Raw genomic sequence first — 144179 nt, 5'->3', positions numbered from 1 at the left:
GAAGTTGTGTATTGTTTAGCTTCTATTTCGAATTTCAGAAAATCTGGTTTGGAGTGAGTAAATTTGCATTTATGTATATGAAATTTTGCCAAAAGAACGATGAAATTAATAATTTAATATTCTTTGACTTTATTATTTTTATAATGACTGAAGCCAAACAACACATTATCCAAAGAGAGATTAAAATCAGGGTCGATACAATCCATGATAAATCTACATACATCCTTCCAAAGCTTTTTTGTGTGGGAGCAGTGCCAGAACAGGTGTAAAAGAGTTTCTGGATTTACATCACAGAAAGAACAATTGAGATTGATATCCTTTTTAAATTTAGCAAGAAATTGGTTAACTGGATAGCATCTATGTATAATTTTGTAAGAAACTTCCTTTATTTTATTGGTTAACAGATATTTAGAAGGTAAGGTCCAAATATATTTCCAATCAGGATTTTTTACAAGAAAATTCCAAATGTAACTGCGTAAGGAATAGAAGTGACATCTCTTTGAAACAGCCTGCGAATATCCCAGTTGTTTTTTTGGAAGTAGAGGAGAAACATATCTGACCAATAAAAGTATCTTTTGGATTCAGAACTGGCTGGTGTGTGGGCCCCTCTAATTGCTTCTTTGAAGAGCATAATAATACCAGAAGAAATTGCATCCATAACTACTGTGTATTCTTTAGGAGTTATAGGTATCTTATACTTGGATAAAAATTCTGTATAACTAAGCAATAATCCTCTATCATTAAATAAATCTCTAACCAACAAAATACCATGTTCAAACCAATTTGTGAAGAATAATGATTTTTATATAAAATGTATTTATTATTCCAAATAAAGTATGTATGTGGTGAAAAATTATGTTTATATATGAGGGACGAAGCCAATAAAACCTGCTGATGAAAGTTAGATAATTTTAAGGGGATTTTTTCAATCTTATAATCACAAAGTAAAATGAAACTGAGGCCACCAAGTTTGGAAAAAATATAATGAGGTATGAAATTCCAAATAGAAGAAGGGTTATTTAAGAACTGTTATTACTGTTAACTGTATTGTTATGGGATAGTAAAATCAAGAAAGTTTAAGTTTGAAAGAAGTTTAGAGCACCTCTAGAATGTCTTTTACAGGTATGTTATATATAAATGAGTTGTCGCACAGTCTTTAATTGCAAGATGTTCACATTTGTTGAGGTTTAAAAAAGTCCAGAGGCTTTGGAAAATTCCTGTATGATCTTTATTGCTACAGATACTTGATGAGTATCCTTTAGGAAAAGTGTGGTGTCATCTGCTAATTGACTGATGATAATTTCTCTATTACCATTTGAAATCCCTTTTAAGGTACTTGTTTTAACATGGGCATTAAGAAGCTGCGTGCATAGAAGAAAAAGATAAGGAGCAATGGGGCACCCTTGTCTAATGCCACGATTTAAAAAAACCTAGATGAAGTCCCGTAGTTCAATTTAATAGAACAGTTTCCATTTTTATACATGGTTTTAATAGCTCTACAGAAAAATTCACCAAAACCAAATTTCTTCAGGGAACGAAAAATAAAACTGTGCTCAGTCGTGTCAAATGCTTTGTGGAAATCCAGGAAAAGAATGAGGCTATCATTGGGCACAGATATGAGTAATCAATTAAATCCAAAATCGGTCTTGTATTGTTTGAAATGTGTCTGTTTCTTAAAAAACCTGACTGTGCCTCATGAATGACATGATCTAATGCAGCTTTAATTCTTTCTGAAAATATCAAAGCAAAAACTTTGTAGTCATTATTTAAAAGACAAATTGGTCGCCAATTTTCAATTAATAAGTTGTCTTTATAAGGTTTAGGAATTAAGGTTATAAGACCTCAAAGTTGGAGGAAGGGTCTCATTTTCAATACTTTCTGAGAAGACTTTTAAGAGGAAGGGAGCTAATTGTTCAGTAAATGCCTTGTAAAACTCTGAGGTGAGACCATCTGTACCTGGAGATTTATTAAGCTTCAATCTTGCAATGGCATCTACAATCTCCTCCAGAGAAATAGGAGACTTACAGTTCCCTTTCTGATCTAATTCAATTTGGGTAACGTCAATTAGGGAATCTAAAAAACTAGAGGTTGACATTTAACAATAGTCTGACTTGTGCTTCCCACGAGCTTCGCAAGCTGAGAGATGGCTTGATGACGACAGAGCTTAATCCTCATTGGCCAGGAGCTCCGCTGTGACGTTTGTTTTGTTTCATTCTAAAATGAAACTTTTTCTAAAATGTAAATCTCGCTGTAGCTCTTAAAGACCCTATATTTACACTATTGCTATCAGGCTCTCTAGTAGCATGCAGTGGTGGACGAAGTACACAAATCATGTACTTGAGTTGAAGTAGAGATACCCAAGGTAAAATATTACTCCAGTAAAAGTAGAAGTCCTCCCTTTAGACCTCCACTTGAGTAAAAGTACAAAAGTATTTGCCTTCAAATGTACTTAAGTATCGAAAGTAAAAGTACTAAAAGATGAATTATGGCTAATGTCCTATTACTACTTTTGTAACAAGACTCTTGCTTCATTAACTCATTTTAGGTGAAAATCCTCTAGTGTCCCTCTTGGCAAACCAAATCTTTTAATAGAATGTCATTAGTTAGTCTGACACTGATGTCTATTAAACTCATCATAAGCACAAACCACTGAAGGCAAACAATTTCCATTAGGTAGAACCAAGTGGCTATGAAAACACTTTTTGTGAACTAGCAAAAATTCAGTTTAAGATTTATTTGCAAATTAGTTACAAGATTAAATTTAATAAAAACTTGCTTTAAACACAGGTTCACAAATGAGAAATTTTCCTTTACTATATTGCATCTGTAGGTCTCTGTTCATAAACATAAACTAGCCAAAATGAATTTACTATAAAATGAAACAGTGTTTGTATAAATTCAGAAAAAAGACACATGCCAGTCACAACTGCATATGTGTACATATTTCTATATTGTGGTCTATTTACACAAAGTTAGGTTAGTTCCATCATTTATGTTGGAATAGACACTCCCAAAATTTTACACTCCTGCACTAACATTGAACCGTATGCTTGCACTGGGTCGGTATGTCCAACAGGTCAAAACAAGTTCAAAACAAAGTGCGTGCTGTACCCTGATTGGTGTGCTGCTTCACGCTTCTTTTGTTTTGACATGTTACGTTTTTATACACACATAAGCCAAAAGGAACGACAGATTTCGCATAATGTAGTGGAGTAAAAAGTAAGATATTTGACTTTGAAATGTAGTGGAGTGAAAGTAAAAAGTCACCAAAAATGGAAATACTTCAGTAAAGTACAGATACACGCAAAAACTACTTAAGTACAGTAACAAATTACATTTACTTAGTTACTGTCCACCACTGGTAGCATGACAGTTTATTTTTGTGCATTATTCAACGTATTTCATGTCATAATTATCATTTCATGTTGTGAAAAGACTCCAGTGCCTGACATTTCTTCTAACATATTTATTTTTTTATCTTGATATTTTTCTAGAAATTTTAATGGTCTTTGTCTTTTTATTTTATTTTTATGAAGCACTCTGAAATGCTTTTATGATTTTTAACTTAACTGCTTTTTAAAAGCACTACATTACTATTGCACTTTGATTTTTTTTTCTACTCTGTAAACTTTGTAAATGTTTTAAAATATGATAAATAGATAAAGCTGTGTGTATGAGCATGGTGTTATGTTTCTTTACAAGATCCAACGCCAGAAGGTAAGCTGTTCTGGAATAGTTCTGTTCTATAAGAACAAAACAATGTGGTGTTCAGAAGACGATTGTGTTAAGAAATTCATCTCCTCAGCTACTATTCATCTTTAATGCCTGAATAATTGCTTTGTCTGTTCCTCAAGAAGCATAGATCCTGCACAATCATACAGTGTACAAATTAACCCCATTATTCATTAGTGACTCATATTGGGCACATCCTTCATTGGTGTGCCTACTGAAGTACTGTTACACAATACTTCCATAAAATAACATCCAGTATTGCATGTTATGTAATTAGTTATAATAGGTTAGTTTTATCTCCCAAAAATGTAATCACCCTAATGTCATCACTGATGCTGATAATTTATGAGTATACGCACTTATAAACCGCAGTTTTATACACACCACTTAGGAGTAGGACCTAAATGGCACACACAATGGCATTCACTGCTAATTGAAATGTGTTCAATTAGTGTAGGCTAAAGACCACTCACTAAATCTACAAGGCAATCACTGCTCAATGGAAAGATGTGTTTTGAGTGGCAGTTTGGCACATTGTAACAAATTAAGAATAACTACAAGAATCTACAAATTTGGAACGGGTGTGCACTATTTCTCTATTATACCTTTTGGTATATAAGACCTTATGTTACATGTGCCATAACATCACATGGACAACATCCTTGTTGATTTGAAGGACAGCCAAGGAAATATCACCTTATATGTACCAAAAACTGTTACAGAAAGAGTGAAAAATGGCAAGTGAACAATAAAAGCATGATGTGACTGCAATGGTTTTGGGAATATTTATTTTGATGTACTTTTCCAGATAAAAAGTATTTGTATTTATACTACACAATTGACATCCAAGTTTTGAATGTTTTTTTAGTATTTTTATAAAGCTCTACAGCCTCTACTACAGGAATCAGTCTTCAACCAGAGCTACTCTCCTGCAACCAGGCCTCTCCATCCCTTTTACCTTCAGTTGTGGTCAAATCCCCAGCAATCTTCACCCAGTCCTCCACCCCTGCAACCAGGCCTCTTCCATTCCTTACACCCATAGTGGTGGTCAAATCCCCAGCAACCTTCACCCAGTCCTCCGCGGGGGGACACCTTCCAGCTATCACCTCCAGGCTCAGAGCAGCTGTTATCCCCATCTAACCAGTTGGCAAGCCAAGGGTCACAACAAGGTACAGTATCTGATTAAAATCATTATATAAAAAAAACAGAACAAAGTTTCCATGAGGAGTTCCAGGGGGCTGTCGCAATGTGGCTTCTGAATACGAATGTGGCATCCATCTACTGCACAGAGAGTGTTTGAAAATCCAACTGCTTGAAAACCTAAGACAGAATTATGCAGGGTTTGTCCTACTGGCCAGGAAATGTGGTATGCCATGTGTTTATTTACCAGAGTACAAAACTCATGAAGATATTTGACAAGAGTGGATTTTGTGACACTGAAAGCGGTCTGCTATACCCCTATATGACTCCGGGTTCAGCAGTGTCCTTAGACAGACTAGAGCACTCTTTGTCAGTGGCAATTTTGTCTGCTGTGGATTCATATAAACAGGGCCAAGGGTGTTTATCAGATCCTAAATAGTAAGCGAGACAAAAGATTGATTCTAAGAGACTATAGAGAGGGATGGAATCCTCTGTAAAATGTTGTATTTTGGAACAAGCCTAAAGAAGGGGAAATGTGATTAAGGCCTTAGACAAAATACTTAGACAGTTTGGACTTTAACACAATAAAATTGGAATCTATTTACCATATACACAACCTTAATGGTTAAGGTCTGACTGAATGCATTTGATCATTTCCATTTATTTATTTCTAGAATTTTTTACACTGTTTATCATATTCACTCATTCTACTTTTAACAAATTAAATATATTTGGAATTATTTATTCACACATTTTTATGTGAAATGATTCAAGAGACAGTCTTGAAAAACAGACTACATAGTTTAGGTCTGTTAATTTAAATTGTTATTGACATATCAAGGCTATTCATTAGGATGGATAACAGTTTGTTAGAACTTTTTCGCCAATCTACAAGATAAATGATGTATGATGAATAAAACCATTTGTGTTTACAGATGTTACAGAAACTAGTTTGACACTTTGTGGTCACCTATAGTCACAACTGTGGACTTGGAAAACAAACGCTGGGCTTAACCTGCAATTATGATCAAGAATATTTTGTTTAGCCTACAGACGCAAAAAAAAATATGTTTCACGTTCGTTGTACATCATACTCGATTTCATGCAATGGCAGAGGATTTCTACTGCATCCAACAGCTACGAAGAACGCAAACTCCGCGTAAAATATGCCTCGACTGAATTTTAATGATTTTTTTATAGAAATAAATCACTATTGTGACACACCCATATGACTTACAGATCTAAAACACTTGTAGTGTACAGAGACACACCTGACAAACATACTACAACCTTTAGTTTAGTAAAATATGCCTCGGCTGAATTTTAATGATTTTTTTATAGAAATAAATTACTACTGTGTCACATCCATATGACTTACAGATCTAAAATCACTTGTACTGTACAGAGACACACCTGACAAACATACTACAACCTTTAGTTTGGTAAAATACGCCTCGACTGAATTTTAATGAATTTTCTATAGAAATAAATTGTTATTGTGACACATTCATACACTGTAAAAAATTGTTGTGCATTTTGGGTCTCTGTTCTGTAGGTTGACTTATTCCTTGCTTTAGTCCCTTCCCTTAAGGCGAAGTCAGTAGAGCGAATATGCCATTTAAGGTGTTTGTTAGTGCAGGACATTCCACGGGTGTAAATATTTGTGTCTGTAAGAAGTGTTGGGTCTGGTATTTTTTGAAAAGCGCGCCATTTTGTGAGTGCGTTTATTACTGTTCGCCAGCTTGCTGCTTTGCCAGATTTGGGACTGTAGTTCGCTTCTTAGTCTGCTGCAGGTGTGGTTTGACGACGTTTCACTGGTTATTTACTACTAAATATTAGGTCTGTATTTTTAGAGAATTGTACAGTTAAAGGTGGGTGCACAAAGCATGCATTGAGATTTCCGTTAAAGACAACGAGCAAAGTCAAGAATTGTATTACGTATAGAGCCAGTGCAAAACCAAGCTCTGCTGTTGTGTGCAGTTTGGCTCGATATTAGTTAGGTTAAGTAAGGTGACGTTAATGCTCTGTAGAGTGTCTAACTAGTTTTTGGATCTAACCTTTCAGTTAAGCTTGTTGGATATAACGTTTTTAAGATTTGCCTTTCCATTTATTGTTTAACATTAGCTCATTTCTTTATCACAACAGTTCAAATGAACATTTAGTCTCCGTCTACATGCATTTAATGACAGAACCAGTAACGTAAGAGCACGGTATTCCGTACACTTCAGTATTCCGTACACTTGCAAATATTTCTGTCTGTGTGATAAAAAACACTTTCTTGACATTTGTCAAAGATGCATCTGAGACATTATCATATATCCCTTTTTCCATCAAATCGGTTGGCAAGACCATGTAAGCTGGGTTTGGACTCAAACCAAATCTATGCAAATAGTGACCGACCCCCCAGCGCCACACGAACATGGCGGGTGGGGAAACTCAGGGATGCGAATGTGAGTGGGGTGGGGAAAACTTTCACGGCCAGTTAAAATGCATTTTAGCACGTTTAATCATCATATTTAACACTTAAACGAACATTAAACAATGGATCATCACCATGAAACACAGTGTGTTTAGTACTGAGCTGTTAATCTGAGTTTACACCGTCAGCTAAGTTACCTTAGCAGACTCCTTTCAGCTGCGCAGTATAATCAGTTAATGTCTATTTTTATGCAATTAGATCTCATAGAACTTCTAATAAAATGCAGGGAAAACACTGTACGGAAAACCGCTCCCTCTGTGGAAGCTGGTGTACGGAGTACTGACGGCAGAAACCGATGACGCAGATGACGTTTTTTTTTCTTATTTCTTTAAAAGTATTGGTCCAAATGTGACCAATCAAAGTGCATATTGGTTGCTAGGCAGATTTTGCAGAGTCCAACCAATCATTAAATCGTGTATGACTTCGGGTATTTCAGCAATAACTACTAAAACGCGAAAAATGCCGAAATACTGTACGGAATACAGTGCTCTTACGTTAGTTTAAAATCAGGAGTTTAAAGACTTTTTCTCTACAGTGTTTTTTTCTATTAATTTAGTTTTTGTAGACTTCTATCACTAATTGTATTTTGAGGATAGATAAAGAATACCAGCAGTTTTTTTTTATTGAGCGCATTGTGTGGACTAAGGTTAGTTCTGTTGGAAAAAAAAAAAAAGTTCTGTTTTACCAGCTAAATTCTATGACAATGCTTCAGTGTCAGTTTTGTCCTCAGGCATTTGATGCCATAGTGGCTTTCACTCAGCATATGAAAATTCATAGCCATGTTCCAAATGCAAATTTTCAATGTTGTGTTCCAGACTGCAGCCGTGGCTTTAGAAAATTCCATGCCCTAAAATCACACCTGTATAGAGACCACAAAAGACGGTTTGGAGAGAAGTCTAACAGAAACATTGAGTTCATTAATAGGGACACATTGCTTTGCCATGTTGACTGTTGCCCTTTCAGGTGTGATGATTTATGCAAACTGTTTTCACACTTGAAATGTCACATTAAAGAAGGCAAAGTAGTATCCTGTCCTTTTAGTCAGTGTAACAAAACATTCTCTGTGATATCAACATTTACCTCACATTTGTCGAGAAACCACAAAAAAAGCTCAGTGAACAGTCTGATTGAAGCTGTAGTAGAGAGGCATGTTTCAAACCCTTGTAAACCTACTTCATCTCAAGCTGACAATGAACAGTTAGAGGCTATTATTACTGATGATGACATTTTTGCTGAAGAACTGCCAAATGTTGTGCCAGATGAGGCAGATGAAGCTTTGTTTTTAAACAGTCTAGCTTTATTCTATCTCAAATTGCAAGCTAAGCTGTTACTTCCAGCTTCAGTCATTCAGACAATTATTGAAGATTATCAGAATATTCATGATGTAAGCCAGTCAAATCTTTTTCATAAATTGTCTGAAAAGTTGAGTGAAGTTGGAATTTTGGACTGTGAGATTAACAAAATCACTGATGTTCTTAAATCAGAGGATCTGCTCAGTCATTGCAACACAGTGCTGAGGACAGACCAGAGAGGGAAGACCATATTCAAGGAGAATTTCAGGTATGTTGAGCCAAAGCCAGTATACCTCAGAAAAAATGGCTTGGGTAAGGAATGTTATGTTCAGTATATTCCAGTCAAAGATACATTGGAGTCACTCTTTAACTGTGTGTCAGTTAAAGAGCAGCATGAGAAAACTCATTCCCAAAGGCAGATAAAAGATGTTTTCCGGGATATTTGGGATGGGAGCAATATGACAGAGAATTCCCACTTGAAAGCTAATCCAGACTCTTTGAGCTTGATACTTTATCAAGATTCTTTCGAAGTGGCCAATCCACTTGGATCAGGGAAAAAAAGCACAAGATTCTAGCTGTTTATATGACTCTTGGAGACATTTTGCCCCATAATAGATCTAGCATAGATCAAATGCAGCTTGTACAGGATTTTAAATTCTTTGGTCAGAACCTAGTGTTCGGCAAATTGGTGGATGATCTGAAGAGTATAGAACAACATGGATTAACATTACCTGATGGACAGGTCCGTAAAGGCGTCTTATATGAAATTGCTGGGGACAGTTTAGGGTCTCACAGCATTGGTGGCTTTGTTGAGAATTTCAGTTTCAGCAGTCACTTTTGCAGGTATTGTGACATAGATTGTGATAGATTTCAAGCTACACCCTATTCAAAGTGCTCACCTAGAACAGTTGAATCTTATAAGCAGAATGTGGAAAATGTAAGGTTGTCTAGTATGAATTCTGAATGTGGTGTGAAGTTTGATTCAGTTTTCAATAATCTCTCACATTTTCATGTTTGTCATGGATTGCCGCCTTGCTTAGGCCATGATCTCTTTGAAGGTGTAGTGTCCTCTGATGTTGCCTTATACATCAGCCGTTTAGTGGCAGAGAAGCACTTCACATACACCATGTTAAACCAGCGTATTAGTCATTTTAAATATTTTGGGAATGATGCAAATGACAAACCGAATGAAGTGCACGCAGGATCTGAGAAACTCAGTGGACATGCTGTCCAAAACTGGTGTTTGCTTAGGCTTATTCCACTGTTAGTTGGTGACACGATTAAAGATCCATCAGAAAATGAGGTATGGCAACTGGTACTTCAGCTTAGGCAAATTGTAGAAATGATTTGTGCTCCTGCCATCTCAATGGGGCAGATTGCTTATTTGTCAGTTTTGATAAGTGAATACATAGATTCTCGTTCAAAAGCATTCCCTAAACATCCACTGAAGCCAAAACATCACTACCTTTGCCATAATCCGGACCTAATTACTTGCTTTGGGCCTCTCACTCGCCTATGGACGTTAAGGTTCGAGAATAAGCACACATACTTCAAACAGTGTGCCAGAAGACTACACAACTTCAAAAACTTGTGTGCTACTTTAGCTGAACGGCATCAGCTTCTGCAAGCTTATTTAAGCGCTGGTCATTTCTTTCCACCTGAAGTTGTTGCAGCAAGGGGGACAAACTTTTACCCGAATGATTACAGTGACAAAACAGGATTGTGTAGGTTATCATTTCCAGCCGGGGAACAATTTAGCTACATATGAGGTGTTTGTGAAAGGTACACAGTATAAGAAGAACATGTTTGTTGCTCTTAATCAAAATGACCAGGGTCTAGTGGTTGGAAAAATAGAGTTGATATTAATTCACAACAATTCCGATGTAAATTTTCTTGTGGATCTGCATCAGACAAATTGTCTTACCGATCAAGGTGTTCATTATGTTATTGCTCAACAGGAACCATACGTTTGTGTAAATCAGCGCAGTCTGTTGGATTACTATCCTCTGTCCAGCTATACCTTGTGTGGCTTACCTGTAATTGTCTTGCATCACTCCCATCTCTCCTTATAGACATGTCAGAACTGACCAGACTGATTAAGGAGGCTATCATCTCAGTCCTCCCTAATCTTCCAGAAGAAACCCTCTGCCAAATGGTTGAAAATTTGATAGGCCAGGGACTAGAAAGTACAGACGATTTGGCTTTTGTGAGAGAGGAGGTCATTTTGGAGTTTGTACGGCCAATACAGTGCCGCAAGCTGCTCGCAGTTTGGAAACAAGGTAGAGCTGATAGTATGTTATAGTACATTAAGTGAGTGTAAATGTCATTAAATGGACAGTGTTTTTTTTGTATAGAATTATTCCTCTTATTTATCAATATCTCATTATAAGAAGGAACTCTTAATTGATTTTTTTTTTGTTTGTATACCACAGTATACAGTACCACAGTGCAGCACCCCAGTTCGTCCAGTCATAACCAGCTCATCTCCTCCAAGCTCAAGTTCTTCAACCACATCTTCATCCATAACCTGGCCTGAAAGCTTTGTTATCCCTTGGGAGAAAATGCCCTCTTCCTTACAAGCTGCAATTGGTAAAGAAAGACGGCCCAGTCTTACTGATTGTCGCCAGATGATTCGGATTATTGTGGATGAACTGAGGAGGTCAGAGGCTAACCCCACAAGGTCTCAGTGCAAGATAATTGCTCACAATATTATTCATCAGAACCCGAAAAGCTTTGCTGACTACTTGGATGATGGCAAGACAATGATGGGAAGTGGTTATGAATCATTGTTGACACAACTCAAGGTTTGTGTAGAACATGTTAACAGGGGCAACACCCTTGCAAAGCGCAGAGCTCCAAAGTGCGATAATGAATCTCTTACACCCAAGAGAAGACCAGTGGACAGTTATGGATGTTTACGGTGGCAACCAGAAATTCCACCAGAGGAAACAGAAGGCTACGGATGGCTGAACTTCATTCAGAGTGTGGTTCAGCTGCTGCTGATAAAGCTGAAGTCGACAGTCTCCTGAAGAGCACCTACTGCTTGCAGCGTAGGGCAATTAATGCTGATCCAGCTCCTGCCATAAGAGATCTCTGAGCACAGTGGCCGTTGTTATTTGTGCAGAAGTCTTTATATTCACATTCTGAGCTGCTTACCGGTGTCCCCATCAGAAAAATGGAGCAAGCAGTTGAGGAAAGAGGCAGACTAATTATTGACTACTTCAAGACCAAACCAACCAATGATGTTGTTAAGAAAGTCCTTGGCACACATAGAGAAGAAGAGGTTGCAGCTCTCATCATTGAACTGCTCATGGCACATTTTAAGGAAAAAACAGAGGACCTCATACTTAAGACAGAGGTACCTAATGCATTTTAAGTTGGGATAAAGTTAAATAATCTTTATACAGCCATTTGATATCCAGTGATGTTTTTTCATTAATTTAGCCTGACAGCTGAACCTGTTACTTAGAGGGGTAGTTTACGTTTTTTGTTTCAAGCACAACTTGCCCAGCTCTGTACACAAAATTGATTTGATGACTGATGATTTCCAAAAGCATCTACAATATAAGACTGTACATGAGACTGAGTGTTTGTTGTTGTGGGTTGGTGTATTGTTATATTATCAACACCTGGAGGATTTTAATTTTAGAAAATTTATGTTTTCCGGATATTAACAAATTAGTTAGCATGCAGAGATGGGTAAATTGTGCTCAAATGTGAAATAAGGTGAACTTCCTGTTTGAATATTTTTAGTTTATTGTACCCCTTAGTGCTGCTTGGCATAAAGAATTTCTTTAGAAATTAAAAACTAGGCTGTATGTCTGGTCACCACTCAGTTTGTTTACAGTTTGTTTTGCATTGTGTTTTTATCTTACAGGAGACAGCTAGTGCTGCTAACATTGAAAGGACCCTTGACCTGGCAGAGAGCCCACGGTTGATCATTCTTGGTATGGCAGACTCACTATCTTGCAAGGACATGTTAAGAAGTTATGTTTGAGTTAATGAATGAATTAATCAGTTTTGTTGCTTTTAGGTGAAAGGCTTAGTGGACAGAAATGGATGGTTGGAATTGAAGGCCAGGTGGTGTGTGAAGGGGTGCAGCCCACATTTTCATCTGGACTGGCAGCACTCTTTGTGTGCTATTACAACTTTAACCTCCAGTATCAAGAGGGTGCTGCCTGTACTCTTGAATTCATACAAAGGTAAAAATATGGTAATTACCATTCAAATTACTAGGTGTACAAATAAGTTTTAAAGCGTTTTTGTGTAACGTATAATTATAATTCAAAATTCAAACATTCTCCTGCTCTCTTGCCATTTTATTTTAAAAAAAACCCCTAAAAATTAAGTATTAATACACTATATGTTCACGATTGCTAACATTGAAATCACCATCTTTAAATCATCTAAACCAAAACTCACACAGACTTTTGGATACAGCATTATCCCCAAGAACAGAACAAATCAATGCACATGCTTTTGCAGCGCTTTTTCCTTGATAGAACTCATAACGAATGCAGTGAGCAATAAATTCTTTCTCACTAAATTTTTAGGTTATTTTTTGTTGAATAAAATGACAATTGTCATTTAATACTGTGCAACACTTACCATAAAATGACAAAGGAATAATAAGGAGAATATTTGAATTTTGAATTACAATAATGCATTACACAAAAAAACACTTCAAAACTTATTTGTACACCTAGTATGTCTATATACACCCATCAGCCATAACATTATGACCCCTCTTGTTTCTACCCTCACTGTCCACTTTATCAGCTCCACTGACCATACAGGAGCACTTCGTAGTTCTATAATTACAGACTGTAGTCCATCAGTTGCTCTGTATACAATGGTCAGGACCCCCACAGGACCACCACAGAGCAGGCATTATTTGGATGGTGGGTTACTGCAGTGACACTGACGTGATGGTGGTGTGTTAGTGTGTGTTGCACATAAAGCAACTTGCAGAAATTTATTAAGTTATTTAAAAATGGGAAGGCAGGCAGAGGCAAAGTAATAAGCAAGAGAACCGGGCAGCCAGTTCAGAAAAAGGCTTTGGCCATCAATCCACATGTTTGTTCCCTGATGAAGAAACTTAATTTGAGTGGGACTTCATCTGAGATACCTGTTGCTGCTTATTTATTCACTTTACTCTCCTTTTTGTTTGTGCTTCTTTCTTTGTGCTTCCTTCCTTTTTGATCCATTTCTAATCCAGGGGCTGGGACACAGGAGTGAAACGTTTTATCCTGTGTGTGAGATGGAATGAACAACTTGTGTGCTGCAGATGAGCTGGTGTCCACTAACTTTGGCCATATACTGTATTTGAGATGAATTAACTGATACAGTCTGTTGCTATAAGCATTCAACCCTGTTGTGCTGTCAGGCTTTGAAGTTGGCTCCAGCTGATGATATGAAATGTACACAACACATCTTCTTCTCAGGGCACACTCTTGTTTCCCCACCCCAAACATCATAAAGGAGTAAAAACTGAAGTTCACAGAAAAAAGAGGAGCATAAACACAGAAAAGCAGAGCATAAATAAAAACAGCAAAAACAGAGGAGCGTAAACAGCAATGCAGAGCGTAAATTAAAAAAAAGTGAGGAGCATAAATCAAAAAGAGGAGTGTAAACACAGAAAAGCAAAGCGTAACTAAAAAAAGAGCATAACCAATAAGGAAGAATAGTAGACTTCATAAAGGACAGTATAAAGGAGTATAGCTCACTGTGAACTAAAGTATAGGCAGTGATATTGGCAGGATTGTTTTTTACAGAAGAGTCAGTAAATTAGAGGACCAAATTTGGATCAAGTTCCTTCATTTATGATGCTCATTGTCATTAAAACTGGTTCTAGATCAGTGCTCCTCCTCCTGAGGTGGTTTGTAAATGCTTCAAATGCATGGTGTAAAAAGGTTGCCCACAGCTTTCAGCTACACAGTAAGTTTTTATTCACTTCTATAGGTTAGTGATTTATACTTTGTCCTAAATAGACCTCAATTAAGGTATGGATGTGGTTTAAGACAAGTGCTGGCGATGTAGTTGTACTGAAACGATTTGGACTATTTGATATTCAAGAAAAGATTTTTTATTATTGTGTATTCTTGTCTATTATTTTCAGGCTCCAGGGAGGACAGGACAGACCTGTATGACAATCAAAGAAGGTATTTTCAGTTGCCATTGCCCATATTGTTAGTGTGAGTGGGTTAATGTTGAGCTCAGTTTTTTTAGTTTTTTTTTTGTCTCAAATGTTTTCTATTTTTTGATTTTTTTTTATTATTATTCCAGATCCAAAGCCTTGAAATATGTATCACTGTAGATACATGATTTAAATAAATAAAGCAGAACTGTGAAGTTGGAGTTTTTGAGTAATGTCATATCTTGGTGCCAGTAATTTGCTTTGAAATATGTATACAGTAACAGCCTCTTAAAATTACTAGATTATGTAAAATTACAATAATGCCCATACAGTAAAGTGCTGTAAAAGGCAAGCCAGTCCAGTAATTATACTGTAATAAGGTAATACAGTAGCACAATGTAAATTTAAATTAGTGATGACAGTAAATTACTGTAAAATTCGCAGTAGGAAAACAAATACTGTAATAAAATAATACAGTAAAAATCAGTGAATAAAAGAAGTTACAGTTCAGCTACTGTAAATTTCCAGTACTGTACTGGTGTATGCCGTCAGTAAATTACTGTAAAATTTACAGTAGTCAAGGAAATACAATAATTTTACTGTAAAAAAATAACACAGTATCAAGCTGTAAATTAAATTTACAGTATATCCACTGTTAATTTACAGTACCGTACTGGTGTCTGTGCTGCCAGTAATTTACTGTAAAATTTGCAGAAAATTTTTTACAGTGTATGACTTACTGATCTAAAATCACTTGTAGTGTAGAGAGACACACCTGACAAACATACTACAACCTTTAGTTTGGTAAAATGTGCCGCAAATGAATTTTAATGAATTTTTTATAGAAATAAATTGATACTGTGTCACATACATATGACTTACACATCTAAAATTACTTGTAGTGTACACAGACACACCTGACAAACATACTACAACCTTTAGTTTAGTAAAAACATGCCTCGACTGAATTTTAATGAATTTCATCTAGAAATAAATCGCTACTGTTTTACATCCATATGACTTACAGATCTAAAATCACTTCTAGTGTACAGAGACACGCCTGACAAACATACTACAACCTTTAGTCTGGTAAAATATCCCTCAACTGAACTTTAATGATTTTTTTTCTAGAAATAAATTGTTATTGTGACACATCCATATGACTTAGAGATCTAGAATCACTTGTAGTGTAGAGAGACACACCTGACAAGCATACTACAACCTTTAGTTTGGTAAAATATGCCTCAACTGAATTTTAATGAATTTTTTCTAGAAATAAATTGTTATTGTGACATATTCATATGACTTACTGATAAAAAATCACTTGTAGTGTAGAGAGACACACCTGACAAACATACTACAACCTTTAGTTTGGTAAAATACGCCTTGACTGAATTTCTAATGAATTTTTTCTAGAAATAAATTACTACTGTGTCACATCCATATGACTTACAGATCTAAAATCACTTGTAGTGTAGAGAGACACACCTGACAAACATACTACAACCTTTAGTTTGGTAAAATATGCCTCAAATGAATTCTAGTGATTTTTTACTAGAAATAAATTACTACTGTGTCATATCCATTTGACTTACAGATCTAAAATCACTTGTAGTGTACAGAGACATGCCTGACAAACATACTACAACCTTTAGTCTGGTAAAATATGCCTTGACTGAATTTTAATAAATTTTTTCTAGAAATAAATTACTACTGTGAAACATCCATATGACTTAGAGATCGAAAGTCACTTGTAGTGTAGAGAGACACGCCTGACAAACATACTACAACCTTTAGTTTGGTAAAATATGCCTTGACTGAATTTAATGATTTTTTTTCTAGAATAAATTGTTATTGTGACACATCCATATGACTTAGAGATCTAAAATCACTTGTAGTGTACAGAGATATGCCTGATAAACATACTACAACCTTTACTTTGGTAAAATATCCCTCAACTGAATTTTAATGATTTTTTTCTTGAAATAAATTGATACTGTGTCACATCCATATGACTTACATATCTAAAACCACTTGTAGTTTAGAGAGACATGTCTGACAAACATACTACAACCTTTAGTTCGGTACAATACGCCTCGACTGTAATTTTAATGAATTTTTTCTAGAAATAAATTACTACTGTGTCACATCCATATGACTTAGAGATCTAAAATCACTTGTAGTGTACACAGACACACCTGACAAACATACTACAACCTTTAGTTTGGTAAAATGTGCCGCAAATGAATTTTAATGAATTTTTCTAGATATAAATTGTTATTGTGACATATTCATATGACTTACAGATTTAAAATCACTTGTAGTGTAGAGAGACACACCTGACAAACATACCACAACCTTTAGTTTGGTAAAATATGCCTCAAATGAATTCTAGTGATTTTTTTCTAGAAATAAATTACTACTGTGTCACATCCATTTGACTTACAGATCTAGAATCACTTGTAGTGTACAGAGACATGCCTGACAAACATACTACAACCTTTAGTCTGGTAAAATATGCCTTGACTGAATTTTAATGATTTTTTTCTCAAAATAAATTACTACTGTGAAACATCCATATGACTTACAGATCGAAAGTCACTTGTAGTGTAGAGAGACACGTCTGACAAACATACTACAACCTTTAGTTTGGTAAAATATGCCTCGACTGAATTTTAATGATTTTTTTTCTAGAATAAATTGTCATTGTGACACATCCATATGACTTACAGATCTAAAATCACTTGTAGTGTACAGAGATACGCCTGACAAACATACTACAACCTTTACTTTGGTAAAATATGCCTCAACTGAATTTTAATTAATTTTTTCTTGAAATAAATTACCGCTGTGTCACATCCATATGACACAGAGATCTTGATAGTTGTTTTCTGGTGTGGCTGCTACATTGTTTCACTGACTTTTGTTTTTAAGAGATTTTCAGAAAATTATTATTATGCTTAAATTTTAAAATGTTTGAATTCAAAATTTGCTGGTACTGTTATCACACACTTTCTTCTATTTGGCTATTTATATAAAATGTGGAACTTGTAAAAGTTGGCTCCATGCAGACTGCTTTGGATGATAACTGGTGCTGTTCCTGATGAGGACACAACATGGCAATGTGAAATGTGTGAAACGGATGTGTAGTTCAGGAAGTATGTACTGCGAAGTAAGTATTTTTAAAAAAGAAACATTGCAACAAATAATTTTTAATTTTTACTGTATTGTTAGTTTAGTGTAAGTTATAGTCAGCTGTTCAGCAATTCATACCCCAGAATATATTCATTTTAATTCTGCACATCTTTGGATACACTGATGGCAGTTTGTACTTAATGTAGACTGGATACACTTTTGTCAGTTTTATTTCTTAGTTTTTTAAAGATGAATATAATTTCTTGTCACATGGATGTGCCTCAGCAACACTTCATTCATGAAATGATAATGACAGTCAGACTACTGTATGTTGTTCATGTGAGACAAATTATTTGTTCCAGAAAAAACTAATTCTGCCACAATATACTAATAAGGTTGTAGTTTGCTTGAGAAAGGTTTTTCAGGAAAATTCTAGTGCATGCATATTGAATACTCTAGTAGGACTGCAAAACATGTCAAAGTTAAAATGTATTGCCCAAAATTAAAATGCCCACGGTGCAGCTTTGCATAACATGCTCCTAAAACTCCTTATATATATTGCATGTTTTCCAAACCAAAGGTTTATGAGATGTGCATAAGTACACTAAAGGTGATGGTACATCTGTAGATCTGTATGTCAACAGTTTGTCAGAATAGTCATAATTATTAGAAATTAAACAATTAAAAATATTAAAATCTTCAAATTTATATATTTTTTTAATAGATTTGCGTTATTTGTTAAAACAAATGGGTGCTGCGGTAGTATACATGCACCGACCATCTTTATTAGGGACAATCTGACTCTCATAGTCATCAGAGGAAGGTGTCAGTACATCGGCAAGCAGGCACAAACTAGGCAAATTTACAATGAAAATCCAACAAAACAGAAGAATGGTTAAAACAAGAGATATTGCAGAACAAGAACATGGTTAAGAAATGCACTCAGAAAGCTGCAACACTTTGCAAGGCAAGAGACCGAAGTCTTTACATTTAAAACCATTTGTCTTGGCTGTAAGCATATTTTGGCTTGTAAAAACACAATATAACACTCAAATTAATACAAACAAGCATTACAGTCAGTGAAGTAAAATGTAATAAGCATTTCTTATGTTTTTAAAAGTACTTGAGATATGTGAGCTGGTTAGAGCAGCAAAGTTTAGTACCCAAATTCTCCTTATGTCCTGAGCCATGACATGGATTGGTTCAAATCCAACAACCAGCTCCTGATTTAATGAAAGACTAATTAACAAAACCGGCTAGTGGATGAAAACTATGATTATTACTTGATGTCCACAAGGGTTTAGAAACCCCAAGAGGGTTTGGAATGTTTGGAAATTTGTATTCATCCTAATAGTTATGTTTTTCTTAACATTCTTAATTGCTTACTGACTAATTAAATAGCTTTTTAAATACATTTTTCTCAAGTGCCTAAAACATTAAGTCAATACTGTTTGTTTGTTATTCAGTCTTAGAAATGGGCCACAAGTGTGTGTGGTAATAAGTGAGTGGAGTCAGAGCCGGAGCGGGCCAGTCCCAAACAAGAGTACACTACATAAAGTGAGGCTCCCAAAGCCCAAAACATTGGGTGAATCTGGACCACAGGATTGGCAGTTTGGACAGACTTGAGGAACTGGTCAGTGGTGGAGGCTGAGCAGGACACTAGAACCCCTGGTGGAACAGGAGAGTGGAGTGACACCAAAAAGTTCACAAGCCTGAAGCTTGATCATTTCCAACCCCATTTCCCAAAAAGTTGGGACGCTGTACAAAATGTAAATACAAACAAAATGCAATGATGTGCAAATCATTTAAACTCAATATTTAATTGACAGTAGTACAAAGATAACATATCAAATGTTGAAACTGAGAAATGTTATTGTTTTTTGAAAAGTATTTGCCCATTTTGAACATGTTTCAAAAAAGTTGGGACAGAGACAACAAAAGGCTGGTAAAGTTGTGAAATGTTAAAAAACAAACCTGGTGTTTGATTGGAATCAGGTCAGTAACATGATTGGGTATAAAGAGCATCTCAGAGAGGCTGAGTCTCTCAGAAGTAAAGATGAGGAGGGGTTCATCACTGTGTGAAAGACCGCACAATTAAATAGTGCAACAATTCAGGAATAATGTTTTTTGACATAAAATAGCAAAGAACTGTTGCTTTTCATCATCTACGGTACGTAATGTCATTAAAATATAAAAGAAATCTCTGTATGCAAGGGACAAGGCCAAAAACCTGTATTTGCTGGCTGTGATCTTTGGGCCCTCAGGCAGCACTGCATTAAAAACAGACATGACTCTGTAGTGGAAATCATTCCATGGGCTCAGAAACACCTCTGAAAACCACTGTCGGTGAAAACATTTCATCACTGCAACCACAAATGCAAGTTAAAACTCTAAAACACAAAGAAGAAATCGTATATAAACAGGACCATAAATGATGTCACCTTCTCTGGGCCCAGTCCCATTTAAAATGGACTGAGGGGAAGTGGAAAAGTGTCCTGAGGTCCAATGAATCAAATTTTGAAATTCTTTTCACAACTTTTTTGGAAATGCGGTGCTCAAAAATACTCAACTCTACACCTAAAAAACTACCACCCAGTAGGGTTGTAGTTCCACCACACCTGACTCTAGTATTCAGATGCTCTTAAAGACATTGATCAAGTGTATGTTCTAAAGTATGTGAGTTCAGGACTGGAACTATGCACAGATTGTCACAAGCAGGGTTGGACAGCCATATAAGATGGAAGTGATTCTCTGGTGGCCATAAAAATGTAGAGGTAATTTTTAAACCTAAAGTTATAGTAGGGTCAATTGATGTGTCTTAATAAATTAAAAGTGATTTTAGCTCAGTATGTCAAATAGGTAAATAGGAATTTTTAAGAAACATATACACACACACACACATTTTCTAAGCTGTTTATCCTTCTGGGTCACAGGGAGGGAGGGGGAGCCTATCCCAGCAGTCATTTGGCGAAAGGCAGAAAACACCCTGGACAGGTCGCAAGTCCATTGCAGGAAATTAAAATCCAATCAAAGAATAAATTTAGTAAACTAAAGATTGAAACAGGTTTGTGACATGTTCACTGTAAATCAGTGTACACTACAATTGTATCACAGTATCAATTTATTTTGAGAAAAAAATCATTAAAATTCAGTCGAGGCATATTTTACCAGACTAAAGGTTGTAGTATGTTTGTCAGGCGTGTCTCTGTACACTAGAAGTGATTTGAGATCTCTAAGTCATATGGATGTGACACAGTATCAGTTTATTTCTAGAAAAAAAATCATTAAAATTCAGTCGAGGAATATTTTACGAAACTGAAGGTTGTAGTATGTTTGTCAGGCATATCTCTCTACACTACAAGTGATTTTAGATCTCTAAGTCATATGGATATGACACAGTATCAGTTTATTTCTATAAAAAAAATCATTAAAATTCAGTCGAGGCATATTTTACCAGACTAAAGGTTGTAGTATGCTTGTCAGGTGTGTCTCTCTACACTACAAGTGATTTTAGATCAGTAAGTCATATGGATGTGACACAATAGCGATTTATTCCTAGAAAAAATTCATTAAAATTCATTTGAGGCATATTTTACCAAACTAAAGGTTGTAGTATGTTCATCAGGCATGTCTCTCTACAGTACAAGTGGTTTTAGATATGTAAGTCATATGGATGTGTCACAATAGCGATTTATTTCTATAAAAAATTCATTACAATTCAGTTGAGGGATATTTTACCAAACTAAAGGTTGTAGTATGTTTGTCAGGTGTGTCTCTCTACACTACAAGTGATTTTAGATATGTAAGTCATATGGATATGACACAGTAGTAATTTATTTCTATAAGAAATTCATTAAAATTCAGTCGAGGCATATTTTACCAAACTAAAGGTTGTAGTATGCTTGTCAGGTGTGTCTCTCTACACTACAAGTGATTTTAGATCTGTAAGTCATATGGATGTGACAGTAGTAATTTATTTCTATAAAAAATTCATTAAAATTCAGCCGAGGCATATTTTACCAAACTAAAGGTTGTAGTATGTTTGTCAGGTGTGTCTCAAACCAATGCTCATATGTTACTTGTATTATGTTGTTTAATTAAGTGCAAGTTATTTTATTTTGCAGAAGGTTTGTTCAGTGTGTCTCAGTTCAATTTGTAGGTCCACTGCATACGCCTTTAGACTGGCTAATTTGCTAAAAGTGTGTACTTGTTAATGTCAGATATTGATTTTCACATCATCTTTGTATTTCAGTTGATTTCAGGTCTTTATAAATAACACCAACATGCTGCTCATATATGTGGATGTTTTACGTTTTTAAGCTGTACCCGCACTTTACAGACGGTCCCTTACCGTGTTAGGCGACCGCTGCAGATTTTCATCATATCTACTCGGCGAAGTGGAAAGATCGGGTGCTTTGGCGAAATATAATGATTGTAGTTTGTTGTCTGTTTTACCACCATTTAGAAAATGTTATTTCAGAAATTTTAAGAGGTTGTATGTGAGCAATGGGAGGGGCGAAACGCGAATATCCGCTGAATATCCAATATCAACCTAACTTTACCGAGCTGCCTTAAAGTCGTGTATATTGTATCGTATTTACCAGACGGAGGCACATGAACGGCACCACAATGTCGTATTTACTCGTGGGAAAAATTTTTCAATGAGCCCCGAGTTTCCGATTTGGGGGGCGTGTCAACAAAAAAACAATGATAGCCGCTGATAAACCGGCCGTATTTCAGCCACAACATTAACACTGCAGGCTGAAACCATCAACACATGAAAATACACGTATAATGTGTATATACACAGACTCTTTTTAATAACAGAAAAATAAAAGTAAACCAAAAACATTATTTCCACTTATTTACAACCAAAACCACTTGAACATATTCAAGTCGTTCTTATGACCTCCGAAGTCGTAGGAACTTCCGTGGAGGACTTGAAGGTAGCTTATGCGCAGGGACACACAGCAGAACAGCGGCTTATGCGCAGGTACACACAGCAGAACAGTGGCCCGAGTGCCGGTACACACATCTTTTTACCTTAGTTAAATCTTTCATTCATTCAATCTCTATTTAAACTCAGAAATATATTGAGCTAAAGACTTCATTCATAATATAGCTGAGTAAAAAAATGAATATAAGAAAAGATACATTTGAAAAGAATATAAGAAAACTACGCATTAAATAGCACAAAGAAAGAAACTTAGATAAATGGTAATGACTAAGGGAAATAATAATATAACCAAATTGGTAAATAATAAAACCTTAAAAATAAATAAACAAAATATGAAACAATTGCATCAACTAAAACATGAACAAATAGGAGTGAAATAATACGAAATTCAAAATTTTAAATGCCTTAAGGATAAAAATGAGGTAAGCTTTAGATTGTTCTGCATGTTATTCCAAGTTACAGGTGCACAATAAGTAAAAGTGGGTTTTCCAAACTCAGTAAACAGCCAGCACGTGCAACATAATTAAAGTATTTAAGAGAGGGCCTGCGTTCAAAGACAATAACAAAGTAATGTAAAAGGAGGTAAAAACAGTAAGGGCCTTATTAAAAAAAATACTGTCTACCACACCTTACAGAGAGAGAGGGCCACCTAAACTTACCATACAGCTCACAATGATGAGTATTATGATTGTTGCAGGTAATAAATAGTACAAGGGCCTAAGAGTCGAAGCTGAAGCATGCATATATTAAATGTTACTATAGTCCAAGACAGAAAGGTCAGTTGCCTCAATGAGCATCCGTCTACAATGCATGTTTTATTCCTATAAAAGAAGCCTATTTTTTCCCTTAATCTGCTCATAAGATATTGTTATATGATATTTAAAGGATATCTTCTCATCAGTCCATATTCCAAGATTCTTGTATGCTGTGACTCAATATTTGTACCACTTTTGGTAGAGATGTTGAGCTTATCATAGTCAATGTTTCTGGCTCTGGAAAATGTCATGAATTTAGTTTTTTCTGCATTAAGAACTGATTTATGGTTATTAAGTGAGTGATCCACTGTATTGAATGCTTTTGAAAGATCAATAAAAAGAGCTGCACAAGGCTTCTTTTTATCTAAAACTGAAACAATCTAATTTAAAACCACATTAATGTATGATCAGAAAAGAATGCGCTTAAATTAATGATTTAAGCTGATTATTTACTATTCTAGTATTTTTGGCCAAGCATGGTAATTTGGAGATAGGCCTATAATTGTTGAGTTCAGATGCTCCACCCCCTTTATGTAGAGGGGTTACATAAGCAGCCTTCCAGACCTTAGGAACTATCCCAGTTAAAACTGAAAGATTGAAAATACTTTATGTAGCTGGCTACAATTGGAGCAGCAAACTTTAAAAGATAGAGATTGAGTTTATCCTCGCCAACCAATTTCACTGAATTCATTGGTAGTAATGCATTAACCACGTCACTAGAGAAGAACTACTGTAAAGTGAAGCAAGGCCTTGGCATTACCTGGACATCTGGATAAGTAATGGACAATGCGGGGCCTCCATAAACTTCATAAAATAAGTTGTAAGCTGATGCAAAATGATTATTAAAAACTACACAAATCTCATTCTTATCTCATATTGAACACCTATCGGCTGTAGCAAGAGTGGGACCGTGAAGGAAAACTTCACTGCATTGCAGAATTTTGCTGGATATGAATGTGATTTTGGAAATAAAAACAGGTAACATTTAGATTTAGCTTTTCTTATCGCAGTGCATTTGTTTCTAAGTTGCCTAAAAGCAAGCCAATGACCAGGATCACCAGACTGTCTGGCCAAGCTTTATTTCTTGCTTTCAACATTGTTGATATTTCAGCTGTGAACCAGGGACCCAACCTATTTTGGGTGATATTTTTAAGTTGTGCTTGCTTATCCACCCCTAGATTAAAGTATTTACGAAAATGGTCAAGAGCTAATTCAACATGCAGGGATTTTAGCAGTATATTGAATATCACTTGCTAGGAAACATTGAAAAAATCCTTACTTGAAGATGTGTGGTTATGTGTGTTAAAATGTTCAAATTTTGTCCTTTTTTATTTTTAATGGCCTTTAGTCTAATAATTTGATCCATTTTCATTAAAATCTTAAAATATTCATGATTGTAATTATGTTAATTCCTTTCATGCTCCTGTAACCATGAAAAGTGCATTTTCTATTAAATTCTACAATTTTTTTTTTATTTGAGATCCAATTTGTGGTCTTTTTACTTTATGGAGTACATCGCATCAGATAAATTATGAATGCATGCGAAATTATACAACATTGGTCAGAGTATTGAGTATTGCAATATTAGTATTTTGTTTACAAAATAGAGTTAGAGGACATTAGAAAAACATTAAACTTCTTAAAGACTATGCCATATCTTACTGAAACAAATATTTTTCCAGATTGGAATGGGGGTATTTCACAAAACAGTACTTCTCATTTAGCCAAATAACTTAAGATCAAAGTTTAGGACTGTCCAATAGGAATGTTCCTCTGCTCTTCTCCAGTTGGACAGACTTAAGTTTGGGATTAAGTAATCTGGCTAAACTGAGATATCGTGCTTTGTAAAATACCCGTGTGCTCCCCTTCCTATGGAGCCCTGATGATGATATCCTGTATAAATAATGCATGGCCACGCCTTATTAACGCTTGGGAATGAGATCCTAATACGTGGCCACGACTTAGTAAGGCGTGGGAATGAGATGATTAAGTCGTGGCCATTCTCATCTCATTGCCACGCCTTACTAAGTCATGGCCATGCATCATTTTTATTTATACAGTATGTCACCAGCGGGGCTCCGTACCTTCCTGCACTGCATAGTTTGGTTTTTCCTACTCTTACACACCTGAGCTATACTGTTAGCTAATAATATCTCCCTTCTTGAGCTAAAAGGTGTGCAAAGCAGGTGAAAGCACAAGAGCATGCAAAGGAGAAGGTCAGCTACAGGGCAAATTGTCAAACCCTGTCCAGTGTACATGTCGCTTTAAAAGGTCATTATCAGGATAGAACATTCATAACCGTGTTCTGTACATCCTATAAAAATAAAAATATTTTTATATAAAACTTATAATATTGCCAGGAGCATAAGATATCCCTATATACTGATGACATACTCCTTTACTTATCAAGTCCATCTTCCTCTATACCTGCCCTAAAGGAGTGCACTGAAAAAATTGGCTATTATTCTGGCTATAAAGTTAACATGACTAAAACTGAGGCTATTGACATTAATGCTAAAATCTCACAACAAATCAAGACTGACAGTGGCTTTAGATGGCAAGGAGAGGGCATTAAATACCTTGGGGTTTTTTATACCCCCCTCAGTAGATAGGCTGTACTACGCTAACTATGATAAGATAATCAGGAACATTAAAAATGATCTAACCTGTTGGCTCTAATTACCTCTGTCTATGTCAGGGTGAATAGAATCTATACGCATGAATATTCCCCCAAAACTATTATATTTATTTCAAATGCTTCCTATCCCAGTTCCAGAATCGACTTTCCATATGTTAGACCGTATAATCTAACGTTTTATATGGCAGGGTAAAAAGCCTAGGATCCAGTTTAAAACACTTCAGCTGTCTAAGTTGAATGGAAGGTTGGCTCTTCCACATTTGAAGCTGTACTTCTGGGCTGCTCAGTTAAAGCCTATTGTGGCCTTTATTACCAATGATACCACAACTCGGTGGTTAGATATTGAACGGTTAAACTGTGAAAAAGCCATAGAGGACTTACTATTTACTAATATACCCTTGTCATCCTGTAGGGTAAGCATCTGGGCAAAGAACACAATTCAAGTTTGGAGAAAAATACAAAAAATATACTGCCAACCACTCTGTCAGCTCTAACCTTGATCAAATCCATGCATAACTTCCCCCACTATATTTAGATTCAGCATTTAAATATTGGTCCAGGCATGGCCTCACCTATATACATCACTTATTTGAATAAAAATACTTAAGTCTGTTGTCCAAATTAGGCAAGAGTTTGACCTCCCTGAAACTTTTTCAGATATCTACAAATTAGGTATTTTAGAGTCACATATGTCCCTGTACATTAAGTATAAGTGGGAAACCAAACTGCATATGGAGATTTCAGCAGAAATTTGGAAAGATATCTGTTCATAATGTCATTTAATTACCTGCTTTAGTAGCAGGAGGGAATTGAAATGGAAGCTTATTACTAGATACTTCAGAACACCATATATAATCAAGAGGATTGGTTCATCTTCAGTGAGCAGTTGCTGGAGGAATTGCGGGGAAACTGATGCAAACTTTGTCCATATTTTTTGGTCAAGTGGAAAACTAAGGAAGTATTGGGAGGATATCTACAATGCTCTAAACTCTGTCTTTGATATTCCAATCCCTAAAGAACCTTTAGTATCACTGTTAGGAGTTGTCTCCCAGGGATTTGATAATAGGTGCCAAATCTACCTTCTCCAAATTTTATTTGTAGCAGCCATTAAAGGTATAACTGTTAATTGGCTGAAAACTACTGTCCCAACATATGAGTCCTGGATTCAGCGTTTATGGGAACTACATAATATGGAAGAAATAACACATAATTTGAGACTACAGAAGCAGAAATTTGTTAAAAGATGGAGTCCAGCAATGTCAATAATGGTTTGAAAATATGGTATAATTGAATTTAAATAGGTAGTAGGCATCAATCCTGATTCCACTACATCTCCTCCCTTCCATCCAGGTTATTGTTTTTTCAAGTCTATTGTAAGTCTTTGACAAGTATATGTGAACACCAGTGTGAATGTACGTCTGTCTGTATGTATACACCTGACTTACTGTGGCCTGACTGCGAAGTTGTGAATCTTTTTCTGATCCATTAATAAATAATAAGTTCCAAAAAAAAAAAAACTTTGTTAAGTGTTAAGTGGGTGCCTTTTAAGGCAGTCCACCCGCCGGAAAATGCACCCCCTCTTTAATCTCGCTACATTATAATTACATCTATGAACCTTATACATGTATCACATATTGGTCCCAAATATGTATTACTAAAATGTATAATGATTGTGTTAACAGAAAGAAAGTTATAGGGGGGTGCTGTTAAAGGCAATCCACCTGCCAGGAAATGCACCCCCTCTAAAATCTGGCTACATTATAATTATGTCCATGATACTTAGACAGGTATCACATATTGGTCCAAAATATGTATCATTAAAAACATTTCATAGTTGTGTCAACAGAAAGAAAGTTATAGGGGGGTGCCTTTTAAAGCAGACCACCTGCAAGGAAATGCAGCCCCTCTAAAATCTGGCTACATTATTATGATGTCCGTGATACTTATACAGGTGTCAAATATCGGTCCCAAATATGCATTACCAAAAATGTTCAATAGTAGTATCAACAAACCTGCTGGGAAATGCACTGCTTCTCAAATCTGGCTAAATATTATTACATCCAGGCTGTTTATACAGGTAATGCATATTGGTTCCAAATATGTTCAAGGGATGTAGATTATCTCCCGTAATCAAATTTGAATATTTTGAATTCTTGCTTAAGAATATTTTTCTCCAATCTATGTCAACAGACATGGCCATGACCGATGGTAAAGCTGATGAAACTGGGTATTTTAGTCATTGTATAACTGGATGAAAGGTGACCTTTTGGGAACCTTCAAGGCTTTGGGCCTGAGACTCCTGCTGATAAGATTACGAGACACCATATCTTTGCTGACTGAATCTCACAAATGACTCTGTTCCATTTTGTTTCTAAGCCTATCTAAGCCTACATTATAATATGTTGTGTAATGATGGATCAGTAATTATATGTGTAGATTGCTTCATTTACATATAATATGAAAAAGCTCTAACTGCCTCGATGAAGTCTGTGTTAGATGGGGAAGACACCTGCGAGGGCTCTCACCCCACCACTTTCTGCTATTTGAATCTAATATTATGCTATAAATGTGGCAGACACATTACAGCATTCATTTGTTCAAATCTCAAATACCTTTGTGAAAAAAAAACACTGGTGGTTTGCAGTCTTTGATGGTATCTGTTAAGATATTTACTAGAATAAGAGATCAACTTCAAAATGCTAATGATACTGTTGGTGCTTCAAAATAAAAAGAAGTAAACATTTAATTTTAGGGAAAGGGGGTATTATCAGACACTTTGCATGTATGTGTTGATTGTATTTTTTTCTAGAAATGAAGGGCAAGTTTCTGGAAAAATATAACAACATATTTATTAAACTGTCTAATATAAAATCAAATATATTAATATTATAAACTGATTATAAACTGAACATTCAAAAAAGACATAAAACACTAGAAGCAAGCAAACTAGAAAATTAAGAAAATAAATAGTAATAAATACAAAAGCAAGTAAACAAATAAATAAAAAAAATGTACATTGTATATATAAGCAAGCAAACTAGAAATTTTCAACAATAAATAGTAGTAAATACAAAAGCAAGTAAATATACTATATATATATATATATATATATATATATATATATATATATATATATTGGATAACAAATTATGCAAAGAAGCAGATTACTGATTACCACAGTCTGTAATTGTAGAATTAGAAAGTGCACCTACATGATAAGTGGACAATAAATGTAGATTCAAGGAAGTGTACCAAATAAAGTGCTGAGTGATTGTATTATACAATTTGACATAAACGTACTTTAACTATTGTAAGTAAGATAATCAGACAAACAAAGCAACAAATAAAATAAATGCCTAATTCTTAAATAAATGTGCAGTTACATAGAGGAACAACCCTATTTGCATGCTGGACACAGGTACTCTTTATCCAGTGGAGTGGTACCATCTCTGGCAAATGTCACAGCATATCTGAAATAAAGGCAGGTCTTACTTCTCAGGAGTGTTCCCATGCAATTGTATGCCATTTTGATATAATGCCCTGTCTAGTGCTTTAGAACTTTATGGATATTGCTATCTATACTACTAATGGTACTGACTCCATATTGCTCATGTTAATTCACCTTTCTAGTTGTAAGTACATGAAAACCCATTAAATGGTTTATGTTGACCCATGAGGGATGTATATTAAGTTAAAACTTGTATTACTCATAAAACACACACTCAAAAAACTCTGAGGTTGATAGCAAATAAAACTGCATAAATAATAATTGCATTATTCAGTTGTCTTATTAATAAGACTCCTGATGATTTGTCAATATATTTGTATATATCTTACAAAATTAAAAATTACCCAGTTTATGTTATCATCCTCCTCCATCCCACAATAATGGCTCAGGTTGCTGAGATCATCTGAAAATAAGGTATTCCGAAATATTCAAACTTGATTTTTGTTTTCAATCAAATGTTCTCAAAGTAATATTTGTAATATTTCATAGCACTAATAAACTAGCTTTATAATGCCTTTCTTTTAATAAACAACAAGCATAGAGTATTGAATATTATGCTATTAAAAACAACCAAACCAGATTCCTGAAGGATAGTCATGGCAATGTCCAGTCTCAGCTGGTTAACTGCCTCCTGAGTGGTCTGGATGTTTATGGCCTCTCCCTTTAGTATGCACTCAGTAAACTGAAGATAATTTTATTAGTAGATCAGCATGAGGCAGGATTACTATATGAAATATAGTAATAAATACAGTTAATAAAAGTTGATAAAATACAGTTTATTACACTGCTAAAATCATCAATACAAGTAATTCAGTTATTTTCTTGATACAACCCCCCATTTCTGAAAAAGTTGGCATGCTGCACAGAATGTAAAAAAAAATAGGATGCGATGATATGTAAATCATGTAAACCATATTTTTAAAGGAAAATATTACAAAGACAACATATCAAATGTTGAAACTGAGAAATTTTTTGGTTTTCCTTTTTGGAAAAATATTTGCCCATTTCGAATTTGATGCCGACAACACGTTCCAAAAAAGGGATGGGGGCACGTTTACTACTGTGTTTCATCACCTCTTCCTTTAATAATGCTCTGTAAGTGTTTGGGAACTGAGGAGACACTGCTGTAGTTTTGGAAGTTTTCCTGTTCTTGTTTGATAAAATTTTAGCTGCTCAACATTTTGGGGTCTCCTTTGTCATATTTTTCATTTCATAATGGGCCAAATGTTTTCAGTGGTGACAGGTCTGGACTGCAGGCAGGTCAGTTTAGCACCCAGACTCTTTTAATACGGAGCCATGCTGTTGTAATACATGCAGAATGTGGTTTGGTATTGTCTTGCTGAAATAATCAAGGCCTTCCCGGCAAAAGATATTGTCTGGATGGCAGCATATGTTGCCAAAACATGTATATATCATTCAGCATTAATGGTGCCTTCACAGATGTGATCCATACCATGTGCACTAATGCACCCCTATACCATCATGAATACTGGCTTTTGAACTGTGCACTGATAACAAGCTGAGTGGTCTTTAGCCTGGAGGACACAGCATCCATGATTTCCAAAAAGAACTTTAAATGTTGATTCATCAGACCACAGGACACTTTCCACTTCCCCATTTTAAATGAGCTCGGGCCCAGAGAAGGTGGCATTCCTGGATCCTGTTTATATTTGGTTTCTTCTTTATGTTTTAGAGTTTTAACTGTTTTCATAGACAGCGGTTTTCAGAAGTGTTTCTGAGCCCATGCAGTGATTTCCACTACAGAATCATGTCTGTTTTTAATGCAGTGCTGCCTGAGGGCCCAAAGATCACGGCCAGCAAATACTGTTTTTTGACCTTGTCCCTTGCATACAGACATTTCTCTTTTAATGATACTATGTAGCTTAGATGATGAAAAGCAAAAGTTCTTTGCTATTTTACATTGAGAAACGTTATTCTTGAATTGTTGCACTATTTAATGGTGCAGTCTTTCACAGAGTGGTGAACCCTCTCCTCATCTTTACTTCTGAAAGACTCAGCCTCTCTGAGATGCTTTTTTATTACAAATCATGTTACTGACCTGTTGTCAATCAACCACCAGGTGTTTTTAGCATTACACAACTTTACCAGCCTTTCGTTGCTCCCATCCCAACTTTTTTGGAATGCGTTGTTGGCATCAAATTCAAAATGGGCATACATTTTTCAAAAAACAAAATTCCTCAGTTTCCACATTTGATATGTTGTCTTTGTACAATTTTCAATGAAATATAGGGTTTAAATGATTTGCACATCATTGCATTTGGTTTTTATTTACATTTTTCACAGCGTCTCAACTTTTTGGGGAATGGGGTTATAACTGCAACATGAATAATTTGCAATAATGTGAAGCACCAATCCTAAAACAACGCTTTGAACAGTATGTTTCAATGTCTGAAAACTGGTAATGATCACATAACACTGACTTAACCACACTGTTAAAACAACTGCTGTAGTCTACTGTATACTCACTTTTACAGCTACGACACCATAGGATGTGCCATCTTGCTGTCGTGCATGAGGGACAGTGCTGCAAGTCCACCTTGAAACATTGCAGCCTTTTTTCCGCATGAATGACCTTCAGTATGAAAATAAAATAAGTCTCTAATTATTTAAAAGTACTTCCTATCTGTCACTGTGGATTCAGTGGTATGGTGACATTTACCTTGTTGTTTCCAAGCACTTCTTCATTTTGGCCTGAGATTCTCCCATTGGGTCCAAAAAAAGGTACTTTTTGTCTTTTGGATACATGACGTGCATTTTAAGGTACAAGAGGTTGTAGGTATGCTTTACATGTATGACTAAAATGTTCAACTCAAGAATGTGTGCTTTTATTTTATCTGCTATGCAGGTACTGGATACTAAACAGACCCGGTTTTAAAAACACAAGAATAACTGGTAAAGTAGGAAGGGTCTGTCAGTCCTGTAGAACAACTTGATATGTGCTCTTATAAGCCCAACACAGAAAAAAAGAACAGATGACAGAACACTAAAACTTATAACCTTGTTTCCTAGGACTGAGCTTTTATTTATTTACTTCTTCTCCTAACATGTCTTTACGGATTTAAGTTATTTTTAAAAGGCATTAAATTGTTACTAATGTGATCTGAATAAGAAAGCCCCAAATAGCCCCTACATTTTTGAGTGAAAGTCTGATAACTCTTACCATTAGCATCCAGTGGTGGTGCTCATGCACAATTCCCACAGTCAACTTATACTCTTTTGAGGGTATCAAACATAATTAAAATTTGGACATAAGAGAAAAAGAGATTCAAATTTGCTTAAGAATCCACTACAAACCTTTAACCTTGACAGTTTCCCCATCCAGATTGCAGACATTGCAAAGGTGTTGATTAGAGCTGCCCGATCTGGATTGTTTTTGTTGTATTCTTTCACCACCACTGTTAAGTAAGCATTTATTACCTGTTAAAGGTTAAAATTTTACAGAATTAAATAATAAGTAGGGATGATGCAGCCTCACTCTGAGAGATACATTGCAAAAACTGCATTTTACTTTTACATGTATAGTTGTCTCTTTTAAGAATACATACCCAACTTATAGCTATACTCAGTGGGTATTTTATCAGGTCTACCAGTCATATAGGTTTACTGATGGTAGCCCAACTGTTGCTACATAATTTATCAACCACCCTCTAACCTATCCATCAATGGAAAGGGGCAACCACAGGACCACCACTGTACAGCAGGTTTCTGGGTGGTGGACCATTCTGTCCACAGCAGTTAGATACTACAGCTCATCTTTTTCCAACCTCTAGCCCTACATCAATCAATCAGTCAATCAAATTTATTTGTATAGCGCTTTTTACAACTGATGTTGTCACAAAGCAGCTTCACAGAAATCCGTTTAGAACAAAGTTTCAACATGAAATGTAAATCCTCCAGGTGAGCAAGCCAGGGGCGACAGTGGCAAGGAAAAACTCCCGCAGAGCTGAGGAAGAAACCTTGGGAGGAACCAAGGCTCACAAGGGGGGAACCATCCTCCTCTGGTCAAACTACGTACAAAATTATTATTCTACTAATATTAATAGTAGTAGTAGTAATAGTTAGGAGGTAGTAATAGTTAGGAGACTTCAGTGTAGAGTGGGCAGCCAGTCCAAGGCAGGTGGCGGTGACTGGGTTGTGGGTAACTGGTCTGAAGCGGGTAGCCGGAGAGCTCTACAAACAATCATCCAGCAGTGTCTGGCCGGACAGGTGGGCAGTCGTTTTCTCGGAAGAAAGGTAGGGAAATGGAGTTAGTTTAGTTCTGTATGGGTGTATGTATAGTAGTATGTAAAACATTTCCAGAGTGTGGCTAATGACTCTGGCAGATCTGACTATAACAGCTTAACTAAAAGGAGCGAACCAAAAGGGCACACAGACACGGGAGCACCCTGAAACAATTTGGCATCCCTCCGCTCCACCGTCCACAAACCTGAGTGTTCGCGTGTGAGCGGCGGGACGACAGCACCAGTCTCAGTTTACTATAATTCCCTGCGTCCATGGACCCCTGGATCTGCTGCCTTTATCCAAGGGGAAACATTAGCTACCAAAAGCTAAACTAAACAAGTGAGTTTTCAGCCTAGATTTGAATATTGCGACTGACTCTGAGTCCCGAACATTTTCTGGAAGATCATTCCAGAGTTTGGGGGCTTTATAAGAAAAGGCTCTTCCCCCAGATGAAACCTTCTGAATTCTGGGAACTATTAAAAAGCCAGCACTCTGTGATCTGAGTAATCGTGGTGGCTCGTAATGGGAAATAAGGTCTTGCAGGTACTCAGGAGCGAGCCCATGTAGGGCTTTATACGTCAATAAAAGAATTTTGTAATCAAAACGGAATTTAACAGGCAGCCAATGGAGTGATGATAGAACTGGACTGATATGATCAAATTTTCTAGTTTTAGTGAGAACCCTGGCTGCAGCATTTTGAACTAACTGAAGTTTACTTAAATTCCTGCTGGTGCATCCTGATAGTAGTGTGTTACAGTAATCTAGCCTTGAGGTAATAAAGACATGTACTAATGTTTCTGCATTGTGCAGCGATAAGGCATTTCTTATTCTGGCGATATTGCGAAGATGTAAAAAAGCTGTCCTAATGATACTGCCTATGTGTTGATCGAATGATAAATCTGGATCGAGTATTACACTAAGATTTTTTGCTGCTGAACCTGGTATAACTGGAAAGTCAGCGAGATTTAAAGTTAAATCTGATAATTTATTTCTTGCCACTTTTGGACCCAGAAGGAGAACCTCTGTTTTGTTACTGTTTAGGAGGAGGAAGTTACGCGACATCCAACCTTTCACATCTTTTACACAGTCCTCTATTTTCTTTAACCTGTATTTGTCATCAGGCTTATAATTGCGTATCGTCTGCGTAACAATGAAAGTTAATGCCATGGCTACTTATAACTGTGCCTAACGGTAACATGTATAATGTAAATAATAATGGTCCTAAAATAGAGCCTTGCGGAATTCCAGATCTTACTTGTGAATAATTGGAACATAAGTAATTTACCTTTACGAACTGATAACGTTCTGTTAAGTAAGATTTGAACCACGATAGGGCTGTCCCTGTGATTCCAACCATGTTTTCTAACCTTTCTAGGAGAATATTGTGGTCTATCGTATCAAAAGCTGCGCTGAGGTCAAGTAGCACTAACAGGGATATGTAGCCTTGATCAGAGGCAAGAAGAAGATCATTTGTTATCTTAACTAGAGCTGTCTCAGTGCTGTGATGTGGCCTGAATCCAGATTGGAATTTCTCAAATATGTAGTTCTTATGTAGATATGAACTAAGTTGTTGGGCTACGGCTTTTTCTAAGATCTTAGATATAAATGGCAGGTTAGATATAGGCCTGTAATTAGACAATATGCTAGCATCAAGGTTTGGTTTCTTGATCAGAGGCTTAATAACTGCTAGTTTAAAAGCTCTGGGTACATGGCCCAGGCTAAGGGACGAGTTTACTATAGTTATGATAACTGGTGGTACTTCTTTGAGTAATTTTGAGGGGATTGCATCAAGTGTGCATGTTGTACAATTTGCAGAGGAGATAATCTTCTCTAGTTCTAGCTGTGGGAGTGGGTAGAAATTTTCAAGCCTTTCTTCTGCAGCTATGTTATGTTTTATATCAGCCATGTCAGATGACAGCCAAGTTGGATTTAATACTGTGGGTTGAATTTGTTGTCTAATATTTTCAATTTTATTATTAAAAAAGTCCATAAAAACTTCACTGGCTACATCTAGACACTTTGTGACCATAGGACCTTTTTGGGTGTTGGACTGTTCTCAACCTAGCAGGGGTACTAAGCTAAAGAAAACCTTGCACCTACACTGTGCCTGGTACATTTACATCAGTACCACACACACCACCATGCCACTACATGGACAGAGTACGGAACGCTGAAAAAATGTCCAGCCACAGATGTACTAAGTTAGGAATTGCAAACCTAGAAAGCGTACTAATATGGTAGGTACAATAAAAAACAGAATAATGAGTGTTGATACAAGTTAGAGGTACCAATTAAACTGGCAAGTCAGTGTAGTTTGGGTCATCCTATTATTTTACAGGTAAATACTGTACTGTAATGAAGCTATTTGTATTACTGAACTAAACACTTCTGTTTAAAGACTCAGTTCATAACAGACAGCACATCTATGTAAATCTATGTATTTGTATCAATGTAGTAAATCTATGAATCTGTTCCCACATTGAAATATGAAGAAATACCTCACTCTCAAGTTCCTGGTTTGCAATGTCCCAGTAAAACAACTTGTATGGGCCAATCTTAGAGAGAATCACATGGGCATTTTTCCTTGCCCAGGCATCATGCAGATCTGTAAAAAAATGACATTTGTACATTACACTGTGGCATTTTTTTGTGTAGTTATATCTCAAGAATTATATCTAATATAGCAAAAATGTCCATTAACAACAGCACAGTAAAACATTTATTCACTTTTAGTTTACTCTAACCTTTAGTTTAGTTTACTCTAATCTACAGAATATAACCTCCAAACAGGATAGTCACTGCATTATATTCTATATATCGTTTAAGTATGAGATACTTGAAAGCGTACATTTTTCTGTTTGAGTTTCTGGTGTTATGGCTCCAGGGGACAATGGTGGTGGGGGTACTAAAGATGCAGGAGTCACTGGTTGTTTGGTGGAGCATGTTAGTGGTGCTGCTAGAGAGCATACTGCTCTTGGGGGTGCCTGACGGGACACTGCTGTTGTTTGTGCTGGAGAGGTAATTGCTGCTGGTGATGCTGGGGGGAAACTGTTGGCTGTGCTGCAGGAGGGGACACTGATGCTGGTGGTGCTGCTGGAGGGGACACTACTGCTGGTGGTGCTGGGGGGGGGGACTGTTGACTGTGCTGCAGGAGGAGACACTGATGCTGGTGGTGCTGCTGGAGGGGACACTGCTGCTGGTGCTGGAGGGGACACTGCTGCTGGTGGTGCTGCGGCTGCAGGAGGGGACACTGCTGCTGGTGCTGCAAGCTTGTGTGGAATACGTGACATCTGCTCTTTGGCAAGCTTTAAATGATCTATGTTTACCTTCAGGAAAACAGCACCATAATTTGTGATAGGTCACCCATTACAGAACTAACTCTGTGTGTTTTCCTCTCTGTGTGTTTTCCTTTCTTTTCCTCGCCGAGTTGAACAGCTGCCCATCCTGTGCGTTCTGATGCTGCTGCCTTTTCTGCCTCGATCGGGTGCCACTGCTCGCCAGCCCTCTGGACCGGGTTACCAACATTGAGCCTCCTGCTGTACAACGCCGTGCAAACCTCACCCTCACAACCTGACCCCACTGATACTACTGCTGTTGCTGCATGAACTATTCAAAATTATTCACTTGAACCAATCAATCATTCAAACTAATTCAAATTAATCAATCACCCATTGACTGTGTTTTTCCTCTTTTTCTTTTGCCGAGTTGAACAGCTGCCCATCCTGCTGCTGCTGATGCTGCCTCTGCTGCCTTGATCGGGTGCCACTGCTCACCGTGCAAACCTCACCCTCACAACCTGACCCCACTGATGCTGCTGCTTCTGCTGCATGAACTGAACTATTCAAATTAATTGTTTCCTTCACGTTTTACCCTGTTTTTTGTACTATAATACTTTATACTAACAATGTTTACTATCCGGTGTCGACCAGAGGAGGATGGGTTCCCCTTCTGAGTCCTGGTTCCTCTCAAGGTTTCTTCCTGTTTCTCTTAGGGAGTTTTTCCTTGCCACTGTCGCCACTGGCTTGCTCATGGGGGCTCGGACCCGGACTTCTTTTTGTAATGCTCATTTCCTTGTAAAGCTACTTTGTGACAACACCTGTTGTAAAAACCGCTATATAAATAAACTTTACTTACTTACTTACTTACTTACTAATGGATCTGCACTCTTGCCCTGTATCTCAGTAATCACAAAGGGCCCAGTGAAGTTTCCAGTTTGCCACCCTTCCTCTACTGTTTTCTTAGGTCTCCAACTTTGAAGTCAGACTTGGGAGCTCCAGACCTCTGCTGTGTGGAGTCCTGCACCTTTTCAGTATTTTCTTTGACTATGTTTTTTTATGTCATCCAGCCGTTTAATGTCCTCTGACACTGCCTTTTCGCCAATGACAGCCTCAGCACTACTGTCTACCTGTAAGCAAAATAGGCGAATGTTTAAACATACATAACATTACTTGTGTTGTTATTCAGAAACATTTAATAATAAAGACAATTTAGTTGGCTTACACAGTTGAGAATTACATAAGATAATGTACAATAAAAGTCAAGTATTTACAATTACCATTCAGTGCCTGCTTCAGCTAATCAATCCTTCATTAAATTAAATCAGTTGAGTTGCTTGTATAACTTATACATGCAATGGCTGGAGAGCACAGAGAAGTAAGGAACCAACCCTCTGGTTTTCTAAAATTGTCCTTCTAAAGAGAGAGCCATACTTTTTTAAAAAACAAAAAATTTGTTTTTAACTGTATATTACGTTGTGGATTTACAGGCCAATTCCAGAACGTTGGTACAGTAGGTAAAATGCAAACAAAAACAGAACACCTTATCAACCTTATCATTGTTTTTTGTAAATTTACATTCTTTCTGAAATTGATGCCTGCAAAACACTTCAGAAAAGTTGGGACAGGGTCAGTTGAGGACCAGGATTGTTGTTAAATGTTCAAAAAAAACATCTTAAACATCTTAATCGTGTATGGGTGTAAAAGGACCATCCAGGAAAGCCTTTTCCTTTATGAGCAAGAATGGGTTGACCACTTTGCCAAAAAATACATCAGCAAAAAAATCCAACAGTTTAAAATAACAGTTCTGCAAGGATTTTAGATATTTAACCCTCTACAGAGCATAATATCATCAAAAGGTTCAGATCAACCCCTCAGTCCTTACTGCATTCTAGACCTGTCTCCCACTGAAAACATGTCTTATTACATGTCTTATTAAGCTCATACAACACAGACCCTGTATAGCTACACAGCTGAAAACTTGTATAAGAGAAGAATAGCTAAAAATTACACTTTCAAAACGGGATCGATTTGTGTCTTCAGTCCCCAAATATTTATGAAGGAAAGATGATATAACACAGTGGTAAACATGTTCCTTTTTGATGATCCTGTGCCTACATGTTCTTCACTGGCAAAACTGGCACACAACGTGGTCGTCAGCTGTTGTAGCCCATTTGAGACAAAGTCTAATAAGTGATGCATTCTGAGATGACATTCTGCATACCAGCATTGAATCTGGACATGATGTGCCTGATTGCGGCTTGTCCCTTTTTTCTCTTTGAACCATTCATGCAAAACCCTCCCTCAAAGCGTGTTGTGTCTAAAAAGCCTAGGACAACGCAGCTTGGAAAATGCTTAAATCACCTACCATCACATTCCTGTAAAAACAACGGCTCATGCTAGAAACACTGTTGTACCTAGTACCTAGTATACCACACACCACAGTCACTTTTTAGAATCCAAAATGTGTGTTAAGGTGTGGTGTATAGTTAATAAATGGCCAGTTCTTTGTACATTGAAGCATGCACTGATTGCACTCAAATACTGGAACATGTACTTTAAACATATACACCAACCTGGTAGTGCTCAGGGACTTCTGATGGGTAGCGAGCCTCCCTTCCGAACATAAGGTAGTAAGGTGAGAATTTTGTCGTAATTTGCTTTTTGGTGCACAGTCCAAACATCACTGCATCAAGATACTCATCCCAAGTGTCCGTCCTCTTTCCCACCAGTTTGCTCAGGGCGCTGAAAACAAACCACTTAACTTACTTATAACTACTTACTTGTAATTAGCATTTCCTGAACAAGTATATTATCAAAATAAAATTTATGTTGATACTATGAATTATGTCTAAATGCACTTATGTAGGAACAAAAAGGCTGCTTTCTCCTAACCTCTGAATTGTCCCATTCATCCTCTCCACCAAGCCATTTGTTTGAGGATGATATGGAGAGCACAGATTTCTTTTTATGCCCAACTTCTCACACACTCTCTTGTTGATCTTTTAATAATAAAGCACACAATATAAACAAAACAATTTATACAGACTGCAATATGTGTCTAATTAACATATTTTGCTTCTTAATACTATTTAAACATGACATACAACATTTTATATTTGGAAAGTCAGTCCAAAGTTACCGCATTGACAAACTCCCGGCCCTGGTCAGTGAGGATCCTCTTTGGTGCTTCAAACTGGTAGAAGAATTTGACGATGCACTTTGTCACCTCATCTGCACACTTGGACCTAAATGGATAGGTTTGTGGCCATTTAGTGAGGTAGTCAACCAGTACACAAATGTACTGATACCCTCTCTTGGTTGAGACCAGTTTACCAATTAAGTCCATACCAATCAGCTCAAAAGGCTGTGCTGCCTTGAAAGACAGATTGAAGAATATCACTACAAGCAGTCTATGAATTTCATTGCTGGGTGTAATTAGACACTTTAATGTAATTATGGTGAACATGTGGCTGTTAATTTTCAGATATCATGTTAGCCGTTCATTCTGACAATAACTCAAGTTCAACAAGATTAAAGAGCATAGTTTAGAGCAGTTCTCAACTTCAGTCCTACAGACCCCCTGCCTTGCAGAGTTTCAACAGTTCCTTGCACCCAAAGTACATGATCTGAACAAACCACATTTACCTTAATGGTAGTATATTCCACCACTTGTTTTATTATGCTCTGGCTGGCCTGGCCAAACACCAAACACTCTGACACCTGTACAACACATTTGTATACATTTTATAAAAACATACTGTAACATCACTTTACAACTTACTTACATTTTTACAATATACAGTCCTGTGCAAAAGTTATTCAGTTTTCAGTGTCAGGAAAAGGCAGTAAACATATTTAACAGAAACAATTTAAATAATTTAAAACATGCTTTAAATACAAAATATGCCTATTTTTTTCTATATATTCACATCATGTTTACTAATACATTAATTTGAATGACAATTAATTAATCATTTTGTACCTTTAATTCGATGTATTCATATGAAAAAAATCCAATTGCACTTTAAGAGAGTTTTATGAATGTATTAATTTTTTCCCCATTAGAAATGCTACATAATTCATACAACCCTGTTTCCAAAATAGTTGGGATGCTGTGCAAAATGTAAAAAAAAACAGAATGTAAGGATGTGCAAATCATTTAAACCCTATAATTAATTGAAAATAGTGCAAAGACAACATATCAAATATTCAATCTGAGAAATTTTATTGTTTTTTTGGAAAAAAATATACCCATTTTGAATTTGATGCCAACAACGTGTTTCAAAAAAGGGGAACAAAGCAGAAAATGAATATTGAATGGCCAAGATCTTTGGGCCCTCAGACAGCACTGCATTAAAAACAGACATGATTCTGTAGTGGAAATCACTGCTTGTGCTCAGGAACACTTCTGAAAACCACTGCCTTTGAACACAGTTCATCACTGCATCCACAAATGCAAGTTAAAACTTTAAAACACAAAGAAGAAACCGTATATAAACAGGACCCAGACACGTCGCCTTCTCTGGGCCCGAACTCATTCAAAATGAACTGTGGTGAAGTGCAAAAGTGTGCTGTGGTCCGGCAAATAAAAAGAAATCATGGATGCCGCGTCCTCCTGGGCTAACAAGGAGAGGGTATGTTATCCGCACACAGTTTAAAAGCCAGCATCTGTGATGGCATGGGTGACACACACATCTGTGAAGGCACCATTAATGCTGAATGATATATGCAGGTTTTGAAGCAACATATGCTGCCATCCAGATGACGTCTTTTTCAGGGAAGGCCTTGATTATTTCAGTAAGACAATGCCAAGCCACATTCTGCATGTATTACAACAGCATGTCTCTGTAGTAAAAAAGTACAGCTGCTAAAGTGGCCTGCCTCCAGATCTGTCACACAGTGAAAACATTTGGCAACAACAAAACTCAATAATTTCTCAGTTTCAACATTTGATATGTTGTCTTTTTACTATTTTTACTTAAATATGGGGTTTAAACGATTTGCACATCATTGCATTAAAAGTTTATTTACATTTTGCACAGCATCTCAACTTTTTGGAAATGGGGTTGTAGAACAGCCCATACACTTATATTTCTGGACATGTTTAAGTGAAGCGTGATGAAAGCTGATTAATCAAAAAAACAAACGTCTCTGATCTGCAGAACTAGCCAACAATATCACTGAGTGGAGACAGACTCCTAGACTGTTGTGAGGTTTACTCTCCCATTTGTCAATGTCTGCTGACATTCCATTTACTCGCCTTCTACAATATACTTGGGAGCTTTACAGCGGATTTCGCATTTTTCTGATTTTGACACACAAGAATGATATTCCCCCTTTGTTTTATAGTAGTTAGTTGATAGTTGAAAATAGTCTGGTACAGGTCAGGATCCATGCGAAGATGGTTAGATCGTTCCACAACAAGTCTCGGCGACCTAGCGAAAACAATCTAAGACCCTCCCTCGCCTCAGAAAACGACGTGCAATTACCAAAGATGTAGCCAGTTTTTATTAAACGCACTAAACAAAACTTTCTTTTCCTTTCTTTCCCTGAAAGTAAGGCTACTGCGCAAGCAAAAGGATGACGATGGTGTTGTAGATAGTTTTGAGAAAAAACGTAGCCTACTACAGGATGATGCTGTAGGTCCTCAAAGGGATATTGTTTTAGATTATGACACGATAGGCAGTAAGAAACTGCCCTAGTAGCTAAAAGGTGTAAGAGGGTATAAAATGTCAGGCCTCTTAAATGGGTGAATGCATAAATAAATTTGGTAACACTTTCAAACGCAAATTTGTACGTTTCATTTAGGTTGTCATAGCCTCTTATATCTGTAATTTAAAAGATTTGTTTATCTTAGTAAATACACAACGTAAATAAATCAACGTTTGCTCTACGACCTGAGAGCTCTTCTTTCCATACCTCATTCTCTTCAAACGTCCACATCCAGTGATTTATTACGTCTTCCACTTTTCCGTTTATAGCATCAAACTATTCAGCTGTCTTTATTTGTTTTAGCTGTTCAGCTTCTCGCTTCTACAGTGAAGTTAGGAAACCCTTTTGATTTTGTTTCTAGTCTGAAGCAATGGTGAAAGTATACATAACACATTTCAACACATCTTCAATTATAGATTTGTATTTATTTTATATACATTCTAAGCTATTTACTTTTTATAGTGTTACAGATTCCAAGCAGGTCATGTTCCATTTGTTGTCAACTGTTATACATTGCATCAGAACATTATTTATTTTTCTTTATTTTACAGTGTACACTTGGGACTACTTCTTATAATGAGATAATAATTGTATACTTTTTTTGACATATTTTTGCTGACTGAGTAATCAACAAACATAATTACAAAATCTAGAGAGAAAATGTTAACAAGATTTTGCAAATCACATACCTTTGAAACGCATATCATGCTTCACAGAATTGTCTCACTGCGCAATCTGAACATTTTCCACCTGTATGGCATAGTCTAAAGCACTGTACATATTGGTGAGGACAATTAAATGTTCTTGTGAGACTGTGCATTTCCTTGGTCGAGGTGAAAATGAAGTTAATTATTTACTACCCTATATTGTTTAAATAGCACACAGACAGTCAGCAGAATTCCTCCGCTTGCAAATCAATTGACGTAGCGTGCGCGCTCCCGAGAGGGGGTGCATCTCGCGGCAGGTGTGCCGAATTCGGCACAACACCGGCACTCTGGCCCCTGTTCTGCTGTGTGTACCGGCGCATAAGCCGCTGTCCCGTACTTCCGGTATTAGTGTGACGGAACAAAAAAGGACGGCACAGCAACATCTCGGCTACAACTTCTAATGGACGTTAGCGTGCAACTGCAGGATTTTTAAGGCGGGACGGAAATTTGCATAAGCCGACTTCAGGCTTGAGAGATGAGCGCAACTGTGTAAATTTGGCAACAGTATTATCCACTCTGCCGCTGGCTGACACAACAGGCAGCTCTACTGAGTTAATTATGTTTGCTTCAATCCTTCAGTTTGTTATCAGCGCGCCAGTGTTTGAATTTTAAGATCCAGTTGCGTTAAAAGATTAACAGGTTTTCTTCCCGTCCAAAGCCGAAAACAGATGTTAAAAAAAACGTCGGTTTTCTGGAAATTTGGTACTTACAGTGCTGTTTTACTACATAAACTGGCACGGACTTTGTGAAAATGTCGACATTTGATCAAAACAAACAACTAACTTTGATTCAGTGCATCAAGTCATCACAGGTAAAACCATAAATAATCTATGAACATGTTTCATATCTGCCGCGGCAATATGCTTTTGTCTACAGTGGTTAGGTTTAGGTGTTTAGGATTGCTGTATTTCCCCATCTTCACAGCTGATGAAATACTTAGTCAGCTGTTTTAATATAACTATTCTGTTTTGTTCTAACTTTAAGTAACCTGTGTTTTTGGCTTCGATAATTATTAGGTTTTAAGTTTGTACATCTGTGACTTTGAAGGTCTAACTGTCTGTTTTCAACTTGTCTTCTCTGGACAGAAGTTGTGTCTGTGGTGAGCATGCTTTATAGTGAAGATGCCACAGTGTTGGTTGTGTTTGTGTTTTGGTGATGGAAGTGTTGGAATATGTGGGGTGATGACTGCACTGCTGACAGCCTACAGCCTAATGTATTGATGTTGCAGCCTATAGCCTGATGTATTGGCATTTGCATTACATTAGTGTTTTGTTTTGTGTGTGTATGTAGTTTGGGGTGTGCTGGTCTGCATCATGTAGCTCTTGGTCTGGAAACAAATCCCACTCTGGCCCCAGCTTACTTAAAGGAATTATCTGATCTAGTGTTCAGTGTTGACTGATAAAATAAAAATCAACAATTTTTCTTTGTTGAGATTCCAACAATGTCTGTCTCAAATTCTTGTAAAGGAAATCTGTTTAAGCACTTTAGACAAGTGGATTTGTGTGGATGATGCCTGCAGTTCCAGTATAAACAATTTTGACAATTATGTACGCTCAGTTTCACGGATGTGTACCTCTAACCCTCTAACGATATATACTTTTTACAAATTGTATTAGCAATGACTAAAAGAAAATACTTTTATTTATTTTTTCTCTAAGTACGTTTAGGAGCGTGTACTTTTATACTTCTACTTGAGTAAAAATGTCAGTCATATTTTAACTTTTACTTGAGTATTTTTTACTAGATTACTAGTACTTTTACTTAAGTAAGGAACTTGTGTACTTTTGCCACCTCTGATGTAGTGAAACAAACCTCTTGCTTTCTATGGTGCCATCGAAAAATCTCCAAACATCAGCTGCCACAAACAGAACAAGAAGGTCGAGTAGGTCCCCTTTAGCCCTGGAGGCTTCTGTTGAGGTAGGGTTGGCATGTATGGGTGCTCGTTGACGGCCTTCCTATATACGCCGATCAGGCATAACATTATGATCACCTCCTTGTTTCTACGTTCATTGTTTATTTTATCAGCTCCACTTACTATATAGGTGCACTTTGTAGTTCTACAATTACAGACTGTAGTCTGTCTGTTTCTCTGCATACTTTGTTGGCCCCCTTTTACCCTGTTCTTCAGTGGTCAGGACCCCCATGGACCCTCACAGAGCAGGTACTGTTTGGGTGGTGGATCATTCTCAGCACTGCAGTAACACTGATGTGGTGGTGGTGTGTTAGTGTGTGTTGCACTGGTCTGAATGAATCAGACACAGCAGTGTTGCTGGAGTTTTTAAACACTGTGTCCACTCACTGTCCACTCACTGTCCACTCTATTAGACACTCCTACCTTGTCAGTCCACCTTGTAGATGTAAAGTCAGAGACAATAGCTCATCTGCTGCTGCTCTGTGAGGGTCCATGGGGGTCCTGACCACTGAAGAACAGCGTAAAAGGGGGCTAACAAAATATGCAGAGAAACAGATGGACTACAGTTTGTAATTGTAGAACTACAAAGTGCACCTATATAGTAAGTGGAGCTGATAAAATGGACAATGAGCGCAGAAACAAGGAGGTGGTCATAATGTTATGCCTGATCGGTGTGTGTGTGTGTATATGTGTGTATATATATGTATATATATATATATATGTATGTACACACACATTTGTGTATTTATGTATTTATTTATTTGTTTAGTGTTATTAGCGACCTATATATATATATATATATATATATATATATATATATATATATATATAATTTCTCTCTTTTTTTTCAAAGTACATACAAAACAAATAAATATATTTATATATATATATATATATATATATATATATATATATATATATATATATATAATTTCTCTCTTTTTTTTCAAAGTACATACAAAACAAATAAATAAATGGATATATTTGTCCCTCCTCATGGTGGAGTTGTTTATGACTGTGCCCTCATTCCTGAGCTGCTGCGTCATTCTGCTGTGTGTTTATGAATGAGAGTCCCGCGGTGATTCCGGGAAAAGGCGGGTCGCTTTACTCGCCTTTAAATTTGCTCAATTGTCCTAATTTAAGTTTCCTAGTTCCGACTTTAGAGTACATCGACGAATATCTGTTATTCGGCTACGTCGGAGGAGGGAAAGATCAAGTACGCAACAGGTAAGCCGTTTTTTCTACGTTTGTTTACCATGTCGCTGGGTTTTCCATCCAGTTATGCTAGCTAGCGTTAGCTAACTAGCTGCCTAGCATAGCTAACACCTTGATAGTGTCTGGCAGTCTGTTGTGTTTGTGTTTTAATTCGTATATTTGTGACATTTTACTGACGGGTATAATTATATCACCTATTGTCGATTGAGTAATTGCTATTAGTATTTCATCGCCGGTCCTTTTATTTACCATGCGAACAGGATGACATGACGCTTTGCTAGCTAGGTTAGCTAGACAGCTATCTGGCCAGAAATTGACACATTTATAAAGGTAACGTTAGCTAGCTAGCTAATTCTTATTTTAGTTAACGTTATCAGAAAGCGAGTTAATCCGGAGCTACATTTAAGTGCAAATGTCTATGATATCTTTCACATACTCAGACTACTTGCCAGTTATCACTACATTCTGCTTTAGTGGGTCAAAGCTTCTACAAAATAGGGTGAAGGTGATGTGCGGTATTGTGTATTTTATTACCGGAGGTTAGCAATAAACACAAGTTTAGCATAAAGCTACATTTATGCCTTTTTATTTTCCTTAGCTGTGAAAACTGTTAATTGCTGAGGTAGGGAGATTTTTGCTTAGCTTGTCAGAACGGTGTCTACTTTGAGTATGACAAAGCAGCCAGGGTTGCTTATCGCCTTGGTGGCTTTATTAGACACTTGCTATTAGTATGGTCAGTATTTAGTGTTTGCGAAACTAAAAACTGTTTGCAAAGATAGTGGAACAGCCGTTGATTCTATCGTAAATTAGGACTCAGTGAATGGAGGCCTTTGGGAGGAGACTTGTGCTGAATCACCGTGACTCCAAGTAAAACACAGTACATTATCTGCACACTACCCACACATTTCCTATTTCTGGAAACTGTAGATCAGCAAAGTGTTGTCCATATTCTGGACTTTGACCACATTTAAGCTGCTGTTAGGATACGTGTCCCTCTACATTTTACGTACGCGCCGATTCCCTTTGATCAGTGTGAAACTGAACAAAAGACAAAACTTGCAGTCCACTTTCTTTAAAACGGTACATCTTTTTTGTTTTAAAGTTTTAGTGAGACTTCAATGACCCTGGCAAAACTTGATGACCTAGAACACTGGTACTTGACTCACTCACTAATATTACCGTTTTAGTGGACAGAATGTATCATGTCTGGGCTGTATGTACACAAGTAGGTACCAGTATCAAATCACACATTTATGTAGGTTAACATGTTAAAATCAGTCCTGGATTTAACTAAGATTTCTAGTGAGGAATGTCTTGAGTAATTTGGTACAATCTTAACTTTAGCCTGGAAAACTGACTAATAGTTCAAGTCTAACCTTTTTTTTTATTGGTGTTTACAGGCATTAGAAAACACAACCATGACATCAGATGGCAGAGCCAGCAAAGCCCTCAAGGTAAATACAAGATGCATTGTGTTCAGTTGTAGACAGTTCTTCTCTTTATGGGGATATATTTATCATTACTAAGTACTTGTATGTGAAACTGTTCATTCCACACAGATGTGCCTCATATCTGAACTGAATTCAAGCTGAAAGAAAATTATACTGGCATGTTATCTCCCTTTTTTTAGGGGGTGCAGATGCCTTGGTCAATGGCGGATTCCACACCGTGATTTTATAGAGGTTAATCAAATGATCTGGTTAAAGGACGCCACAGTTCATATTTTAAGAATGTACAAACATGCCTTTCTTACATATTTGTAACTTTTACATTAATTCATTCAAGAATTCAATTAGTGACTTTAATCGCTGTGTGGATTCTACTGTTGACTGAGACTCAGCTGTTAGCTAACGTTAACTAGCTAGCTAGCTTTTATCTGGTTGGTTCACCAGATCTAGCTAACAGGCTTTAATTATACATGTCGGTAGTTGAACATGGGGGAGTCAATGGCTACTGGCAATTTAAAAATGTCAGTGTATCTTGTACACTGACATTTTATTATTTTTAAAAAACTTTTGACATCATAAAAATAAATCTATATCGGTCTTGCATCTTAGAAAAAGACAAAATATTTGATGGCAGGTAGCTAATGTTAATGTAAGGTTAGCAAGCTAAATTAGATAACAAAATTAGCTAATGTTAGCCTGCATAGTTTGCCACATTCTCATTGCTTGTTACATTATTGAATAAACTGTCAAAGAAAAATGATGATTGTTAGTTAAAAATTAAAGATTTACCGTCTTATCATTCACCTTGCCTCCAGTAAGGGTTGTAAAAGCTGTTCCTTTCAGCTTGTTGGCTGGCAAATCCAGAGCTGCATTGAGCTCAATAGTCGGCAATAACAAACTCTTGCTACAAACTCTGGTACTGGGTGTCACTTTAACAACAGAAAGAAATTTGAGCCATTTTGATTTGGTCTCGTTATTTGGAATAGAATGTAATGTAAATGTCTACCATCTCCTAGTAGCTATAACATTACTCAAGTAGACTGCTGCAGAGCCTGTGAAGTGTAGGAGGGTCAATTGATTTCACAGATTGTGAATATGCAACATAAGGTAGCTTATGACGTTGGACAGAAGCAGATACTCACATAGATAATCACACTTGTCCTGCTAATAAAACATTTTTAAGAGTAAAAATAATGTGCTGGTCCATTAAAGTCAATATACCCGATTACAAAAATGGCATCTATTGGAGAGTTGCAAGGCGCAAACCACTGCTGATCAAAAAAACACAAAGGCTCATCTTGCATTTGCCAAAAAAATTTAAGTCACCCCAAGACTGGGATAATATTCTGAGGACTGATGACTCAAAGGTGGAATTTTTTGGAAGACATGGGTCCTGTTGCATCTGGCGTTAAGCTAACACCGCATTCCACCATAAGAACATCATACCAACAGTCAAACATGGAGGTGGTAGTGTGGTGGTCTAGGGCTGCTTTGCTTCTGCAGGGTCTGGGCGATGACTTATCATAATGATGGAACCATGAATTCTGCTCTGTATCAGAAAATCCTTAAAGAGAATGTCCGCCCATCAGTTTGTGACCTAAAGCTCAAGCGCTCTTGCGCAGTGATCTGAAGCACACAAGCTAATGTAGCCGAATTAAAACAATTCTGCAAAGAAGAATGGGCCGAAATCTGTCCACAGCAACATAATAGACTCATTGCAAGTTATCACAAACGTTTGATTGCAGTTGTTACTGCCAAGGGTTGCACAACTAGTTATTAGGTTCAGGGGCAATTACTTTTTCACATGGGTAATAGGTTTTGAATAAATCTTTATCTTCAATAAATGGAATTGATACATTTTAAAAGGGTGCATTTTGTGTTTACTCAAATTGTCTTTATATTGGTTGCATGATCTGAAACATTTAAACGTGACAAATTACAACCCCATTTCCAAAAAAGTTGGGATGCTGTGCAAAATGTAAATAAAAACAAAATGCAATGATGTGCAAATCATCTAAACCCTATATTTAATTGAAAATACTACAAAGACAACATATCAAAAGTTGAAACTGAGAAATTTCATTGCTTTTGGAAAAATATATGCCCATTTTGAATTTGATGCTAACAGCATGTTCCAAAAAAGTTGGGAGGGGGGCAACAAAAGGATTGTAAAGTTGTGTAATGCTAAATAAAACACCTGGTGGTTAAATGGCAACAGGTCAGTAACATGATTGGGTATAAAAAAGCATCTCAGAGAGGCTGAGTCTTTCAGAGTAAAGATGAAGAGGGGTTCACCACTCTGAAAGACTGCGCGGGCAAAGAGTGCAACAATTCAAGAATAATGTTTCTCAATGTAAAATAGCAAAGAACTTTTGCTTTTCATCATCTATGGTACATAATATCATTAAAAGATTCAGAGAATCTAGAGAAATCTCTGTATGCAAGGGACAAGGCCAAAAACCAGTATTTGCTGCCCATGATCTTTGGGCCCTCAGGCAGCACTGCATGGGCTCAGGAACACTTCTGAAAACCACTTCGTCACTGCATCCACAGATGCAAGTTAAAACTCTAAAACGCAAAGAAGAAACTATATATAAACAGGATCCAGAAACGATGCCGCCTTCTCTGGGCCCAAGCTCATTTAAAACGGACTGAGGGGAAGTGGAGAAGTGTCCTGTCGTCCGACAAATCAGGCTCCAGGCTAAAGACCACTCAGCTTGTTATCAGTGCACAGTTCAAAAGCCAGTATTCATGATGGTATAGGGGTGTATTAGTGTGCATGGCATGGGTGATGTGCACATCTGTGAAGGCACCATTAATGCCAAACAATAAATACATGTTTTGGCAACATATGCTGCCATCCAGATGACGTCTTTTTTAGGGAAGGCCTTGATTATTTCAGTAAGACAATGCCAAACCACATTCTGCATGTATTACAAAAGCATTGCTCCATATTAAGAGAGTCCAGGCGCTAAACTGACCTGCCTGTAGTCCAGACAGACCCGTCACCCACTAAAAACATTTGCCGCATTATGAAATGAAAAATACAACAAAAGAGACCCCAAACTGTTGTGCAGCTGAAATCCTATATCAAACAAAAATGGAAAACCTTTTTCAAAACTACAGCAGTTGGCCTCATCAGTTCCCAAACTCTTACAGAGTGCTGTTAAAAAGAGAGGTGATGCCCCCGTCCCAACTTTTCTGGAACATGTTGGTGGCATCAAATTCAAGTTGTGCATATATTTTTCAAAAAGGAATAAAATTTCACGTGTGATACGATATTGCTACATATTGCAGTATGTCTTGTAATATGTTAACCCTTTAAACTTCATGCTTATTATTTAGATATGATTTTAAGACTTATTACTTTACTTACCTGTTATCACACAAATTATTCATTAACTATTCTGAACCTAGTTATGAGATGGGTTCACAAATTTTAAGAGGTTAGTGAACTCTTGATGTGATTGCAGACTGGCCTACATTACTTTGACATCTGTTGAATGCCTTGATTCATCTGGAACTGTAATTGGTTGGAATGCTTGCAGCACAAAAAGTGATTTGTTAGATGCCTTATTTGCATATAGCCTTTTGCAATATCAGTATTGCAAAGGTAAATATCACCATACTTCATATAATATGGAATACATTGCTTCTTTTAAAAAATGGTGCCGAAAAGCGTTCTTTGGAGCAATGGCATAGAAGAACCACTTTTGGTTCCCTAAAGGGCTTTTTAGTGGATGGTTCTTTAAAGAGCCATTTTTGTAAATAAGATGTGCAAGGTTTTCCCTCCTCATAATGTAAAAGCTCCATGCCCAGTTAAGGTCTTTCCAAGAATCATATGCCAAAGCCAAGAACTATTTGGGAACCTTGATTTTCCAGAGTATACCATCGTGTTAAAGAAAAATTAATGCATAGGAGCTATGACATGACTGTCTTTTCTTCTTAGGTGAAGAGGGAATGTGGAGAAAATGTTCCTGTGCTTACAGACAGTGAGCTCATGTCTCTGTCGGTACGCGAGCTGAACCTGCTCTTGCGTGGTTTGTCGAGAGAGGAGATCCAGAAGCTGAAGCAGAGGCGACGTACGCTGAAGAACCGTGGCTATGCTGCCAGCTGCAGGGTGAAGCGTGTGTCTCAGCGCGAGGCTCTGGAGCAGCAGAAGAAGGAGCTGCAACGTGAGGTGGAGCGGCTGGGTGCTGAGAATGCAGGCATGCGACGAGAGTTAGAGGGGCTGGGAGCTCGGCTGGCTGCCCTGCAGCGCTTCGCTCGAGGCCTGGAGGCTGGAGGAGGAAGCCTTCTGGCTACGGCTCCTCGCCTTAACACGGCATCTGTCATCACCATTGTGAAGAGCCCACAGCAGAGCCATGCCCACAGAGGGCAAGAAGCATCTTAGGGCTAGCTGCTATTGGCAACAGGTGCACACGCAGGTACACTCTTAAAAATAAAGTTGCCAAAAAGGTTTCTGTGGAGCAGTGCCATAGAAGACTTGACTCCCTCAAGAACCTTTCAGTGTTCTTTAAAGAACTGTCTTTGTAAATTGGAAAATGTAAGTGTGAAGAAACTTTCACATAACGCATATGATCAATACCAGTGAAAGTTGTTGTTTTTTTTCCCTAAAGAATCGTATGTCTAAGCCAAAAACCATTTATAAACTTTTATTTTTAAGAGTGTATAGAGGTACATGACTTATACCAGACACAATAACTGGATCCTTTAAGCTGAACTGAATAACTGGCTGACTGGCAAGCATTTCTGATAAACATTTTAATAGATATTATAGCTGTAAATGTTTTTAGATTGGTTAGAGTCATTGTCTTACACTGTTCCATGTATATAAGTCCCATAATACACACCACCATTGCATTTTATTCACATATTTTGTGTTGATATCCACTTATATAAACAAGTCTTATAAAAATCCTAGACTGGTCTCTGTACCATTCTGCCTCTGCCTAGTTATTTGGGCACTAGATTATTTTTATCTTGTTCTAATGTTTGGAATGTTTATTATTTCTCAATGATTTGACTTTTTTCCTCTTGTTTCTATGGTTGGCCTATTACATTGAATTTAACCAGCAAAAACAAGAGTATTGTTGGTCAGTTTACATGACATTTAGCTTGATTATTATATTATTATTATTATTATACGTTACTTTTTTACCTTACATGGAAGGTATAGTCATAACTGTACAGGTCTTTACTGAAGTAATGACTGAGCTTGACTTTATATCTCTGACTACCAACGTTTTGTAAGTTGGCAAATATTGCTGGAATATATTGTTAATTATAATTAGTCATGGAACAGACCAGTAGAATGCCACGTCAATGCAAGCTGATATATTCCTATGTAATTATTTTTAATACTTAAACAAAAGAAATCTGCAGAATTAAATTTTTATCTATATTTTAAGATGAAGACCTTTAAAGCTAAAGAGTGCTGTGATTTTAAGTCAAAATACTGCTTATGTATGACTTATCTTAGGGACATTGTCATGTCTAAATTATTCTAATGCGTGTGAGTTAATGTAAGTTTTACTGTGTTCATGAGGAATTTAACTATGTTTATATATGTAAAACCCGTTTACTGTAACATGATTCAGTGGGTCTGTGTGAAGGTCATATTTGTGTTAGTATAGTATAGTACAGTATACTTCCAGTAGTGGTATTTTTGTATTTGAAAGTAAAATAATTTTTTGGTATTTATAATGACAAAAGCTTAAAAAGTATCACGAGAGTAAGAGGGCAAACAATGGGAGCAAGGCAAAAAATGAGGGCAAAGAATGAAAAGTCAGGGAAAGAATCAAGTGTAAGAAGAAAAGGGTGATTCTGCAAGTGGTAGAGGGAACATGAGACAGATAGTTGTGGCTATAAGTGATCACATTAACCCATGGTTGACAAGAAAATTACCAGCCATTAGCCAGCAGCTGGGAGTAATATGTATATGGACTGGTATTTCTAGATCGAAAGATTATTTCTAGTTCCCATTAAATCTCATGCCAATATTGAGCAGCACTTGATTCAAATATCTTCTAATCATGCTTTCTGTTTCTAAACATGCTGGGCGTTTTGTAAAGCAGCAAAACAAGTATGTATTTATTATCTGTATTTTTCTATGGTAAAGTAAATATATTGTCTATTTTATACCATTAATTGGAATAAATGTATATATTGTACATACAACCATGTGTGCTCATTGAAAGATGTTATTTTGAAATTTTGAAGACAGAATCCTTATTTATTGTTTTACATCTTGGCACATCACAAGGAAAAATAATCCTTAAAGGAAAAATATACATCGCTATATTAAAAAAAATAAATAAAGCATTTACTTCATCCCCAATCCATTGCTTATTTCTAAATGTCCTTAATTATTCTGTTGTCCTAGTAACATTGTGCATCTCTCTATAAACCATTCAGCATAACTTTGGGATTAACATTCTTAATTGTTTAATGGAAAAACAAAAAAGGAAGCCTGCTGTAATTATCTGAACTGGAAAGTATTTTGAAGTGTGTGGAATATATAAGTAGGGTGAAACACCCACAAAAGCATCACGATATTTAGATGGTTTAACTATGATTAAGCAGCATTGAGTATGTCACAGAGCACTCCACCGCATAACTATAACCTAGATTTTATTTTACCTACACAACCCGGATAGTGGGTTTACTGCAGTGGTCTCTTGTCTGACACCGTGACAAAAGCCTGTGCTAATCTCTACCATCACACCAGGGGAAACCGTAAACACTGTCAATCTGATGTCTGAACCTGGAAAGCAGAGGCAAAACCTCAAAATTCTTCATTAGAAGAGCAATAAAAACTTGGGACGCTGTGCAGAATGTAAATAAAAATAGAATGCAATGATGTGCAAATTATGTGAACCATATTTTTAAAGGAAAATACTACAAAGAAACTCAGAAATTTTGTTTTTTGAAAATATATGCTCATTTTGAATTTGATGCCGACAACATGTTCCAAAAAGGTTAAGACGGGGGCATGTTTACCATGTGTTTCGTCACCTCTTAACAAAACTCTGTAAGCATTTGGGAACTGAGGAGACCAACTGCTCTAGTTTTGAAATCAAAATGTTTTCCATTCTTGTTTGATATAGAATTTCAGCTTCTTAACAGTTCTGGATCTCCTTTGTTGTATTTTTCATTTCATAACGCACCACATGTTATCAGTGGGTGACTGGACTGGACTACAGGCAGGTCAGTTTATCACCCAGACTCTTTTAGTATGGAGCAATGCAGTTGTAATACATGCAGAATGTGGTTTGGTGTCATCTTGCTGAAATAATCAAGGCCTTCCCTGAAAAAGACATTGTCTGGATGGCAGCATATGTTACCAAAACCTATATTGTTCAGCATTAATGGTGCCTTCACAGATGTGCACGTCACCCATGTCATGTGTACTAATGCACCCCTATACCATCATGAATACTGGTTTTTGTACTGTGCACTGACAACAAGCTGAGTGGTCTTTAGCCTGGAAGACACAGTGACCATGATTTCCAGAAAGAGTGTCAAATGTTGATTTGTTGGACCATAGGACACTTTTCCACTTCCCTTAGGTCCATTTTAAACAAGCTCAGGCCCAGAGAAGGTGGCAGCATTTCTGGATCCTATTAATGTACAGATTCTTCTTTGCGTTTTCATAGATAGTGTTTTTCAGAAGTGTTTCTGAGCCCATGTAGTGATTTCTGCTACAGAATCATGTCTGTTTTTAATGCAGTGCCACCTGAGGACCCAAAGATCATGGGCAGCAAATACTGGTTTTTGGTCTTGTCCCTTGCATACAGATTTTTCCAGATTATCTGAATCTTTTAATGTTATTATGTACCGTAGATGATGAAAAGCAAAAGTTCTTTGCTATTTTAGGTTGAGAAATGTTATTCTTGAATTGTTGCGCTATTTGAACATGCAGCCTTTCACAGAGTGGTGAACCCCTCCTCATCTTTACTTCTAAAAGACTCAACCTCTCTGGGATCCTTTTTTTATATCCATACCATGTTACTGAACTGTTGCCAATCAACCACCAGGTGTTTTTTAGCATTACACGACCTTACCAGCCTTTTGTTGCCCCCGTCACAACTTTTTGGAACGTGTTGTTGGCATAAATTCTAATTGCGCACATATTTTTCAAAAAACAATTAAATTTCTCAGTTTCCACGTTTGATATGTTGTCTTAGTACTATATTTTTAAGTAAATACAGGGTTTAAATGATTTACACATCATTGCATTTTGTTTCTATTTACATATTGCACAGCATCCCAACTTCTTTGGAAATGGGGTTGTATGCTAAACATAGTTAACAATGAATGGAAACTCGTATTCACCAAGTAGCATAATGTCATCAGAATAATACCAATTGATGGGTATTACCTTATATCATTGATGGTTAGCAACATTAGCATTGCTGACTGAACTTTTGCTGTTATATCACTTATTTGTAATATTTTACAGTCCTCACATATAGGCTATATACAGGGATTCTGAATTCTTTCTATAAGTAGATGTAACCAGCAAAGTTTAAGTATAAATGCATGAAATGCAATTGCCATTTATTAAGCTGTCTAAATACTGCTAATTTATTACTTAAAAAGTCTAATCGGGTTAAAAATCCTTAAAATAAACCTCCAAGGCAGAGCATACCAAAAGGCTTTCACTAAAGTCTTTGTTGTTTCATAACAAATACAACAGTAAACAGCAATAATTTTAACAATTTCACTCTTGACAGCTTCCAACATGGAAATCCTTGAACACTAGTTGTCCTATGGTTCTATAATGTTCTGTCCCCAAGATAAATCAGCTGTACTTAAACTACCAGTATATGCCACAGCAGCATAGACCCTGTCCTAGAGACCTAAGAGTACTTATGTGTATGTTAAAGCAGTCTACAAAAGGGTTAAATGACCGAAAACTCATCATCAGAATTGATCAGGAGGGTTTTCTCGTTGTCCCAGGCATTGACAGAGCTGTGGCTGTCTGAGTGGTGGTCCTCTGTTCCAGGGTCGACTGCTGGGTATATTGCTGATAGGCTGAAGAGAAAAGTTGTGGATGGCGTCCTGCACTATGTCCCCATGTTTCATAGTCTCTTTCAGGCTACCTGAAATGCTTTTCATGGGGGCCGATCGACCTGGGAGAGAGAGAAACAAGGGATCATTACAATCATGGGAATATAATGATTGTAACTTTCGTGCACGAAGTACACTAAGTAAGTATATGAAGACACAGCGTAGCTTACCATACTGTCCATATATGGGAACAGAGCCTTTATATGCAGCCTAAGGAAAGGGAAAAGAGAATGAGTGGAAAATCTAAAGAAATGAAGGATAGGAGGAACAGGTTTTGTAAGAAGGGATAACCATGCAGGCAACAGTGAGTCAAGATGGTTTCAATGAAAGGCATAAAAAAGAAACATGTTGATGAAGAAGGTAAGAATAGAAGAGCTATAAAAGAAAAGTTTGACAAAGGAAGAGAACAAGAATATAGAGCGCGTCAGACAGAAGTAGGAGCCACTGTAATAGTTATTCAGAGAAAATGCTTTCTCTAGAAAAGGGCTCTCCAATATACTTTTTGGACAGAATAAATTTATTTTCACATTTTCATCTCACCAAAACTTTCCACATGTAATAAGCAGTGGTGTACAAAATTTGTACACAAGTGATAGTAGAGATTTTCTTTGTTATATTTTTTCCTTGAGTAAAAATAGATTTAGATATTACAAAATTATGTGGCCACCTGACCATTACACCTATATAAGCTTGTTGGACATCCCATTCTAAAACCATGAGCATTAACAACGTAGGTCTCCAGTGATCTCTAGGCAACCAAATAGCACTAAAGGATAAAGATTCGCTCATTCACAATGCAGTAGTTAACTAACTTAGACATGTAAAATCAGATTTAATCGGCAAAGCATTTCACACTTGTGTTTTTGGTTTAGGAAATGAGTAAGTTAGGGACAGGGTTCCATAATTTGTTACTTTACTCAGTTTAGTCAGTTTTAATATGCTCCCATATAAATATATTAGAATAAATCTAATCTCATCCAAATGATAGCATAAAGCATCAAAAATAATAACTTAGTGACAGAATTTTGAAAATAAGTAGTGCCTTTTCAACGAACAGAATACGCTCCCTCACTCTCACCGAAAGTGTCAACTTGGGCTAACTGTGACAGGCTGTTGAAAACATTTCAACACAGTAAATGTCTGGCAAAACGTGCAAAAACATAATTCCTTCATTACATTTTTATATTGCCTAAAACAGGCAAGCTTCCCACTTCAATACATAAACAATATATGCACATATATAAAACTGATAAAAATATACTGTAGTAAAAAGAACCTGTAGCAAACTTTCTTGACCAAAGTGCAAATACCAGCCTAATAAAACTGAAAAATATTTTATTTATACATCTATAGCATGTTGTTGAATATCCGATTTGCACTGTGCAGGCATGCTACTGTCGGGCATGTGTATGCTGTGCTATGTCTTTTTACAACATTGCATTAGAAGATTAGCTTGGAATGTTTAATGCTAAAACCACTAAATAAGCAGTCTCATTCTCTTCATGCTACTTAGTATTAAGTGTCTTTCAAAGAGTAAAAACAATTTAGAGCACAGGGAGACAAGATGGGTACAGACAAAAACTTGCTCAATGTTACTATCATTTTGGAGTATCATGAGAGAGCAAAACATACTCATTTCACACAAGGTCCTCATTTACAATGCTTCAACTCAGGAAGGGTTTGTTAATTAGCTGTTTATTTGGATCTTATGTGTTGGGATCAGGGCAAACACTTAAATGTGCAGAGCAGGTTTGGGAACCACTGCACTAAATGTTAGATAGGAGCTTTGTGTGTACAAATGTGTGCCGTTATATAATGATCTACGTAGTGTGCACTACATAGGGAGTAGGAAGCCATTTAAGATTGAGCCTATATTTTGCTCAGCTTTGTTTATACTATTGTAATTGTAGTGCAAATACATGCTAAGAATGTCATCATGCACAAAGCACAACGGTGTAGAAAGGTAGATAATTACACCTCAAACCAAACAGGGAAGAGTGCAAAATACACAGATAATGCCTACTGAAGATTATGACAGCTTTGTTATGGCTCAACTAAACTGCCTTACATTGCTTACACACAGATCAGGTGTCGCCAGTAAAAGTAATATTCTCTATGCATGCATGACACATGCACAGCTAAATGGCAAACATATTGCAAAAAAATTGCAATATTGTAAATCATAGAAGGTAATTCGCTCTGGAATTACTGCTTATCAGACTTGTAGAATTACAAACATTGCAGATTCCTACTGGATTAAAAAATCACAGAGATCATCGGTAATCACTCAAATTACAGCATCTTCCAGGTAAAACTAATCCTGCCCTGTGGAGGTTGTACTTTATCCTAGCTAGGTCTTGCTGTGAATTGGTTATCCGCTTCAAAACTGCTATGTTAACCACCAAGAGGGTGATTAAAATAATGTCTGTGTGAGTTCACCAACTTTAATAAAAAAAAAAAACAAAACACCATGTTCTTTTATCATCTATCATGACAAAAGCGTTACTTTCCTTGTACATTGCCTTCAGGGTGAATCTTAAGAAACACTTGTCTGATTGCTGTGAAATTTTACGATAAAGTTTCTATGGCAATACAAGAAGATGACCAAAAGCATGTTTTACTTGAACTTGAGCTTCAATCGGACCTGAAATTTTGTTCCTAAACCAAATACAGCCCGAGAACATCCTTATGTCTGACACAAACCAAACCACATTGTTAAGTTTTTAGTCCGAACCCAACCCAGGTGATTCAAAATTTCGCCTGAACCTGACCTGACGTGAACCACATCATCAAGTTTTGAGTCCAAAACTGACTAGAGTTCAACAGATCGACCTGAACTGGTGTTCTGACGAATTATGTTACCTTGTCAAAATGTCCTACCATAGTGCATATTAACTGGTAGCTCTATACATTAAACTGTAGGAATACGTTGATAGCCTAAATCTCTATATCAAAAATTGCTACCAGCATTAAAACTACAGGTAGAATATATTGATGGCCTAAAATCACCTTATCAAAAATTGCTACCAGCATTAAACTACAGGTAGGATACTTTGTTAGGCCAAATCACCTTATCAAAAACTGCTACCAGAATTAAAACTACAGGTATGATATTCTGATGGCCTAAATCTTGTATCAGAAAATGTTACCTGCATTAAAAGTAGACTATTTTGATAGTAAATCACCTTATTGGTGGTGAAGTAGTAACTAACATTAAAAACACAATAAAACATTTAAAACACTTGAAAAATACTGAAACACTTTCAAAAACTTGAAACACTGTGTCCACTCACTGTACACTCTATTAGACACACCCTGTTAGTCTACCTTGTAGATATAAAGTCAGGGGCAACAGCTCATCTGCTGCTGCACAATTTGTATTGGTCATCCTTCAGTCCTTCATCAGTAGTCACAGGACACTGTTGGCTAGATATTTCTGGTTGGTGGACTATTCTCAGTCCAGCAGTGACACAGAGGTGTTTAAAAATTCCAGAAGCACTGCTGTGTCTGATCCACTTGTATCAGCGCAAAACACACTAACATACCACGGCATTTTCAAGTCAACCAACATGTAAGTCTATGTTCATTAACACTAGGTGGGGCTACGGTGTACATTTTAGGACATCTTCAGACCTCAGCGTCAGTACTCGGACATCAGAGAGAATGACATCATTCCTCAGAGTAAATGACTTTGAGTCTCGAGAAAACCATCGTCATGTCTCAGATCTCGTGTCACTGAACATCTGACAAAAAAAAGGTATCAGACCAAACGGCGTGACCAAATTCTCTGACTTTGACTTCAGACTTTGTGCTAACACTTAACAACCAAGAGCTCCTTTAAGCAGCCGGCAAGGATTTCAAGCTAACTGATGCCTACAGAGCCAAAGAAGTCTATAAAAAGACTTTAATGCAATTTTTGCAATTTTTTTATTGTCCATAATGTCATTAAGAAACTGCAGCTAAGGGGAATTGTGTACGTCAAGGCAAGATCTGGAAGATCTGGAAGATCTAGAAAACTCATAGTTAGAACTGATTGTATGCTGGCCAGAAAGGCAAAGAAAAACCCATGTGACAGCAAAGGACCTGCAGAAAGACTAAGCTGACACAGGAGAGGTGATGCAACGTTCTACTGTGCAGCGCTATTTTGACAAACATGATCTGTATGAAAGTCAACATCTGAAGTATGCAAAACAAAAAACTGTGAATTAATGTTTATATCTTTTGCTGTACAGGCTGTGTTCCCTTCTTTTCACTTCAAAAATCAACAACGTACGTATTTGGCCAGGCGTGCACAAATCTTTGCATATAAGTGTATATGCATACTGTACATGCATATATGCTTTTGTATTTTTGTATATAATTATTCTATATACACATCTATCTATCTATCCATCCATCCATCCATCCATCCATCCATGTGAATGTTTGATATCTGTAGATTTTATGTGTAGTAAACTAAGTCAAGTTAATAAAGTACAAAGACCTATAGCCATGATAATGATTCACGTCAAGATACTGTGTGCCATATTCCAACAAGAGTTCCTCTTAGTACTTTCTGCTCCTGGGGTCACTAGTCTAGAACAAGGGTTCTAAACTCAGGTCTGGGAGTAACACCGCTTGCACATTTTAGAGTTTCCCCTGCTCCAAATACATTTAATGCAACTAAAGAAATAACTAGCAAGCCCTTCCTAAAGTAAACTGTGTGTTAGAGAACACTACAACATACAGTGCGGCGGAACTTCACACCTGACTTTTCTTTCAGTAACATCATCAAGCCAGTAAGCTCAGACTACAATCATTTAAGTGCAATGAGGATGAGCATGTAGAATCACACATAACACTACATCACTGTGACAGGACTAATCAAGGTCTAAGGTAAAGCCATACTTCCAGCATTACTTCTTTCTGCTGAATCTTTATGAAGCCTAACAACATACGATAAGACTGTGCAATGTCTGTATGTCTAACAACATGTGATGGGACTGTATGACAGAACTGCTTAATATCTGTATAAAGTCTAAAATGCATGGTACAAATATGTGATATAACCAAAATCCTTCATTGTATTTATATTGTCATATATTGTATCTGCATACTTACATACAGCGCACTCCATGAGCAAATCAGGCTGTAAAAACCATTCTGTATTGCTAATCCTTTGATGTCATTCAAAATATTAAACCAAAATTTTACCTTTATTTGCAATACATGAATTAAAAGAAAAAATCTTTATTATGAAATAATTATTTTTGTAAATCTGTGTGTGCCAATTCTTCACACTCTTAGAAAGTCTTAAGAGTGAAATCTTACTGAATTCTCATTCATATTTTATGTATTAAACTTCATCTGAGTGATTAGGAACACTTAAATGGTAAGCCAGGACTTTGTTTTACCGAGGTATAAATATGAGGTTACGCACAGGCCAAATTCCCTTGATGCAATGATGTGCAACAAAACATTGTTGGGCTGCACAAATCAGTAAATAGTTAAAAGAAAACAGCTAAACCCTTAAAAACACCCATTTCCACTATCAGGGCAATAATTAAGATGTTTACAGCAACCGGAAATGTTAAGAATCTGCTGGGAAAAGGACGTATGTCTATACTGACCCCATGCACAGTGAGGAGGATTGTCTGAGTGGCCAGAGAATCAGAGCTGGGGCATTTCATTAGTGAGGTCTTTGGGTCAAAACATCTCTGAAACTACCATCAGACACAACCTACATAACCACAAGTTGTTTGAGAGGGTTGCCAGTAGAGGTGCAATGGTACAGTAGGCCCACAAATAGGTATCACAGATTTGGCCACGGTAAAGACATGTTTTCAGTATCTTTATTTAAACAAACAAACAAAAAAAAAAATACAATAATTTTACAGTCACTAAGTTACTAAAAACATCACCCTTTAAACAATGAACTCTTTCTTTTACCTATAGGCTAATAAAACTTTCCATTTAGAAAAATGGCACCATGACCGACTGGGCCTGGTTTCTGTCTTTACTGTATGAAACTGTATGGTGGTTGGTATGGTGTAGTGGCTAACACCTCTGGTATGGTGTAGTGGCTAACACCTCTGCCCTCTATGCTGTAGACTGGGGTTCTGGGGAAATTAAAAGTGCTTCTTAGCTTTGACAACCATTTGCTGCTGAAATGTGTGTGGAAGGGGACACTCTAAAGGCTACCGCACACTAGGCGCATTGCGTTGTGTAGCGTTACGTCAAGTAGCAGAGCACTGCTATAAAATGATGGCAGGTAGAGTACATAATAGCCAGGCTCAAGCTCATTTTACACACTCTACTCATATAAACTGAATGAAATAAAGCATTTAGCATCACTTATTATGCCTGGTATCTGTTTACTTCCTCTTCACAAACAGGCTGTTTTCAAGCTGAAAGATACAAGCTAAAAAAGGTTAGAACAATAATGTTAGCTGAAGTAACTTACCATTAGCATTTGTCTGTTTACCAAAAATAGTGGATACTGCAGTCACAAGCACTGCTGCACGTCAACATGGGATGTCAGTGCTGGTGTGCATACCTTTTTTAAAAACAAGGTTTTGAATTTTTGGATGCTGTGTGACACAGCATGTCCAGCGCGTGTGGTGGTCTTAACTTATAACTGTCTCGCTAGCGCTCGCCATTGTCACGTTAGAACTGAGGGATTATTTGTTTTCAGTTCCCCTTCTCCAGTTTATATTTACATATAGAGTGCTGCTAGAGAAATTCTGATAGGCTCCACAATTTCACGCAAAAAGCAAATTTTGGAAATTATAGGAAAATAACAAGCATATCATAACAGCCCGGTTCATGTGCGTATTAAACTGTAGGGGGCGTACCGAATGATTAGTTAATATACCGTGTACCACTGCATGCCTAGTTGCCAGAAGTCTGCAGTTAAGAACCAACAAACTTGAGCACCAGACGGTACTTAAACTTCCAGTGCACAAAACCCCAATAGCGGTCGAAGAACATTATCCTGTCCTCCACCAAACAGTAAAGTTACTCTGCAAACAGTTAGGTAGCATTATCTTATCTGCCAAACCCAGATTCGTCCGTCAGACTGTCAAAAAGTGAAGTGTGATTCATCACTCCAGAAAACACAATCCACTGCTCTGAAGTCCAGTGGTACAATGCTTTACACCACTGCAGCCGATGCTTAGCATTGCATATAGTGATCTAAGCTTGTGTGTAGCTGCTTGGCCATGGAAAATCATGTAGTGACACTCCAGATATACGATTCCTGCAGGTTCTGCTTCCAGAGGCAGTCCGGCACTATGTAGAGCAGGGGTCTTTAATTAAAATTCAATAAGGTCCAGTTAGAGAAAATTTCCTCAAGCAAAGGCCCGAAACATCATAATGTCTAACTTGCATCATGATTCAGTGCCATATACTGTATACTGAAGTAGTCTAGTAGTTATATTAACATCTTTTGCAGTCAATAACAATGTTAAATCAAATAAAGTGAAATTCAGTAATATTTCAACAACACTTATTGTAAGTTTTCTCTTTTTAGAGCACGTCATGTGAACTTCCTTCTGACTCACTTTCTTCTCCGACTGCTGTTTCTCACCTCGTCCCTCCCCTATGTGTGCGACACTCACTCGAGTCTCAGTGCTCATCGTAATACACAGATCTGATTGGATGAGTAGCGTCACGTGTGATAGGTACAACGCATGCAACTGGCCTGTGAGTTTCCCGGCCCGCTAAAGCGGTACCGTAAAGGCTAGACAAGTTATGTTGATTAAAATAGGACAACCCCATCAAAATTTAATAATTCTCCATAGCATATCGGTTATAGGTCCAGGTCCGCATAGGACAGCGTCTGGGTCTGGACTTGGACCACCGTCCGCCTATTAGTGACCTCTGATGTAGAGAGTAATACAACAAAGGTGATTTTTTACATGCTACATGCTTCAACATTGGGAGCCCTGCTCTGTGAGTTTGTGTGGTCTACCACTTCGGGGCTGAACCGCTGTTGCTCCTAAATGGTTCCGCTTTATAAGAATAAAACTTACAGTTGACCGGGGCAGAACTAGCAAGCCAGAAATTTCATGAACATAGAAAAGGTGGCATCCAATGGCAGTGCCAGTTTAAAGTCACTGATCTCTTCAATATGGCCCATTCTAATACCGGTGTTTTTCTAAGTAGATTGCATAGCTATGTGCTGGATTTTATATACCTGTTAGCAAATGGTTTTGCCCATATTTGTGGAGTGCATTGTGTATGAGAAGTGTTAATATATCCCCTTTAACCACAGGCTTTTTATTCAGTTATTAATCTTAAAGGGGCATTCCATCCATCCTGCTGTTTAACACTGCATGCACACTGACAACAGCGACAAGGCAGCCGGAAGTCATTCAATTTGAAGTCAGTGACACTAAGTGGCAAGCTGCAGCACAAATGGGAGCAGCACAACCAGAAGGGACACAAAGAACTTTAGCTCTGCATAACTTTGTACAAATGAGCAGTGACGTGGGGCAACGTTAACCAATCGTCCCATAGAAAAACTCTGCATTGAACTTCCGGTTGAAGTGGGGGAAAAAAAAAGACGACATGTGGTACAAAGGTGTCTTCTGATTTTGTAATGATGACCATAACAATGAAACTTTAAGAGATAGTTCAGCATATCCTCACTGTGAACTAAGCCTACGTTACAGGCCAAGTTAACGTTCTTGTTTAATGGATATTAAAGAACATATATAATCTGTATGACAGATGCAGGTCACTTGTGTTAAGAATGTGAGGCTACTAAGCATTTCTGGGTAGCTGGAGTATAAACTGAAAGAAAAAAAAACACAGAGAAGTGAAAAATCATAAACTTGTTATCTTAATTTTTAAAAGCCACTTTCAAATATTTTGCTTTATGTGGTGTTAATTCGAATTTGCAGCCTGCCAAGTGAGGCTGGCCGATTTTATTACCAGTGGTGTACATACACGGTAATAAGTTATTTGTTGTGTCATGCCAAGCAGTATTCTGTATCACAGAATTGTATTCCTCACCCTCATCAGTTTTATATAACAATTTTATATTTTATTCATGTTCTTTGACTAAAATATCCAGCTTTCATTTTGCAACTTCATAGAACCAGAGGGAATCCTGACAGCTAGCCTAGCACCTGACCATTATGCATTTTGCAAAAAGTGGTTAGTGGTTTATGAAAAATGTACTGATATGTCTCAGAAAAACTGTGTATTTAGGAGTGTGCGGCACTTCAAACCAGAAAACTACAAGTGAGATCTAAAAGCTGCATCACTGGAATGTCTAACAAAGCAGACTAAAAAAACAAACTGTCTTTATTCAGCTCAAACTGGACACCCCTGAATAATTGAATTTGAATTTATCTTCCTTGTAGTTACAATAGTTACCTGGCTTCCATCTGGCTTTCATCAATACTTTTTACATTATGGCTGGAGCGTACCTTTAAAACTTTTTAGAAGCTACTATAAATTATTCAGTAGCTATTCATTAACTACAATTACACTAATATGCAAGTTATGCAGTTATGAGAGTGAAAAATTTAAGTGCAAAATCAGATACAGGCCCTTGCAGTCTAATGAATTAATGATTATTCAATTCAATAAGTTTTTGCTCTAAATGTTTACAGCTCCTAAGTACAAGCACTGTCTAGACCTCTAATAATAATAATAATAATAATAATAAAGAAGACTGATATTGATCCTTTAGTTTATTCTTGAGCTACCTCTTCCATATCTCTCCATAAAGGCTAAATGCTGTTGCTATGCTACCGGCAGCACACCCAAAGCGATCCCCAGCAGATCAAGAGCATTTAAATACACAGGGACTCAGAGATAGCTCTATGTGTGTACACACTGCAAACAGGTATGAAAAAACTGAAGTTGAAATTCACATAGACTAGGAGACATAAGTTTGTCAAAATTTGTACCATACAGACAAAATACTAGCAGTGTGACTTATCGCAACATATGGTAATTGACATTATTAAAGACTGAAAATGTATTATTTTGATCAAAACAATTTACATTTTGATAGCTAGAAAATTACATGAACACCTTGATTCGTTCTAAACACCCACTGCAACTGTGATTGGTCAATATGCTCACAAAACGTGACTAGTTATAGGGCTCATTTGTATATTGCAGCCTTCTGCAATATCAGTTCTGCAAAAGCCAATTTTATGATAAGCATTAACTAACAGAATATTGTTCAGCTCTCCTTTGAATATCAGTGTGTTCCATTAGGCTTTGTGAAACACAACCCAACTTACCCTCATAGCAGTCCCTTATCGTGTCAAAGTAGACGTACTGGTCATTGGTGAAGAAGAGGAGGCTGAGCCATTAGACAAAGGCATAGATGGACACAATAAAGAGGATGTGCCTTACATGTCTCTGCTCGTTAGGAGAACTGTGTGCATGTAGATCTGAAAAGGGAGAAAGGTGCATTTATATTCATAATACAAATGAATCAGACTGGTTTTAACGAAGTGGTTTCCCCTATAAGATTTAAAGCTACGGCCAGCAGGATTTAGACATGAAATTATTTTTCCAGGGTGAAACGCCTTTGTGGATACAATTTAAATATCAAATTTGTAATAGCAGTACATAGTAGGACAATATACTGTTTCCCAACTATTACCAAAATATTGGGTTTTGCAATACTGGTATCACAGAAAGCTATAATATGCAAATGAGCCCTCTAACCAATCACAGTGCTTTTTGTTTGTTTTGTTTTTTTTGCACTGTGTGCTGTGATCATACTTTGTAGTGTACTGTTTAGTGTTTAACTTCTTTGTATAGTCTACTGGCTGTAGCTTTAAGTAATAAGTCAATTAAGTTAACCCTTGTGTGGTGTTTATGTTTTTGTTACTCAGTAGTTCTGGTGGACCCACTCCAATATTGTTTTTTAATCATTATAGCCATAACAATTTATGTAAAAATACCAGATGTTTAAAATATCACAAGTGGCCAGCATAGGGTTCTCCTTTAGCAGCTGTAGCCAGTCAGGAGCCTGTCCATTTGTCCACCCTCACACACATGCACACATATACAAACACATACACACAGACACACACAATAACAGCAGGCCATGTATGAGAACACAGAACACGTTTGGGCTGGCAGGGGCCGCCGTGGCTGGAGATCCCGGAGCCATCATAGCAACCGAGACCTCCCCAAAGAATTTTGTTAAGGGCACGTCACATCACCACAGACTGTTCTTCTAAAGCACATCAGAGATACAATCAACCTACCTTGATCATACCACAGTATTGTGGGCATGGAATAATGTTATGTGCTTTGGGGTACCCTAACTGACATTGTGCAAAACTATTCAGAATTTAATTTATACATCATAGAAAAGATGCTAAAATGTGTCCAAATCTTCCACTGCGATTTAATCCAAATTAATATACAAGCAGTGACCCATTTCCATGAAGGCCCAAAATGTTGAAGGCATATTACAAGCTACAAGGGGTACAAAAAAGCAAAAGAACAGTATACGCTGTTGCAAATTAACTTACTAGTAGATTTAAATGGGTCAGTGACACAGTGACAGTATTATTGCCATAAAATCATGGATGTAATGTCCTATAATAAGTTAGCCAAAGCCATAGGCAGTCTTTCACAAAATAAAAGTACACAGCTTATGTTGAAAATAAGGAGCTAAAATACACAACAATGAGTCACACTGCCTGGTTAAGGACGTGGCTAACTGCACTGGCCAGAATAAGAAGGCCTATCAAAGAAAGAACAAGGCCATTTTCCCTTAGCAACCAATAATTAACAAGTAACAAAATACTGACAAGTCCTGACACTAAATTATTCTAAAGCAGGAGAAGGTGGGTAACTCCAGTTTCCTGCACATTTTAGCGATTTTCCTGCTCAAACACACTTGATTAAACTGATCCATTAATTACCTGGTTTTGCTGGAGTGCTGGAAAAGAGAAAACACAACACTGCCCTAGAATCCACCCCTTAGTTCTCCACCCCTGTGTAAATCAGACAACTACTGACTTCTGGTCATTAGGATGGACAACTAATCTCTACGTCTTTTGTTAACTAAAAGTAAGCAAGGTGAGCAAAGAAACATTTTGAATAAATATTTTCTGGAAGGTCGAACCAATGTTAAGAGTAACTATTCTATGTAATTATTTACAAATCCAAAATACTAAACAAACGTACACAAAGTAGCTAAGAACAAGTTAAACACAAAATTTGCAGTTCGGAAAATACCTCCCACAAAGTTAAATAAAAGTAATTGTCCATAGTCCCATCTAGTCTTCTGTTGTACATAGCTGAACATCCATCCATCCATCATCTAAACCGCTTATCCTTCTGGGTCACGGTGGGGTGCTGGAGCCTATCCCAGCTGTCATTGGGCGGAAGGCAGGATACACCCTGGACAGGTCGCCAGTCCATCGCAGGGCAGACAGAAACACATACACGTTCACACACACACTCACACCCAGGGGCAATTTAGCACGTCCAATTGGCCTGACTGCATGTTTTTGGACTGTGGGAGGAAACCGGAGTACCCGGAGGAAACCCACGCAGACACGGGGAGAACATACAAACTCCACACAGAAAGGACCCTGGTCACCCGGCCGGGAATCGAACTCAGGCCCTTCTTGCTGTGAGGCAACAGCGCTACATAGCTGAACAATTAAAAATTAATTCAAACAGTCAAATCTTTCATTTATTCATTTTTGATGTAGTAGCTGGATTGACTCCGATGGAAAAAACAGCTTAAATTACTAAACTGGTCAAGCTGGTTTAAAGCTGGTTTAGCTGGTTAACCACCTTGGTCAGGCTGGTCTGAAGCTGGTTTAACTGTTTGAGCATCTTGGTCAAGCTGGTCAAAGCTGGATGACGAGCTTGCCCAGCTGGTTAGCGCTGGCAGACCAGCTTTGTTCCTGAGAGCTGGCTGACCAGCTTGGCCAGCTGGTAAGAACTGGTAGACAAGCTTTGTTTAGCTGCTCAGAGCTGGATAACCAGTTTGGCCAGCTAATCAGAGCTGCTAGACCAGTTTGACTAAGTTGTCAGAGCTGGTAGGCCAGCTTGGCTTTTTGGTCAAAGCCGGTATGCCTGTTTTTCTAAGATGATGGGAGTTTGCTGAGTTGGCTGGAGGACTTGATCAAAATAGTTGTGCTTGTTTTCTTATGTGTATTTATATTTACTTTAAATACACCAATCCAGCCACTTCAGTCCACCTCCTTGTATCTACTCTATTTGCCCATTTTATCAGCTCAGTTTACCATATAGGAACACTCTGTAAGTTCTGTAATTACAGATGGTAGTTTTTAAACACCTCGGTGTGTTTGGTGGACTAATCTCAGTGTGGACTGAGATTAGTCCACCACACAAAAATATCCAGCCAACAATGTCCTGTGACCACTGATGAAGGACTAGAGGATGACCAACACAAACTGTGCAGCAGCAGATGTGCTATTGTCTCTGACTTTACATCAACAAGGTGGATCGACAAGGTAGGAGTGTCTAATAGAGTGGACAGTGAGTGGACACAGCGCTGCTGTGTCTGATCCATTCGCACCAGCGCAACACACACTAACACGCCACCACCACTTCAGTGTCACTGCAGTCCTGAGAATGACCCACCACCCAAATGATACCTGCTCTGTGGGGGTCCTGACCATTGAAGAACAGGGTAACAAAGTATGCAGAGAAACAGATGGACTACAGTCTGTAGAAAGTGTACCTAAACGATATGTGGAGGTGATAAAATGGACAAAGTGTAGATACAAGGAGGGGTACTTAATGAAGTGACTGGATGGTGTATATGATATATATGATATTGATATATCTGTATTACAGGAAGTAAAATCACTGATATCTTTATATTGGACACTTCACTGCAAAATATATATATATAAATAAATAAATAAATGTAAATTGTTAAAAGTATAGCATAAATGCAACAGAAGATAAAAGATATGTATAGGCACATGCATGTTATTGTCTCATGAATAATAAGGAACAAATGAGGTATTCTGGTATTATTGATTACTTAGAAGAGAGAGAAAAACATGCTCACATATCCTGGTTGATTATGCAGTGTCATCTGACTTTTTAATATGTAAATTATTTAGAATATTTTACGCACCGCCTAATATAAAGTAGAAACAATTCAGTGTATAAATATGTAGGACTATAAATGGCTTTCAGTAATTATAACTAAACATAGGAAGTGTATGAGGTGAATATGTACCTCTGAAAGCTGTGTTATGGCATTTCTGATTTGGCCCGACTGCAGTACGAGTCTGTTTGGCGACTCGAGACTCGGTTCCCTGAGACGTATAATCCGATTCACAGTGATTCGAACGCGTGTCTGGGCCTCATTCTGAAGACGGACGCTGCCGCGTCTTTTAAACTGTTTTTCAGTCAAAGCGCCGTAACTGACACTCTGCTTGCGACGGGTTTCACTCATTCCTGGTGAGTAATGCTTGTGTTTTTGTATATGTTTCTGTTTATTTTCCCGTTCATTAAGCAACACCGACTGCCTAAGAATGAGCTGATGTTTCTGGAATGTTTCTAGCGCTAGTTTTGTTTTTAGGACGTATCTGTCGTTTCGTTTCTCTGGAAATATAACGCTAGATAGCTAACGTTAGCAGGTTAAAGTAGCTGTAAAGTTAGCTAGCTAACCTAACTAGCTTACTTGGTTTGGTAAAATCTGGCCAGCATTTTCTTAGCTAATTACAAGCAGCTATAATTTAAAGTAAGCATTAGCTTAATTACTTGTAAAGTTACCTTCATGTCTTATTAACGTTAATTTAGCTTATCGGGCTTTGCCATTACAGTATCAGTCATTCTTTTGCCAATAGGATAACTACGTTAGTTTGCAAGGCTAACTTAGCTCGGTTAGCTAGCTTGTTAATCTGCTCGTTCATAGCTAACTAGCTATAATATTTAGTCTGCACGCACAGCGAGTTTTTTCAGAAGTAGCTAGAGATGCTCTCATGTGCCACCCTAAAGCAAAACACATGCTCAGTGTGGCCATGCGTTTCAGATTTACAGATTTAGATTCAGGACCACCTGGAACACTTAGCTGGTTAGTTCTCTTTAATTTACATAATGTCTGACTCAGGTGTATGATAGCTAAAGTTTTAATATCAGTATTTTTCTAAACATGCTGTATTACAAATGCTGTTAGAAAGTCATTTATTAAAAATACATGGTCAATTTTTAGCATCAATAAACATTTAAAAATATTTAATTCAAACTGATTATGGTCACTATTGTGTTATATAGCATTTTGCAAGTTTATATATTAAATTAACATTATGTGTATACATGTTCAGTACAGTATTTGTTGTACACTATGAAGCTAGCCAGCTAATCCCATTCTCCTGTTTTTTTTTTTGTTCATATATTAAACTTGTAGGAGGAGAGAATTTGCCAAAGGCTCTTGTCCAGTTACTGAAAAGTTGGTTTATTTAATTTTTTTAGGTAAGTGTAACTGAATTTATAAAGCTGTTTGTTACAGCTTGAAATGTTCTGCTAAGCACTATATATGGTTCAGCTCGGCTGAATGCTACTACCACTGATTAGTTATCCTACCATCAGTAGCTATGCAATGTACAGTTGTCTGTTTTTAAAAATGTATATCCTTCAGACGTTTACTCACAGATTAACACACATCAGATTTTTTGTCAAAGGTATATTTGCTTGACAGTATGCAGTTGTCATATGCATAGTTTGCCTTATTTGCAAATACCCAGATTTGTGTAAAACAAAGCATTATAGTGCACTTTATTTTAACATTATAAGCAGCTTAGGGCAGTTCTGGACAGTGCAGGACAGCATGGCATCATACTAGGGCTGGCCCAAACAACATTTTACGTGCTTTTAATACTTTTATTATCAATGTAATACTTGATTACTCTCTCAATATCGACCTTAAAACAAATATATTTCAATGTAATACTTAATAATAATTTTAATTATGTTCACTTTGTTTTATAATCAAAATATAATATTTATTATGACATATTTACAATATATATGTATGATTACATATTCAATTAATATCCAATAGTTTGACTGTTTATACATCCATTTCTAAGATGGACCTCCTAAAGATGCCATTAGACATATGTGCTGTAATGTTGTGTCAGATGTGGAGACAGATGAGTTTAACTGGACTTTTACTTATCCAGAGAGTAGCAATGATAGAGAAGTTCAAGGTGTAAAACTATTAAATCTTTTCTCTGTTAAGTGAAGTGTATTGATGGTCAGCTTAACTGTTTTAGCCAAGTTTGTACTCCACTGCTTACTTTGTGGTCAAAATTGATAGATGAAAATAAATCTCGTCCAGGATTGATAACTCATTTCTGTGTTTTATAGTAAATTAGTATGGATTTGTGACCGTTTATACCTTATAGGAATCGGCTAAACTCGTTATCTAACCTGCTATTTCTGTATCAATCTCTCAGCTCTCGGCTAAACAAGTGGGTGAAAAGCTGTTGGCTATTGTCATGTGACACAAACTCATCAGGGTATGCGTAGTTCTGAATTTGCATTAGTAAATGTTTTATGCCTTCCTGCACTGTCTAGTGAAAAAGTGCTGTAAGATTACTTGTGTCTGTGACTATCTGAGATGAATATCATAATATATTTTGTAGAAACCAAATAATCATAAAGCAGTAGCAGGTCATTGGGCCAAATCTAGGTAGTCTTAATAAGTAAAGTTTTCATGAGTTCACTGATTACACACTTTATAGCCATTGTAATTATTATGTTAATCAAACAGTCTGCCTAATTGTTTTTTGATTAGGAACAATTGGAGCTCATCCAGATAACAGGCAGCTCTACACTGCACAGATGAGCATTCCACTGTACACTCTAAGCCATTAACAAAAAACAGGTAAGAATAGTGGAACTGGACACAGGTTCTCTGAAGTGAAATACTACAAGTAAGGATAGTGGAACTGGACACAGGTTCTCTGAGGTGAAGTACCACAAGTGAGGATAGTGGAACTGGACACAGGTTCTCTGAGAATAAATACGCAGGTGTGTATAGTGGAACTGGGCGCTGGCTCTCTGAGAATAAAATACCACAGGTGAGTATAGTGGAACTGGACGGTGGTTCTCTGAGAATAAAATACCGCAGGTGAGTATAGTGGAACTGGGTGCTGACTCTCTGAGAATAAAATACCACAGGTGAGTATAGTGGACCTTCGTGCTGACTCTCTGAGAATGAAATACCACAGGTGAGTATAGTGGAACTGGACGGTGGTTCTCTGAGAATAAAATACTGTAGGTGAGTGTAGTGGAACTGGGCGCTGGCTCTCTGAGAATAAAATACCGCAGATGAGTGTAGTAGAACTGGGCGCTGGCTTTCTGAGAATAAAATACTGTAGGTGAGTGTAGTGGAACTGGGCGCTGGCTCTCTGAGAATAAAACACTGCAGGTAAGGACAGTGGAACTAGACACAGGCTCTGTCAGTTAAATAATACAGGTCAGTCTGTCTGTCTGTTACTGTTAATACAGGCTGTTTCTCTTAGTTGGTGTACAACTGATGAGTTTAGTGGAACTGTTCAGAGCTTCTCCTTGTGGGCATATTCAAGGTAAATCACAGCACAGCTTTAAAGGGGTTCTGAGTTGGCAGGCCCTGGAATACTAATTGTAAGTAAGTAATGAAAATCAAGCTCTGGTGAAATTATGTTTCATTAATATAATATATAAGTGTGATCCCCTTTTAAACAGATTGAAACTGGGTATGGGCATCACAACCAGAAAACAATTCTCGATGCATCTTGATTTATTTACATGTGGGATTTCTATAGCCTCCATTATTATTTTAATTTTATGTTGGTATTTAGACATACAGGCTTTTTTAAATGTAATGCTGAGAAAACAGTGTTATTTGATCAAAAAAGCAACTTATAATGCCTGCTGCTGGAGAAATTTCAAACTGCTAGAAGTGCTTGTGTAAATGAATGAGTTCATAAGAGAAACTGTGAAGTCTTATATTTTCATAATTTTACAACTCCTCTGAACCGTTAACACAAGCTGCACAGAAATTGCTTAAAATTCACCTTAGGTGGTATGCTGCACTCTGGGAAACCCCCACCATATTTTTACTTTGTATGTCCAGGATTTTCCCTGACAAGTGCTGAACAGCTTGGACAAAATATTGCAATTTTCTGACCATATTGAGATTTAAATTACAATTAATAGCTTGCCATTAAAACATATGACGACATTGGTGATAAAGCATAATTGAAATCATATCTGTTGCAATTTGAAAGTCTCACTCTTTTAAATTGTGATTTCAATAAAAAAAAAAAAAAGGTCATTCAGCCCTGCCTATGCCCAGCATATTTTAGGAGGTTTTTCTGCTGCTCTGATTAGTTATATCAGGTGAAGTAGAGCAAAACAATAAATATTAATGACAGGACAGATATGGAATACCAGGGACATAAAGGCATAGATGGTCTAACTATTAAAATTGTTAAACAACAAAATTATATGTACACCACCACAAGTAAATTGTGACAAAATAAGACTTTATGGCAACAGTTCTCTCTACCAGTGGCACTTTTGCTGCCCCAGTACAGGTGGAGGATTGAGCATCTCACTCTTTTAATGTAATAACAGTTTGTCTTTTACAGGTTGTTTCCTGAAGAAGCTGAATCTATGGCACCAGGACATCTGAAACTGGCAAATACATCACTGAACTATAATTGACATTAACCAAAAAAAAAGCAAAAAAAATAAAGTCAGCAGTAGATAAGTAGACACACACACACACACACAGACAGACATATATTTAAGTACCTATGTGTAATGATGTGTTATATTTCTAAGTACCTGTATGTAATAACAATTTCTTATATTTATTATATATAATTACCTGTATGTTGTAATAACATTATTTAACACATTAAATGTAACTATAAATAATAACGTGCTTTGTATGTGTTATATGTAAATATCTATGTAATATTACTATGTTCTTTATTTATTAAATACAATACTGTTGTGCAAGGCATCTTAAGAAATTATTTAACCATTTATCCCAGCAGTAAGTTTAGTTTTGTCTGCAATTAATAACGTATCTTATTGTGTGCTAGTTAGAGATGAAACGATATTAAAATTTCATATCACGATTATCATGACCAGAATTATCACGATTATCGATATTATCGCGATACTGTTCAAAAGCGTTGAAAAGTAAAATAAATAAATAAATAAATACTGATACACAAACTGAAATTCGTTTCACCATTACTATTATTATTACTGTTGTAAATTATTATCATTATTACTGCTGTAATATTATTATTTATATTATTATTATTAATTACAATAATTAGGGATTTCCCTGCGTAGAGAATTAAATCTCCACCAACTCTGAGGTGGGTCTTAATGGAAAATGGGGGGGGGGCGGAATTCTGTCCTAACTGCAACTGCAGCATTATTGTGCCGTTGTGACGCTGTACCCCTAATCAACACAGTGCACCAGGAAAAACAGCCAAAATCACAGAGGAATTGCATGACCGCGCTGTGAGCTGCAGTGTAGAACTCACACAGTGTGTCTCCACCTGTTGAGCTGCTTCTCTAAAAGCATTTTAAAACTAAAACATAACTTAAAATTAACATGCATCTGAGCTGTGGCAGAAACACTCCTGAAGTTTAATCTCTGAAACTCTGCTTTTCCCAAAAGCGGCACACAGCGTTTACTCGCGCAAGGTCCCGTCTCAAAGCACACTATCTTCCCTATGTAGTGCACTTCGTAGATCATGAAATAGCAAATCCTTCACCCAAAGAGTGCATGAAATGTTCGACTAAGTCATCTATAATCAACATTAACAACAGGTTACAAATTCCCTATTTAAAACTCAACTGCTTGTTAATGATGATCGTGTTTGTTTGAAAAGTAGCGCACTATGTAGGGGACACAGTGATTTGAGACAGTTATTCTCTTCTCAGAAAGTAAACACTGCAAGCGAGAAAGGGGAGCTGTGCAGATTGAACCTCTGCAGCGTCTCGTTCCAGAGCTTGTGTGACTGTTAACTCGGAGCTCATTTTGGAGACACTGCTCCACAGAAATGTGTTAAAAGCTTTAGTTTCGATTCACAGTTGATTCACCGATTTTGACGCTAAAAGCTTCATTTTATATTATTAACGAACCATAAGCATAAGTTAAGCCACACAAACCATGACCTTTCTTCTATTTCGAAGTCTCCACAGACTTCTCTGTTAAAGTTAACTTTGCATTCTCTAAAAAGTAGCAGGTGGTGGTCGCGAAGATGACTCGTAAGGTTTGATTTGTTGCCCCCTTTCGCCGCTATTTTCTTTCGGCCTGTTCTGCAGACAGGGTGGTCATCTTCAATTAACTTTCCTTCTGCATCCTTATAAAACCCAAAACATGACCAAACGTCAGACTTGGTCTTCATAGAAGGCTGAAATATCTCCGAATCTCTGTCACTACATTCCGCCATGTTCTCTCTTCTCTCCCTCTCACCACCCCCCCCTTCCCCTCTACACACGCACACGCGCGCACACACACACACCCACACACACAGAGCTGCGTCTGAGAGATGATTCTGCCTTTGTTTGACTCTGTAAAGCGAGTTTTTCACACCGCGGTAATCGACCGCGGTTTTAACGATACTTTAAAGTTCAAACGGTACTACTAACGGTCATTAATTTTACCGCGGTTTACCGTGAAACCGGTTACCGTTTCATGTCTAGTGCTAGTACTTATTGTATTAATGTGTAAAGTTTAAATGTTGTATATCATCTCTATCAGACAAAAAAACTTGTATCTTAACTTTTAATTAAAATTATAGTTAAAAGATTTCATGATAACCAACTTTGCATTATTTCCTTTTTCATTATTAACAATGTAACTTCCACACAATGTAAAGGGCAGCTGGAGTTTTTATATAAGGTTTTGCTACAACAGCAACAAAATGTTTTTTTCTATTACAACTTGAGAATGTATCCTCCTGTTTATCTTGATCACCAAATCTTGCGAAATATTGAGTGCATTTACATTTAATAATCTGTTAACTACAAAAAATCGGATTTTGTCAGTAATCCAATCAACGTGTTTACATGCTCTTGCGTAATCAGATAATGAGGAAACTCCGGGTCTACATGAGTCAGTCAATAATCGGATTTCTGCTTTGCAGCTGGCCAATAAACTCACAGAATAAGATGTGATGTAAATGTAATGTAAAACTCAAACTTCATGCTGTGGCTTTCTGTAAAAAAACATTGAGTCACTTCACCTGAAAATATGAACATACATCATCTAGAAGATGAAGAAGCATGTAAACACACTCTTTGTCTCCCTTGAAGCTGGAGTTAGATTTAACTGGTCAACCAGCATGATCACCAGCTTTCCAGCTGGAGCTGGACTTAGGTGGTCAACCAGCTCAGTAACCAGCTTACCAGCTGAAGCTGGACTGAGCTGGTCAACCAGCACAATAAACCATCTTACCAGCTAGAGCTGGACTGAGCTGGTCAACCAGCACAATAAACCAGCTTACCAGCTAGAGCTGGACTGAGCTGGTCAACCAGCACAATAAACCAGCTTACCAGCTAGAGCTGGATTTGACTGATTAACCAGCACAGTTGCCAGCTTGCCAACTGGTAGATGGTCATACTGGTCAACCGGCTTGAGCTGGTCAAGCTGGATTTTCCAGGCTCTATGAAAGTCTGTAAATTCTGTTCTCTTAGGACTGACTTCTCTAATTTTAATACTACCAGCATATAAACATACTTCGAAGTTTACACAAACTTTTTACTGAAAGATATGCAGTGATATTACAGAATCCTGAAGGTCATCTTGAATCAATAGTTTATGAATAGCACGGACAGTAACCAGTTGTTTTTTTGTTTGCGTTTTTTTTGCTGCGGACTGTAGGTCAACAGTGGCAAGTTATTTGCACATTATCAAAGCATTTTTGCTGTATCTGAAGGAACCTGTGCAGAGGAGCATGGAAAACGACAGGCAGAGCAGACTGGGCCCTACATCCTCAGAGAACCACGGTAAAGTTAGTTTTATGTTCGATATTCGTGTTTTCGGCACTAATAACATTTGATCGGACAACGGTAGTCAGTAAAGACTTACATATTCATGACAGTACGACCACAGAGAGTGATGCACACTTGTGCTTTTGCAGTTTGGGTGACATTTAACGTACCGCTCTTTTTGTGTTAATACCATAGAACTGAGATATGTTTTTCAATCGGAAGAAAAAGCATGCACTTCTAGACCACGCCTACATCCATGCACACGCATTTGTTTTCCTCCAAAGCGTTTCTGTGCATTTAAATACATATTTTTAATTGTTCATGCTAACAATAGACACCGTCAGACAATAAAACGTCAATAGCTCCATAAACACTGTGTCCATACATGTCTGATTAATTGTGTTATTTGCTCTAAATTATGGTTAGAAATACACACCACTTTAATTTAGAAAAAGGACTTGGAATTAACCTGTAACTAAAATGTACTTGCCAATACTTGTCCTAACAGTACTGAGCATACCTTACCTGTAAAAACTGATATTACCTGTATACTGATATAGCTAGTTAGCTTGATGACAGAGGTTCAGTAATTGTCAGACATTAGCAGTCTTGAAGGTTCAATAGGTCCTTAACCATCTAAAATAGCAGTTGAAATATTAATTAATTAGCTGTTAATGCAGCTGAAATATTATTAAATTCAAAATATACAAAAATGAATAAAAAGTAGTTACAGCAATATATTCAAAATTTAAAGGCTGTGCATCATTGCTGACCCCTCACTGCACCATACACAGCTGTTTTTAATCCAGCCTTTCGATTTTGGATATAATGCAATAACTACTTAATATTAATTTTTATTTATTTTGAACTTCAATAATATTTCGGCCATCTTACATACAACACTAAAAATAACTGTATATGGTGCAGTGGGGTGTCAGCAATGATGCACAGCCTTTAAATTTTTGATATACTGCTGTAACTACTTTTTATTAATTTTATGTATTTTCAATTTCAATAATATTTCAGCTAAATTATATACAACATTAAAAACAGCTGTGTATGGTGCAGTGAGGGGTCAGCAATGATGCACAGCCTTTGAATTTTGGAATATATTGCTGTAACTATGTTTTATTAACTTTTATCAATTTTGAATTTCAATAGCATTTCAGCTGTGTTACACCCAACACTACAAACAATTGTGTATGGTGCAGTGAGGTTTCAGCAATCATACACAACTTCTGAATTTTGAATGTACTGCAATAATTACTTTATATTAATATTTGTATTTTAACCTTCAAAAGCATTTCAGCTGTATTCATTGCAGTGAATGCTGCATTTTGAATCTAAGCAGTATTTTAGCTACATTATATCCTCAAGTAAAAAAGTTTTTGTGTCATTACTGAAACTTTTCTGCACCAAACACTGCTGATTTAAATGTTCAATGTCTAAAATGTTATCGAAATTCAAAATGAAAAATAAAATTAGATTATATAAATAAAAGATTTAAAACTTAAATGTGACTCAGTGTTTGATGGATTTAAAAAACTTGATTTGCAATTTGATCCACTTAAATAAGACGTTTTCTTTTCTACACTCTCATTTTTTAAACTAATATTTTAGATGGTTAAGGATCTATTGAACCTTCAAGACTGCTAATGTCTGACGATTACTGAACCTCCGTCATCAAGCTAAACAGCTATATGAGTATACAGGTAATATCAGTTTTTACAGGTAAGGTATGCTCAGTACTGTTAGGACAAGTATTGGCAAGTACATTTTAGTTACAGGTTAATTCCAAGTCCTTTTTCTAAATTAAAGTGGTGTGTATTTCTAACCATAATTTAGAGCAAATAACACAATTAATCAGACATGTATGGACACAGTGTTTATGGAGCTATTGACGTTTTATTGTCTGACGGTGTCTATTGTTAGCATGAACAATTAAAAATATGTATTTAAATGCACAGAAACGCTCTGGAGGAAAACAAATGCGTGTGCATGGATGTAGGCGTGGTCTAGAAGTGCATGCTTTTTCTTCCGATTGAAAAACTTGTCTCAGTTCTATGGTATTAACACAAAAAGAGCGGTACGTTAAGTGTCACCCAAACTGCAAAAGCACAAGTGTGCATCACTCTCTGTGGTCGTACTGTCATGAATATGTAAGTCTTTACTGACTACCGTTGTCCGATCAAATGTTATTAGCGCCGAAAACACGAATATCGAACATAAAACTAACTTTACCGTGGTCCTCAGAGACATGGCTGTGTGTTTATTTATCTGCCTGCGCTGAACAGCGCTGCTTTTAGAGTAGCTTTCTGTACAGTCCTCACAAGAGCCATAAGAATACACACTACAGAAGCTTGATACTGTAGCTAAGGATATTATTTTATCGGTTTTATCAGAGATTGCTAAAGCATACCTTGTGAAATTGCTCTCTTTCCAAACGTCCTTTATGAGCGTTTGCTCTGCTGAGAACTATCATCCATCAGTTGAGAATTAACTAGTTGCAGCCATGAAGCCAGCGACAACCCACGGAGAGCGTTCCCCCGCAATGGTCTTGCCACTCCTCCCTACTTTCAAAATAAAAGTCAGTAAACGTGTTGTACTACTGCAGCTGATCTTTATTATATGCTCATTAAAATGAGAATAATGTGAATTGTCAACATTTCTGCATAATTCACCTAATGAGATGTAAACAGTCAGAAGCCGTGGTCTAATTTGAAACAAAGCTCTGTAGAGAAACTTACTCAGATTTCTTTACAATGCGATAGTAGTTGTGACCACTACAACACAAATACATTTTTTGCTATACAAACCATGACCACTGCTAACCTACACGTGTCTTCTGAGTTTTATATGCAATGTTGATAATGGTAAAATCAGAAAGTTTTCTTTGGGGACTATTTAGTCTTACAGTGCCCTTATTGGGACGCCTACACATTACACTTGCAGGAGCTTTCATGACATCCCATTGTAAATCCATTGGCATTTATATAGAGTTGGTCCCCCCTTTGCAGCTATAACAGCTTCCACTCTTCTGGGACAGCTTTCTACAAGATTTTGTCTTTTGAGTGTGTCTGGGGGAATTTTTGCCCATTTATCCAGAATGGTATTTGTGAGGTCAGACACTGATGTTGGATAAAAGGGCCTGGCTTACAATCTTTGTTTCAGTTCATCCCAAATGTGTTTAAAGGGGTTGAGGTCAGGGTTCTGTGCGGGCCAGTCAAGTTCTTCCACACCAAACTCCCCCAACCATACCTTTATGGACTTTGCTTTGTGCACTGGGGCACAGTCATGCTGGAACAGAAAAAAGATTAAGGGGGCTAAGCAAACCCCTGAAAAACAACCCAACAGCATTATACCGCCTCCACCAAACTTCACACTTGGCACAATTCTCCTGGTACCAATTCTCCAAACCCAGACTCGTCCATCAGAGAGAAAAACATGAATTGTCACTCCACAGAATATGCTTCCATTGCTCAAGAGTCCAGCGACAGCATGCTTTACACCACTCCATCAGACGCTTGGCATTGTGCTCGGTGATGCAGCTGCCATGGAAACCCATGCCATGATAATAATTGTAAAAAATTATAATTATAAAAAATTTTTACTTTAAACTTACATTAGTGGTTCCCAAACATGGTCCTGGAGTCCTGTTTTCCTGCTCTAATACACCTGATCCAACCAAAAAGCTAATTAACAAGCCTTTTCAAAGTTAAAGAGGATGAGTTAGGGCAGGGAAATATAAAAATAGTACAGGGTAGTGGTACCCCACGACAGACTTACATACGTTACAGAGCAACTTAGTTCATCAGATAATTGGACATATCCATTTATTTATAAATCTGGGTACTATGGCCAAACATGCCAATACAGAACTCCTTAGATTAAATCCACTTCCGTATGCCACTATTTTCTACGGGTTTTACATAAAGACTCATAGGCCAGCAGCCTATGTTTGGGATGTTATTTAGATTTTAGATTGGCTAAAAGTAACCACAAGTCTCATTAACATCTCAGTTAATTTCTGAAAGTAATCACTGTTCTGGTTAACATCTCAGTTAATTTCAGTGTTGTCCATGCTATGCAAATACAGAACAATTCTTTAATGTTTCATTGCATGATTAGTTCAACCTCCAACTAATAAAGCAACACTGAAAATTTAATTGAACATGTTAAAATTCTTATGCATATAAGTTTAAACATAAAAAAGATGTTTTTCGCTATACCATCTACATCAGCATGTAAGACAACATACAACACTTCTGTGCGTGTTAAAGTATGTGTGCGAGCAATACATTTATTTGGACTCACACTTAATAAACAATCAATTTTAACAATCAAAGAAGTTATTCCATGTCATTTTCAGTATCAGTATTTAAGACCACACCGGAATAACAGTCAAGTTGTGGGCAAAAGTCTTCAATTCCAGTAATCATTTCTATGCCTGAGACTTGTGATCCAAGGTTTTCTTGTACTTAGTGGAGTCATGCTTCTTTATCGGTTGTTTCTCATCCAAATCTCCAGTAGCTTTCACCATTTCAGAGCAGTCAGGTTGTGGATCTCACTGTCCATTGCAACAGAGTAGTTACTGACTTTCTGCCCCTCTCCGCAGCTTCTGTTTCTTCGCTCCACTGACTTATTTAGAAAGATGAATACAAATGCTTTAGGGGAGTTGTTTGTTGAAATCCTATTTAAAAAACACAACATATTTTAGCCAAAACCTCAAATTATGCCAAACCGCAAATTATTGTAAAACCTTTCATATTATACCATTATTCTACACACTACAAAACACTACAAATTGACAACTGTGATGTGATTTACCTCCTAGAAAAGAATAAATGACAGCAGTTGCCAAGCTCATTTCCCCATGTGCTCAAATGGCACACTGACCTGAGGAACAATGAACATTGTATCAGAAACAAGAAATAAGCCATGAAAGGGTGTGTGTTACTGTGATTTTATCACAGGAAAGGGTGTCCTAAAACCCCTTTCAGCATAATGAAATCACAGTAATGCATGCCTTTGAGTGAAAAAAACAATTTAGTAAATGATTTATTATTGATAATAAATGACATAGTATTTTGCCAAGAAATGTAGTTTCTTTATAGTATTGTTACTAGAAGAATGTTTGCTTACCAATCGCTGTATATTGTGGTCATTTCATGAACATTTTAACTTTGTCGTATAATGATGAATATTTGAAGCATTGTTTACTTTCTTTTAGCCTGTTATCTAGTTGAACAGCCTGGATCTAGTTAAGAAAATAAGTTGTCAGACCCTCAGTTTAAACAAAAACAGATTCTTACTTCATCAGTACACTTGGTGGTCTACGCAAGCAGCATTAGAATCAAAAATTGTTCTTTTAACAACAAAAATATTTTTTGTGATGTGGTGCAGTAATACAGAATTCAGTTGTTGTGAGGTGGTTGTGAGGCTGTGCATATACTGAGTATTTTCAATGGCTTCGAATGCAGCTCTGCCACTCAGATTTTAGGACCTGGACTATCCTTATCATGCTCACTTAAAACTTGTTTGATACAAACAACTCCACTTTGTGAAACATGGTTGGGTTAGTGTGTGTAAACATTAGAGGCTGGGTTAGCGTGGGAGAGTGCGGTTAGTGTACATACTACAGGCTGATTTAGTGTTTTGGGGGTGATGACTAGGTGAGTGAGATCAGTGTAAATGCTGCAAGCTGAGTTAGTGTGTTGGGGGGGGTGCGTGATGATGGGGGAGTGAGGTTAATGTAGATACTACAAGCTGGGTTTGTATATGTGGAGGGGTCATAAAGGGGGAGTGAGGTTAGTGTAAATGCTACAAGCTGGGCTAGTGTGTGAATGGGGGGTGTAGTGGTGATGGGGGAGTGAGGCTGCATGTGCTTATGTGTACCTGGGGGGGCGTGATGCGAATCTGATCATGGCGTAGGGGAAGATCAGGGGAGGCATTAGCTGGAGCCCCCCGGTGCAGGCGCAGGCACACTCTTCTCTCTCGCTCAGCCCCCCGCCCAGCTCTGGGAGACACGTTCCCTGAGAGAGGAAACACACAACACAAACTACTATAATCAGCACAATCAACACATATAATATAAAATATTCTGGAGAAGACAAAATGTTTTTACTTAAAAAAATGCATTGTGAATAAGCCAAGTTGGCAAATCAGCTGAAATCAATACGGGTAGGCTTAAGTGTGAAGTATATTTTTATTCATAATTGGTTGCTCAAAAGGCAGTTTTTTACACAAATAAAATAAAAGTCTATGAATTTTCAGCTGTTACATCAATGTTAAAAGCTTTACTTCTCTATGTCAGTGTTTCTCAAACCAGTTCTTGTTTTCCTCTATGCCAGTTACTAATATATCTAAACCAATCCTTTCAGATCCTTAATCCCTGGTATACAGTGCCATAAAAAAAAAGGTATTTGCCCCCTCCTGATTTACTCTATTTTTGCACAAATGTCACACTAAATGGTTTCAGATCCTCATATAAAAAGTAACATAAAACAAGCAAAACATGAGAAAACAAAACACAGTGTTTAAATGTAACACCTATATGTTGATTTTTATTTTGGGAGCCATGAACACTAAACATCTCGAAACAACATAAAATAATACAGTACAGAGTGACCTGCTTTTTCCATCTTACAGAAACAATCTATGTTGATAAAGCTCTTCTCTAATAATCACATATTTTCATCAGCACTGCAGTCACCATGGCAACGTTTGCCGCTGTTGGCTGCATACAAAGTATGGAATGCCCTTTTTTTCAACGCAAACGTGAACACATCATAAGTGATGGAGCTTCTCATAGCTAATCTTTATTTATCTATATTTTCCCTCTGTAGAAATATCAAAATTCTCTAGCATACTTAGTAACATATCAAGACGTCTTCTTCATATTTTGGCTTTAGCAATATTCTAACTTTTTCACTTTTTTTGCGCAATTACGAATTTAGCAAAAAACTGTTGGATGCACCATGTCTTGAGGAAATATGGTCTGATAGACATGTGGAGGCCTTATTATCCTAAGGAAAAGGAATTGACATATTTCTCCTCCATGATCAAATTCAAAAGAAACTACACCACAGAGGAATTCGATTTGGCACGCTGTACCCTGTCAGTTCAGGATCTCCTCAATGCAATGAAGTAAGACTGGCAAATTTCATTGATAACAATGTTTTATTGATAACAATGTCTGGAAGAGAACTGGTTTTGTAATTTTTGTAGCTCGATTCCAGTTAGAAATGCATTAAGGATTTCAAAAGTTTAATCATTTATCCATCAAGTTTATTTTGGAAAACGATAAATCATCTTTTTATCGCTACTGCGATATGAGTTTCCATGATAAGCACATTGTTACAGCTACAATAGCATAACAGATCAAATCACCTCATAAATGCAGCTCCAGAGAGACGTCATTACATTACCAGCACAAACCAATAGAAGCCCAATGAGTGCTTTTCTGCACTGGGACTTAACTCTATTCTCCAACATGGGAAATGAGTAACTTAACCATTCAGCCAAAAGGCCAATTACAAAACATGTGTTCAGCTTAAAATCTGCTCCATCTGCTAAACTACTTGCCTGTAACAACCCATCAAACATTAAAGTTGTTCTCAAACACAGTACTGTGCTTTAAGTGTGTGAGGCAGTAACGACTGTCACAACAAACTTTTTGTGGCATGAGAGGTTTCCCCAAGAAGCTTGGGAGAGTCAAGGTTATAGTCCATACTGCAGCTCTGTTGAAAAACTCAATTCAAAGAAACAGTTTACAAAGAAAAATGAAAGCTCTGTGTTTAGCTTACAGCTTGTACTTAGAATACAACCCAGCCCAAGCTGTTAGTGTAGCTCTACTTTGTTTTCAACTCACTCCTTGAATCTTACTACAACAATGCCTAGTCAATTCTAGCCCCCACTCTTAGGAGTCCTTGCCAAGAAACATGCATTAGGGGGTTTGTAATTAATTTAATTAACCTAACCATAACATAACACTCTTTTTAGAACAGGATATAATGACTTTAAAAACTGCACTGAACCCAGGCGCGCACTGATGCCACAATGTTTAATAACTAAAAAAAAAATAAAGTAAAACAAAACTGTGTACTTGTGCCTATCTAAAAAAATAATTGTGTATTTATTTGTTTTTCTTTTTAGAAAAAGCTGTAAGGGTGATGCTGACTGTTTCTCAGCCTTTTAGTGCAAAAAAATGTGCTTGCAGTTCTGATGTAAGTAGCTGTTAGTACTACATTTCATTTTATTTTGCTCAGTAGCGAATGGGGCTTTTGTAATTTTGTATTCTGCTATTTGCTTAAAGGAGAAGTTGGTTAGATTTCTGTTTACTCAGCAACTGTACTTGCATTATATCCTTTCAGAGGTGCACTATTTTAATAATAATTAACAATTTATTACTTCACATATTGTCATTGTGACATCTGGCAGCTTTTTGAACACTGCATTTTATGTCAATATTGTGCAGCCTTATGCCAGGGGTGCCATAGTTGCTTTACTGGCAATGAGCTTACATTGTTCAAATAATGAGAGAATTAAAGGCGCACATGGTAAAAGTCGCCAGTGTGAAAGTTTTCTGTTTGCTTAAAACAATTTAGAAGACCTCTGATGTTCTGATGAAGTGGTCTTGTTCTGTTAAATTTGTATGCAAACCCTCCAGTTTGTGTAAAACTTAATGGAGTTTAAAGTCTCAGATATTATGCATTTCCATTACTAACCTAAAAACATAATGCATGCTGGTCATATAAAAAATTGCTCATGGAACATCACATGAATTTGGTCTGATAAGATGTGTGGAAGCTTTATTATCCTAAGGAAAAAGAATGTACATATTTCTCCTCTTTGCACCAAACTGACTATTTCCTCACCGACAGTAGCACGGTAGGTAATATTACTGATTGTTCTATTGGGGATCAGGGAGAGAACAAATCTTTGTTATTCTCTGATATTGTAATCTCAGTTGCAATCTTGGCAATTTCCCATTTGAAGATTCTCAGCTTTTCACTTACATTACAAATGAACTGAACATATTTCCATCTATCAACAATGTAGATTCCATGGACCCCTCTTTAATTTGGGAAACTTCATATTCCAGAGGGTTAATAATCTTTTTTGTCTCCCAAAAAAAAGAGAGAAAGATATAGTTGGGCCCAGATTTAATTCTAAATGCTTGCTCACTTGAATCCTTACCCAGCCATTTGATCAGCAAATCCATCTCTTCACTTGCTGACAGCTCAATGTTTTCAATTGTGTTGATTAAGGTCTCCCTCCAGGCTTGGTAGTGTTCAGGTAAGTCATCAAACTTTGTCAGTCCTGAAGAAACCAGCTGGTTCTTAGCAAGACATTTGGCAAGATCAGCTGCTGCAGCATTATGATTTGTGTTGGCTGAGTGCAACAGGTTGTTAGGGAGACCATGTTGATGGCCATAATTTCTCTGCTGTAGTAAATCTGTATGAAGCTGCTTTGTGTGCCATTTTTTGGGGAAATTGTTCTCCTGTTGATGATCTGCGAATGGGCTCCACTCTGCCCAGTGTAGTCTTGATGGGTGGTGAGTGTTGGAGGCAAGGGACAATAAAGGTCCTTCTCCCTCTAGGTGCCTGGGTGAATGGTTGAGGTGTGAGCACTAGAGGTGGGGGGTAGTGAACGCTTTAGGTGTTTGTGCAAAGTGATGCAGGGTATGGTGAATGACATAGTCGTCAGTTCTTTCTTGATGGGGTAGGATCTCAAATTCTTTAATGTGATTAGAGCTATTCATATCTGCTGCTGCTGTCTCCAGCACTAAAGCTTCTACACGGGCAGCTTCAGCTTCTCGCTGAAGATTGATGTAATCAATTCTGGCTTCCAGCTTGGCTTTCTCAATTTTGAGTTTACACTCCTTTTCTGTGAAGGCCAGTCTGGCTTTGGCTGCCTCTGCTTTGGCATGGGCTCTTGTTGCGTCTAAGCTGACTCTAGAGCTTGTTGATGAGCATGATTTTCTGGAGCGATTGTCAGAGAGGACTGAACCTGTTTCAACACCATCTTTTGAGCCTTTTACTTTGTCTTCATCTGGAACCTCTACTGGCTTGACTGTGGTTTTCATGGCAGTGGAAGCTTGATTATCTTAAAATCCTTCTTAAATCCCACAGCAAATGGTCATCTTTTTACTATGCTGTCCTCGCTAAAAGTTGTTGCAGGTGTCGTATTTTCAGCTACACAGCTAACTTAACATTATATTCTCCAGCCCTGCATCTTTCAAGGAACAGACAAGTTGTTGTGTGTGGTAGGATTTCATGTAGGAAAATATGTATTTTGTAAAACAGCGAAAAAGAACACAAAATACAACCTGGTAAACTGTAAACAGTGCAAAACTTACAGATGAAGCCGTTTTGTGGACTTTAAGGCAAAGGATTTTGAGGATTGCAACGATGAGATGCTCACTCTATGTCCACGAAGAAAAATGTGTTCCTGAAGACTACTTCCTGTTCTTCTAATTATTCTCTATTAGCTCACTTCCTCTTCAGTGCAGCTATAGGTGTCACTAAAGAGCATACAAAAACACACTATAGCAAGACATAGCTGTTACAAATACAGGAAATATCTTGCTAGGTTTATCTCAAGGAGAAAACAGTCTACTTTTACAGTAACAACTGTGCATGAAAACAAATTCAGGAAAACTCTGAATAAGGACATCAGTGAGGTCTTTAAATGGTACTATGGAAACCTATATACATCTCAGTGTCCTAGCTTTGATTCCTTAATGTCTTCTTTCTTAGACAGAAGTTCACTACTTTAAAACATCCAACAGAACAATAACTTAGAGAAGCTAATAGGAGCAATTAAAGGCCTCCCAAATAACAAAAGCCCAGGTTGTGATGGGTTTAGCATAGATTTTTATAAAACATTCTTAGATGTTGTTAAAACTTTAATGCTTTGTATGTACAAAGACGCATTTAATAAAGAAATCCTCCCACTGTCCCTAAGATCATCTAATGTAAATGGCATACTGAAAAAGTCCAGAAGATCCAGCTTAATACAAACCTATCACTCTAATGCCCATTGATGCCTAAATCTTAGCAGTACTGCCCAGTATCATTCACCCAGACCAAACTGGGTTTTTTAAGGGGCGACATACCTACATCATACAACATGCCCAAATCATTAAAGAAGATATAATTTTACTTGGGTTGGATGCAGAAAAAGTTATCTGACCAGGTGGAATCTACTAAGTCATCTAGATATTGTATAAGAATAAGTTGCTCACAATATTACCTATAACCAGCATTCAATCTCAATCGTCATTGATAGAGGCACCATGCAAGGTTGCCTAATGGCACCTCTAATCTTCATCATCGATACTGAACCATTAGCTGAAGCAATTAGATCTGATCTTGATATTCATAGTGTTTCAGTTAACGGATCTAACCATTGTCTATCACTATATGCTGATAACACTTTCTTACATTGACTGAACAAATTTCGGAATATCAGGCTATAAGATTAACTTCTCCAAATCTGTAGGAATGCTCAATAGTGTGGGTCAGAACAATCCAATGAACCCGCTACCATTCACCTGGAGCCCCACTGGGCTATTATATTTTGGCGTATGGCGTATGGCTATCACCTTGTCTAGTAGGAATGCAACAGTACAGTGGGCCCACGTTTCGGTATGTATCACATTTTTGGGTCAAGGTAACGATATGGTTTCAGTATCTTTATATTTAAGAAAAAAACATCACCCAACTCTTTTTTTTCGCCTATAGACAAATAAAACTTTTTATTCAGAAAAATGCACATCGACTCGGAGTGTCAGCACTGGTATGTGTACTTTCTTTAAAAGCAATTGAATTTTTGGCGTTTAGTGTGCGGTGGCCTTTACTTCTCTCTGTCTCGCTAGAGCTTGCCATTGACTTGTTGGAGCTGAGGCATTATTTGTTTGTAGTTCCTCCTCTTTTTTCAGCTATATTTGCATACAGAGTGCTGACAGTCTCCATGGATGTTCTGTGGATCTGAATGTACAAAGTACATTGCAGCGCAATAAGCAAGTTTTGGAATTTCTAGGGTAATAACAGGCATATCGTAACACCACAGTTCACCTGTGCATACTGAACTGTAGGGAGTGTTCAGAATGATTTGACAATATACAGTGTACCGTTGCATCCCTATTGTCTAGATTTTTTTTAAGCATAACACTTCTCCACTCATGCTAAAAATTAAAAGTGATCTGCAACACTAGACATGCCTTCCCTTATCATTATTAGGGAGAGTGAGCATAGTTAAAATGGGCATCTTGCATAGGATCTTATACATATCATTGCTATACCTCTTTCAAAAAAAGATATTACACAGCTTTAAGGGGACGTTTTATGCTCATTTTCAATATTTATCATTTTAGTTCTGGGATCTACTAGAATAGATTTACATGCTTTAGTGTTCCAAAAACATCTTATTTTCTTCACATTGTACATCTGTATTTACCCTCTGTCTGAAACTGTCTCTCCTGTGTCTTTGAGACCCCCTGGTGAGTCCAGTGTGTTCTGATTGGTCAGCTCGCCCACTCTGTTCTGATTGGTCAACTGATTGGTCAAATCTGCTACAAGTTCTGCCCCTACACTGCTGTGGCTATTCTTACAATGGCATTGGTTCTACTGCAAGTTAGGTAGAAAAGTTGCTAGACCCAATCCACCTTAGAAAGCAAGACTGGAGCAGGATGTTTCAGAGAGGTAATTTTCTTCTTTGTAGCTCTCTTGTGTGAGGGTGTGCCAAGCTTGCCTGTAGGCAGGTAATAAGGACTGTGTTATGAGATTGCATCATCTTGTAACAAAAGAAAAGGGCTGGAATTCTAACAAGGCGTTTCAGGCAGCTGAGAAAAGTGGTTTCTGTGGGGGAGTGTACTTTGGACTTTGACTTTGCAGATCGTTTACCTGCACAAAAAGCAATATAACACACTACGGGAAAGGGAAAAAAACAGAAACGCATAATTGACCCTTTAATTCTGTTACTCGCAACTTCATATGGCCTGGCAGAAAGCTTAGATTTAAACTGGGGAAGTTTCAGCTCCTAACAGGCTCAGGCAGATTAGATGTTCCTAATATACAGCTTTATAACTGGGCAGCTCACTTTAATTTAATCAAAAAATGGTTTACCAAAGTTGTAGACTGCCTGTGGTTACATATAGAATCATATGCATACAGCCCTACATCTCTCAGCTGCCTCTTATCTTTGGAAAGCGAACTGTGGTGGAGATGCATTGAAGAACATAAATTATATAGGCCGTATTCACTTTAATCTTAGTTCCAACCAGTTTACAGACAGGCAATTTAAGATTGTCCACTGGCTGTTTATCACCTCCGAGAAACTGAGAAAGCTGGACCCATCTATATGGACTTGCACTTATATTAATATATTTTGCGGATGGATCTGTTAGGAAATTAAGAGTTCATTGCTTATATCTGTGCCACTTGACCCCTTAATCTTAATTCTAGGAGCATCATTTAATTAACTCTCTTCTGATCAAGATTTACTGAAAAGAGGCCTCCTCGCTGCTGTGAGAAATGCATCAATATATACAATATATATTATATTACTGTAATAGATCATAAAGTGACCAATATTTATAATCAGAGATTAAGGAAACAGTTGAAATACTGGCTTCTCCAACAAAAATGGTACAGCCCGTATATGTTCTCCTTTTTGTCCTGTTTTTATTTTCCATTACGAAGCAGAAAGTCTGCGTGTGTTTTGGTCTGTGATCCCGCCCACTGCCTATTTCCCAATACCATTTCGACACCGGGTTGCCAGATATGAAATAAGTTTGCCAGCAAACCCAGCATACTGCTGCCATGGAAGAAAAGCTCCAGGACCAAAGACATAGTAAAACGCGAGTAAATATGGGTGATGCGTTTGAAGGATGAAAAACTGAATCTAAAAATATGGAACAATTTCAGAAAAAAGTTCCTCAATGTAAAATTGCAAAGACTTTGGATATCACACCATCTACAGTACATAATATTATCAAAAGATTCAGAGAATCTGGAGAAATCCCTGTACGCAAGGGACAAGCCCAGCGGTCAACATGGAATGCTTATAATTTTTGGGCCCTCAGGCATCACTGCATTAAAAACAGGCATGATTCTGTACTGGGGATCACTGCATGGGCTTAGAAACACTTTCAGAAATCATTGTCTGTGAACACAGTTTGCCATGCAATTCACAAATGCAAGCTGTATCATGGACAGAAGAAGCCATAAGTCAACACGATCTAGAAACGGCGCCGTCTTCTCTCGGCCAAAGCTCATTTAAAATAGACTGTGGCAAAATGGAAAACTGTTTGGGTCAAATGAATCAAAATTTGAAATTCTTTTTGGAAACAACGGACGCTGTGTCCTGTGGACTCAAGAGGAGAGGGACCATCAAGCTTGTTATCAACACACAGTTCAAAAGCCTGCATCTCTGATGGCATGGGGTTGCATTAGTGCCTATGGCATGGGCAGCTTACACATCTGGAAAGGCACTATCAATGCTGAACAGTATATAGAGGTTTTAGAACAGCGTATGCTCCCAATCCAGACAACGTCTCTTTTAGGAAAGGCCTTGCATATTTCAGCAAGACAATGCTAAACCACATACCGCATCCATCACAACAGCATGGCTTTGCAGAAGAAGTGTCTGGGTGCTGAACAGGCCTGCATGCAGTCCAGACCCTTTACCAATAGAAAACATTTGGTGCATCATGAAACAAAAATCTGGCAAAGAAGACCCAGGACTGTTGAGCAGCTAGAATCCTACATCAGACAAGAATGGGACAACATTCCTTTCTCAAATCTCCAGCAATTGGTCTCCTCACTTCCCAGACGTTAACAGACTGTTGTTAAAAGAAGAGGGGTTGTTACACAATGTAAGATAAGGTCCTGTCCCAACTTTTTTGAGATGCGTTGCTGTTGTGAATAAAATATGGGTCTATGAGATTTGCAAATCATTGCATTCTGTTTTTATTTATATTTATTTACATTTTACACAGTGTCCCAACTTTTTTGGAATTGGGGTTTTACATGAGCTGGTTTATAATTTCCAAACAATAAAAAAGTACAAAGGTATACATTAGCTGATCAAGTTAAGGCTTATAATCCCAATTATCAACTAAATTTGGTTAAAAGATGGATTGAGTAACTAAGAGAGCAACTACTTTTTCACACAGGGCCAGTGAGTTTTGGATAACTTCTTTCCTCTAGTAAATGAAATGATCAATTAAAAACTGTATTTTGTGTTTGTTCAGGTTGTCTTTGTCTTTTCAGATCCTTAAATTTTGTTTTAGGATCTGAAAAGATCCTTGTGTTATTGTTTTACAATCCAATGTCAACCAGATGAGGATGGCTTCCCTTTTTGAATCTTGGCTCCTCTCAAGGTTTTGTTCCACTTGCTCTTGGGGATTTTTCCTTGCCACTGTCACCTTTGGCTTGCTCAATTGGATTAGATTTTCTGTAAAGCTGCTTTGTGACAACGCTTGTTGTAAAAAGCACTATATAAATAAATTTTGACTTGACAAGTGTTACAAATATGCAAAAATAAAAGAAATCATGCAGGACTTTTTCATTGCACTGAAGGTTCGAAAAGAGCTGGATCAGAGCAAAAAATAAACTGACTGGAATCCCCTGAGGAATGGTTTGAGAACCACTGCTATAGGTAATTGGGAAAATCAGAGGATCCCTACAACTTACCAACCACCTAACAACACCCCAGCAATTACCTGGAATACCATAATAACCACATAGCATGCACCTTGGATACCACAGCAATTGTAAGCAACACTCTCCATCAACATATAAACTGTTTAATAACACCCTTGCAACCGCCTAAGATGTCACAGTAACAGTGCCTAGCAACACCTTAACAAGCACCTGGACATACCATAGCAGCCACCTTAGTAAAACCCTAGCAACCACTTAGCAACACCCTATTAACCACCTAAAATACCATGGCAACACCACACCAACCTCTTAGCAACTGTTTACCAACAGCAGCCTAGAAACCCCCTGGAACTCAAAATCATAGCAACCAGCAAGCTCAAAGTGTTCAATGTTTTAATGCAATAGTGAAAAACAACCCATTTAACAGTCCACCACCTTCAACCAAATATTGCAATATAAACCCAGTTAACCCAAATATCGCTCTGATTTGACCTACAGCATGACAAAATCATTAACCATATTCACTGTTGGTGAAAGGCAAAGTAAGGATCAATTGTCTTCAACATGAAAAAAAATAAGATACAGTAATGTTTCAGCTTTTACAGAGGTGTTTATGAATTCATGTCCTGTAGTGTGCAGTCTGACAGTGTGGAGAAGGTGTTTAAAACACAAAATGGACAAATGTGTCAAAATGCTGGTGAGTTCAGTCCACCAAACCTTTCATGATAATACCCACTTCTTAGTCCACATTGTTTAGTATATTATGTGTAAATGAAGCTAGCTAGCTATTGGTTTGGTAAGCTGCCTATTTATTAACCTCCCACTCACTGTCAAGAATTCAGTGTATTTTTAAAAAAGATTTTGTATCACAAAACATTAGTTGAATAAAGGCAAAAAGATTTTGTGATGCACAGATTTGTTTCCTAAAAGTACAGAATTTCTGTGAGATCAGAGATTTATACCCTGATTCATTCATTTTTGTCATCTTAAAGAGACAAGAATGTTATCATTTAGTCTTCACTAACTGCTATGAGTGTGCAGCTCACCGGACTGTGGGACACGTGAGGTTGGAGCAGAGCCAGCTGGGTCTGGACCATTGCGGACTCTGTTGGGTGCTGGCAGATTGGGGCCAGAGGGCAGTGCACGGGCAGCAGAACCCTGAGGCCCTCCAGTCCTCTCATCTCTCTCCTCTCCCTCTCCTCCTCTCTGCTCCTTCTCTTTTTCCTCTGTTGCCCTACTGGATCCCTGAAAGAGACCCAAGGTGAACAAGACAGGATAAGATCTAGACCTGACCTTGTATTTCAAAAGTGGTGATTGTTTTATATATAAACATTTATATGGTTAATTACAATATATTGTTTATTATTCATAAATGAAATTATTATAATTTTTTCACTTCTTAGTCCACATCTGTTTATTATATTACATGTAATTGGAGCTAGCTAGCTAGAATATCAACCATATCAACATCATCCCTATTTAACATACCATAGCAACTGCTTAGCAACCCTAGTAACACCCTGGGTGGAATATCAAGTGCCTAAGATGCCACAGCAACATGCAAAGTCAAAGTGTTCAATGTTTTAATTCAATCAACAAAAATAACCCATTTAACTTAAAATAACACACAAAGTTGAAAAACGTAAAATCTTCTCACATTATAAACAACCATAAATAAACACAATTAACCCTATTATCTTTCTGGTTTGACCTACAGTGGGACAAAACCATTAACCATATTATCTAAGGTCATGGTTGTTTTTCAAAGAAGTAGGTAGTAAGTAGATAATGAGAGTGACATACAAATTTCAGCATGTTCCAGTCGAACACATAGTCATAGGAGAAACCCTGTCTATGGAAGAGATTTCTGAACAGCTGTCTCAGGTAGGAGTAATCAGGCTTGTCATCAAATCGCAGTGAGCGGCAGAAGTTCATGTATGTGGAGAATTCAGCTGCAGGCGGAAAAGAGTAATAAACTTAGCATTTTGCTACAGACATAGTGACAGGAGAAGAACAGATTTACATAGAGTAAGCAAAGGTATTTTTTTATTTAAAAATAAATGTTCCAAAAAGGAGTACCATTTTTGAATATAATCTTTCAATGAATGATTCTGCAAAGAACAATTTTCGTAAATGAGATGTGTTAGTATGAAGAACATTTTCAGTCCTTAGGAGTCACAGTTACGGCTAGTGATAACAAAAGCATATTGTGATTTGATATTAGTTATTTCTTACTTGTAGCTCATTGAAATGAGCAGAGAAATTCTTCTGAAAGTGTGAGATTCTATTTTAATTGATACCACATTTGTGTTTGTATCTCTGTATATACTTACATGGATAGCCCTTGCAAAGCACTTCAATGGGGGTTGACATCTTCTTCTCACTGATGCGCTCGTACTTTTGCCGTTTCGTGGCAGCTTTCAGGCCTTGCCAAGGCAGTGAGCCCAAGTTGAAATACATGAGTACGTAACCAAGAGATTCCAGGTCATCCCGTCGGGACTGCTCTGTTGAAACAGTGATGACACATGGAAGAGAACCCAACAGTTACAAGCAAAAACCTATTTCTGTAGCTTTGTTTGAAACCAGTACAATATGTTATGAACAGAATTAGAAATATGTATTGATGCATTACTCATGTTACAGTCTGAAGATGGTGGTTAACTGCAATGATTTGGGCATTTTAGAATGAATTATAATAATATTCAACAAAGTATGCATTCATTTTTTGGCCAAAATAATAACCTCAGGCTGTTTTCAAATGTCTTGCCTCAAAAAGCTTGGTTTATTGTTTTTCTGTATTCCACTACTGTGTAAAAAGTCCCTCCAGCCTCATTTGTGTATATTGAGTGTTTTTAAAAATAATTCTGAATCATATCAACAAAACCAAATCAAAAGTTTTCATGATGCACTAAACCATTGAATTGAAAATTTATAGTCCTAATTAAATCCTTACTGCTCTCTTACCGATACCCAGATGAGTGTTAATGGAGGCATAGCGGGCAGTGCCAGTCAGGTTTTTATTCTCACGATAGGGAATGTGCTGATGTGTGCGGGCATCACGGTACTTCTTGGCGAGACCGAAGTCAATAATGTATACCAGATTGCCCTTCTTGCCGAGACCCATCAGGAAGTTGTCCGGTTTGATGTCTCTGTGAATGAAGTTCTTTGAGTGGATGTACTCAATGCGACTGATCTGGAGAGATTGAAGAAGTTCTTTATCAGTGAAACAGAAAATAAATAAATAAATCACAGTATCACAATACACATTGTAAATTAATGTAACAAGATTTTATTCCAACAAATTCTGTATTTCTAGGTGCAATTATCATGCAATGTTCAGACAATCTTTTCAAATAATCACAATAAAACACAAAAATAGTTATAAGGTTTTGATATGACAGTGACGGTATACAGCATAATTTTTTTAAATGTACATCCCTAAAAATAAATGGTTCTTGGATCAGATTGGATAGGAAAAACTTTAATTACTCTCTTAAAAAATTAAAATGGTTATTTGCAATTATGTGTCTCATTTTAAGAAACATCCATTGAGAGGATCTTTCAGAAACAAAAAGTGGTTCTTCTATGCCATCACGACAGAGAACTTTTTTGGTTCCGTTTGACACGCTTCTTTTTAAGACTGTACAATCACCCCTAAAGTAAAACATTTCCTATATGGTTTCAAAACTTGACTGTGGATATCCCATTACCATCTGATCTGCAAGCAACAGCACTGTCTTAAGGGTGAATTTCCTTGAGCAGAAGTTGAACAGGTCCTCCAGACTGGGACCAAGCAGCTCCATCACCATTACATTGTAGTCACCCTCAGCACCACACCACTTGATCGACGGAATACCCACTACATAGGAAAAGAAGAACTTAGACAAATTTCTTAGATGTAGTTGTAAAAGGAAATATAATCCACAGCTGTCAAGTCTCACCTCCTCCCTGCATCATTTTGTAGAATTTGCTCTCAATATGCAGCTGGGGATGCTTGGTCTTCACACTTTCCAGTTTGATAGCCACCTCCTCTCCTGATGTAATATTCGCACCTGTCATTAAGAAGTCTTGTGACTAATATGCTTTATAAAAGGTATAAATGAATGAGCAAACTTACTGAATCAACATTGAAGCAAACACTTGTGTAATCAAGGTCATCAGTCAAACACATTCCAAACAAAGAGTTAGTTACCAAGGTAAATGTCCCCAAAAGAGCCACTTCCAATTTTCCGCCCAAGGCGGTACTTGTTTCCAACACGCAACTCCATGATTTCTTTCTAAAAGTTGCCTGAGAATGAGGAAAAAATAAGCACCATGTTTGTAAACCACAAAGAAACCACAAAACATGACAAATCTTGAAGAGTAATGCAGTTTTAGTTAATGCTCAGTGTCAGACTCAGCATAGATTTTGTACAGATTTTATCTGTGCTTTTCTGACATGTTGATATTTCAATTTGAGGGGGTTAAAATGGAGACTGTGGAAAAAGCAGAAGCTTTTATATGAGGAGCTTCAGGTTTTGTCTAAGACCCAGTAGCATTATTTTATATGGTCATGTAGCACATCGCAATCTTTTATTTTGAAACAAGAATTGTCATTTTCAGACCCAAAACAATCTCTACAGTATATAAACACAGAACTCTGTAATATCAACAAATTTTAAAATGTAATTTTTACATCAACTGAAATTGTACCAAATCGTAAGTATGTGTATCGTTACACCTCTATTAGTTGTAATAGCAAACAAGACCACAACATGCACAAGAATCACGTTACAAAAACAAATTCTACACGTTACAAAAAACTGAGTTCATTGTGCACCATTCTATGCACTTTCCCAAATGATTTTCTAAATAACACGATTGACACATTTCTTTCCCATATGAACCACACAGGCGGCATTGCTAACCACTGGCTGCACTGGGAGCCTAAGGAAGGATTCTTAGTCTGTAGTTCGATTCATAGCCTGGCTTCCACGCAAGGCTGCTTGTTGGTTCCTGGCTCGCCAATGTCTACCAACTTGGGTTATAAGCTTACGAGTGGTGAGAATTAAGAACGATCTGGCTTTAAAATGCTTTTCTTTTTGCATCGCTGCTCTGCTAGTGCGTTCGCATAACCACATTAGAGCTCCACCAGTAGGCCACACTGAAGGAACCAAGGGTCGCAACCGATGGTTACGCAGCCGCGCCCTATGCTTTCTTGACTCCAGAGCAATCAACCAGCACAGTCAAGTAGAGACTGTTTTCCTCCGGCGTTAAAAACACACCAACCCTGTACGTCCTGGTATGACCTTAAACCAGGCCCACGTCCCCTACCTGATGATGAGAAGGTGGTGTTGGAAGAGTTTTTCGGCTGCACGGTCAGGACCCTGGAGAGCGACGGGTGGAAGAGGGCTTTTAGACGGTTCATTCCAGTGGGATATTCACCTCTTTTCTTTGAGGAGGAAATTCTAAAAGCTCTTCTCTAGAACGCTCCCACTCGGATTGACCTACTTGCGTAAGCAAAGCTAGCGCGAGCCCTGCCTGCTTTGTTTTGTATCCCAGCGCACTGTGGTGACTAAAATGATGTCATTCAAAACCGAGCAAAAGGACCCGGATCACTTCAAGGAGCCGCGCGAATGGATAACTGATCGAACCGCAACAAAACCCTGATGAACCACTTTGATCTAGCTGCACTAGAAGTAGCCACTGCTCACATCTTTTACTATACATATTGTACATATGTACTTTATAACTATGAACTGCTCATCTACATTACTTATAGATCATTATGTATTTTGCATTTTACGCTATTGATTTTACTGGAATGCATGTAAACAACTGCACCAAGAAAAACTCCATATACACCCTGTACGTTTTTTACAGCCAATGTGTTTAAAGGACAAACAAACCTGTTCCGCAGAAGTATGTAATAATGAGGAAAATCCATTCATGTTCCACTGCATGACAAAAAATGACCAGAGCTTTGACGGTTTCTGCTCAGCTAAGCGTGGGCAATATAATTAAAATGTCAAAATACAGTCAGTTCCATAAGTATTTGGGCAGTGGCACAATTCTTGTCATTTTGCCACTCTATACCATCACAATGGATTTAAAGTGCGATTAAAGTGACTGTCAGTTTTAATTCATGGAGTTTAACAAAAATACTGCATTCATTGGGATATAGTCATTTTTACATAGTCCCTTCATTTTCACAGGTTCAAAACTAACTGGACAGTTGACTGATACGCAGTTTCATGACCAGGTGTGGCCTGTGCCCTCGTTATTTCATGACAAATTAAGGAGTTAAAAGGTCTGGAGTTAATTCCAAGTGTTGAATATGCATCTGGTAGCTGTTCATGGGAACTCTCAATATGCAATCCAGAGTGTGTCAATACAAGTGAGGGAGGGCCATCATTCAGCTGAAAAAACAAAACAAACCTATCAGAGAGATAGCAGAAACTTTTGAGCATTCTTAAAAAGAAGGAATGCAGTGGCAAGCTGAACAACACCAAAAGTAGAAGACCAATGAAGACAACTAAAGTAGATGATCACAGAATTCTTTCCATGGCAAAGAAAGACCCATTCTTATGGCATGGGCATGTATGACTGGATCACTGGTGTTTATTGTTCATATGACTGCTGATTGAAGTAGCAGGGTGAATGCTCAAGTCAAGTCAATCACCTGACCTCAGCTCAACTGAGCATGCTTTTCACTTACTGAAGACAAACTGAAGCTGGCTATAGTAGTGCCACAACTACTACTAAAATCAAAAACTTTGAATACAATTTTATTTCACAAGTCATCACAATAATAATAACTATGTTCATATTGTCCACCCCTATTCTGAGCATAGCAAAAATGTCCAGAGCTCTGCTGCTTTGGATGCTTCCGGTTGGTTTTTCATTATTCTGCTTCTGAAGGCAGCATAAAAACATAAAACAGGATGAATCAAAGTTTGCACAAGTGAGAAAAATACTTTAATTCAACCTTTATTAATCGTCTTGTTCTTTTGTTAAATTAATTCTCCTTTTTCTTTGTAAAATCAGAAAACAACCTGAACAGGAGTGATAAAGCCTGCCTTAATTTAAAATGGTACACGACAACAAAAATAAACAATTGGTAACTTTTAAGTGTTCCTAAAACATCCATCCAGCTCAGCTTGGTACAATAAGTTTGGCATGTCTCAGTATGAATGCCTTCAGTTGGTTGTTTCTTCTTCTTAAGAAAGAAAAAGAAACAAAGCTTTTCTCTTTAATATTATTGCAGTTCAGACAATATATAAAACAAAAAAAGGCTGCTAAAACCACAACGTAAGAAATATTCATTAGTGCCAATGTTCTTTCCACGTACACTCACACACACACAGACATATCTGCATACACTTATCCAGCACACAAATGCCAAAAGACCTGAAATAAGCCATCACACATACATTTATTCGCCTCCCTAACTAGCATAGATATTAGCAAAGATGCCACACTTCATAAATCTCTCATGGACACATTCACTGATGCCACACTAATACTCCATATCAACTTCTCCGTTAAGGACTTCTCCGTTAAGGACTTCTCCATGCACACACAGGCCAAAAGGGTGCCTTGTACAGGTAATTAACATCCAAGTGAACATACTAGTCATGACGAACTTGATTGAGTAGGAAAAGAAAGAAAGAAAAAAAAAAAAACGAGGTCAGCATATTAAAGGAAGAGGGAAACATCTCTGGATTCCAATGTTCCACATTTAAAACAAATAAAGACAACAGATACAATCAGACATCAGCGTGGCTGAGTAAAGTGTGTTTGACTTTGCCAGTAAATGAGAGTTGTAACATTATGAATTAATCCTCTATGCTGAGTGTTCAACATCACATAGAACATTGTATGATGCATATATATTTGTCCATTTTTTCCTACAGTGCATGCCTGAGTGATGCTGCCTCAGTATGCGAGTGTGATCTTATATAAAGATTGTAGAATTTATCCAGTTGAATTTGTGTTTAAGTCCAACTGTATCTTTTTTGTTCAAGTCTTGCTGAAAAAGTCTTCATTTAAGGATAAAAGGTGTACAAGGGATGTGTAGGCGTGTGCGTCTGTATATCAGTCAGCAGTTTCACACTGCAAATACTTATGAGAAAAAAAAAAAATTACTGTGCTCCATACTCTAAATCTCCATGCTCCTGAGAATGGACTTTTTAATGGAGATTGGATTATGGAGAGCAGGGTCTGGAACACAGCTCCTGTGTGAAACTGATGTGTTTAACAGTGTGTGTACAACTGTAACCAGTGTTGTCTGAAACTCTTATGCTATAATGCATATTGGCATTTGTAATGACATTTCAGTTTGTCAGCATTTGAGTACATTTGTATTTTTGTATGTGTGTGTGTTCCATGTATTTGAGTGCTTGTGTTGGCGAATTATATATGATATAGTTCTGTTGGCAAATGCATTTACTAATTATTTTATATTAATGTATTCGGTGTCTCTCCACTACACCGAGGGTATATATGCAAACTGCCGCTTGAGAGTGCTTGTATTCACTTAACTGTGGATGCAAAAGAGGGTGCTTTTAATTTTACTCATTTTTTATGTGTGTGCTGTTAAAGTGTGTTTGCATGTGTGTTTGTGTGCAAGTGTGTTGTGTCAGTCAGATAGAGTCAGACCCTCCACCCAGCAGATCTCCAGGCAACAGTGCTGCAGGGCTGCTCATCTGGTGCCGGTCCTCCAAAGCTGGAGACCCCCACAGGCTGCTGCTGGGATATCCTGCTGCCATGCCACCCCAAAGCCCCTGCCTGGCTGGCTCCACACCTGCAGTACTGCTGCTCACGCCGCCTCCAGCTGCACCATTGCTCCACTGGGCGAAGATGCTTAGGCTGGGGCCCTGGGAGGAGACTGGGTCAGTGGAGCTGCCCGTACCGTCCAAACTCTGCCAGCTGGAGCCCGCAGGCCCACCTCCACCACCGTTACTACCTCCTGCAACAGCACTTCCACCTCCAGGCCGCTCCCTTTCACCGCCAGTTATGCTGCCTGTGCTACCAGCACCCACTGCTCCGGCGCTGGATGACCCCGCAGCTCCTGTTGGCCCGGCAACAGCTCCACCCGCATTGCCTCCACTGGTGCTCCCAGCCCCTCCTGCCTGGGAATGTGCAAAATAGCGAGCAACCTCCTCTTCGCTCACAAACTCAGCCAGGATTGTGGTGTTACCCAGAACACACCTGGGGGAAAAAAAAAAAAGATTAAATGCTGGTGTCTGAAGAACAATACATAAAAGAATATTTCTGTTTGAGATCTGTACACATTGTTTAATAGTTCCTGAGAATGATCTTTTGGTGAAATTCTCAAAAAAAAACAAAAAACATTAAAAATATTTTTAATTTAGATATCAGAAGTACAAAGCAATAAAAATATATTTACAAATACAATATGATGTCATGAGCAATGAACATGCATAAGCAATACAACTGGCTTACATGTGCAGGGCACTCTGAGCTTTGGCTGCTTCTTGGCGAGTACTGTAGCGAATCAGAGCACTGCCCTGGGTTAGACCAAGGTGAAAGGTCAACAGCGGACCATGCTGCATACAGATAGTGCGCAGAGTGGAACCATCAATCTAAAGACACAGTGAGATAAGCTCAGTCAAGAACCTTTTTTTCCAGGGAAAAAACCAAACAAACAAAAAAAAGACCATCACCTACACTCAGGCCACTTAGGTTGCCTTTTTTCTTTTTTTTTCCAAGACAGCCAATCAAGCCTAAAAACTGTAAATATCTCCTTTTTCTCCCATCAGTGCAAGCAGCCAAATTTGTCTTTCTGATTTTTAACCGCATACCTGAGGAGTAAGATTACTCAGCACCAGCCAACAACTTCCCTTTGAAGCTCCGCCATCACTCCATGCTGAACCTATTAAAAACACATTCACACGCACCACATACAGACCCCATCATTTTCCGAGGCAATCAACTCATGTAATCTGACTAATATTCTGGTGAACAAATAAATAAAGCACTTATAAACAAATGTAAAACCTAAAAATAGACTGCTAATTGCAATACACTAAGACATTTGTCTTCACAGGTTACCAGGCCCATATCTGTTTTCTTGGTTGCTTCCAGAGGCAGCCCAGCCTCTGCCCAGTCGCGGTGTCCCTCCTGCCCATGGGGACGTGGAGGGCTGTTTCTGATGGGCGAGTCCAGGAGGTGGGCGCGGCAGCTGGGAAGTGTTGCGATTGGTCTTCCAAGGCTTGTTGTGTCCAATGGGCTCAGGGGGCCAGCTTGGTTTGTACTCGGGGTACTTAGCTGCAGGTACAGAACATGAAATAAACCACATGACCTTCCAGCTATTCATGTGGTGGATTATAAAATTGTGAGAACAAGGATGAGCTGTCCATACCATAACAGAATCTTTGCAAGTCTTCAACTTTTGTGTTACCTGGGTTATGTGCATTGTTGAGGGAGCTGTCTGAGGCACTGTAGGGCCAGGCACCAGGTGAAGGCAGCAAGGTGTTCAGAGAGGGGTTTGATTCTGAATGTACACACAGTGTAAATTTCATTTATATGCCTATTCGATTAATTCATATTAAGGGGCCTAATCTGTGCTGGTTGTGATTATATGTACCTGTGTTATCTCTCAGCAACTGATGCTCAGTATCATTGAGACTTGACACTGCAGATGAGCTTAGCATACTCCCAGGAGTCATGTAGGGGTCAGACTCAGGGTCAACACTCTGCATTCCTTTCCAAGGCACTCCAGGTTGGAATTCTACACCAAAAAAAAAAACAAAAAAAACAAAATATACCATTACTTTCAGGAGCAAAGACCCAGGTATTGAAAAATGCTTTAGCACTTTGTAAAATATAATGTACCTGGAGGCCAGCTGGATGTGCCAGTTTTGACTCCCATTTTGTTCCCAGGACTTCTCTGCCAGCTGTCTGAAGACCCTTGGAGAGGCACCCCCAAACCTTCTACTCCAAGCATTTCATACTGAGAGTATGGGGAACTGCCTCTCTTCAGAGGAGCGGCAACAGGGCCTAGGAATAGAAGCATGGAGCATTAAGGTTAATGTTAAAAACCTTTTGCTTATAGCTAAGGCAAAATGTTGCCAGACAGACTACTCACCGTTTTTGTGAAGTGCATTGTCTGGAGAGGAAGGAGCTGGCGTGTGACCTTCCATCATCCATTTAAAGCGGGATTGCTGTCCCCCACCTTCTTTAAGTCCAGCTGTACCACCAACCATGTGACCCAACTCAAGACCAGATAGACTCACACCAGAACCAAACCCTTAAAGCAACAATCAACAATTCAACAATTACAGTTATTTAAAGCAAAGTGTAAAAGTCACTAACAGGAATGGGACATTTACCGGTTTTGTGGATAGCAATGATAGTAAAGCTACTGCTACAGTCTGCAAAGCTACAACACAGAAGCAATAAGCAATGTGTTCACTAACTTGCTAGTTCATGAAAACCTTGGCAGAAGGAGGTGACACTCCAAAACCTTTCTTTACAGTAAAAGCAAGGTATGTTAATTTGTTTTTGAAGTTCAGTGTCTTTAGAGGCTAGAGGTGGGCAGTATTGAAGATGTAATATCAAAATAGTTCAGGAAGGTTAAACAATACACAAGGTGTCACAATATTTTTTAAAAGTTAAGACAAAGTAGTATCACATTTTAAAAATACTACCAAAAAACTATGAATCCAATCACTTGTATTCAACATTCACACTGCACTAAATCCAATGAAACAGGAATAATTAAGCTATTTTAATGAAAAATGCAGTTGCAAAGTGATTAAGTACTGATAAAATGCATGGTATACTCAGTATAGCATATGACATATTGAGATGTCATTTATCACAATAACATAATAAAATATTGTCATATTGCCCAGCTCTAGAGAAGGCTTTGTTTTGGAAAACATGTCATGGTTTGTCTGTCATGTGTTTGCAGGCCTCATATGTATTCCTTTTAGCTGTGCACCGCCTCGCTGAACAGTACCACCATAATACCAAAAATGACAATTTTTGTCACTGACGCAACAATGCACTCTTAAAATGTGGTAAATACAACACAATCTACCCTTAACTAGACATATGGGTATGTACAGTTAAGGGCAGCACATTTTGTGTTAAATAAGGCAAAACAAAAAAACAACAAAAAACTTAAAACAGGCAACACAGGTAAGTGTACTGTTTTATAACATATCACTTTTTAGAGTGTAAGAAATTTTTATACTGCCATATTTCTAGTTAGTAACAACAAAAAGAGGTTGAGCTCACCTGAATATGTAGCCGATTTCAGATGCAGGTCAGCTACCGAGCCGCCAAGGCCGGGGTGAGAGAGGGAGTCAGACATCGGCATTTTTGGGCCACCACTACCAAGGTGAGAAGGGGACAGCTTAGAGCTCCCAACTGCACTACCCACCTGCTGCTGCTGCTGCTGCTGCTGCTGCTGTCTCTGTTGCTGGAGAACAGCCATGATTCTGGCAAGCTACAAAACAAAAACGTGTTATAAATTCTCTATGTCTGTGATGTGTACAAATCACAATCTGTGTGCTGCAATGCAACTGAGATAAATTTAATTTAGAGGTTTTGCTCTGTATACAAACGCATACAAATTAAAAGGACTCTGAACAGATCAGGTACTCTCAGAGCATGAGATATAATAATATCTAATCCACCACACAAAGAAAAGCCTTGTACTGGTCAGTTTTGTTGCTAGGCCTGGGTGATTGGGCGATGTAACTGGATATAGTTGATGCTTGATAGCTTTACCTACTGCACAGTTTTCTTTCTCTTCTACTCATTTTACTTTATGTTAAGTCTAGCTTGACTGCATGGATCTGAAAATAAATGCTGACATGCTTTGGAACTCCAACTAGCTTCAGTGTGACTCATGGCAATAAACAACTAAGCTAAAATCACTGGCCACTACCTTAGACCAGCTAGCTCTAACCTGGAACTATTAGAAGTAGAGAAAGTTCTTCTGATCCCTGTCTTTGGCCAGGAAACAGGATCAAAAAAAGGCATCAAAAATATTAAATAATATGTATGCATAACAATTTATTCACCTTTACTATTAAAGCACTGAGTTACAATGGGACATGCAAAAGCTGTTAGGCATTAAAATTTGCAATAAAAGTTAGTAAATTGTAAAAAAAATTGCAGTATTTTCTATAAAGCTTAAGTGTCCCAGTTGTTAGCTGCATTATGAAAATGATGAAATTATAATACTACATGCTTTTCTAAAAAGGTATCTATAGCTGAACCCCAGATATACTCTGCTATAATGACAGAAAACACCTCAATTTTTTAAATATCTGAAGTACATGTAAAGTTAAGTTTCTCCAGCAGGGAGCACTACCAGCACATAAGTGGCCATGAATCTGCACCAGAAGGAGGTCAAGAACATACGTAGGTATACACAAACAGATGCCACGTTGGGTTCAGCCGGTCACATCATTGAACATGGCGCCGCCAGTTTGGGGCAGTCAACATATTCTACTGAATGCAGTTCAGCAGCTTACAGAGCAGCAGTTTAGGAAAGGAATCGTCCAAATTATACTATTTCACGAACATGGCACAATGGGATAGGATTATATAATGAGGTGAACGCTGCATTCAACACTCATGTCAGTGTTTAAATATAGATATGACCATGTGGTTGGTAAAGCACAGAAAACTTGGTGGTGTAATTGTTTTTGCCCTGGTTTTATATTAAGCTTATTTGATTTAATAACCCATACAGGGTATCTTAACTTGATGTGAAGTAGTTATATTCATTTAATTACAATGATTGTTAATGCTGAGTAAGTGTGCATTGTAGGGATAGCATACCTTAATTCGTATAAAACATTTAAAGTACACAAGCATCGCCTTACTGTGTTTTAGGGGTTTACTTCATTTTTGTATGTATGAACATTAGAAGTGATTTACACATTTATGGATTTGTTGATGTTTGAGAAATTTTTGTTTGTACACTCGCATTTACATCTGATATGTATTTTTAGGATAGCAAATTTCATGTTCAGATTTTTAAAATCTAGATCATAAATATGATGATTGTTGTCTGATCTGCTGTCTCTCTGCTCAAGAGAGATCCTATCAATGCCTGCAAAGATCAGACAAATGTAAATCAGAATATTAATTCTCTCAGCCATTTTTCGTGGCTATATCAGCTTCCTTGTTTAACTTTTGTTTGAAACTGAGGTGCTTTCGTTTACTAGCAGATCGTGACTGCTCCAACATGGCAGACTTACCACTTCAGATAGGGAACAAACAGCAACACGACATCTATGTATTTATATCCATGATAAACGCAAGTTAACATCCATTAAAATGACAGGTGGAATAGTTTTCAAAAGATGATGGGGTAATCAATATTATATTGATTATATTGTGTTTCATGAAAGATTTCATTAAAACAGCCAATGCTAAAAAAAAGCATATAACCTAAAAATAGAACAGAAAGTAGGTCAAAGCTACAGTGGACTGCGAGTGTTGTTCAGAAGGGGGGATGGGCTCTAGTCGACAGTCACAATTGTTTTTTTTTACTACGAACAGTGTGCTAATCATATTTAGATATCACCCAGGTCCAGTTGCTGCACAATTTTTAAAATCAAATTTAATGCTTTTTAAGACCTCGGCATACCATTTCTCCCACGTGATGACACACACTCAAATATGGCAAGTATTAAATATCTATTATTCATTTGACTGGTCAGGAAAAAAAACATGAACAACCAAAAAATTTAGGACACTGTGCAAGATGTAAATAAAGACAAAATGCAATGATTGAATTTGGGAACTGAGGAGACCAATTGCTACAGCTACGAAACCGTCGTTTTCCCATTCCTGCTTGATGTAGGATTTCGGGTGCTCAACAGTTCGGAGCCTCCATTGTTTTATTTTAAATGGTTTTAATGGGTGAGAAGTCAGTTAGCACTCTGACTTACTAAGAAGCCATTATGTTGTGATCAATGCAGAATGTTATTTGCCATTGTCTTGCTGAAATAAGCAATGATGTCATCTGGATGGCAGTACATGTTGCTCCAAAACCTGTTTGGAATGCTCAGCATTAATGGTGCCTTCACAGATGTGTAAGTCACCCATGCTATATGCCCTAATGCTCCCCAATACCATCATGGATGCTGGCTTTCGAACTATGCACTGACAATAAGCTGAATGGTCCCTCTCCTCTTTAGCCCGGAGGACGCAGCAGCCATGATTTCCAAAAAAAAATTAAAATTTTGATTCGACGAACCACAGTACATGAAATAAATTTAAATTAGCTTGGACCAAGAGAAGGGAATGATTTTTCTGGATCCTGTTTATATATGGTTATATGGTTAAAGTTTGAAGTTGCATTTGTGGATGAAACAACAAACTGTGTTCACAGACAATTGTTTTTGCAAATGTTCCTGAGCCCATGCAGTGGTTTCCACTTCAGAAGCGGTCGGTTTTTAATGTAGAGCCACCTGAGGGCCCAAAGATTATGGTTAGCCAATACTGGTTTTCATTGTTGCCCCTGGCATACAGAGATTTCTCTGAAATTCTCTGAATCTTTCAATGACATTATGTTCTGAAGATGATGAAATCCCAAGTTCTTTGATATATTATGTTGAGAAACTTTATTCTTTAATTTTTACACTATTTGTCTGTGTAGTCTTTCCCTCCCCTCCCAATCTTCTCAAACACTCAGCCTCTCAGGGATGCTCTTATTATACCCAATGTTATGCTACTCTGCCAATTAATACTACAGTAATTATAATTAGTTAATTTTTAGTGTGAGCATAAAGTAACATTCTGGATGGATATGTTTTTTTTGTACTGCTTCATGACATCAATATTTTATGAAATCTTCAATATCTATTTCAAGACTATAAGACTTTTCAAGGATCCACAGGAACCCTGGTGATGCACTTCATATTGGCCACAGGTCCGTACCTGTTGTGGGTCTGCTTGCTGACGTACATTTTGAGGGAACTTGCGATGGTTCTGCAGCATTTGCTGCTGCTGCTGCTGAGGCTGCTGCTGCAGGAGTAGCTGACACGCCTGTGAAGAAGCCAGAGCTAAACTATTTACAACAAAGGCCATCAAACCTAGTCCTGGAAATAGTGCAGCACAGTTTGGTGATTTCCCCGCACAAACACACTTCATCAGTTAATTTCCAGGTTTAGTTGGAGTGTCTGAGCAGAGGAATTGCCAAACTATGCTGGACCCCAGGAAATCTTTGGTTTACAAATTGCAGCCTATTCAACAGAAAGAAATACTATTCAACAAACAGAAAAAAATAACATTACTAAATGTTACAACTAGAGATGCATCAATACCATTTTTTAAGAGTACAACTTTTTTTAGTACTCACTAATACAGAGTCTGATACCATATTGCGTAACCTACTTAAGATTTAAGCAGCTGTTCGTGCAAATGAGTTAAATGTACTTTGCCAATTTAAATCATTAAAATCTACCCGATTTTAAATGAACTGCATTAGCTAGCTATGCAACCTGAGGCTATGTTCACATTACAAGCCTCATTGCTGAAATCCAGTCTCTCTGACATGATGGTTCACACTCATTTAGGTAAGTGATTCAAATCCATCATTGATGTGAACGAACCAGCGTCCAGAAATGACCTGCAACGAGTACATCCTACTCAGTAACGTCACGTGATTCAATCACGTGCGTCACATGCATCATCAGCAAACAAACTAAAGAGCAGAACGAGTGTCTTCCCTACGAAGATAATTAACTTATTTATTAGATTGAGACGAAGGCAAGAAAGGTGAGATGTGCTGCTTTTCCGCTGTTTACAGGCTTTAAATTCTGTTCGGCGCTGCTGCCATGGTAACGCTGAATGACTTATCTACAGAAATGGACTGAGGTGTCCCGCACAACTAAAAGTAACAACAGCCATTTTGAAGCCTGAATTTAATCCATACTTTTATTCATTTTTATATTTTGAATTTTATATTTACAGAATGTCAAGAGGCAAGTGTGTGCTGACTTGGGCTCACACAGCGATTTTTTTGTTCACAATATCTTTTAAATGTGACCTATATGCAACATTAGTCTAAACAGATCACGCTCCTAAACTGACCTGCATGCGCAACAGAACAATGTTTTTGCTTCAAGTGGTGCGCTCATCCAGAGGTAAACAATCATGACCAACGAACGCCAGTCGCTCCCAAAGCTTTCAGTTTCATCTATGCCAGCATCACAGGAGTGATCATGAAGTTCCGATGGCTGGCACGCGCAGTGGAAGAAAAGCACATGAATTCCGATCTGAGTGTTCACATTAAGGTCGCATGGCCACAAATCGGATACATATCCAATCCAGGACACATGAAAGTGGTCGGATTTGAAAAGATCAGATTTACACGTCCACACAGCCCTGAAAACATCAGATCTGAGTCACATTAGGGCAAAAGGTATCAGCTGGTATTAGCGAATTTTTATGAGTACAAGAATTTTTACGACTGGTATCGGCTCAATACCAGTATCAGTACCAATGCATCCCTAAATACATTAAGACAATTCAAAGTGATGGATGCCTTCTGTAAAGTTGATTACCCAGCTTCAAAGGTGACACTCACCAACTGAAACTGGATGTGAGGGGGGTAGATGCTGCTGAGCATGGCGATGTGCTGTGGGGAGAGCTGAGGAGGGAACACCCCTCCACCCACTCCTCCAACGCCCCCACTTGGAGGAGGCATTTGCTTCAAAACAGAACCTGGAACCTAACCGACAGCATGATGAACCACAAATTAACACTTCCATTTTTGGTGACTTTTTACATTTACTCCACTACATTTCACAGTCAAATACCTTACTTTTTACTCCACTACATTATGCGAAATCTGTTTTTCCTTTTGGCTTATGTGTGCATAAAAACGTAACATGTCAAAACAAAAGAAGCGTGAAGCAAGCACACCAATCAGGGTACAGCACGCACTTTGTTTTGAGCTTGTTTTGACCTGTTGGACATACCTACCCAGTGCAAGCATACGGTTCAACGTCAGTGCAGCAGCATAAAATTTTGGGAGTGCCTATGTCTACATAAATGACGAAACTCCTGACTCTGACATAACTTTGTGTAAATAGACCACAATATAGAAATATGTACACATATGCAGTTGTGACTGGCATGTGTCTTTTTTCTGAATTTATGCAAACACTTTCATTTTATGGTACATTCATTTTGGCTAGTTTATGTTTATGAACAGAGACCTACAGATGCAGTATACATCCCCATTTCCAAAAAAGTTGGGACGCTGTGAGAAATGAATAAAAACAAAATGCAATGATGTGCAAATCATTTAAACCCTATACTTCATGGAGAATGCTTCAAAGATAAGATATCAAATGTTGAAACTGAGAAATTTAATTGTTTTTTGAAAATTATTTGCATATTTTGAATTTGATGCCAGCAACACGTTCCAAAACAGTTGGGATGGGGGCAAAAAAAAGGCTGGTAAAATTGTGTAATGCTTAAAACACACACCTGGTGGTTAATTGGCAACAGGTCAGTAACATAATTGGGTACAAAAAGAGCATCCCAGATACGCCGAGTCTTTCAGAAGTAAAGATGAGGAGGGGTTCACCACTCCGCGAAAGACTGCACAATCAAATAGTGCAACAATTCAAGAATAACGTTTCTTAACATAAAATAGCAAAGAACTTTTGCTTTTCATCATCTACAGTACATAATTTCATGAAAAGATTGAGAATCTGGGGGAATCTCTGTGTGCAAGGGAAAACGCCAAAGTCGAGACCTGTCACCACTGATAACATTTGGCACCTTATAAAATGAAAAATGCGACAAAGGAGACCCCGGACTGATGAGCATCTGAAATCCTATGCTAAGCAAAAATGGAAAACAAAACATAGCAATTGGTCTCCTCAGTTCCCATCACCAAGAGGTGATGAAACACAGTGGTAAACATGCCACCGTCCCAACTTTTTTGGAACATGTTGTTAGCAACAAATTCAAAAAGGGCATATATTTTTCAAAAAACAATAATATTTCTCAGTTTCAACATTTGATTTGTTGTCTTTGTACTTTTTCAATGAAATATAAGGTTTAAATGATTTGCATATTGTTGAATTTTGTTTTTATTTACATTTTGCACAGCGTACCAACTTTTTTGGAAATGGGGTTGTAGTAAAGGAAAACTCATTTGTGAATGTGTTTAAAGCAAGTTTCTATTAAATGTAAACAAGTTTAAATTCAATACAAACTAAATTTAATGACATTCTAATAAAATATTGGTGTTACAAGAGTGACACTAGAGTATTTTCACCTAAACTGAGTAGATGAAGCAAGAGTCTTGTTACAAAATGATAATAGGGCATTAGAGCCATTATTAATCTTCTAGTAGTTTTACTTTTGATACTTAAGTACATTTGAAGGCAAATACTTTTGTACTTTTACTCAAGTGGAGGTCTACAGAGAGGACTTCTACTTTTACTGGAGTAATATTTTACCTTAGGTATCTCTACTTTAATTCAAGTACATGGTTTATGTTCTTCGTCCACCACTGTAGTCGCTGGACATTTCCAAACAGCATTAAAAAGAAACTTACTATTAAAATTATAACTGGTAAAGAAACAGGACAGAACAAAAAAAACGACTAACTAAATACATATCTTGAAATCCATACGATTGGCCACACTTATCTACAGAAATGGACTGAGGTGTCCCGCACAACTAAAAGTAGCAACAGCCATTTTGAAGCCTGAATTTTATCCATACTTTTATTCATTTTTATATTTTAAACAGAATGTCAAGAGGCAAGTGTGTGCTGACTTGGGCTATGTTCACACAGCAGGTAAAAGTGGCCCAAATCTGATTTTCTGACCAAATCCGATTTTTTTGTTCACAATATATATTTTAAATGTGACCTATATGCAACATTAGTCTAAACAGATCACGCTCCTAAACTGACAGCTGGGCTCATCACCCAGAATGTCTTCGAGCTCGCCGTAAAAAGGGCACGTTATTCAGCCACGGTCACTTCTTTGGTTAGTGTCCTCGGATTCCGTAAACTTTGCTTTCAGACTTTTAACTGTTCTTTGATGCTGCAGCCTCGCTCGCCCATTTCTTTCAAAATCTCTTCAAACATAGAAGGTCTCTTCTGATTTTTGCACAGAAATATCACCCCAAATGTTTGTGAGGTCTCAGCAGTGCGAAACTATGACGAATGTTGAGCTGGATTGACGTAAAAGTCGCATGAATTCCAATCTGGCTGTTCAGACTGAGTCGCACTGTGGCATATTGGATACGTATCGGATTAAGGACCACATATGAGAGCATCTCAAATTGGAATTGAAAATGTCAGATTCAACGCGTTTTTTGTGGTTCACACTGCCACACAGATAACAGATCTGTGTCACATATGAAGAAAAAGAACAGATTTGGGTCACTTTTATCTGTTGTGTAAACATAGTCTTAGACATGCAGTTTTCATTATATTAATTGGTAGGGCATAAATGAATAAATTGTGCCTACTTGAGCTCAACTATTCCTTTAGGACTTGCAAAGTTCTGTACCTGAGGTGACAGGAACTGATGAGGCACTTGCGCTCGTACAGTCGGGTTAACAGGTGGCACTCCTGGCTGGTGCCTGGGTTGCGCCATCCCACCAACACCACCACCAAACATATGACCACCCATCTGCAGAGGAAACAAGTGAGACAAAACAGAATGACCACATGCCTGAACAACTCCCTGAATATAAAAAGACATTTTGAGGTGGGGTAGGGTGGGGGTGGTGGTGGTTTGAAGCTCTATCCAAGACAGAAAACAAATAGAAGAGTTAAGGAGACAGAACAAATAGGTATTTTGAGGGTAATATTTAAGTTTGAAGAATGGAAGGTTTTATCAGACAATAATTCAAAAGGTAACTGGCCAAGGGTGACGCAGTGAGACTGAGATGGGCTAAGAGATATACAATGGCACAGCCTTACTTGTCTAGGGGGATTGGGGTGGTTGTAGAGGGGAGAGGGTTTGAAGACTGTGGGCGAAGAATATGGAGAACAAGGCCCCTCCTCCCCAAGGCACCCATCCTGATTGGTGAAAGGCAAGGTCTGCTGATCACAGCAAGAATAAAGCAGACAGGGCCAAATACAGGGTTTAATTAAGGGAAAAAAGGTGTGAGAGAGGGGAAGAGTTAAGCGAAGAAATTAAAATAGGAGAATACAGGGATACAGAGGGTTAACTAATCAAAAAAGACAGAGATTCACAGACTTCAGAGAAACTGTCATACCTTGTCATAGTAAGGCCCAGGCTCACCAGGCCCAACCTCTTTGGAACCAGGGGAACGGAAGACTACACCACCTCCTCCTCCACGCCCTCCTTTGCGCATCTCTCCATTGTAGTCATTCAAACTCACACCTCGTTTGTCTGCATCTACCTTTTTTTCTTGAGGAGGACCAGGGGCCAGATCCAATGGACGGCCACTGGGATCCTCTCCCTGAAGGGGGGAAAAGAATCCTTCACCATTAATGTAGCTCAAATAAATAAAGTATAAAATAGACAAAAATAAAGCTCGATGAGCTTATGGAATGTTAAATGCTTTCACACTGTATTATTGAATTAATCGCTCTGGAAGCACTTACCAGAAGCCCCATGTTTGAAAACTGCCTAGTCATAGGGTTCATCCAAGAGTCTCCACTTTTTACTGAACCCTGAGAGAAAAATGCGATTTAATCTTCAGTACAATCTTGAACATGAACCATAATAGTCTTGATATTTTGCACATTGTTCCCTATGCACACACACGATTAGCTGCAACTGTTTTAAAATGGGGTTCAACTTTTAAGAAAGCTAATGACCTTTATTTGCATCCAATCTCAATCATTGTATACCATTTAGGCAAAGTTTGCTCACCATACCTTGTTTCCCTTCTTGCTTCCCCAGCCCCCAGAATTGTAGGAAGAGCTGCTGCCTTGGGATCCAGCATTATTCCACATTACGCCTCCCTCATCTTCTTCCTCCCAGCTGGAGTGACGTGAAGCACTGACGGATCCCTCTCTCTCACACCAGCCTTCTTGCATAGACTTTGAACCTTTAGGACAAAAATATATTCACAACCAATGTGAATATTTTACTCCAGACTAGCATGCTTGTATTTCAATAATGACTGCACATTTAAAAAAGGCAGATTCATAATGATAACCAAATTATGTCACTTGCATTAATACATTTCACATTTTTAATTAAAACTATGCTGCCACCTCACCAGATTTGATTGGGTTAGGGGAGGGGTTTCCCCACCCCGAGGCATTTCCACTGTCATTCGAGTCTCCCCAGCTGGTGGGTGTGTCAGCGGGTTTGCCCCAAGCTGCAGTGCCGTTGTCCACACACGGACTGGAAGGAGAACTGCTCCCTCCCCATCCAGATTGAGCTAGTGATGCATCAAAGGTGACGTAAACAGAGAAAAATTATTTATTACACAAACTGTTCATAATCTTTAATAGTAACTAGCACATTACATAGTATTTTACAGTATTTCTACCCATATTTCTTGTGAACAGTATCCAAATATCTGAGGCAAATATGAAAATAATTTTGTAGCATGTGTAGTAGTTGGACTTTTTTCCCCCCATTTCTCCAGACTGGTTTAAACCTGAAAACATGTAGTTTAACTAAGAAACATGGCAAATACTTATCACTACCCTTTCTAAGGTCTTCTTTCAAGAAATGGCAAAAGCTGTTAATACCTGTTGCGGGGCCTTTGTTGGAAGAGTGTGTGAGATTCATGTCCCTGTTCCCAGAGCCTGGGGGCATTCTTCCTGGTGGAAGTGGAGCAGGCCCCTGCTGCTGAGACTGCACTGGTTGGCCAGATGGCCTGTCGTTCTTGTCCCAATAATTGACATAGACATAGTTATTAGGATCACCCCAAGCAGATGTACCATCATCTATTTCCTTTTTTCTGCTTATTGACTGTGGCGAAGGCTCCTCCCAACCACTGGCCTCTGAACTGCTTCCAGGACCACTGGATATTTGGGGTATGGGCCCTGAGGTCCATCCTGAACTTTGGTTCTGGGCTGAAGAACCTCCTTGTCTTCCCCAGCCCCCTTGCATGGCCCCTGCATCCAGCGACTTTGACTGCTGGGGCTGTGATTGTTGTTGCTGTTGTGCCTGACCTTTCAGAGCGGCCGTTTGGCTGTTTGGCATCTGTGAAAGGTGCATGTTTCCACCCCAGCCCGAGTGAGATTTGCTTGCCGTGTCCACTCCTCCACCCCCTGTCTCTGTACCTCCTGCTCCCCAAGATTTCCTTGGAGCCCCTTCATCCCAGCTGCCCCATGTACCCACTTCTGAATCCCCACTTGTACCTCCACTATCCTTCCCATCACCCCAACCCCCACTGCTTGTTTTGCACTCCCGCTCTCCCCATTCACTACCACTTCTTTGTCCCCAGTTTCCCCCATCCCCTCTTCCCATCTCCTTCCAACCTCCAGTCCCCTTCTCCTCCTGACTGTTTCCCCAGTTTCCACCTGCTGGAGTACCCTGCTGTCGAAAATCTCCCCATCCACCTGACCCACTCCCTGCTATGTGATCTCTCCACTCCTGGCCCTCACTGCCCCAACCTTTTCCTTGGCTCTCAGATGGATGTGACTCTCCCCAGCCCCCAAAAGGCTTGCTCTGCCCTCCTGCTGAATTACCCACTCCACCTCCGGACTGAGAAACACTAGGGTTTTGAATACTGTTGCCAGAGGATTGTGGACCTCGACTGGGCAAAGACGAACTGTTGCTGCTACTGCTGTTGTTATCCCAGCCTTCACCAGGCGAGACAGAAGCAGGTCCAAGGATGGAATTAGAGTTCAAGTTTGTGTTTTGAGCTGCGTCAGGGAGCAGAGATGAAGATGAAGGGGCAGTGGTTGATGTTCCAGTAGGGCCAGAATAAGGTGGATGGCTTGGCGTGTTCATCGTAATAGAAGATCTAGTTCCACCTGCCGCTGCTCCTCCTTCTCCTTCCAAGTCCCATGCAACATTTTGTCGGATTTGCGTCTGCCCCCAACCAGAGTTGGACAGCACTCTGGGGTCCAGGTCGGTCCGACTGAGCAGATTTTGTAAGGCCACTTCAGCATTGGGAGGCTGATGAGAGCGGTGGTGGCCCTGATGCTGATTGCCACTTCTTGTGTTTCCTCCACCACTGGATGATGAGGTACCCCCTCCACCTCCGCTGCTCTGGCCTACCCACTCACTGGAGTCACCTGTCCCTCCATCTCCTCCAGCACCTTTCTGATTGTCCCAAGCTCTAGTCATAGTTGAAGGTGTGGAGGAAGAAACTGAAGGATTACTAATGCTGCCGCTGCTGCTGCTGCTGTTACTGCTTGAGCCATCTACATTTCCCCCAATCGGATTGCCAACACCGCTAGAATTACCCCACTCCCCAACTCCCCCACCCCATGCTCCCTGAGATACCCCAGACATCTGACAACCACTTCCTGTGCCCCATGTACTCCCACCCTGTTTATCGTCCTGTCTGCTGAAGCCCCATGAGTGTCCCCCTTCAGAAGAGAGAGAGCTTCCCCCAGTTCCACCCTCCCTAGTCTCAGTTCTAGAGGCACCGATTTTGGAATTTGCAGGAAAAGGCTGAACTCTCCAAGTAGATGAAGATGTGGAGGATGAAGAAGAGGCAGAGACATCCCCTCCTCCTGTACTTCCACAATCAACATCGCCCCCTTCCTTCACTGCTGTGTTTTTTGGTCCTGCTCCTGGCTCCAGTGCTGTACCACCCCACTCTCTACAGGATGGCTCTACGTCTCTGTATTGCATTTGGTGATGTTGGTGCTGATGAGAGGCTTGATTCACAGAAATTGAGTTGTTGGCAGACAATGACATTGAGCTTTGGAGAGGAGAAGGTCCACCCTCAACTGCAGCTGCACCAGCACCATCCTGTACCAGGGCTGGCCAGGCAGAGGGATTGGCATTAGGGTTAAAGTTGGCACCTGGAATTCCGCAGCTGACACCAACAGAGCACTCAGTCCCTGGGAGTGGGGAAGCTTTGGATAGGGGGGGCAATGACCCTGCTGCTACTGCATTTCCTCCTATGACTCCCTGGGACCCCCAAACAACACTACTAGGTTGCATACATTCATTGGTTGAACAGGAGGATGAAGGTGGGGAGGGGCTACCAGAATTGACACATTTGCCACCTTCATTCCCTCCTCCAACAACCTTCGGCTGCTGCTGGAGATGCCTTTCACCCCATGAGGAACTGCAGTTCGATATTCCACTGCCATCTGCTCCTCCAGTAACTGATGCCTCTACTGTTCTGGCCCCATCTCCAGCAGCAATACTGGGCCATTCCTCCAGGTCCGACCCATCCACTATCACCTTCTCCCTGCCCTGAGAGAGGGGCTGGCTGCCAGAGCTCGCCCCCCACATGGAATTTGCATAATTTGAAGAAGAAGAAGTAGTAGTAGTAGTAGAAGAAGCAGCGATTGATGAAGAGGATGACATGTGGGACAGAGAGGAAGCAGCTGGACCTGCAGAACCCAAGCTGGAGTCTGAAGAGAACCAGAGAAAATACTTAGAACTACAAAGTCAACAGACAATCAGAGTAATCAAGTTTCAATTACACATTATGATCAACTAAATTAAACTTCTGCATACTATCATAACCACCAAAACGCTGGGTGGTTTAGGAAGGGACATGGCTTCAAGATTCTCTCACAAAGCATACCAAATGAAGTGCCAAATCACATTCTTTTTTCACTCAAGTCAAATGTCAATGGTTACTGCTTTTTATATTAATGTACTAGTCATTGTCACCTGAGGCAGCAGCCACTGCTGCATTGGGGCTGTCTCCCCCGCTGTTGTTTCCCCCCAGCAGCATGGAGGACAGTGGTGGCTGGCCCCTCTTCAGTAGCACTTTGTGGTCCTGCTGGCAACGGAATCGAGGGGGCACTTCACGGGGCATGTATCGCTGGGGGGCCTGGGTGCTGGGGGAGGGCTGTCCGTTGGCCACCACCGGCCGCTTAGCATTGTTCCCACCCTGAGGGGGGGTGCCAGCAGCCGGGGTGGCAATGGAGGAGGTTGTAGAAGGGACAGGGCCAGGGTTGGGGGATACAGAGTTGGGGGTGGCAAGAGACTGGGCAGATGGGGGCTTGGTCAGTTCTGGCACTGTGATTTCAAAAAAAAAAAAAGAGAGAGAGATAAATTCAAAAGGAAAAAAGGGGGGGGGCATACACACTTCAATTACTCAAAAGAAAGCAGATAAACAACGAAAAAGCAACAAATCGTAAAAGACAATTAAGTTTTCATTTCATTTAACAATAACGATGGCACATACACACACACAAAGCAATACGTTTGCTACTTCCAATAAACACAAGACATAACCTACTGACACACAACAGAAAGATTATAAATTTATATCATGTAAAATGGTGAAATACCTTTGTTTTTTTGCTCGACCACCTGAAATACAAAAAGTAGAATGTAAAAAAAAAAATAAAAAATCAGCAAGTAAACTGGTGACAACACACAAGCATATTTTAAAAAAACATTCTGAAACTAAGTAAAACTATTATTAATGACCATGACTTTTCTTGTTATTCTTTACGGTTAATGAATTTAAGTGTTCATCATCACTGACCACTAATAACATTAACATTAAATAACATTAAAACAATATTGAAAGTACGGTGAGTAAAATTGTTTTGTCAGCAAATGTACTACAAAGAAGCAAAAACAAACTGTTACAATTTTAAAATGAAAATAAGGTACATTAATGATGCAAATAGAAGTAAGGATGACTAATATATTGATGACATATTAGCGTCTTCACCTTCTGTGAGGTTTCCCTTTTCCTTTTATCTTCTTTCTTCCTTTTCTTGTCTTCCATGAACTGCTGTTCCCTTTCCTGATAATCCTCTCTAGTAAAACAAAAAGCATTGCGATTTTCGATTCCACCATTCCCTTTCACTATGAAACGCAACTGAGCAAAGCAATGAAATGTGTACAATTAACACCCTTTCAGGAGAAATACGAGAACGGCTCTGACGACGGTCTGTCAGCCACATTAGCTAAGAACCTGGCAGTTAGCGTTAGTGACCAGGTCTTGCCTAGTTGTTAAAACGGTAGTTTTAACATAAGTTCGTGTACTGTCATCCAGACAGATTAACTCCGATGACGAAAACTGTGCACCCTGACAGCTATTTAGCCTGTGGTATGTATTTACATGCACCTATTAAAAAGCCTCACAACTTGCAACTCATGCCAAGCAATGCTTGGCTACAAGCCGTTTTTGTAAGATAAAAACACAGAAATTGCCAATGAACACCAGCACTGAAACACACATTCTTAACTTACAGTTAGCGTATGAATTAACTAACCTAGGTTAATACATTTTGACACTGTTGCCACTCCGTTCACCCGCCCATTTCCTCCCCTGCATGCCATTTGGTGCAAGACAGTGCGTAGCTTGTAAATAATAACGTAATAACAAAGTCCTTATATTAAACAAATCTAGAACAATCGGCTTGTCAGACAACCTCTCAACGTAAGATAGCTAGCCAAAGTTAGATCAACCAAGTTATAATAATAATTTCCGCACTGTCAGGACTTCGGGTATACTGAAGGAGCATATTTTGCACAGAGCGGACCCAAACGGCTGGTTTTAATCAATGTTCAATATCGCTGATCCTCTCGAGAGTTGTTAAACGGGGAAGCTTCACGTGGACTTACAGCGGTAAGCAAATAACCAACATATGATGCTCCGATCTGTGTGCAAAGCTGCACCATACGACAAATCGCATTAAGCAGCTGGTTAGTTAGCCCAACTAACGTAGCCAATTTGTTGCACTACGATACTGTCCACTACCCGCGCCTCACCCAAACATTTCCGGCGTCCACCAATATTAGGTTTTTCATGTTGATGTTGATACTGAATGTTAATGCTGATATTGACCCTGTAGTCAAAACTGGAAAATGCTCCGCGATCACTTACGCTGGAAAAACCGAGTAGCTTGCAGTGGCTAAGCTAGCTGGCTAACGGTGCTAAACTACGCTAGCTAGCTATCCAGACACCCTTCTGTCGTCGAAAACATCGTCTTCGATTTTTTTAGTCAGCATTTTTTCAAAATATCCATCTTTCGTTCCTTTAACGCACACGAATGCAGTCGGTGTAACGAATAATACGTGAACAATTCTACTCGCTGAAGCAAACCCACTTACCTCAGGAATTACATGAAATGTAGCTTGGAAGCTAACTACTGCTAAAGTGCTTCAGTGCGAAAGTCTAAATTTTGAGGCATTCGAGGCAGCTTGAAATACAGTTTCTCAATTAACAGTATGCAATGATGCAGCTAATTACGGAAATGTTTCCTGTGCAGTGCTGTTTTGTAACGATATATTGTAATACGATAATGTAAACGAAAAGAACAAATGCAAAATCGTTTTTAAAGCGCTGAAAAGTCAGTTGGTTGACGGTCGGCCATTTTACTGCTCGGTGTGAATTGTGTGAGCAGCTTTGACGGAAGGGGGGGGGGCAGCAAAGGGAAATTTTTGACCTTCAGTATTAAAAGTCCACAGATTGCTACTGACCAAGAACGACAGTACTCTGTCTGGTTTTATTTATTGATTACAAACATAGGTTAGCGTATCCCTTCCCGCAGACAGACATTTATTTTCTTCATACGTTCTTCAAAGGCTGTCCAAACATTGACGTCATATTTCAAAAAGCAATGTGCTTTGGAGTTTTTAATTCTCTATCAGTACAACAAACTGTATTTAAAATCAAACTGGTTAAACTGTAAGTATAAGAATGATTTGTGTGAATCTGTGTCCAGTCTTTAGATGCAAAGAACGTGAAAAAGTCAAAGTAACGATTTCATGCTGGCAGTGGTAAAAAGAAAATCTGCCTTCAGAAGGCATGTACAAAATAAATCCTAGAGCAAAGAAATACCCGGCCAATTCCGTCTAAAGAAAAATATAAAAAGCCTTTATTGACACATGGCAACATATATAAAACGTACCAACGTGAAAAAGTATTTATATGTGTGGTAATGCTGTTTATTTTGAATTTCCCTAACTAAGGGCCTGATCAGGGTTTATCTCAAGTTGTATCAATAAGAAGGCACACAGTGGCGCTGTGTGATCACATTAGCATGCAAGTCACTGGTTATAAAATCACTCGCACCCCCAGTTACTAAAGTGACTAAATATTCATGGTTACTTATATTTGTCTTTATGGTTAGCGACGTAACGTAATTTGTGTTGATTTAATGCTAGACGTTTCAGGTTGTTTGCATACAACCGGCTGTTGCCATTTGGCGTCCCTCATTAAATCGAAGACCGAGAAGCATGGGTCCACGAAGAAGAGGAGAGAAGAGGAGGAAAGCAGAAGAAAATCTTACGAAAGTGGAGGAAACCGCAGATACAAGTCGTACAGAAAAACCTTCGGAATGCAGGATCAACGACGTGGTGAGAGGAAAGAACGGCAGGACTAAAGGACGAAAAAAGTTCATTGGGGCTCATGTCTCTATAGCAGGTAAGCCAAATGCAGCACGTTAATAATGTAATTTCAGTAAAATGTAAGATATGTAATAATACTCCACATTCTAAAGGAGGTATATGGAAAGCAGTGGAAGCCAGTGTGGACATAGGGGGTCGCAGTTTTGGCTTATTTTTGGGCTCTCAGCGCTGCTGGCAAAGACCTGCCCTCGATCCGGATGTTGCAGTCAAATTCCAGGAGGCTTGTGCTCAGTATGGCTTTGATTCGGCTCACATTCTGCCACACGGATCTTACCTGATGAACTGTGGGTCACCCAGAGAAGGTTTGTCCAGCACGTGTACACTTTATGGTGTGGTTCTTCAGTTCTAGTTTTGGAGGGCATGTGGCCAGCACAATTTGGTGCTTTTCATGTACAAACACACCTACCAAACTTGGCAATTAACAACTCAGTATGTGCATTCTACAGATTTTTTGATACTTAAAGTTCTGCCAAAACGTTTGGTGTCCAACGTTTGTTTCTTTCATTTTACACTGCAGCTACAAACCTAACAATATTTGTTATAAAGTGTCAGAAATCATAAGCAAGTCTACTTGAGATTATATGACATGACATCATTTGAGACAAGTTTGTGATGAATGCCGTGCATGCATTTTGTACAGCACTAACAGGTAGTTACAGGTTTCAGTTACTTGTTGTTTACTTTAGCCTTATAGATCCAGTGTAAAATTAAAGAATCAAACTTTGGATGTCAAACATGTCTTGTCTGGTTGACTAGATTTGTGATAAGGGCTAAATATTGCTTTTGTTTGTTTTGTTTTTGGCAAATGTGAAATTAAAACACTTAAAACATTTTCATTTTTACATACCATCAAATTACCTTACATTTCAAGTGAATGAATAACAAAATACCAGCGCCTATATGCATGCAGGTCTAAAACCTCCAGAAAATGTTTTTTGTTGTTCTGCTTTCTGCTTAATGTCTGCTATGATTCAGATGTGTTTGCTAGGAGCCAGCTCATGTTGGTAGATGAGCTCAGCCGCTGCAGTGCTTTGGGCCTTACTCAGTTTAACCTCCACCCAGGGGCCTCCATGGGCTCTAGCACAGAGGAGTGCATCAAGAGGATTGCCCAAGCTATAAACCATGCTCACCAGCAAACACCTGCTATTGTCACTGGTAAACCAATCTGTTTTCAACTACAATACTACTGTAACGTGACCTATTTATGCTACACTTACATAGCTACTTTTACGAGGTTGGACAAGCTTTATGGAACATTTGTTAAAAATAACAATACATTCTACACCACTGAGATGCACTGCTTTGTTCCAGCTGATTAAAACTAGACAAGTTGGAAAGGGCAACATGCCACCATGCTAAGGTTAGATTGATTACATTTAAAAAAAATAACTATAGTCATATCTTAACAGTCTGACTTGCAGACATGCATAACATAATTTAAAATTAATAACACACTCTAAATTGAGGAGTAGTGAGCTTTATTTTACCTCCCGGACTCAGTTGTGTGAGCGTACATTGTGTAGTTACTTTTTCCTTTTTAGGGGTCCAAGCGCTGTAGGTGCATGGAACCCTATTGCTGTTGCTAAGATTTTTTTCTTCTTGTTATACTTTTCTGCCCTAAAACTGATTAGGAAGAAGACACTAAGTCTTTCAAACACCAAACCAGTAGGGTATGCGTAGTATGCCCCACCCTACTCAGGCAAGTGAAATGACCCAAATTGGTCAGATGGTGGCGCTATAGAGCAAACTGTACGTTTTGGCTCATATCTCCTGAACCATGAGGTCCACAGTAAAGTAAAGTGAAGTGAATAATTAAAAAAAAGAATGGCTGCCACATGCCAATTAATCTTCCCCGGGTTTATCATAATTCACATGAGTGGCTACAGATCAGGATTGCTTTGGTCAAAGCTCATGAAACTTGACAGGCCTATACCCCACATGATTTTGTGGAAGCCCACCAAGTTTTATACAGTTTATTCAGTAGGGGGTGCTATAACAACCCAAAATCCAAAAAAAGACAATTAAGCTGAAACTTTGCATGCTGCATCGGTGGGGCACTATATAAGTAAACTGTTAAGGACATCTCTATCATTGGACAAGTGTGGCCACCATTGGCCAATAAGCTTTCAAGAGGCATTTGGAGAGCTTAGCACCGACCAATCATTAACACAAATTTAAGCAATCTTTTTTTCTTGTTTTTGCCTATACTGTTTGACCTTAATTGGCGCAATTAACAAAAACAAGAATAAGTTTGATTGATTTGACATCATGCATAGCACAGAAACTGGTATTTTTTTCAAATGCAAGTCTTTTGAAAGTTTTGCTTTTTAAAGTTTTTCTGCAATTTTTCAAAGTTTGGTAAATTAGTTTTTTTATTTTTCTGTGTATTTTATTAAAATTTCTCAAATTTGGTCTTAAAATAATCTGTAGAGTCTGTTGGTGAATACTTTTTAAAACAACCTTGAATTTTATAAGAATGGCCACGAGACATCAATTACTCTGTTCGGCCTTGCTTATTCTGATGTAAGGGGCTACAAATCCATCACTCTTTCTTTAATCTCATTATAACCAAATTTGAAAATATTGTACAAAACAATTGTCTGAGGAAGCATGCAAAGTGTTGATAAAATTGGTCTCCGTGGGCCCCTACAATGCTTAATCAAATGAGAATTTACTTAAATGTCATTATTTCTTTCTATGATTGAAAAAGATAATGGTTTCAAACTATACATCTTATTAACAACTAAAACTTTTGAAATTATGTGTGTTCCAAAATTGCACAGGAACTATGGAAATTTGTCTTAAACATATCTTGGCTGTAGAATCAGGAATGGCAATATATTCTCCAGACACCAGAGGAAGCGTCAGCATGAAATGCAAATTACAATCAGAGCCGCTTTATGAGGAGCTTGGCCTCTTCGTGTTTCCCCCGTTACATCAAAAACAGGACTGCAGTACGCCAGAGGGTGCCTGCGAGCGAGTCCTCAATGAATAGGGGTGAATGGAGCTAAATGGCTAAAAACAAACAGTTAAAATAATTTCTATTCACTTGCCCTCAACTTTTATTTCATTTTAAAAAGTAGAAGGATGTATTTCACAGAAAAACAAAGAAAACTAACCTGTACATTACTGCTACTGAGATATGATTGTTTGGCGAGCGGAGCAGCTCATTGGCTGTTCGCGCTCACTGATGTTATAAGCGTAGACAAGGAGCCTTTTGAAAGTCCTGTAATTCAAAAGTTTTTAAAAATATAACAATGGTGTTAAAATATTTTTAGCTGTTTTGTGTTTAGAAAATGAATGTATTATTTTATATTAAAATGTTTAAGCATTTATAAATTATGATTTTGCTCAAATGCTCCATCTTAATCCATTCATTTTAGACTTGGGAGCTCCCTCTAGCATTTGAGAAACCCAGAAGACATTAGAGTGGTAATTCTCCTGTCTACAAGTTGTCTGTTATAACTTCAAATATACATACAGTCGTAGTCTTTACAGTGTTTATGTTGTGGCACAGAAAAGTCTGAATTGTATTATGTATTCCACCACGCCACAGAAAAAAGGTACAGTTGTTTTGCAATTGTTCAAATTTGAAACGTGATGTTTTCTTGCTACTCCTTGAGTTTTTATCAAATCACCTCAAAATGGGTCTTCGAACAGAACTCTGAAGATAAATAATTATTAAAAACATCATAACTTTTAACCAGAATGCGGCAGTAATATTGTATTGTGTGTTGGGAATTAATTTTCGAATATATTACTCAATAATCAAAATAATTGAAAGTTGGGAAGTAGTTCCTAAAATGTGCTTGGTTCCTTATTGCTCCCTACCAATAAATTGTCTCAAGAAATGCAGCATTTCCATGGGTAACATCTCCTTCCGATCACCAGGTGCTCAGTTAAAATCATGCCTGAGCTGAGTTGAAGCAATGTGATGTTTGCATTTTGAGAGTCTGGCACACTGATACTGGATTTCTGGAACTGAATACATTAAAAGCTGAAAACAATGTCCTCAAAAAAAAAATGTTGCCATCTGTGTGCTCCTTCAAAACTCAACATATATGACTTTTTTACTACTCTCCCTCTCCCCCTCTCTTTCTCTACTTCTTAATCTCTCAACAGTGCTTGAAAACATGAGTGGACAGGGAAGTACTGTGGGTGGACAGTTTAATGAGCTGAAGAGCATAATTGATCTTGTTCGAGACAAGACACGTGTGGGAGTGTGTCTAGACACATGTCATGCATTTGCAGTAGGTAAGAAGTAAAGCATAAGTGTTTTTTTCTTGTTACTGAAATCAAAATATTTTAGGTTTACTAAAAAATTTTGGATGGAAAAATATTAACTCACACATCAGACATTCATTTTTAATAGTCCTGCAGCTCGCATCAGTGATTTGATGTAACGTTATATGACGTTTTTTTTTTTAATTTAAAAATACTGTCTCTGCAGGTTATGATATTTCCTCAAGGGGAGGGGTGAAGTCTATGCTTGAAGAATTTGACCAGGTGGTTGGACTGAATTACTTAAGAGCAGTTCATCTCAATGACTCAAAAGGTGTCCTCATTTTATATAACACTTATTTTATCACATGAACAGAAAAGCCATTTACAATTCATAGTAAACGGTGGTAGTCTAACAATTCATAGGGTCCAGTCTTCAATTACATAAAAAGATCCTGTTTAGAGTTTTCATTATTATTCCTTTGAATATCATCTTTGTGCTTGTAGGAAAGTTAAAAGGAAGTAAAAAGCTTTCCTACATTGGTACAGGAACAACTTCATATTGTCATTACATTTAACTAACATGGCTTTTACAGGTAAATTGGGCTGCCACCTAGACCGTCATGAGGACATCGGGAAGGGACAGATTGGCATCTCAGCATTTCGAGACATTGTGAATGAGCCTCGGCTAGACAACATCCCTCTCATACTTGAGACACCTGGCCGGTAATTGTTACCAAAGTGATATGGGCGAGCTGCACAAAATACCCTGTTGTGATTATATTGTTACATATTGTGATTGTAATGATTTAAAATGTTCCCATGCATTCTTAAACTCTAATTCTAAATATAAATATAAAAATATTTTAGTAAGTACTCTAAATAACCCTTTATGTGATGTGGTAAGGATTGGCCTGCATTATTTTGACCAAAATTATTGGACGGTGTGACTGCTTTGATTGGTCCAAATATGTACAGTAATCTGTGACTGGTTAGGACATTCACAGCACACAGTGTCATTCAGTGATTCAGCAATTGGTTAGAAGCTCATTTGGGTATTGATATCAGTATTGTAAAGAAGGATCTGGAGAGATTCTGTATCTAGGGCCTTGGCCATGTGTTCTCCAGCCTCATTATAAGCATTACAGGAGAAGACCAAGAGCTGTTATCTTTGCAAAGGGAGGCTTCATCAAATATTAAATGGGGTGCTGGCAATTGTGACACACACAGATTTGAGAAAACTATTTATTTCCTTTAGGTTTTTTCCCAATCATTGTACTTCAAAATGTTAGATTTTTGTTAGTACTTTGACTGAAAGATTAAATGGATAAGCAATAAAGAAGGATGTCTTTTTACAGACTGTTTTGCTCAGGGGTGCCAATATTTGTGGAGAGCACTGTATACTTTAACAATGAAGAGAGATTTTTGTTTGATATTTAGTGCTATTTTGTTTTGGCCCTGTGTTCACAGCCCAGGTTTTGAGTATGCTGAGCAAATACAGCTTCTCTATTCCCTTTGTGAGGACTAGAAAACCTAGAGGAATCTTTACAAGACAGAAGAGCCCACACTTTCATGTTGTTTTATTCTATGCACAGTGCTTTTCTGTTTTTAAAAAATATAATAAACACAAATGGCATTGTTGGACTTGAATAATTAATTGTTGGTGTAAGTTCTTATTGTTATGTGGCAATTTAATTTATGTGGGAATCTAACCTTCTATCAGCAGAGGGAGCGGATAACCAGGAAAAAAGGGAGGAAACTGTGAGCTCTGCAGAAAAGCCTAAAATAAAGGGTTTGCTGATGCTACATTTGCAGTGTACATGTTGTGAAGAATTCGCTCAGTGATTCTAATTTTTTTTCCTCCATTGTGAAACAAAAGACTGAATAATACATAGCACTTCTGATTTTGCCTGTTTGTCATGCTTGTTTCTCATTAGCTCCTAAATACTTCCCCCACCCATGTTGCTGGTCAGGTGCAGCTGCTTGGGTACGTAAGGCCACTAGCCAGATCACACGCAAACGCTACTGACCTGCAATAAACACCATTCCACTCATTGCTCCGCCCGTGCCATATGTCAACATGGGAACAGTCTGAGCTCAGACCAAACTAGGCTGATATGTAATCTAGCTTTGACAACTAACTAAAAATTCATGAGGTGTCCCTGGACAGTGAGATCTCTGGTTGAACTTGTGTTTTTTTTTTTCACAGCAGTGGAGGAATTGAGGCAGGAAACATGTCTCAGTATAAAATTTCACCAGGAAGGGAAAAGTGCCTGGCGTAAGAATTATTCTCCCACTCAGTACCAGCCTACAGGAAATGCCAGTCAGATTTAAATGCAAACTAACTGACCCTGTGGATTACCTTTTGCATTGCTGGGCTAGGCAGAGATTGCAAAGCTGTAAAAGTCACACTGCCTGGCTTTATTTAGCAAATGTAACAATAAAAAATAAAAGTGAATATAATTAGAGTAACATAAAATATAGTATCATAAAATGTAAAATTAGAAAGAAAGAAAAAATCTTAAGTAAAATTATATATTCTCAAATGTATTTTAAAAGAGTATACCAAAGTTGACTAATAAAAGTTCCACCAGAGGCATAGCCAAGGGGGTGACCAGTGCCACCCTAGCATAAAGCATGATCATCTGTCTTGCCACCCCAGTTATTGAAAGTGAGACACTCAGCTAACAGACACCTACGCTGGCTATCATCATGCTGAGTGATGTGGGGAGAAGGAGGGCCATTCTACCGACCCCAAAAGAGACACGCCAATTGTTCTCTTATGGACTCCTGGCCATGGATGGCTGTAGCATCACTGGGGGCATCAAGTTTTTTTATGTCCTATCCTAATAATACAGTAGTGCTAAATTTTTTTTCTAGCAGTGTGCCACCCTAATAAAATCTCTGGATCTAACCTGGCTACCTCATTCTAAAAGGTCTAGGTATGTGCACTAAGAGAAACGTACAAATGAATAACGCACATTATTCGAGAATGAAAATAAACCATGCCAGGAGTGGCTAATTGCCTTGATTTGTTTTGCCTTGTATTAATTTTCATTTATAAAAAGAATTTTCCCAAAAAAGCATGCTAATAAGCACTAGATATTCCAAATATTGTTTCTTTCTTTGTTAGTTTGTTGCTTGTTTTTTCCCCACTATTGGGGTGGCACAAACAATGTTAGTGTCATCATTCTTTGACAAAATAATCACAAAAATATGAAAGTCCATATACTTCACCTAATGTGATGTCAAATAAGGATGAGCCTCTGGTATGTGAATCCAGTTAAATGTAAGTGAGGCCTTTGCTCACAGATAAATGCTATTCATTGTTTGAAAGATGTGATGGCCTATAAATATAGTTGTTCTGTAATTGTGTCTGTGAAATTAACAGCTCTATTATTGGACATCATTGAGGCACTGGACAGAGTACTGGGAGAGTATGTTGTGGCAATAAAGAGAGCACATACATGTCAGAGGACTGAAATGGAAACTCTCTCTCTCTCTACCTGCTTCTAACTCTCTCTCTTTTTCGCTTTCTCTCCTTCACAAGCACAAATGGTGCATATTAAACACAAAGTTGGTGTTTTTTTTCCAGTCTGAAATCAAACCGGACCTTTTTTGATTTTCTGTTCAGCTCCTGGTCATGTTAAGCACAGTTCATCTTAAAAACAAAAAATATTTAAAATATAATTGGCCTCATTCACCCAAGTTTTTTCTTAAAATTCTTCTAGAAAGGTCCTAAGAAAAAGTCTACATCAGGTTCATGACGTGTTTTTAAACTGCAGGATTGTTCACACCTTTGTACTCTTGAGTCTTGTGTGTGTGTAGATTCTGTTCTTATCTAAGAACAAATTCAAAATAAGAAAATATTGATGAACGTCAGAATCTTCATAAAAACTGCTTGCGCAGGTTTTAAGAAGACATTTCTTCTTAAGAACAGTTGGTGAATGAGGCCCAATGAATTTTGTTTGCCTCTTAATAGTCTTCTGATTTTTGAGTATGTCACCATGCACCAGTAGGGGAAAATAATATTGACCAATAATATCTTGTTTTACCTCTCACTCATGGAACCTCATTCTTACCACTTAATATAAAAAATCCTAATTAACCTAATAATTATTTTTTTCTTTATTAAGTGTATTGTTACTTCATTATTTTGTGATACTAAGTCATTATTTTGAAGTATTGTCTCATTATTTTGAAATAATATAATTTTATATAATAAATTAAATAACGAGAAATTTTCATAACATAATGAAAAACTTCTCATAATATAGACAGTTTCTCAAGATAATGAGAAAGCATCTCAGATTATGAGATAGTACCTCAAACAAATGGCTTTTAATTGAAAAATACTGATTTAGTTACTCAATATAATGTAATAACAATTCACTTAATAATAAAAAATAATGCTTAGGTGCTGGACTTTTTTAAAATGGGTTTTTATGGAATATCCCTACCTATCACTGAGCAAAAAGACTCAGCTAGCTTGAACACCCTCCCTAATACTGAATTTCACGTACTATGTCATATTATGAAATATGTCACGCAAGGGAATATGTTATGATTTACGATTCACGTTGACTATAAGCAATGTAATTAAGTTTATGCATATTGGATTTATCTCAGACTGAGCTGGAATCTATGCAGCATGGCTAAATTACTTTATTCATTTTGTTCAATTTGAAATGAAACAGGATATATGTAAATTTCAATGTGATTAAAGTTTGTGGGAATTTAATGGCTGCATGTTTGACTGTATATGGCCTTCTGTGCCTCTCTACTCCTACTCTTGACCATGGAATGTTCTGGAGAGCAGAGACTGGGCATGGAGCCATGGAGCCTCAAACGAGCCATCACATACACAGCAGCCGCAGGCTCCAACCTGGTCCTGTGAGCACTGTCGCTTTGGTAACCACACAACAGTCTGCCTCTGTGAACATACTGTTCTCTGTGGAAAAAGATGCAGAAGTAGAGAGTGACAGGAAAAGAATGAGAAATGGTGAAACTTGTAAAGGAAGTTTACACTCCACTGATTTGCCTCAAAGTTGTCAGTTAATGTCAAATGAAGTATGAGTATAGACAAATTCAGGTTTCAAGATGGCTGCTACTACTGTCATGATTATGGGCCATACTTTTAACCATTTCTAGGCAAGGCATATTTATTTATATAGCAGATTTCGTACATAAAGGCAATTCAGTGTACTTTACATAAACAAAAGCAAAAGGAACTGATGCAGTAAGTCATACTGTTATGTTGTTGGCAACATGCTTAAAAATCCACCTCCCCAGAATTCTGAACTCCTCATTAATCTGTGTATATTTAGCTTGGCCAAGTCTCTGTGTGTCTCAATCCGGGTACTGTGCACTATGTACTATGTACCATTTTTACACTTTTCACTGTACATCTCTCTTTAGAGCATGGCTTTTTGTTGGGTAGCATCATCTCAAATCAAACACTTACATTTTGCACTAAATGGCTAGTAGTTAGCTAATGCTAGCTAAAGTTAATAATAACATGCCCAGTTATTTTTATTATATTTTGAAATTCTTAGATGCACAACACAAAAAGCCTAATCAAAATAACATTGTACGAAAATGCAGTTATTGAAATGAAAAGACATCTAATTTCGATCAGAAATTTCAAACTGCAGCAGATCCTCCTGGTTCCCCCTCGTCCACTATGTACAGCAGCCTGCGTTTGTGGAGTGCAAACAGTGTGCAACATTCCACACTTACTTTTCAGCAGTTCTAGTACATCATTCGGGTACTAACAGTATGCTACAGTACACTGCTTTGTTTTCCAGTGTGAACATCATCATCATCATCATCATCATTAACCGCTTAATCCAGGTAGGGTCGCGATAGCAGTCGGGAGAGCAGAGAATCCCAGATGACCCTGTCCCCCGCAACTTCCTCCAGCTCATTCCTGGGGACCCCAAGCCGCTCCCAGGCCAACTTGGAGATATAATCCCTAGGTTCCTAGGACAACCCTGGGGTCCCCGTACTTTACTTGCATTAAAACATGTATTGTACACACAGTCTCGCCCTTCCTGGATCAGGGCCTTGATGTGGCGAAGGGGCTTGTGTGGTCTAGGGATCTTCAGAGCTAAGTTGTTGGGAGCAATATGCTCCTGGTAGGGTCTCCCAGGGCGAACAGGTCTGGAGTGAAGACCCAGACTAACTCAATCCAAAAATATCCAAAAGTATCCTCCATGAAAAACGGACATAAAAGACTGTGTACCCTGCCCGGGAAAGGGTCACTGGGACCTACCCCTGGAGCCAGGCCTGGGGGTAGCATCTCTCGGCGAGTGCCTGGTGGCCGTGCAGCCCACGTAACCCGCCTGGGCTCAGCCCGAAGAGGCAATGTGGGGAGACCATGTGGGCCCCACCATCCGCAAGGTCCAGCATGGGGGAGCGGTGCAGTGCCGTATAGGCAGTGGGAGATGGCGAGGACACCCTTGGCAGCCTAGGCACCTGTGGCAGTGTGAACATACTTGCACTAAAACATGTATAGTACACACAGTCTCAGTCTTGTCTTTTTGTGTGATTTTGTTTCTCTGTTGCCCTGTGATTGTCTTTGCTTTTTTGTTTTTTTTTAATACATTTGTTTGAGTAAATAAAACCAGGATAGACCATGGGTGGATGCTGGTTGGCAGCAGTGGAAGTCATTATGCTGATCACCAGCAAAATCAGTAAATGTTGTGTTTTGGATGCCAGTATGCTAGTCGTCGACAATGGAAGTTATAATGCCGATGACCAGTGAAATCAGCATATCTGTCACTGTCAAAAAAAAAAAAAATTGTTGTTTTCAATTTTTGTTGACATAATTTGAAAAAATCAGCTGCCTTTTACATTGTGTGAAAATTTCATGATGAATGGACCAATAGAAATGCTCCAGAATTTATTGAAATAAAATATCTTTACATTAACTTGCATTAAAAATAAAGAATTTTTTGCTGTCTCCTGAGGGATCACTCCACCTTATTTGCATTGTGAAATGATGGAGGGTGTGTAGTATATGATTCTATATAGAACCGTTTCAAAACGGTTCTATACTGCACCAGAAATGATTCCTCTATTTTTGCAAGATTGACATAGTAACAACAGGAGAACCCTTTTGTAGATTCCATATAGAACCATTGACAACACATTCTTCATCAGTCTGAAGAACCATTTTATAGCCTAAAGAACCCTTTTAGCATGCAAATGGTTCTTTGCTTGTTCATGGTCCTATATAGAATTGTTGTCTTTACTGAAGACACCTTTGAATATACCATCTTTTTAAGAGTGTACATAGGAGGTGCACCAGGAGGAAGCCTAAGTCTAAAATGAGCATCAGGGTAAGACTAAAGTGTGTTAATGAATATCTAGGAAAGGACCAGAATTTCTGGAAAAATGTGTTATGAACAGATGAGTCAAAGATAGAGTTGTTTGGCTACAGTACCAGAAGCAATGTTTGGTGAAAACCAAAAACAGCATTTGATCAGAAGAAACCTCACATAAACTGTAAAGCATGGTGGTTTGGGAAATGTTATGGTCTGGGTCTGTCCTGGCTAAATTGCAGTCATAGAATTGATTATGAATTGTCTTTCACACAGGAGAGTGCTTGAGGAGAATGTGAGACCATCTGTAAAAAGTTCAAGTTAAAGAAGTGGACTTTCCAACAGGATAATGATCCCAAACACACAGATAAATCCACCAAGGAAGAAATGGAGGGTTCTGATTTGAATCCAATCTGAATCCCATTGCAAATGGGGGAAATGGGCTGTAGATGCAAGAAACCCCTCAAACTTTGCTCTTCCCCGGTAGATGTCAGAAACTAGTTGAGAGTTATAGGAAACACTTGCATAAAGTACCAGTTACTGAAGCCAGTGGTGTTCTTACTTTTTCAACTAACAAAAATGAATCTTGCAAAGTTATTGCAAAATTTCCATTGTTTTTTCTATTACATAACGTTTATCCACACATTCTGTTTAAGTGAAGACTGAATACTTATATGTCCACATATGTCAAGTGTTCTTACTTCTATGATAGTATAGATATTACATAGACAGTCATGGGGTGTACTTACTTCTATGGCTACATACTACATAGACGGTCATATACGTATGACTGCATGTACTGACATTGTATGAGTATATATTCATGTGTGGGAAGAGGGCAGACAGTTCTGACACACTATCTTAACCTTCACTTTTTTCAGCCTTGACCACACACTGAAAGCAGGGTAAACTAAGCAAACACACACAGTTATAAAACCGTCCTCTTAGGTGTTATCACATCAGCAGATTCAGGATTAGGGATGGTCTGGCCTTTTCAACAGGATCAGTAGCCTTTTAAAATCTCAACCCGCCACCTTTAGCCACACACACACAAAGCACATGGCTGCTCAGATGACGACTGAATAGTACAGCTGCTGAAGACCAACTTAACAGACCCAACATAAAAAAAAGTCCACAGAGGCAATCCATTATTTTTACTTCTACCTCAGCCATTGCTCTACAGCTTAATGAGTATGTGCCTTGTGTGTATGCGCAGTCTTTCCTGTTGTAGGCTCACAGCAATGCAGGCGGGGCCTCGCTATTGTCTATTGTCCAGTAGCCTGAGACACACTTCCTGACAGGCCAGAATTCACGGAAACAGGAACGCAGTCCAAACAAATTCCTTTAGGTTATGCCTCCACCCTGTCTCAGTGCACCCCCATCCAAGAATCTCAGAGAGGGCCCTGTTCCCAACAGGATGTTAATTAGCGACACACTCTTCAGGAAGCCAGGGAGGGAGCAGGTGGAGAAAGAGGAAAGTACAACATTTTCAAAAAAGTTCGGACACAGAATGTAAATAAAAATAGAATGCAATGATATGCAAATCACGTGAACCAGATTTTTAAAGGAAAATACTACAAAGACAACATATCAAATGTTGAAACTGAGAAATTTAATTGTTGTTTGAAAAATATATGCCCATTTTAAATTTCATTTCAACAACACGTTCCAAAAAAGTTGGGACGGGGGCATGTTTACCACTGTCTTTCATCACCTCTTCTTTTAACAAACTCTGTAAGTGTTTGGGAACTGAGGAGACTGACTGCTATAGTTTTAAAAGTGAAATGTTTTCCCATTCTTGTTTGATATAGGATTTCAGCTGCTCAACAGTTCAGGGTCTCATTTGTCATATTTTTCATTTCATAATGTACAGAATGTTTTCAGTGGTGACAGGTCTGGACTGCAGGCAGGCCAGTTTAGCACCCAGACTCTTTTAATATGGAGCAATGCTGCCATAATACATGTAAAATGTGGTTGGACATTGTTTTGCTGAAACAAGCAAGGCCTTCCCTGAAAAAGACTTCATCTGGATGGCAGCATATGTTGCCAAAACATGTATATATCGTTCAGCATTAATGGTGCCTTCACAGATGTACATGTCACCCATGTCATGTGCACGAATGCACCCCTATAACATCATGAATACTGGCTTTTGAACTGTGCACTGATAACAAGCTGAGTGGTCTTTAGCCCGGAGGACACTGTATTCATGATTTCCAAAAAGAATTTTACATTTTGATTCGTCGGACCACAGAACACTTTTCCACTTCCCCTCAGGCCGTTTTAAATGAGCTCGGGCCCAGAGAAATTGGCAGCATTTCTGGATCATGTTTATATGTGGCTTCTTCTTTGCATTTTAGAGTTTTAATTAGCATTTGTGGATGCAGCACCAAACTGATTTTATAGACAGTGGTTTTCAGAAGTGTTCCTGAGCCCATGCAGTGATTTCCACTACAGAATCATATCTGTTTTTTATGTAAAGATCACAGCCAGCAAATACTGGTTTTTGACCTTGTCCCTTGCATACAGAGATTTCTCCAGATACAAAAAAAAGTTCTTTGCTATTATATGTTGAGAAATGTTATTCTTGAATTGTTGCACTATTTGATCGTGCAGTGGTGAACTTTACTTCTGAAAGACTCAGCCTCTCTGAGATGCTTTTTTATACACAATCATGTTACTGACATGTTGCCAATTAACCACCAGGTGTTTTTTAAGCATTACACAACTTTACCAGCCTTTTATTGCTCTCGTCCCAACTTTTTTGGAACGTGTTCCTGGCATCAAATTAAAAATGGGCATATATTTTTCAAAAAACAATAAAATCTCTCAGTTTTAAACATTTGATTTGTTGTCTTTGAAGCATTTTCAGTGAAATATAAGGTTTAAATGATTTGCACATCATTGCATTTTGTTTTTATTTACATTTTTCACAGTGTCCCAATTCTTTTGGAAATGGGGTTGTAGTTACTGGTGTTCACTGGTAACAGTAAGTGATTTTGATCTATTTCTTCCTATTTGATCTATTTCTTGTTACTCCGATAGGCCTCTAACAGTCATATGTTATTATTAGTTTATTGAAATAGTTCTGTCTAATGACAGGCTGGTTCATTTTTCTTTTTCTCTATGTTCAATGTTTTAATTAATATAAAGAATTAATATATTAGTTGCAAAATCTTATCCTCTGTTCATTTTACTCCTGTGTTTTTGTTTTGCTTTCCAGTGTCAACCAATCAAAGGTCCCCCTTTTAAGTCTTCATTCTTCTCAAGGTTTTGTCCTATTGCTCTTAGGAGGGAGTTTTTCTTGTCACTGTCACCCTTGGCTTGTTCATGGGGGCATGGACCTGGTTTTCTGTAAAGCTGCTTTGTGACAATGTCTGTTGTGAGAAGCACTATATAAATAAAGTTGACTTTGATCTATACAAGTCTTCAGCTGTATAACGGTATGGGGCCTTTGTTGTCATATTTTGCACTTCATAATGCACAACATGTTTTTAGTAGACCTGTCTAGCAGGCCTGTCTACCTGCACTCTCTTATTATCGAATAAGAGCAGGCAAGCTCTTGTAACATGTGCAGAATGTGGTTTGGCGTTGTCATATTGAAATGAGCATTGACAGCCCTAAAAAAGAAAGCGGTAAGTCAGCATATGTTGCTCTGAAATGTGTATATATCTTTCAGCATTAATGGTGCCTTCACATATGTGTAAATTACCCACTAATACCCCCATACCATGACAGACTCTGACTTTCAAACATCATACCGGTAAAAAAATATGGATGGTCCTTTACTTCTTTGGCTCAGAGAACACAACTTCCATTGTTTCCATCAACATCGTGAAAGCTGACTCATCAGAACACAATACACTTTTCCACAGTACATCAATCCATTTCAGATGAACTTGAGCCCAAAAAAATTGGCAGCATTTCTGGATTGCTTCCAGCGTGCATAGTACAGTCTTAACTTGCATTTGTGGACACAGTGATGAACAGTGTTTATAGACAACTGTTTTTCAAAGTATTCCAGAGCCCATGCGGTGATATCCATCACAGAACCATACTGGTTTTCAATGCAGTGCTATCTGAGGGATCACAGGCATTGAGGCATTCATTGTGGTTTTTGGCCTTGCAGAGATTTTTCTGGATTCTCTTAATCTTGTGATGATATTATGCACCGTAGAGGGTATCATACCTTAAATCTTTGCAAATGCTTTTTGAGGAATGTTGTTCTTAAGCAGCTGGACTATTTGCTGATGCATTTTTTGGCAAAGAAGCGAACCTCAACCCCTCCTTGCTCATAAAGGATGAAGTCTTTCCTGAATGCTTCTTTTATACCCAAAAACTGTATCACCATTTAAATTTTTTTTTTGATAAATATTTAACAATGTTCCTAGTCTAAAATTGCCCAAAAATCTCCATCCGTTTTTTAGAACATGTTGCAGGCATTGATTGCAGAATAAGCATATATTTACAGAAAACAACAAAGTTGATAAAATAAAACAATAAATATCTTTTCTTTGTACTGCTTATGTTTAAATACAGGTCAAAGCGGATTTACAAATCACTGATTTCTGTTTTTATTTACATTTCACATACTGTCCTAACACTTTTGAAATTGGGTGTAAATACGTCACTAATTAAACTCGCTTATGTAATGATATGTGCTGACGATAACAGGCAGGAGGCAGGAGACAGGTGGATGTAAGTGCAACTCCAGATTTATTAAACAAAATGGTACAAAACATTAGCCAAGGGTAGAACAAACTGCATAAACATGAAACTAGAAAGAACTAGAAACAATCTAAACAAAAACAAGGCATGAAGTTACATGAAAAAAACACACTAACTAAACAAACACAAGGCATGGTAAATGCAGAGGCAAACATAGCAGAAAAAGCAAGCAGCAAACACAAGGCCTGACAAGAAGACAATGAAAAACATATATACAAAAACTAAATAGACAAAGCTGGGAAACACAGACTGGGAAAGTGGAACTACATAGGACACTAGGTGGAACAAGTTAGAAGTAGAGCCAGTGGACAAACTAGAGTAAGACACAAAAGGTGGTGGAACCTGGCTGGGGAAATTTCTTTGCCTTGAATGTTTTTCATAGTGACTCTTTCGGTAAGGATCATTCTTCCGTGTGCTGGGCTATGGTGTTATCAGTCAGTCCGTAAACATGTGTGACTTTGAAAAACTCCCATCAAATTCATCCTGATAGCTAATATTTTTGGCTTGGCACAAGGTTTTGGTATTTTTTCTCAACCAACCACAGTATGTGAGCAAGCTGAGTGAAGCATGAGAGTCTATGTGCTCTCTCACTCTGAGAACACCTTAATATCACTCCATTATATGAGGCCTGTTGCACACATACTACCTCAAAATAGAATGAGCGACACTGCTACAGTTTGCACACACTTTGCCAAGTTAGATACAGTTAGTCTCATGTTGTCCATTTTGCTGCACGAATGGTAAAGCGGATCATGTTAAAAGCATATATTTACTTACCCTCAGCAGTTTTCTGTATTTTAACTGGCCAATTGCCCCAAGCCTATGTACCTACCAGAAATGTAAGTTTTTTTTAATTTAATAAAAGCCATAGGTTACGTCATTCACAAGGTAAAGTGTCTTGTCCAGGCATTATGTAAATACGTATTTATAAAATAGTTAAACTGCAGTAAGAATGAAGAATATGAAGTGGACATGGAATGGAAAATACAAAACCCAGAGCGATTTTCTCTCCTGTGTGAGTGAAGTGGAAGCGTGAAATAGAAAACATAAAGCTGAAAAAAAACCCTAGTGATAGAGGCACCCTTACAGAAGGGCACAGAAATCGATGCCACTCCACTCACATAGTCTGCTACCAACTCAGCTACACTACTGTTTTTATATTTAATAAAAAAATCTTTTGTAATGCATACACATCTTGTTTTCAAACAACAGATTGGGTAAAATAAATTACTCTTTTGAATATATGCGTGGGATAAATCCAGATTTTTGGCAATAACAAGCTAGTGAAAGCACTTTGGCAACAGATCAGGCCATGACCTTTGTGCTTCCCCTGAGTTCTGGTCCTGGACTCAACCTGCTCCACTGCCTCCGCCTCACAGTTTGGTGTTTTCCCTGTTCTAACACACCTGTTCAGCTAATTACCAAGCCCATCCTGAGTTAAAGTGGGTGCAAGCAGGAAAACACTAAAATATGAAGGACAGGGCTTCTCCAAGACACAGTGAAACACTGTGCTAAGGCAATTAAAGGTCAATAGAACTCGCATGACATAAACAATCTGACCTGCCGGAGTCTCTGCTGCACTCTGTTAACCCTGTAAACTGTAATCAGTCACTCTTTACAGAACTAACTCTTGGTGTGTTTTCTTTTTCTTTGCCGAGTTAAACAGCTGCCCATCCTGTGTGGCCTGAGCTGTGGCTTCCTGTCCCTTGTCTACTGCTCGCCAGCCTTCTAGACTGGTTTGACCACCATGGAGCTTCTCGCTGTACAATGCTGTGTAAACCTGACCTGCATAAACTGACCTTCTGATGATACTGCTGCTGCTACACAGACTCGAAGTATTTAATTATTACCATTGCTTCACCTGTTTTTTCCTGTTTCTGTATTTTAATATTTTATACTAATGCTGTTTGCTATCCGGTGTCGACCAGAGGAGAATGGGTTCCTCTATTGAGTCTTGGTTCTTCCCAAGGTTTCTTCCTCTTGCTCTTAGGGAGTTTTTCCTTGCCACTGTCGCCATTGGCTTGCTCATGGGGGCTCGGACACAGATTTTTCTGTAAAGCTGCTTTGTGACAGCACCTGTTATAAAAAGCACTATATAAATAAACCTTGACTTGACTTGACTAAAAGATCATACATTTACAAACTTTGAGTTTTCATTCCATTTCACACTCCCCACCTCCTCACAGCTACCCCTTTAACCACTTTCCTTCTCAGACAGCAACATCTGGCTTTCATAACTGAAACTTGCACTGCTTTCCAGCTCCTAATAGACTTCAAATAGCAAGTCTGGCCACTGGGCTCCGTGTCTGCTGCCTGGCGTTACAATTGCAAAAATACTTGCTTTTTAAGGGAAAGCTGATGGACGTGGTTATAAACAAAAGGTTATGGAATTTGTGTCCCTCAGATTCAAGTGGTGGTTGATTGCTAATTATTTTAGTTGGAAACAATAACCACAAACCAAACTACTAGAATTCTCAAAGATTTTCAGACACCTTCAGCACAAAAATGCACCAATGCCTTCAACCACAAATACTCATAAAGTATTGCATGGGTAGGGAGGTGTGGATGATTAAACACACTTTCTAAAAAAACAGCTCTGCTAAGATTTTTAGCAAGGTAATAATTCACAGCAGTGACCCTTCAAATTATCTTTCATTACACAGCTCAGAATTAGTGTAGGATCATGGACAAACTTCACGTGCCTGATGCATCTAAGAATCTAAGAAAAACACAGTAGCAGTGAGTATGTCTTGGAATCAGTTTAAATTGACAGCAATGTTGTGTTTAAATAGTAATGTATAACCATATAGCACTTGCTTTTCACTGTGTAGACATTACTAAGCACAATTAAGCACTTATGGTCACAGTATCATACAGACTAGTGATAACAAGTATATTTCTCCAGCAACTGACACAATGTTGTAACTGTCAGCATAGTTGAAATGACAGATGTCTTAAAGGGCTTAAAACAAGATACAACTAAAATGGACTTCAGAGATGACTTCAAACTAGATGTAACTGAACTTGATATTGGGCATGCTATTACTGAGCATCCTGTTTGGTTGTCTGTAAGAAGAATCTGGTAGAGTAGATTCCGAAGAGTTTTAAATTTTGGCAAGTTGTATAACCTTTGTAAAAGCAATTTCCTGAATAGTCATCCTTTTTCTCTGAGAAATATGCCTGTTTATTAGCCCCCCTCACCCCAGGCCACTCCTCCATTCTTCCTATTTACTGCTTTTGTTTCTCAGTGCCACTCATCAAAACATTGTTTTATTTCCTCACTTCTCCGTGTCAGTAAAGGCACATATGCAAAGCACATTCAAAGTGTGAGTATACAAAATAGCAAAAATTGGATGCTAAGTGATAATCGCATGGGCAAGCACAGGGTCAAAACACATGCAAACCCAAACATGAATGAGTCAACACAGTCTCA

General features: G+C 38.1%; 5 protein-coding genes and 2 long non-coding RNA genes across 24 annotated transcripts; 3 read left to right on the top strand and 4 right to left on the bottom strand.

The window, feature by feature from the left end:
* Positions 1-36509: 36509 nt before the first annotated feature.
* LOC118800248 lies at positions 36510-43892 on the bottom strand. Of its 6 annotated transcripts, none has more exons than XR_005006208.1 (7): positions 43694-43892; positions 40938-41012; positions 40397-40537; positions 40185-40291; positions 39866-40034; positions 38165-38419; positions 36514-36619 (listed from the first exon to the last, which is right to left on the bottom strand). It is a non-coding gene; the product is annotated as an uncharacterized LOC118800248 (long non-coding RNA). The 6 variants fall into 6 exon arrangements; XR_005006207.1 differs by having other exon boundaries at positions 38165-38415; positions 40432-40537; positions 43694-43889; XR_005006203.1 differs by having other exon boundaries at positions 40432-40537; positions 43694-43887.
* Positions 43893-46659: 2767 nt separating this feature from the next.
* On the top strand, positions 46660-54626 carry maff (v-maf avian musculoaponeurotic fibrosarcoma oncogene homolog F). The gene is made up of 3 exons (XM_036560436.1): positions 46660-46850; positions 48239-48292; positions 52236-54626. The coding sequence occupies exons 2-3, from the start codon at positions 48257-48259 to the stop codon at positions 52677-52679; spliced, it is 480 nt and encodes a 159-aa protein (XP_036416329.1). The 5' UTR covers positions 46660-46850; positions 48239-48256; the 3' UTR covers positions 52680-54626.
* Positions 54627-56135: 1509 nt separating this feature from the next.
* On the bottom strand, positions 56136-81881 carry tmem184ba (transmembrane protein 184ba). The gene is made up of 4 exons (XM_036560453.1): positions 81762-81881; positions 67606-67758; positions 57532-57571; positions 56136-57423 (listed from the first exon to the last, which is right to left on the bottom strand). The coding sequence occupies exons 2-4, from the start codon at positions 67609-67611 to the stop codon at positions 57215-57217; spliced, it is 255 nt and encodes an 84-aa protein (XP_036416346.1). The 5' UTR covers positions 67612-67758; positions 81762-81881; the 3' UTR covers positions 56136-57214.
* LOC118800246 lies at positions 71667-76480 on the top strand. Its single transcript, XR_005006202.1, has 4 exons — positions 71667-71785; positions 72735-72799; positions 74127-74216; positions 75967-76480. It is a non-coding gene; the product is annotated as an uncharacterized LOC118800246 (long non-coding RNA).
* Positions 81882-81945: 64 nt separating the features above from the next.
* On the bottom strand, positions 81946-100629 carry csnk1e (casein kinase 1, epsilon). 3 transcript variants are annotated; one of them, XR_005006201.1, is made up of 11 exons: positions 100327-100627; positions 99206-99301; positions 98955-99065; positions 98724-98872; positions 97978-98206; positions 97347-97517; positions 96817-96965; positions 96060-96258; positions 85240-85374; positions 84170-84241; positions 81946-84032 (listed from the first exon to the last, which is right to left on the bottom strand). XR_005006201.1 is itself a non-coding variant. In XM_036560446.1 (11 exons), the coding sequence occupies exons 2-10, from the start codon at positions 99279-99281 to the stop codon at positions 84206-84208; spliced, it is 1191 nt and encodes a 396-aa protein (XP_036416339.1). In that variant the 5' UTR covers positions 99282-99301; positions 100327-100629; the 3' UTR covers positions 81946-84032; positions 84170-84205. The 3 variants fall into 3 exon arrangements, 2 of the variants coding, with proteins under 2 accessions (XP_036416339.1, XP_036416338.1); XM_036560446.1 differs by having other exon boundaries at positions 84170-84238; positions 85238-85374; positions 98041-98206; positions 100327-100629; XM_036560445.1 differs by having other exon boundaries at positions 84170-84238; positions 85238-85374.
* Positions 100630-102223: 1594 nt separating this feature from the next.
* tnrc6b (trinucleotide repeat containing adaptor 6B) lies at positions 102224-123453 on the bottom strand. 7 transcript variants are annotated; one of them, XM_036560437.1, is made up of 22 exons: positions 123174-123453; positions 121786-121873; positions 121394-121415; positions 120768-121118; positions 117707-120502; positions 117226-117390; positions 116879-117051; positions 116603-116671; positions 116251-116457; positions 115952-116074; positions 115536-115658; positions 112580-112723; positions 110929-111036; positions 107263-107473; positions 106106-106267; positions 105853-106017; positions 105605-105748; positions 105380-105511; positions 105070-105285; positions 104820-104890; positions 104461-104600; positions 102224-104205 (listed from the first exon to the last, which is right to left on the bottom strand). In XM_036560437.1, the coding sequence occupies exons 2-22, from the start codon at positions 121840-121842 to the stop codon at positions 103638-103640; spliced, it is 6147 nt and encodes a 2048-aa protein (XP_036416330.1). In that variant the 5' UTR covers positions 121843-121873; positions 123174-123453; the 3' UTR covers positions 102224-103637. The 7 variants fall into 7 exon arrangements, with proteins under 7 accessions (XP_036416330.1, XP_036416333.1, XP_036416337.1 ...); XM_036560440.1 differs by having other exon boundaries at positions 115952-116071; XM_036560444.1 differs by having other exon boundaries at positions 105419-105511; positions 115952-116071.
* Positions 122414-130499, top strand: si:ch211-141o9.10 (probable endonuclease 4). 5 transcript variants are annotated; one of them, XM_036560451.1, is made up of 8 exons: positions 122414-122688; positions 124230-124488; positions 124565-124774; positions 125535-125627; positions 128595-128726; positions 128923-129027; positions 129290-129419; positions 130164-130343. In XM_036560451.1, exons 2-8 carry the CDS (start codon positions 124302-124304, stop codon positions 130219-130221), a joined length of 915 nt encoding a protein of 304 aa, XP_036416344.1. In that variant the 5' UTR covers positions 122414-122688; positions 124230-124301; the 3' UTR covers positions 130222-130343. The 5 variants fall into 5 exon arrangements, with proteins under 5 accessions (XP_036416344.1, XP_036416343.1, XP_036416340.1 ...); XM_036560450.1 differs by lacking the exon at positions 130164-130343 and adding an exon at positions 130417-130499 and having other exon boundaries at positions 122415-122688; positions 125448-125627; XM_036560447.1 differs by having other exon boundaries at positions 122415-122688; positions 125448-125627.
* Positions 130500-144179: the final 13680 nt, after the last annotated feature.

The sequence above is a fragment of the Colossoma macropomum genome, unplaced genomic scaffold, assembly GCF_904425465.1.
Source record: "Colossoma macropomum unplaced genomic scaffold, Colossoma_macropomum, whole genome shotgun sequence".
NCBI lineage: Eukaryota > Metazoa > Chordata > Actinopteri > Characiformes > Serrasalmidae > Colossoma > Colossoma macropomum.
The sequence above is the reverse complement of the archived record's forward strand: the minus strand, read 5'-3'. Positions and strand labels throughout refer to the sequence as shown.

Coding starts and splice junctions, on each gene's coding strand:
- tmem184ba (XM_036560453.1), bottom strand. Junction 57,424..57,531: donor TCCCATATATGGACAGTATG/GTAAGCTACGCT, acceptor TCTCTCTCCCAG/GTCGATCGGCCCCCATGAAA.
- tnrc6b (XM_036560437.1), bottom strand. CDS start 121,842: ATGGAAGACAAGAAAAGGAAGAAAGAAGATAAAAGGAAAAGGGAAACC. Junction 120,503..120,767: donor AGCAGTGGCTGCTGCCTCAG/GTGACAATGACT, acceptor GGTTCTCTTCAG/ACTCCAGCTTGGGTTCTGCA. Junction 117,391..117,706: donor CAACAAAGGCCCCGCAACAG/GTATTAACAGCT, acceptor ATGCATCACTAG/CTCAATCTGGATGGGGAGGG.
- si:ch211-141o9.10 (XM_036560447.1), top strand. CDS start 124,302: ATGGGTCCACGAAGAAGAGGAGAGAAGAGGAGGAAAGCAGAAGAAAAT. Junction 124,489..124,564: donor GGCTCATGTCTCTATAGCAG/GTAAGCCAAATG, acceptor CACATTCTAAAG/GAGGTATATGGAAAGCAGTG. Junction 129,420..130,163: donor ATACTTGAGACACCTGGCCG/GTAATTGTTACC, acceptor CTGTGTTCACAG/CCCAGGTTTTGAGTATGCTG.
- csnk1e (XM_036560445.1), bottom strand. CDS start 99,281: ATGGAGTTGCGTGTTGGAAACAAGTACCGCCTTGGGCGGAAAATTGGA. Junction 97,518..97,977: donor TAACACTCATCTGGGTATCG/GTAAGAGAGCAG, acceptor CTGTTTCAACAG/AGCAGTCCCGACGGGATGAC. Junction 96,966..97,346: donor GCTTTGCAAGGGCTATCCAT/GTAAGTATATAC, acceptor TTCCGCCTGCAG/CTGAATTCTCCACATACATG.
- maff (XM_036560436.1), top strand. CDS start 48,257: ATGACATCAGATGGCAGAGCCAGCAAAGCCCTCAAG. Junction 48,293..52,235: donor GAGCCAGCAAAGCCCTCAAG/GTAAATACAAGA, acceptor TTTTCTTCTTAG/GTGAAGAGGGAATGTGGAGA.